Below are 144,179 nucleotides of genomic sequence, written 5' to 3'. Positions count from 1 at the left end.
TGACGTTGAGGACATCTTTGTGCATTAACTCTCGTAGATGTTCTTCGATACAATAACGACAAAGATGTGTTCATTATTTTGACACATTCTGACAAATAGAACAGTAAAAATTTTCATCAACAGCATTCTTAAATTTCGCTTCTTCATATCCACTCTCATAATCATCTGGACGATAAGCCATTTCATAAGTTTCTCAAATAATTTAATGTTAAAATTTATCCATGCAAAATAATGCAATGACGTGGATCTACAAAAGGCATAAACAGTTAAAAACAATATTTTATATAACAGGTGCAATCGCAGTCATGCTCTAACAGTGACGGTTATCGATTGAATAATTAGTTACTTTGCTATCTGTGCTTTATACAACTCAGTTTTATCCTGTGGATAGCTATCCACTGTATAGAACACTTTTCCATTGATATTACTTATCCAATGGCTGTTTTATCCATTTGATAAATAATGATACATCTGGCCTTTCGACTGAATTCACTGTCTGTCTACGTCACTGATGGTGTATATAAAAAGAAGAACTTCAGAACTAAGTCTTTAAAATATTTCAAAACCTGCAGTTGTGGCTCCACTGTAGTTTTCATTTTTAAAGTTTTGGTTGAGAATGCCCCTAGACCCTCTAAACGTTTTTAGTTATCTGACTATATGTGAACTCAAAGACAAAGCTAAACCATACATAATGAAATATTTTAAATTGAATCACTTTATCAATTTTTAAAAGGTTGGTCAGAATCCAAGTTTGGAATCATTTTTCGTAGAATGTTTGAAGAAGTCGAGGTTGGAAGCTAAAAACAAAACGTACGACAACTTGTTTATGGAACCCAGAGGTCTCTTAGTCAAATCTCGTTGAGATAGTCGTACTTGTAGTTAAATATGAAGATTACTTGTTTCTAGGAGGTTGATTAGGGTTTTCAATTGTTTGTTCTCAACCACTAAAATCACCTGTTCTCATTTCTGATTAAGGATATTTCATGGGATATTTAGACCATGATTTAGACTTTGTGTCATTTTAGTTGTTTGGAATGCGAGAAACGATAAGCTGCAATGACGAGTTTTGTGGTACAATAAATTGTTATAGTCCAAAAGCAGCACAAACATGTTTCTCAAAAATGAATGGTTTAAAACAATGAAAAATACGAGCAAAAAGAAAAACATATTTCAGTGAACTGATTGTGACCAGGGCGTAACTAGACTTGAAGTAATGGGGGTGTGGAGAAAATTGTCTTGAAAAAAGCGTTGTCCACAAAACCCTGCAAAATCATTATGGCTAGCAAATTATAATCATTTCTATTATTGCATACGTTGTTTATTAGTAAACATTATTGAAGATTAGGTTTCTAACACATACATTATTACAAAACCTATTTTGAAATATAAACCTTAACCGTTTCGGACATAACAGTAAACAATGTATATTTGTTCTCATATCAAGAGTCTTATGAGAATAATCTCAACGTAGTCTTGAGATGCTTTTACTTGAATTTTAATCTGAGTTTACGGTTTTCTGGCTGCCCAAGATTTGGCCACATCCAGATGAATTGTATCTGTTGGGGTTTCAGTTTGAGAAGACAATGAGTTCTTCCAGCCTTTCACCTTTTCATTGTTGAGCGCAAATAGTTCTTGACAATTTTCATTTGCTGAATGATCTTTCAATATCAGCCACACTTACTGGGCGTAAACAGAAGTTTGTAACATTTATAAACGTTTGGGAAAAATTTCTTTATTTTTGAAAGCAGTGTTCTGGCGTCGTGGACTGTCTTACATTCTTTCTCTGTCTCATTTACACAGTTAACAAAAAACTCAAGTTCTGCATACTGGTATACAATCTACGCTAATTGATGGAGGAAAAAGTTCGGTTACCTTTTCAACTTGTTCAAAATTTGTTTAGTCAGTCGAGGCGAAGATAACAGCTAAGGGTTTTATTTTTTGCAAACAACTTTTTATGTTATCTCTATATTCTCTGATGAGGGAATCGAGGACTTCAATCATGCATTTTCGATAGTTAGTTTTTAGTGACATAATTGCCAAAGTCTCAGGGTTGTCATCCAAACGTCTACTTAATCCTTTATTACTTTTCTAGCAAACTCTTCCTCGGGATTTCTAGAGTCTTCGCAAACTCAACACTCGCATCTATTTGGTCATTCAATTCCGATTCATTGTGCCAGCTAGCTGTTGTCGTGCCAATGTTCTTGCGATGTCTGTATCTTTAGCCTTCAGTCGCAAATTGTTTTCTTCTTGTATTCTTACTTCTCTTAACTTTTTTCCAACATTACATCGACGTTTTTCATATTGCATGCAAGAAATAAATCATTAAAAGCAATTTTGTGGGATCGGAAGAGAAATGCTGCTGTATTTCTTTTTATCTTTACCCACGCTTCTCATCTTATCCCATGATCGAATTATTTCCACTGAAGTAATCATTAGTTGTTTTCGATGGCATAACAATTTTTCTACTTCCTGAACACTGCCCTGCTACCTAACGTAATATGCCCTGCAAAACACTTTTAGTAGTTAGGTGTCGGTACACTTCACACACCCCCAACAGTTACGCCCTGATACTGACACATTTTCATATTCCACAACATGACTCAAAATATCCTCACCATCACAATACAGCTTTTACCAACACACCATCGTCATTATTTGTGGAAATTTTACAAAGTAACTCATTTTCCGAAAACATTTCAAGAAGTTTACCAGCAGTATTTTCACACCATACCCCGTCAACTGTCGATAGATCCAAAGAGCAACAAAACAAAACTCGGGCAAATTACAAAATCTTTCATTTATCGGAGCAAGTTCATCAAACAAAAGCCATTCCTTATTACCATGGTCAACATAAAATAACTGACATTCTCCCCATCAACTTCTAATATCTAAACACAGAAAGACGATATCATGAGTTAACAAACGATAAATCAAAGCTTTTGACTGTTTCCTAATGTCTACTGATAAAACCGACGTATTTTATGATCGAGTTTACATGACTAACGTTTACAGATCATACATTCACTTCACCTTTGCTCGGTACCAGGCCTCGTCTTCAGTAAAGCGAGCAAGGCAATAGCTCCAACTTCGATTTCGTTCTTGTCAATCGGATCTGAGGAGGATCTGTTTGCTATATCGTCCATCAAAGTCTCCAAATCACTTAAACTACTACTTATTTGAAGTATCGCATCTTTAGCTGCGGTTGCGCTGACAATGTATACAGGTAACTCGTCTGCAGGTTTTAAAATCGGTTTCGGAATACATTGTTTTCCATTGCTTGGGGTCTCATGAGATTCTTTACGAGGGTTCAACAATTCGTTAATTGGTTGCCCGTCATCTACTAAGGTTACAAGCCAAAAGTTGTCGCAGAATTCAATAAAAGTAGCCATTAGTGGTTTACCCACAACGGCCGTGACGAAAATCAAGTTCTGTTCCTGGGACAAAGGTCCGCCCTGTCGGCAAGGCAGCAAGACGATGACAGTTTAGCGGTTAGACGTCGTAGATCAGAAGAAGTATCAACCACATCCGAGTTTCCGTGGTCAACGAATCGAACCGTTACCTTTTATCGTCGACATCGACAGTAAGGATTTGAGCTCGGTACCAGACTCAATCACCGGAAGCAAAAACATATTCTAAAGCATATAATTAGATGATCAACAACAATCCAATGTTGAGCCTTCAGTATATAGTGGTTTTAAATTAGCTAAATCTCTATGATTTGATTGAAAAGTCACGATAATCTTATAGAGACCATGAATTGCATGTATCACAAACTTAAAGCAAACGCTAAATAAACGAAGACGGGTCGACTAAAAAATGGTGAAAATTTTTTACCTCTTCACATTGTCCAGTTTGTATCAGGCCAATAATTATAGATTTCAAAATCTCGCAAGGCGTTCGAGCTCAGTCTCCGCTGTCGCAAGCTGAACAAAGAACTCGCGTGGACTGACCACGACTGGTGAAGACTTGACAGTCGTTTTCAACCACAGGAAATGAGGATAAAGTAATTTGGGTTTCCTAATAAAATATTACGTGACAAAACATTGTTAATTCTAGTAAAACAAAACTTGTGAAACGCGTGAAAACAACACTTAATCATTTCAACATAACATGTGAAAACAACACTTAATCATTTCAACATAAGAAAACATGTGAAAACATAACATTTCAACATAAAGAAAACATGTGAAAACGCCTTCCAATCATTTCAACATAAGAAAACATGTGAAACAACACTTAATCATTTTCGTCATAAGAAAACATGTAAACAACACATCATCATTTCAACATGTGAAAACATGGGAAAACATGTGAAAACAACACATAATCATTTCAACATGTGAAAACATGAAACAACACATCATCATTTCAACATGTGAAAACATGGAAAAACATGTGAAACACATAATTTTCATACATGTGAAAACAACACATAATCATTTCAACATGGAAAACATGTGAAAACAAATACATCAACATGAAAACATGTTCATGAAAAACACATAAAACAACATGAAATATGAAAACAATACATCATCACTTCAACATGTGAAAATATGGAAAACATGTGAAAACAACACATCATCACTTCAACATGTGAAAACATGGAAAATATGTGAAACAACACTTAATCATTTCAACAAGTTATGAAACCATTTCATTAATAATACAATACCTTGAGAGGATTTCAGATTTGAATCATTTTCACCATCAATGAACATATCGTTCAACACAATCCCTCGTCATTTTTAAAGTCACAACATGTTGACTGCCAACCACTTTACAACGGTCACGTTTGTCAGTAGTTTCACTCACAAATTTTCCTTCAATTCATCATCATTCCAAGTCAGAGGGTGTTTCTGTCTCCAGACTGCAGCGCTGCGCAGGTAGTTCAAGAAAACTGGGATCTAGCGCCTTAATCCTAAAAACACAGGCACATTATAAAATGAAGTACATAAACAGATTAAAGTTACGACAAAGAAGTCGAACTCTAAAGTCTACCTTTGGGTACGCCTTATTCCCGTAGTCAACATAAACAACTTCAAAGGATTGGTCCAGACTCCTTTACAACTCTCGCACGATACCATTTATCGTTAACCGTATACTGAGCTGCGCATAAGGTACCTGGATGGATTTCTTCCAACTCTTTTGGTCGCCATTAGTGCAGGATTTATGAAGGTCATCCACAACTATTTCAAATGTAATCATGATTAGTTACAAAGATAAGCGACAATTATGATGAATTAACTACACTGAAAATTTTCAAAAAAAAACCAGCTTTATGACTAGTGATTTTAATAAATCAAAAAATGTTTCATAAATTTGTTTCATTTCTCCATAACTCCCATTTAACATAATTCTGTATAAACTGAAAAGTTAATTGACTTTTAACAAATTTGATAAGTTCGTGCTGACACATCAACATATAATGTAGCAGTTCGAACGTTTGTTCAATATAAAAAGAGTTCAAATGATGGTATTAAAAGATCAAGATAATATTTTTGCATGCATTCATATACCAATATAAACCAAAATTTGTGTTCAAATTAAACACTAAACAGAAGTGTTAAGAGTTGTAAAAAAGATGCGTTAATCTTGTTAATCGAAAATACAACTTCCGCAAACAATATCTCTGTTGTTTTTGATTTCGGTGAGAGGAAGCAAGTCACGTAGCCAGACTGCAAATTTCTTACTGCTATGTAAATTTCAAATCAAGTAAATGGTTTGAACCCGGGAGTATGTTGCATGTTTGTAACAGATCGTCCATTTATTTTTACCTCTGAAGATGACTACCGCTAAGGTTGTCGAAACGTCAGTCAAAACAACAAAACACAAAACATCGTCCTTCAGGACTATACCAGCTGGACGATCTATTTACAAACATGTAAATTTCAAATCATTATCATTATTCATTTCTTTAGAAAATCGTTTTGGCAATGAACATCCAAAATAACACGAACAAAACCAGGCTGACTACGCTACTGGGGATGCACAAATTTTCCCCTGATCCCTAAAATCTGGTGAAAATTTCATGTCTGACATGAAACATTTTCCAACTAATTGCTCTGTAATTCTACAATAGTGCAAAGTTGCCACTAAAAATTACCAACCTTTATTGATGTCATCTGTTTTGAATGCTGAACGTTTAACGCAAACGGTGTTTTTTAACCACGTGATACACGTCACAAAGCGTCCCAGTTTCCAACTCGAGCTCATAAAAATCATCTTGCTCAACATCGACCTCACTTTGACTTCGATGATTCTTACGTGCAAGCCACGTGTATATACTCAGATTTGTCTTCAAGTATTACAGAAAGTGGTTCCTCGTCGCCCATCATTATTTTTGCTTTGAACTCCTTCTCCATCACGTATCTCACGAAAGAGTAATGCGCGCGTGGAGTCCACGAGTAATGGTGTCCGTTATCATCAATAGAAGCCATACAACATACCACCTCTCATTGGTGGAAAACGTGACAATTCGTCATTCATAACGAACTCTTTTTCCTATTTCAGATTCGGGATGATTTCAGAATTACCGTAGTCGATGAACATAACTTCAATATCACCATCGTTTATATGTTTCGAGACAGAAGCTCGGTACCAGGTTTCATCCTCGGAATATAGAGCCGCAATGACATCATCTACTTGCAAAGGAGGATACAAAGTCAGGAGCGGTTTCCTGGTGGTATATCGTACATCATGCCAGCTAATGTTTCTATATTGTTGTTAAACCGTGAGAGCTGACACAAAGTTACAAGAGATTCGCACTCTCAACAAAAACATCCTCGACATCCTTCAAGCCCAGTTTCGGTAGTGATGAAAGTTTAGAAGGTTTCGTTGACCGCTAGCTTTTGTTGTTGAAGATTTTTTTCACAAGTTCATCAAAGATCTCACATTTTCTGTCCCACTTGTGTCAAATAAATCGACAATTAATGTCGTTTCGTCGCCATCTGAAAAAATAAAAAAATCACTTAATTGTAAAAATGATAAATATATATAAAACTGTCGTCATTATTGCCATGCTCACCTAGTGACTTAACTTCTGCTATCAAATGTTTCTCTAGTACCAGGCCCTCGAACATTTCGCACTGGACTCACTCCACGTTTTTTTCGGCACCATACAAACGGCATCTCACAGCTTGAACGGGTGTGCTGCAGAAGGCTGGGGCGAGTTTTACGCTCGACAAATCAACAATTTTGCAATTTCCAAAATCGATGTAAAAACGTTGATTTGGCGAAGGGATGTCAAGAATTTGAGATCGATACCAACCATTGTCAACTACAAATAAATAAAAAAATTTAATGATATTTGATCGAAAACTCCAGGTTTCAATCATTCACTATAAATACAGTAAGTGTACGTAGCAATAAAACACAAAAACTCACCAGGATATTTTGCCACACACGTCATTCCAACCACAGGATTCGTGATCATGTTATCTTCTGCCGTAAGATGAGAGTAAACGTCATCCAGTTCAGCCATAATTTTCTCTAAAATATCTTTATTTTTCACCAGTTGAAGATAAAACAACATGGGACTTTCACAATGCGATCCACAAACATCCCACTGCGTACTTGGTTTCAAATGGTAAGCACTTGAAAAACCTACATAAATAGAGGGAAGAGTGTTCAGTGAAAACCTTAAAGCTTGGCTTCTAAATCAAGACAATGATGAAGTTCTTACTTTGATAGTTTTATCGCCTGGTTCATTTTCGACATTTTCTTTGCATTTAAACAATCTTTCACCATTCATGTCATGAACCTCAACTCCGTAAATATTGTTGTTCCGATTTAAAAGTTCAACCATCACCTCTAGATAATCATCAGCATCTTTGCTTTCGTTATTTGCGCGTGGAACCGCTGACCAAGCTGCTGCGCCTGCGCATTTAACTCGGCAAAACGAGGGAGCATGCGCTTTACCCTTGATTTGGGCAGTTTCTCAATATTACCGTAATCATATATAACGAACTTCGATAGATTGCTCGAGACATTCGTAATAACGGCCCGGTAAAATCCATCATCCACAGTGAACATAGCACAACAGAAGTTGCCGATCTTTGGGTTAAGCAGCTCTTCATCACCATCGCTCAGAGGGCGGTAGTATTCCTCAATATTTTCCATTAGGTCATCCAACTGTGTTGAACTCTTTGCCAACTGACAGAAAAAATTCTGTGGTGTTGTGAAGGATGTGATATAGACATGCTCTTTGTTGCCTTTTGTTAAAGAAGGTTCCTTTACTTGAACTGGGGCTAAGTTGAATGAAAAAAAAAATAAAGTGATATAATTTGTAATAGAAATATAAAAGCTCAGCCACGTAAGTCTAATGGAGCAGAAGATTAATAAACGACACGGAAGACATGCCGTCATTCTGTGATCTTTTCATGAAGAAAGCTACTGATGATAATATGAGAAGATTCACTGTTTACAGACGATGAGGTGAAATGAACTAGAAAAGACAAAAAAAATTACAAAGAAAACGAAAAATATCTGATAAGGTAGCTATTTACAGGTCAAAGATAGTGTTGATGTTGTATTTGTTTTAGATTCTGATATAAAGGGTTTATAGAGTGAGTGTGGTGTCTAGATGGAAACAAGATTGTGTTTAATTGTTTTTGGTGAAACATGAGTGTCCAGTTTGTGTTTTTAATCCGCGTGGAAAGATGGTGGTCTCCCCAATGTATCTGGACTGGATTGCAGAGTTCAGAATAAAGTAATAAGAATAGTGATTTTTGATTTTAAAGATGAAAAGGCTACCGACAGGTTAGCCGTATTTGTTATCTGGTTCTTGTATGTGTATTGGAAATGTGTATTGTCATTGTGTTGTGAAGTGTAATGTTTTAGTTGATCGTTTGTTTGTATTGTGAATAAGTCGTTTGTAAGGTGCCGGTAATTGCTGTGTTCTGTTCAGGGGTTTTGTTCCAAGTTGGTATACCAACTTTCTAATGTGCCGTTGTCTAAGTCAGTACAAGTAATGCATTTTGCCGAGTCCCAGTCAATGTTGTGCTTTGTGATTCGGTGATGTTCGGCAATGTGATTAGTTTTACTGTTTCTTACTGAACACAAACTAGTAAAAACAAAACAAACAAACATTGTAATTGGACTTACTGAATTGACAAACTAGTAAGAAACAAACAAACAAACACAGGAACAAGCGATCAACGATCTTCCACTTCAAATGTACAGTAATAGACCAAAGTTTTATTTTATTATGTTTTATTTATTTTCTATAAACCTGTGAAATATTGATATAATATTGATCAATTTAATATCAAACGCGTTTGATATTTGACTCATCTGTCACGTTCACAACAAGTTGTTCAACTCCGCGCACACTAGGAAATTCTGTCGATCGCACTTCACACATTCTACAATACACATTTCCTGTACACACAATACAATGACATAAGAACCAGATAACAAATACGGCTAACCTGTCGGTAGCCTTTTCATCTTTTAAAATCAAAAATCACTTTAGCTTCAAAGATCCTATTCCCATTCTTTTAAAATCCCACGTGGTTTATGAATTTTCTTGTGCTGGATGTAATTCCAGTTACATTGGGGAGACCACCCGCCATCTTTCCACGCGGATTAAAGAACGCACAACCACGGACAAAAACTCAAACATATTCAGACACTTACTCTCGTCACCACACTGCAAAGACATTTACACACAATCCTGTGTCCGTATCTTAGACACCGCTCACACTCCTTTCGCCCTTAAATCAAGAAGCGTGAACCTAACCTCCACAAACAAATACAACATCTTAACACTATCTTTGACCTGTAAATAGCTATTACTACCTTATCAGATATTTTTCATTTTCTTTGTAATTTTTTTTCCTTTTGTGATAAAACCTAACACAAACATTTTATATCACCTCGTTCAACTGTAAAAATTATTTCGTACTTCCTCGATATTTCTATAACATATTATCATGTAAACTTCCTATATTTGTTCACTTCGCACTGAAGATGGCATAAAGTATGGAAACATGTTTGCTTTGAAAATTAGTCGTTTATTTGAAATGTCTAATAACATAAAGCTAGTCAAAGATATTGTGCTTCAGATATTTGTACGATATGAAGCCTCAGAGTTCAATATAATTGGTCTCACATGTCATATTAGGCTTTTCAAGCATATTGAACTCGAATTGGTGAGTCAATGAAAAGAAAAGAAAATTAAAAATAACATAAGAAAAAGTAACAAGTGAAAAAATACTATAAGTTCAGTTTACCACATGGTTTCTGCGAAAAGCTTGGTTCCATCAGCCGAAAGCTCGTCGATGTTGTAAACATTCTCCTGATTTCTTTAAATTTTAGCATCAAATTCCTTCTCCAATACGGAATCTTTAAAGACGAAGCATCAATACCAGAAGGAACATCCATTCTTGCATGAAAACCTTGCGCTGGAAGAACTGTGAAATCGTCTAACAAACACTTCACTCTAGACAAAGGTAATGTCTCCGTGTTTCCGTAGTCAAGGTAGCATAGACGAACGTCATTTCCGGAATGATTTGTAACTGTTGCTCGATACCAACCATCGTCTTCAGTAAACATTGCACAACAAGATTCACCTATCTACATACAAAAAAAATAACTGAGTTAAACATTTCGTTGCAACATTTTGTGTAAAAAATTGTTGATTGTAGTAGTACTTGTGGCTCTGAATATTTTTCATCGCTTTCATTCAGTGGCCTGTAATGTTCTTCTATTTCATTCATCAAATCATCCAATTGAACGGAACTTCCTGTTGTTTGACAGAAGAAATCTTGTGAATTTATGGCAACGTTACATACACGGGAATTTTCTTTCCAACTTGAAGTTTTGTAATCTTTACTTTGCATGGTTTCTTTGAAGTTTTATCTAACGAAAGAAACAGTTGAATAACACGTTTTGAGCATATGTGTTACAGTATGACAATCTTCCAAGAACATGTAAAACATTACACATCAATGGTAAACATGCATTCAAATTTTGCCTACCTTCTTTTGATTGATTTCAAACAACAACTTTTCATTTGCATCGGCCAATTGAACGCACCTTCCAATATCGTCTTGTTTAACAATCGTTGCTCTGAGTTCTCTGTCGACAACACAGTTTTCAAAGTCTGGCGCGCTGCCACAATTTGAAACAACAAAGTTGTGTTGAAAGCCTGTTCTGAAGGTGAACGAAGGAGCTGTCGAGACATTTAAGACGTGAAATGGCAGTTCCTCGGTGTTTCCGTAATCAACATAACGTACAACAACAGCGTCGGATAAAACATAGTGATAACAGCACGATAAAATCCATCATCAACAGTGAACTGTGCGCAACAAGTGTTTCCAATTTTCGGATTAGTAAATCTTTCTTGGTCTTCGTTTAAATCGCGATAGTACGTTTCCATGTTGTTCATTATATCCGCAAGTTGAAATGTAAATTTACAGTAGAAATCTCGGATCGTTCACGTGACGCAGAAACATCGCTGCCAATGAAGGGTTTAGCGGGTGCAATTCAAGAACTTCCTTCGAAACAATTTCTGCTGGAATTCAAAGACGATTTCAAATATTTCGAAACAACAGCACACAAACTTATTCAAACACATGATGTCAAACTTCACCACTAACTAGAAAAATTGACTATGCCCAAAACCATGTCAGATAAAATGGCGTTTAAGGTAGTATGCAATTTAAGAAAAATTCCCTTTAGTTGTAGCCTGTGAGTTTAAAAGTTTTGATATAACTACAAAATGTGACACAACACAAGAAAGGCACTAAATTAATAATTCCAATGAAATACCGAACAATAAAAACACCGCAAAACATATTTACCTTTCCCGGTCTTTTTTCCATCATTTTCAATAAACAAGTTCATTATCTCGTTGATTACAACTGTTTCTCTCTCGGTGTTCAAAATCAAAACCAGATATTTGCTATTATCTGTAAGATTCTCAATACGACAGACGAGTTCTTTACCGTCGACAAGGTCGTGAAACTGCTCGACATATTTGCTCTTCCTCTTCGACGATGAAATATTCACAAGGCCACATTCAATTGCTTGGACAGGTAATTGTAAAACTCTTGACTCAGCACGGCTATACTGTATAAAACAAGAACATTTAGAAATAAGCAATGAACTTTACAAATAAATATTAGCATGTGAAATTTGGATACAATGGTTGTAACCTTTTTAAAGTCAACACTTCACAGTTCCCATAATCTACGTATTGAACTTTGAAGCGTTTATTGGTTAATTTCTGTAGAATCCTCCACGATACCACATTTGATCTTTACTGAAACGCGCACAACAAGGAGAACCTGAATAAATAATGTCAAACAAACAGTTAAAGAAGAAAGATGTTTTGATAAAACAAGACCAAAATTCATCGCTGCTTGCCTTCTTTCAATAAATCTAAGTCAGTACTTTTAGGTGGATTAACATCGCAATAATCTTGAAGATTAGTCATGAGATTTTCCATTTCCGTAGCAGAATCCGTAAGATGGCACCAAAATGTGTCGAGATTTTCAACATGAGTGACTTCAACATCTTCATAGCCAGGAATTTTAATGGTAGGAAATTGATAACCTGTGATGTTTGTTCCCACAGTTACAACAAATTGTCCAATATTTGAGACAGCATAACCTTAAAGAAAAACCAAAAACAAAGTATTAAAAATTATAGTTTTATAGAAAATTACAACATGAAATGATGGATCTCATTACAACATGAAATGAGATGGATGAGGGAATGATACTGGACAATAGATGGGAATTGATGGTTACATTTATGAAAGAGAAAGCTTTTGAATACTTGTAGGGTGGTGATATATAGCTACGTAAGTTGGTGAGGTAACAGGGAAACTCTTAATGGGAAATAGCAATTACTCATAAAAGTTTGTAAATGAAAGAAAATAGTTTTGAGTAGGAGATTTTGAAGGAGAGTTTATTGCTTTTACCTTGGAGTAAATTTTTGTATAATATAGGTGGTGATGTGTGATGGTGTATGGTGGGTAGGTGATGGTGGTGTATAGGGGTAGATGATGGTATATTAGTGTAGATGAGTGACAAATGGTGGAGGTGACAGAAGGATGGAGGGAAGAATGATATGGCATGGATGGTGGAATGGCATGGATGGAATGGACATGGACAGGGAGGGGATGATGGAATGGACATGGATAATGGAAGGAATGGAAGGATAGGAAGGTAATGGAATGGAATGGAAGGGTGGAATGGTAGGAATGGAACGGAGATCTGTTATGTAAAAAATAAAAACATTTTCCATTCAATAAAATCACCTACCTTTCTGAATAAATTTTATTTATGCTATAGCACTCTTTCACCAATGGTCTGCATCAAAGCTACACCATAATGTTGACTGTCATTGTGAGATATAACTTCAATCATCATCTCTTTATCAACAACCACTTTGTAACTTTGTAATTGCCTCATCAGACCATGACACGCCAGCCTCTAGGTTTTATACCGTACAATGAACAAGGAATTACTTGCTGTAGCGGAGAAACTGAGCTTATTTCCTTTGATTCTGGATTTAGATAGTCTTTCCATGTTAATCAAAGTTGTCTTCTAAAATACGATTTAAATTATATAGTTTTGTAATTATACAGCTAATTACAGATCTAAAAGCTGTATAATTCAAGTTGTTCTAAAATACGATTTTGTGAAGTTACCAACTTATTTTTGCCAGTTGCAAACACATATATCAATGTAATGACACTTCACTATGCTTCAAACAGTTCTAAGCGATTGCCAGCTGATGATGTCTTGTTTGGTTTATACAATTGAAAACCAACAAAGTTGAAAACCGATAAAGTTGAAAACCAATATAATATTGCACAGGATTTGCTTCGATCTCGAGTCTTTCTTTACCTGAGCGAGCGGGATGCTCGGGCCATTCAACAAGCAGTTGCTCTAATCTCGTCTTAAAGCGTAGAAGTATCAGTACAACTTTGCAGTTTCTTTAAATTGCTGTCGTGTAAATATCGTATTCTTCACCTCTGTAAAATGATAAATCTCAGCCTCAAAAAGACGAATATTAGGCATGCTATGTGATACGTGCAACGCTTTACCTTATCTCGAACAAAGAACTTATGAACTGATGCTAAAAAGTAATAAACGTGATTGACAACTCAAGCTAATAAAAACATAAAAGGGTCTTGCACTAATCACCTTAATTTTAGCCTTCTTCATGGCTGGACAAATATCTCATCAACATCGAGCTCATAATGAGATGACTGGGAGAACTATCGTCCCGTGAATCACCATCTGTATAATACAAAAACTTTGCTAAATTTAATGTATTCGTCCCTTTGAAGACAGTCTCTTCTCTAGGCTAAAGTATAAACCGCAAAACAAGGAAATATCCTTCTTGTACAAAACCGGATAATCAGCAAGTGGGACCACTTCAGAAGAAATGTTATAACGGTGAAACACGATTTCAAACGCATCTCTTTCTTCATCCACCTTCAGAGAAATTGTTATTAAAGTTGAAAACACATCGCATACATTGGGAGCACAACATAATATGAACTGATGCATATTACAGAACTGTGTTAGGTCTAAAACACCAATATCGCTCTTTCTCGATTGGCCCATCGCGCTGCCATGTGAAAGTTCTTGTCCGCTGAAGTTCTTTGAAATCATCATCAAATCTTTGTAAATATTTCTTCGATATCTTTCTGATTTATTTAACTTCGGACAACTCGTCCTCACAACGCGTTTGCATTTTAAACTTGCATAAGCTTTCATTTTCGACTTCTTCAAGTCTTCTTTCTTCCTCGCGTTTCAACCGAAAAGTTTGGTAATATTTCACAATGATGTTCAGAAATTGAATGTCATCCGTTGTCGTGTCTTGTAAATAGACTTTCGTCTCAACATACGCAGGACGAGCAACCAAATTCTACAAAACATAATGTAATCACACGACATCAATATTCGAAATAAAACATATAAAGATAAGTTTTTATAAGTAAACAAAGTTCAGATTCAAAGATTATTGCACTTAAACATTTAAATATTCTTCGTTATTCAAATGAGACGAATAATTTTTGAACAGAGCTAAACAAAGATTAACACATTTGAGTGCTGGCAATTAGTACAGATAATTAAAATAATGAAAATCTGAGCTTTTAAACCTTCTATGCTAAGGGATACTTTTTGCTCAACAAGGCAGAGACTGTCGATGAAGTTGAACGATGCGAAAACGAGAATGGAAGAACAAGGAAAGCATTTCGTTAGAAAGCAAATCTGTAAAATAATATTGTTTTGATATGAGTTGAGATTCAAATTATGAATGCTTCGGTTTGACAAAATGTGACGACATAATTATTACCTTGAAATTTTAAAGCCCTTTCCGTATTTGGCCCATTTTACAGCATTTTGTACAGTCGACAAGACAATGTCTGTTCCTTTAAGAATCTTGAGAAGGATATAAAGTAGTATGTAAAAACATATTGCTTGTGTATCAAGATGACAAAATAAATGAAACAATCTAGTCTTTGTAACATCTTGTAGTATAATACAAACATAGAGCAACTCAACTCTCCTGATTTTGCGCAAAAATAGGAGCAACTCAACTCTTGATTTTGCGAGATTTTTGTACCCTTCATCATGATCCAATACGCCAACGGGACGAAGCAACGTTGATTGAAGCATTCCCAGCTCAATCCAGCAAAGACGCACAGAAAATTGTCTCATGTAATGCACGGTTCGAATCTGAAAACGAAATAAGATAAAATATTAATGCCCCATAATTTGTTCATTTGAAAGAACGAGTGAATAGCGATAAGCTATAAAACTAATTAGCTAAATAAAAGGAAAATTCACACTAAATTCACTTACCTTTATTGAAATTTTAAAATCTGCCATTTGAAAGCCAATACCAAGAAGTGATAAACATTTTTCAAGATTACCTCGACCTACGAGTTTCATTTCCAGTTGAGAGAATTTTCTTTGATCTTCGATACGCATTCCACTATTATTTGTTTATCTTCGTTCGATAATGTTCCAGCGCATGAAATGTTACAATTGTGCATTCTTTGATCATTGAAACATTGAAGTAGCTGAACAAATGCAATAAAGATCGATTTCAATTCAGTTTGACTAAAAGAAGAAAAGCACATTAGCAACTAAAAACATACCTTAACATTGAAAACTTATAACTTTTCACTCACCAATGCACGAGCTTCATATGCGGTAATTTTGATTAATCCAAAGAAATGAAACAAAGTAGCGATATTCAAAACTTCTTCTTCACATTCATTAAACTCGAGAAACCGTTTTCATTACTAATCGAACAGTATTCACTTCTCGCGTTGCAACGTAAAATTGAAACGTTTTAGTAAAAGACGAGGAGTGAAAAGGAAGAGCATTCTGTGAAAGTACAAAACACAGTTGAACGTTTCACATATTACGATGAGAAACTAAACAAAGTCTTTATTACGTACCTTGTGTCCAACATATCCTTCTGCCTCATCACAAATGCTGAGCATATTTTGATCTACAGTAGATGATAGATGATACCACTTCAAGACTACAGTCAATTTGCCATTAAATTGTTAAAACCTTTATGTTATTTTTGTGAAAAGACTAATCAATTTGAGTTTTGTTTTTGAGATGAAAATTATAACGATGTTCATACGTAGCTTATAAGCTGCATTTCCTTTGTTATGAAAAATAAAGCAAAAATATCAATCTGAGAGCGTGAGTAAATTAGAAAACTTCGAAGAAACGTTTCCTTGTTTCCGAAAAATAGGAGAAAAGCTGCAATAACTGTTGCAATGTTTGGGTGGAATCAAAATGATGCAGTTTAATATCTGGATGACAATAAAGGCTACAAAATGTCAGGCTTTTACATACTGAATAGTACCGTTCCATATGAAGAAGACTCGAGACACGAATTCAAAGGACACAGGAATTTAGCTGTAAGAATTACCGCCTTGGTGTTATGTTACTGGCACAGACAAGCGATCTAGGAGAGCTGTTTCTGTTCAATTCCATTTCACTATAAATTACCGATTATTCAATAAAAATTCTCAATTTGCAAAGCCCTGACATTGTTTGTTTGAGGATTTGATTAAACAATAGTCGTGATTTCGTAGGGCCATAAATGCATTTCTGAATACTGGAAATGGTGGTACTGTGTTGTATAGTTGATGATGGTGTAGTGAAGGGATAAGACTTTCTTATCAGGTACACAACTCTTCAGTGATTACACCAACATCTCATCAACGAAATGTGAACACATGTAAATTCTATCTAGAAAGATCACATTTTGGTTTCAATGAATGATCTTATGAGCAGATATGAACCAAAGGTTGACCAGGAAGATATAATGTGAGTTTTGACTGACAACTACAGGGATGAATGCATTTTGCCTCTTTGTGTCCTTTTGTTGCTTGTAATGTAAGGTCAAATGATATTTACACAAAATTACAGGTGGAGTTTGTGCCATAGATAAAAAAAAAGCAGACATTCAACTGAAACAAGATTCCTCCAGCAACAAGTACATATAGAACTTTGATAATTGGAAGGGAAAGAACCGATAATTCAGATGTCAATCATATTCCAAATTTCAGAACAGACCATTCTAGATTGAGGCCTCATTTGCTACTTAACACCTGAATACTGCAGTGTGATAAGGATGCGGCACAATATTCTCTGGTAGGTTGTTAGAAACTTAAGTGAACCTTTTATGAACAGCATACAAACCAAGTTATCCAGAAATGTTTGAACTTGTGTATAATGCAAGCACATCATTAGAGATATGCCATAATGACAATCCATTATTAAAGTAAATGGTTTGAACTCCTCATTTGACTCTGAAGATGACTACCGCTAAGGTTGTCGAAATGTCAGTCAACAACAACAAAACAATTCCAGGACTATACTAACCTGGACGATCTACATCTACAAACAAATGCCATTATTATAATATGACTTTATGTATAGTGGAATAGAGGAATTGTGTCATTGCATAAATAACAAGAGAATGCCAGGCACATGTTTTTCTAAATACAACATTTTACAATTTTAGGGCATTGAGCAACCTCTATATGTCATTGAGGTTACAGTTCATCCCTACCCAAGTAAACTTGTGTTGAGATTGGGACAATGCACTACCATCTGACATACACCCAGTTCATGAAGATGAAGAAGGCAATTGCTATTTTCGTAGGGCAAGTCTCATACAGGTGCACATCCTCAAAATGCCAAGAAACTATGCAAAAAGTAGTTTTAGGAAATCATCATTCACTCCATCGTAACATGCAAAACGATCTCTGCTTAAACATAAAACTTGGTGAACTTTCATTAATTGACCATCTTGCTTTCAATAGTACAAGCATTATGATATATATGAACAAACTAAAGAAGAAGTGAGACAGTTTTATGAAGAGAATTAAAAGTATGTAATTATTTGAATGGTTTGCAGTGCAGGGTGTTTTGAAATTAAATGAAGATATGATCTTCGCTTTGCTGGACAATTTGCTAATCCGTCTCAGGACCGGAAAAATCAGGTGACTCAACGGGATTCGAACCATGACCCTGCAGCAGTGCTCTGACCACTGAGCTGAAGTCACACAGTGAGCAGGTCAATATTGTCTATGTTGTCTCGTGAAATGAATGTCATATGAATGTTTTATGCAGTGCGGTGTTTTGAAATTAAACGAAGATGATTCGCACTTTTGCCGGACAATTTGCAATCGTCTCAGACCTGAAAAATTTTTCATTTATCTTCATTTAATTTCAAAACACCGCACTGCATAAAACATTCATATGACATTCATTTCACGAGACAACATGAGCCCAACAATATTGACCTGCTCACACTGTGTGACTTCATAGCTCAGTGGTCAGAGCACTGCACCGGCACCGCAGAGGTCATGGGTTCGAATCCCGTTGAGTCACCTGATTTTTTCAGGTCCTGAGACGATTGCTTAAATTGTCCAGCAAAGTGCGAAGATCATATCTTCATTTAATATGTAATTATTGCCCATTGGCCTTTCAAGATAAATTTGGTTTTTGACCTGTGCATTTCTTTCCCTCATTTAAATCCAATTTAAACATATTTGTTAGGTTGAAAGATGAAGTTCGCTCGGCAAAAGCACTTCATGTGAATTTAACTTGAAGAAAAAATTGAGAAACATGAAATAATTTCTTCAGATTCTTCCACAAGAAATGTCTACAAACATTGCACGCAACAATCAAGGAATTCCATCCCACTTAAACACTTCTTATTTAACATTAAAGTTGTTATAAATTATTATGATGCTCGAGTTATTGTCAAAATTCTGTGAAACTTCACATCAACATTCATCTGGTTTTAAGAAAGTGAAGACATGTTACTTTGAAGGAAAGATTGCCAACTTTTATTTTTGCCAGGCAAAAGTTGTATATCCTGCTTTAGTGAAGAATGTTAAAGAAGTGTGATGCAGTGGATGTGATTTTAAATCTTGATAGTAAGATCGTGATGCAGTGGATTTGATTAAGATCTTTAAGGTATTGCCAGTACACAGAAGGCCTCAAGGATTTAATGTGTAATAGTGAGGGCATCTGCAGCTATTTCTCGGCTGTGTTGAGTCTGAAGATCACTTAGTTTCTTCTTTAAGATGGACAAACTAGACAAAACAATGTTTTCAGAATGGGAACCACAACTCTGAACATAATACAAACATCTTGGACAAAGTGACTTTGATGTCCCAATGATGAAGCTATCTATGGAGTAACATGACAAAGCCATTTGACCAAAATTTCACTATGTACTTGCTTTTATACATAAAATACCTGACAAAACAAACTGATTCATTTACAAGCCTCAAAACTCATGCTTCACTATAAACTGGATGATGGCTTAAAGAATCAATTGATTATTGAAAATTTACCTCAACGTTAAAGAAGAATTTGTCCGGCCCTCTGTTGGATCAAACGGCGCTTGGCCTGGAAATTAAATCATTTTATTAACTTCTGAAACATGCATTCGTAAATTTCAATGCTGGCATGGTTTTGAAATATTGTAATTGTTCCTTTTACATACATTCATCCTCTTCCAACAGCATATTCACTTTTCGGCCTGCAAATTTAATGGTTTCCATCATTTCAGAACTAAGATTGACATAATCAGTGATATGTTTGTAAATGGAGATCGTTCAGGTTGGTATAGTCCTGAGAAGGACTGTTTTGTTGTTGTTGACTGACGTTTCTGACAACCTTAGCGGTAGTCATCTTGAGAGTCAAATGACAAAAAGCAGTCATTCTCAGGACTATACCAACCTGGACGATCTACATTTACAAACATGTAACGATACTCCCAGGTTCAAACCATTTACTTTATAATCAGTGATAGTAACATAACACAAGATCCCATACCGCACAAACATTTATTTCTGACACAATGAATGAAGAAAGTGCAAATGAAAACAATATTGTAAACCTACAAAATACAATAATATTATGTACCATTCCTCGACTTTGGGATAAGTTGTGAGAGAGCATTGTCAGGATCATACTCAAATGCAACAATTGTAGGGACACATGCAAATCTTTGCAAAACCCTAAAGAATCAAGAAATATGGCTATCAAAAGACGATATGTTTGAAGAAGACAGAAGCAGATGAATATAATACAGCATACCTTTGAAGAACTGTAACTTTAGTTCCTGTTCAAGAAAAAATTATTTAAAGGACTGTAAAATGGATGAAAATCCTGAGTGACAGGAACATGAGTGTTCAGAAATGGAAGATGAAGGACAGGACAGGAAAAATAATAAATAATGTAAGTCATATACAATGGAATGGATATAAGGACAGGCCGAAGATGGAAGAAGGAAGTTTTGCAATATCTTCGGAAAATCACGAATAACGAACAAAGATAGAGCGATAAACCCTGTGTAAACCTATTATCAATGAGAATAGTTTAGTGAGAGTGATGAAGTTGTTGGTATTTGATTGAATCATCATCATCATCAAGGCAGTCGGAATGAACGAGGTTGGATGGAATTGGTCCAGGCCGGTCTGTTATCAGCCAGTTGCTTCCAGGTTGTCACGTTGATGTCTCTCCTCTTTATTTCGTTTCATGACATCTTTGAGTCGAGTCGAGGTCGGCCTTCGGCTCGTTTCTTCTACTAGTTGACTGTACAATAGCTGGCGTAAACGATCTCTCCATACGATGGACATGACCAATCCATCTTAAATTCTGAATCAGCATGTCAGCCATGTGTGGCAGGTCAGTCAGACGGAGAATCTTAGCATTTGCGATCTTGTCCCGCCATGATATCTTCAGAATGTCCCGCAGTTGTCTCATCATATACGCACTCAGTTTCTTCACTTGAAGCCTGTAGATTGTCCATGCCTCCGCTCCATAAAGGAGTGTTGTCAGCACCACCGCCTGATAGACCTTTGGCTTTAACTCTGGTCGACGCTTATTTTGCCATAGCCGATCGTTTAGTTGCCTGAACGCTGCACCGCCCTTCCCATTCTGTTCCTCAGCTCCTTTTCAATCTTAGCATTGCTGGAGATTGTACTACCCAGGTAGTTGAAGTCTGTGGTCTGGACAAGAGGCTGTCCGTCTATGGTGATTGCACAGGGTTTTGGGGAGGAGAAGCTTTACTGGCGTAGAGGCACTCAGTCTTTTGATGTTTATCTTGAGGCTAAACATAGCGGCAGCTTGTGCAATTTGTTCACCAATGCCTGCATCTCTGCTGCACTGTGTGCAACCAGAGCACAGTCGTCTGCAAAAGCATATCTCTGAAAGCTGACGTGTTGTGCGTCTTAGCTTTGAAGTGTGAGGCGTTGAATAGGTTCCCATCATGTCTAGTCTGGATGTAGATACCTTCCCTTGTGTCCTCGAAGGCAACCTCCAGCATGGCAGCCAGGTAGAATGAGAACAGTGTCGGAGCCAGCACACACCCTTGCTTTACCCCTGTTGAGACAGCGAATCCCTCAGAGCAGTCGCTCCCACGAGTGACTTTGAAGCATTCGTGAAACGCTTTCACGAGATTGATAATCTTATCCGTGCAGCCAAACTTTTTCAGTACGTCAATGCCGCCTCTGGACAGTGTCAAAGGCCTTAGTAAAGTCCATGAAAACTGCATAGAGGGGCAACTGTCCAGTGCATTTCTCCTGAACCCGCATGGCTGAATATCATCCAGTGGTACTCCGCCCATCCGAAACCACTCTGGGTCTCAGGAATTACTCTGGGACTTATCATTTCGTTCAGACGATTGAGGAGTATTCGAGCCATCACCTTCCCAGCGATTGAGAGTAGAGAAATGCCGCGATAGTTGCCGCACTCTTTACGACTGCCTTTCTTGAATATAGGGACTATATTCGCGCCCAATCTTGTGGAATCTTTCTCCTATCCAGATATCTCCGATCACATCTAGCAGCCTCTCTTTGAGTGTTGTACCACCATACCATATTTCTGCAGGTATCCCACAACATCCAGGAGCTTTGCTTTCCTTAGTTGCTGCATCGCCTTCAGAATGGGTCCATCTTGGGGCTCATCCAGTACGTGGACTGTTGGACGTTATGATGCTCAAGAGAAGCACTATCCACGTTTCCAGGCAGATTTAACAACTGGTCGAAGTGCTGAGCAAATCTTTTCCAGTATCTTCTTGTTGTCTGTCAACACAGTCTCTCCATCAAGAGCGAGCAGTTGGGCAGTCTCTTTTTTGGGCTACATACTTTCAAGACCTCCATAGAAGGATTTCATGTCATTTCTGCTGCGGCGTGCTGCAGTTCCTCTGCTTTGGTCTCCACCACTGGAGACTTCTTCAGGTACTTCTGTAGTTTGCTGCGTGCTGATGCAAGGTTTGCTCTAGACCTGGTGTTTACAGTCAGTCTTGCTTTGCTGGTTCCCTCCTCTAATAGTCTGTTTAGCTCCTCGTCTGTTTCTGTCAAACCAGTCCTGGTGCTTGCGTTTCTGGTCTGCCTAGGATTTTGCTGTATTAAATACTGTATCCCTTAACGTCTCCACTTCCCTACAACATCCGAGTCTCCTGTTGTGCCTCCTGTAGTGATGTTGTCATACTTCTCTGAAAGTCTCTTTGCACACAGTCACACTTCAGTCTGGCCACGTTGAGATTGTACCTGTGCTGTCCTCCAGTTTTCTTTGACTCTGTTTCCTTAGTAGAGAAGGCGATTTTGCAGCACCATGTTATGATCTGTGTTGCAATCAGCCCTCTAAATGCTCTGTGTTGACCAGGTCCCTCTGGTCTCTCTGCCTAGTGATCGAAGATGAGGTGCCAGTGCTTAGACTCCTGGTGCATCCATGTCGTCTTGTGGGTGTGGCTTATGCTTGAAACAGTGTTGGTTATCACCAGACCATATTCAGAGCACAAGGCTAGGAGGAGTTCTTCCATTGGTGTTGCACTTCGCCCACCATAATGTCCCAATACCAGGCCAGTTTTCCTTCTTCATCTCCAACTCTGGCATTTAAGTCTCCCGGCTAATGAGCTTATCGGTGCTGGGCTTCTGATAGCCTTCAACTTCTGAGAAATCTTCCTTTATCTCATCAGGGTTAGTCATGGTCGGGGGACAATTACCAGTAGCCCACCGTCCCTGCAGAGGAGGAAGGCGGAGTGATTATTCTGTCGCTTACAGCTACCGGTTCTTGTTCCAACTTCTGGGCAATTGGTTTTATAGCAAAACCAACCAGTCTCTTCTTTCTCCCTTCTTCCACCTTCCAGAAAAGGTGTATCCCGGTCAACAAGCTGCCACTTTGCCAGGTTTCACCAGCGCTAATGTCGATGCTGTACCTTGACAACTCCCTTTGCTGCTAGCGCTGTTTGCCTTTCCGGTCGTTTAGATCCAGGTCGATCAAGCAGCGTCCTCGTCGTTCCATCCTGCGAGTCTCAGATGTTTCTTGATGTCTTCCTTGCGGTCCACCTTGCGTCCCAGCTTACTTCTCACTGGTCGCGGAGCGGAGCGGACCAGCGCGAACCTTGGTAACCCGGGCGACGTTCGAGCCGGCAATGTCTAGCTTCCTTATTCATTTCCATAGAACTGCATGCAAAATGTTAAGTGGCACTGGCTTTTGCTACCAGGACACCTCTCGGTGGGGCACTGCTGTTCTCCAGCGGGCAAGAACAAGTCAGACGTGCTGGCAACACATACTCCACTGCAGGGACTGCCAATCCAGTTGTCGTTGACTGAACATGGTTGCCTTTACGGGGTCCCATCTCCGTAGTGAGTTGTTTGAGGTTCACCTTCCTTTAGCCTTTTAGTCTTGAGCAAAGACTTTCCCACGCAGGGGTTTGCTGGAAGCAGGTGTCAGATGGTCACAAGACTCCAGATAGTGCCTGGGCTTTTAGACAGTTGTTGTTTTTGTATTGTCAGGGTGTCCGATCGTCCTTCCATCGCCATAGGCAATGGTGAGCCAGATTAGTCGCCGACTTTTCTTGACCATGACAACAGGTACCTGCCACAGTCATCGGCCTTCAGCCGGAAGGTCTTCATGCACTTGGGTGAGATGAATGCACCCGCCACCCTGGAGAATCCAGAGTGCAGCCCTGCTCACGCCGTCCAGCCGAGGACCAATGGGGATGGCTGTTGCCGTGCACAAGCAACTACTTGGAGCCATATGAGCCACGGTGAGGCCACCTGAGCCATGCACAATGCATGCGGCTGCCCAGGTACAGAGGTACCACCCTAACACCGCCCCCACCCCCTGAATTGAACCAGTATGCTAGAAATTCATTCTCCTCATGGTAAGAATCGCAAAAATATATATGCATTGAATAATTCTAATACTCATATAATTGAAGCCACCATCAAGATATACAAAATACATCCAGGAATATTCACTCATTAATATATATGTACATATATATACGACTATGAGATACAAACATATGAGACTGCGAGATATACAAAGATATACGTCGAATTCAGGTAACCTTTAACAAACGAAATTCATGACGGGTTGAGCCGGTTGACACATCAACAGTTTATTAGGTAGCAATATAGTCTACTACAAATTTATTTACATTAAATCAGTTTATGATTGCATGATATGGCATTTGAGAACAGTACCCTATGGTATTAATTAAGACCAGACACTATTTTTTCTCTGATGGCTGATGCAACACTTTGTCTGTTTCCCACCCTGATTATCATCACTGCAACATGTGAAGAGAGAAACATAACCTGTGTATAGCAATATACTTATCCATAATTTTAACCATAATTGTGCAATGTCCCATAATCCAAATGTGCTTTTCTATGGCCTTTCATTATGTCTCATGCATGATTATTTTTTATATATATAGTGGTGGATCTAGGAAAATACATTGAAACAGTCCATCAATTGGTTTCATTTAACCTTGAAAAATTCCTAAACAAAGCCATTGTTATAAAGGTACTTCGAATTGAAAAATATTGCCCATAACTTATTTTTCCTTACCCTAGATCCACTACTGATTTTATAAAAATGTACATCATGAACAGTCCTTCAGCATTTTATCATTGTTGACCTTTCCAGAATATGACAAGACTCTTTGTTTACTTCATGTGGGAACATTGTGAGCTGTTTTTCCAGACACTGTTTTAGATGTTGACGATCTGGCTCTGTTGGAAAATGACTGCTCCAGGATGAATTCCATTAGCAAGAGAAACTGCATTAGCTATGGCAAAAGACCACATCTACAAATCCTGCTTGCTTTTGACAGCACCTGAGTTTTACTAGCAGTAGACCTCCTTTGCTATACTTGTATAAGTATACCAATTGCATGGTGAGTGGATGTCATCCCAGGATACAGAGAGTCGTAGATCACTGATTGTCCATTTGACTGCGATACAATGACCTGGAAGATTATGAAGCTGGGACATGTTAGTCATTGAACTGTTTTATTTTGGTAAACCTTCCCCACTGTTGGTTTGATACCTATCAGTGTATCCATTAGGCCACATGCTTCTGGGAATTGGTTTTAAGAAGAATTTGTGCTGCATTGATGTGTTTGTCGCTCATTAGATCTCCTGAACTAAGTATGTTTTATCAACCAGAGATAAATTTATATTTGAAACATGTAGCCAAGGCTGTGGTCTTGAAAGATTTTCGCAAAGCCGTTTATTAGGCGAGCTGAGGTCAATTACATTAGGTCCCAAGTGACCTTTCACAGCCTTACCAGAAGGTATTGGTATATGTACTTTATAATTTTTTTCATTATTTCTGCACGCCTCCTGTCCCCATCTAGTGTACGTTTGGACTTCATAGATCTAATATTAATTGACTTAACTCTGTTTGCTTCTTTTGACTATTTTTGATTTTGTCATTTTTTAGACTTGTTTTGGTAGTGAATCTTGAAGAATTATTCCTGCTTCCTGTGGTGCAGAGTCGTGCTTCTTCTAGCAATGTATTAAGACCATTGGTAAGAGACAATAGTTGTTGTTTGTCATCTATAAGAAATGTCAAGCTGGATAGTTCTTTCATTAGATTTCTACATTTGAGATAGAGCATTTTTACCATATGTCTTTTCGGTGGAAGAGGAGCAAAATCATCAGCATCATTTGGCACGCTTCATTCTTAATGTGTTGAGGTGAATTCTGCTGTTTTTTTACTAGGAATATTTTGAGCGAGTTATCTGCTGAACTATGGTGTTATCTAGATGAAAAGTGGATTTTCTCGATAAAGTGGGCTGAGTCTATCCCATTTCCACTCTGAAAGCTCTTATGCAAGCACAGAAGTGTTTGCACAAAGTTTGTTGTGTCTCCAGTCTACGCAGGTGCAGTTTGGAAGCGTTTGTTCATCACCAAAAGTACGATATGGTGCTCCTTCCCTGTTGACTTTTTACTCAAAGACCCCTGGGGACACCATGTGGACCATGTCTTTGCTAATGTCACTATCCCAACGCTTCATAATATGAGACACCATTCTGGCAGGTCTGTTGTGCAGAAATTTGGAAGTTCCTCATTATAAGCACGGTAACCTTCGTGACATTTAACATTTAGCTCAGCATATCTAAAATGTAGAAGGAAAACGTCACTCACGAATATTATTACATCTTATTAGAATCCAAAGATGACTAAAGTCACAGTAAGTGCTGCTGTAGTTAGCCTAATCACACCTTTCAATAATTTGTTAATTAAGCAGTTGTTTTTCAAAAGAAGGGCCTGTGTCACACAACAAAACCCTACGAAACGAATTTTTCCTTCAAAACTGGTATTTTTCGTTATAAAACATAGAATCATTATAGTATTGTGAAGTATAAAAATTTTATTTTGAAGGTATTTGGGAGAAACCGATCAACAAGTGCTGTCAGCATATCACTTAAGGAGCACCCTTTATTCTCATGGAGGTACTATATTTGAATGCCTTATTCTGTCTTTCAATGCCATTGTTCGTGTTCACTGCACAAATGAAATCTCCTGTCCGATACGCTTGACACCATCTCTGTAAGAAAACGATCAATACAGTATATTTTGCATGTTCTGCTAGTACATAGTATTTTATTTGAGATTATGAAATAATACAACGATATAAGCCCTGAGATTTGGTTTACAAAATTGCCTAGTAAAATTTTATAATTTTATAAAAGGGTCTCCTTCGAAAATAGCAAAATTAATTTAGACTACTTCATTAATAGTATCGCTTTTCTATCAACGTTGATTCCATCGCTATATTTAGTTTAATAATTATGGCAGCGCCACTTTCCACCAAACCAGTTTCTCATTTTGAGATTTTCTTTCCAAAATATGCTTTCTGTCAGGGCGTTCATTGACTTTTGACATTGTTCAGACGCAGCATGTGCAATATTGCGTAGTAGATTTAGAATTTCCTGTTTATTCTGAAAACACCATTATCTATTTTGACGTCCACTCCTGCCACGATTTCTCTCGATGAAAATCACAAAGAAGTACTTCCGCATCTATTTTACATAATGTGTTTTTATGTAATGAAATAACTACTTTTCTCTAACGACACCAACTATGTTTATTTTAGCATTTTTCAATGTTCGATTTTTAACTTTTGGTCTGCATGCGATTAGAATTATGGCAAAAATGCGACAACATATTCATACACGTATAAAGTTTATCGGGGAATTCAAATGTTTAAAGCGTTATCGTGGAGTTTTAAAACCACGATGCAAATCTGTTGTATGTTGCATACCTGGAGGTTGTTTCGAGTGCTTGAATTTCTTCTTCGGCGAAATCTACCATAAAACGAGAAGGCTTCCATATATCAGCATTCCACTCCTTAAACACCATCAACGCTTCCTGTATACATTTGATTTTCGAACTGTATGATAAATGATCCAACAACTTGGTAACATACATTTGTTCTCACACACAAGAAATAAAGTGAGATCATACTTCGTTGTTCTATAGGTGGCATCGAGTAAGCACATTTGATTGCCATACTTTCCTAGGAGGTGTTTCTGATATTTCGTTTGATGACAGAAAATTAAAAGCTTGTGTCCATCTCTAACGATTCCTCTGTATCTTCGTTTGAGATGGTGTTATCATTGTTCTCTGTTGACTCCTCTGCACATGGTTTGCCGGAGTGAGGACGAAACAGAAGAAATCTTGCGATTTTCAAACTTCCATTTTTTAATAAGCTCTTCCAAGTTCTTTTGATCATTGGAAGAAAAATGGTTCGGCTTTCCTTTGTAAAGATGGTTATAGATATCCTTGTTCGTAGGATAAAATCGCCTGCTAAGTTTATCTGGAAGTTTACACCCCTTGAATAGTTCACCATTTACAAATAACTCAAGATATCTACGTGCTTCGCATACTGAGTGAACACCGTCGCGGGCCAGCTCTGCTAGCTTCTCCACTATCACTGGATCCAATGGTCTTCTTATGCCTGCAAGGTGTAAAACTTTTACAAAAATTTTTAGCTATAGCTAATCTCTTTTTAAACAAATTTTACCATTCCAGTTATGTGATTTTTGTGTTCTGAAGGGCGAGGAAACTTCACGACATAGTGCATCTCGATGTCGCTGCTCTTAATTGTGCCAGTTTTCATTGTCTCATGTAATTGCTTTGCTGTTCTTCTTCTGAAGAAGATACTGTCCTTGTCCAACTAAAGATGTCCTTTTACGCACAAGTTTTATAATTATATATTATTTTGTCTTCATTTTATAGTGTTTAACAAACCTTCATTCTAGGAATTTTGCAATTTGCGTTATATAGATTAAAGCTGGGCATTGTTTTTCTTTGTCGTTTGAGCAAACAATCTTCGCGTAGAATTGTAGCAGTGGTCTGTAACCTAAAAATGTATAAATTTAACATTCTTTATAAATACAAGGAAGACGTAAAATATTGTATAGTTGGCTGCATTTTTATTAGCGCAGATTATACATTGTGCAGGAATACACAAGGTGAAAAGGCAACGAGATGTCTTAGCAACATTTTAGAGGACGCAAACTATCATTCTTATTACAGTAATCTAGTCATTGACTACCTGTCGCTGCTGATTTTTCTTCTTCTTTAGCTTAGATTTTTCATTTTGTCTTTTCCTTTGGTGGCACCATAAAATTTATCTCCGACATGCACAAAAGGTATTCCGTCAAATGGGATAATAGGCCCTTGTAACGCTTCATTCTTCCTTTCCCAGTAAACTTTACGTTGTCTTTCTAACATCTGAATATGTTAATGATTAAAATTTACAACCGGGGACGTCTTATATCAATGTAAATTTCTGGTTGTGCTGTTTTTAAAAAGCGTAATATTACGATTAAATTAAGCGCAAGAAGAAACGATTACCAGAGCGTTGTGTCTCTTTATTTATAGTAGTAAAGTGCTCTTAATTTATTAGTATGCTATTTACTACTTTTTTATGCAATTAATTTTGTACATTTCAGCTTTTTCAACTGCCACTAAATTAATTTTATTAAATTGACGATGTATTAAACTGTTGAGCTAATTACCTTTTGATCCAAAGCTCTTATCACCGTAGTAGACAATGAACTTGCTGTTTGTCTCAACTTCGTATTTCACGATAAGCGGCATTACATCAGACAGGCTTTGCACGGCAGCCCTGTGGCCGTCACAGCAGTCCCAAATTTTATTCATTGACATTAATTCGTTGAAAAATTTACATTACAAAGATAGTAAATTTTCATAAGTTTATAATGACGAACTATAGCCTATATGCGTGGTGTTCATTAATTGTTTTCCCGCAAAATTTTAAAATGGCGCATTGCATTATAACAAAAGGACATCCTTCAAAAGAACACGGTATACTCGTGATGCTCTCGTTTTTCCGAAGATATTGCAAACTCGCACCAGTCTCCCAGCGGAATCTTATTTTGAAGTACACATCTAGCAATCACCGTTCGCGTACCGTGTTGTTTCAAGTTACTCTTCTTATTAAACGTTTTACCAAAATGTTCACATTGATAAGGTTTTTCTTGTGTGTATCCTCATGTGTGTTTTAAAATTATTAGACTTATTAAATCTTTTACCACAATGTTCACATTGATAAGGTTTCTCTCCAGTATGTATCATTACGTGACTTTTTGGTTACAAAGCTGTGTAAATGTTTTACCACAGTGTTGACATTGATAAGGTTTCTCTCCTGTATGTATCCTAAGGTGTTTATTCAAATCACAATTCTGTGAAAATGTTTTACCACAATCTTCACATTCATAAGGTTTCTCTCCTGTATGTATCCTAACGTGTCTATTCAAGGCACTATTGTGGGTAAATGTTTTACCACAATGTTCACATTGAGCAGGTTTCTCTCCTGTATGTATCCTAAGGTGTTTATTGAAGGCACTATTGTGGGTAAATGTTTTACCACAATGTTTACATTTATAAGGTTTCTCTCCTGTATGTATCCTAACGTGTTTATTCAATTCAGAATTCTGTGAAAATGTTTTAAAACAATGTTCACAGTGAAAAGGTTTCTCTCCAGTATGTATCACGTCTTTTTAAGTTACCAGCTGTGTAAATCTTTTTCACAATGTTCACATTTATAAGGTTTCTCTCCTGTATGTATCATACCATGACGTTTTAAGGTACCAAGCTGTGTAAATCTTTTACCACAATTTTCACATTGGTAAGGTTTGTCTCCAGTATGTATCCTAACATGTTTATTCAATTTAGAAAGCTGTCTAAATGTTTTACCACAATGTTTGCAATGATAAGGTTCCTCTCCTGTTTGAACCCTCACATGTCGTTTTAATGGTGGATTTTTTCCGCATTCATTTTTCATGTGAACATTTAGATAGTCTTCACTACTGTACTTTCGACCACAACGTGGACATTCCCAGGGATTCGTACAAACAAGCATTGGACATCGTTTTAAATGTTTCTCTAAATAATCGGGATAAGTATACATCCTTCCACAGTGTCTACAGCTGTGACCTCCAACTAAAAAGAAAAGTTAGAATTACATCACAGGATAAAGAACTGAATGATCATACATAATTCCATTGATGTACTTCAAAGCAATGAAATTTGTTTGAAAAAGTTCTCCATCGTTAAAACAACTGCATTGGTCACAATTTTAAAGCAAATATCAAATCACAGTAATGAACTGATGTTTAAAATATTCATGACTCTACACTAAAAGTAAAGTACTTTAAAAATGTTAAGATCATCATCAGGCACATCTTCCACTGTATAAATCTTTTGGATGGCTTTCTTAATGATCGTCTTAAAGAAGTTTTTTCAGAGCTTTACATTATATTTGATGGATTTTCTTTTAATGATGGATTTAGTTTTTTTGTCATTTACATCGTTGACCTTGGGTTTTGACGTTGACGAATTACCGATTGTTTTAGAAGAAACCTGTAAAAACGTTTGATTGAAATTCATCCAAAAAATGTGAAAATGTTTACTTAGCGCTCATCCTTTCCTTTTATCCATTTTCTAAAACATACCTGTTTATTTGCAAATTTCTTCATGACTTCAGTTTTAATGTTGTTTTAAAACTATAAGAAAGCAATTTCATTTTTAAAAAACTATACTTCTTACAGTCAAAATTGAAAATTACTAAAGAAATTCCCAGGGAACGACGTGTCCTACGCTTGCACGAAATCTTTTTAAAGCAAATTGTTGGAGATGTAATGTTTATCTCAAAAATAGTTTTTGTTCAAAATCGTAATGAACTTGTAACTTTGTTGATTTATACAACAGCAGAGAAAAACATGTCGATCATTTCATACGCTTCAGACGAAACTGAAACACCATTACCGTTGAAGCTGTTCTATCGTGTAAACGAGGTTTGTCAGATACTATCAAAAATGAAATCAAGATTAGCAGCCTCCACCATACAATTGTCTCTATGTGTGAAAAGAGATTTATTTCTCGTAACACAGGTGGCGCAAGCTCGATAATTTTTTTGGGGGGGGCAAATATTCATATATGCATGTCCTACCTTAGTAGCTTCTATTGAAATCAATTGTGGGTATGAATTAAACAAAAGAAACATACCAATATATAAATACCTTCTCCTTCAATTATCAATCTTGCCCCCCCCCCCCGCATAAATTGTCACACAATATGAGCTTTTATATATTTTTTTAGTACAGTGTTTGTTTTGCCGCCGCTTATGGACGGCGAACATAAGGGAACTAATAAGAGCCGCGGCGTTAAAACGAGCATTCACAGTAAATAAGCTGTGCATAGATGATGTCATAAAACCTTTAAAACTTCTAATGTATCATGTTTCTACATATTTGATTCCTTATAAATGATGGAGAATATCTAAAGGTTTCAATTATATTTCATAATCTGATATGTAGTGAAATCACTCAAATACAGTTAAAGTACATCATGTAAAAATTAAATGAAGATAACAACATTGAACTAATATAATTAAAAAGTAAAGTTCCATCGTTCAAATTAAATACGTTTCATCATTGCAACCTACTAATCCAGAGACGAAGCAACTTGAAATTGTCGATAAACTTTGTTTGATGTAGAAAGTTCCCAAATGTTTCAAGCTTTTAAACTTGAATTCAGACGTTTATTGCTCTTTAAAATCATACACACCAAGTGCCAAGTAAATATTCAACGTTCACCGTAGGTTTTGAATGTTTTGTATCACATTTCAAGTTTTGGCGGAAATATTGCGCATGCGTGGTAGGCCTAGTCTAGCAGCCGGGAATCCCCGTATCATGATCGGAGAACTCTCTTACATTTAAATGTCGTATTTACACACTCTTGCACTGTGTTTTTCAACATTTATTGAGTTGAATGACAATCAAGACTGTGTCATGATTAGTTAGTATGCAAGAAGAACGACACAAATTATCTCATACTTTATCATATTCAGGAGGAGGGAGGAGGTGTACTTGTTCTTGGTTTAATTTAATGACAGAGAGGATAGAGTTGAGCATTGAGTTGAGGACAAGGTCCGACTATCGCAAAAATTGCTTCGCGCTTTTTTTCGAATAAGTTCCTACCGACCCCGTTCCGATCGATCCCTCTTCTGATTTCTTCTCTCGCTTTTTACAATGCACATGATTGCGCCAATATTTTATTAATTTTAAAACTATAAACTAAAATCCTCGCATTCGTTCTCTTCCAAATCGGAAAGCGTCACAATATCACAACAACGATGACGCTGACTTTGATTGCCTTTCTGCTGGATACTTTCGTGGTTTTGCACCATTTGGGCGTCTAATCTTTTGCTATAGCCAATATTGAGAGCTTCCTCCGCATCGAATTGCAGCAGGCATCCTTTCTTCACCAATTCTTAGCTGAGCGTCGAGTCGTTGTGTACTCAAACGATTTCGCAGAGTTGTCTTAATTCTGTTCATTCGGCTAAATAAACGCTCCACCTTGGCATTCGTGAATGGTGTTATGAGCAACAATTCAATTATATGGTACATGCAATTTTTTGCATTATAACATTTTCCCAGATGCTTTGCGCATTACATATTTTTCTTTTTTCTGCTCCAACTATGTAGCTTTTGACGTGGCACTAGCAGAAATATTCAGTTATCCAACTGTATAATACGAAAGGAAAACGATGCATTTACTATTCAAACCTTCAAACGATTCCATTCTGAGACGACTTTGTCAATGTTGCATCCATTCTGAACAAGTAAAGCCTTAAAACTCCTCAGTCTTAAAATTGCCTGTCGCCATACCGCTTAAGTGCTTGTCCTCCTGGCCACATTGCAAAGTCCAATATGACTGGTGATTTTTAAACACCACACTTTCTCGGAACTCTTCAAATCTTCCTTGCACACTCCTAGACACTGCATTAATCATTTTTTCATAAGTTTTCGTTATTTTCTCCGGGACGCATTAAACCCTTTCAGCTTTATTTGGTAAGAAAATCTTCAGAAAAGCGAAAAGGCAATGTTACGATAAAGTATTACATTTACAAAACACTAATTATAACATTTAAAAGTACCTGCTTCATCTTCATCGTCTTCAAGTTCTTCCACTTGATGCTTGGTAATTTTTTGACGTTTTGTCAAAGGTTGGTGAGGTTCTACTGTGTAAAACATTTCAAGCGTACGTAAAGTCAGGGACTCATTCATCAATTACCGTCGTCGGACGTTGTGCTTCGCACTCCTTCAAAAACCGTAATAAGTTCGAGTCGTCCTGAACGCATTTATTGATCAATTTTAGTTTGACCATAGTCCACTAAATTCATTAATGCGCTTCACCGCTTTAACAGCGTGTCTTCCTTGGAATCCCAGGCTAAGAACCTAAAAATAAAAGTCACAACTCTTAATTTTGCACCAGATTATATATGCGTTGTGACGAGACAGCAAATCTGAACATTGAAGCGTTATACTAATTACCTTCAAAGGCGTCAAAATGTCAATGTATACTGTCATCAGCATAGGATACTTTGCATACGTCCATTTTGACAAAACCCTTCAGTTCTTCTTTTGCTGGCACCGAATCTGTTTGGGACAATGACTCAATGTGTAGCATGTATGCGCCATAATTGGCAACAAAGGTCTCCATGGCTTTCAACTTGTGGGTGATCCATCTCGTTCCAAAGGCTTTGGCTGGCTTTGCGCTCTTTCGAAAATCTCGCTGAATCCTTCAATTCGCGATAGCGCTTTGCCGACTTTTTGGTACAAGTAATACAATTTAGTCAGGAGCTCATCCACTTCGTCAAATTCTGATTAAATGAGTAATGTATATATTACGAACACATTATTCTGAAATTCAACATCTTAAACAAAGAAGTGTCTAACTGTTGTGACACCATACCTGTTCCTTTAAATGCGTCTTTAACAGCCAGTTCAAGGCGATGATTGAAGCAATGAATAGTAAGCAGCCATGGTGAGTCTTTGCGAAGTTTGGCTGCAAGTCCGTTTATGCTACCCAAATTTACCGAAGCTCCATCCACGTTTAGCGCTGCCAGTTGTCTTGGGAAATTGTTCATGTGAAACCGAAAAGCAATCCTGTATCATCTTCTGCCATCTGCACTTGTTGATGTAGGTGATTCAATTGCTAAAACTCATTTGAGGGATACCTGTCCATTGAAAAAATAAAATAACGCATCTAAAGACAAGAATCGAAATAATTCAGTTCGGTGTATTGCATTTACCTTCACTGCTTATAAAAGGAGATACAAACTTCCTGTTCAGAAACGCCTTTGTCAGTGCTGCCGTCGGTCAACAAAGAAAAATAGCGTGTTTTCTTCAATTCAGACATCAGCTTCTGCTTGGAGTCAGCAATTGAATCAGTGATGTTTGCCATAGCACGCTCTTTTCGGAATTTGAACTGCGAATCATTCCGTTCATTTCGTTTAACGTAATGATGCCCTCACTATCGCTATAGGGTCTTTCAGTGGCTAAAATAGTAGGCAGTGTTGAAACGAGTAATCATTACTTTCCTGTCAATCTCTGCCATTTTGATCAAACCTTCCATTGGAGATCGTTCAACAACTTGTGCGCCAAAGTTTCGCCCAAGGACTTCTGATCAAAAAGACGTTTTGCATGTTGATGTGCTTTACCTTGGACATGTTTTTTCAAGCTATCTAATTTGACAGATGTTGTCCCATCTATCCATGCTTGCGAAAAACCAGCTATTGAAGAAATTTGAGGAGAATTCCACACAGGCAGAACATTTTAACGCTTCTACTTTTTTCTTATCTGTACTAAGACTTTTGATCAATTTAACGTTTAAATCTCCCTCCCAATTTTCTACAGTCTTTTGCTTCGCCATCGTTAACGTATGCAGTGTGTATTAGTTTGTGACTTTGTCACTTTGCGTTTTCAGATTAAATTGAAAATGTTGTTTCATATTACAATTGATAGCGACGTTTTTAAAAGTTGCGACCATTTTAGGATAAATTCCTGTTAGTCACATTCCTGAGGCATGATGTAATAGCAACGCTTTGAAATTATGCAAATAGTGCAAGAAATTTGATCATTTGATATTTCGCAAAGCATAATAAAACACATCCATCACAGCAATATAAAAAGAGTGCTTTCAGTAAGCAAATTTACATTAAATAACAAGAAATGCGAATGAGCTTCGCAATTTTACGAAATTTGCTTCGCAATATTTCGCCAAATCGAAATCACTTCGCAATTTGCGATTTGCGAAAGCTAATTCGGACCTTGGAGGAAACTGTCAAATTGACCGATTCGTCGAGATTTCTAAATGTACATGACTTTCCATTAAAGCTATGAATTACATATGAGCATTGATACATTAAACAATGTATTGAGTTAACAAATGCTTGTTTAATTTGACCATTTGTCATTAAATTCAAATGAGATTTCATTTGATTTGTACGACTGAAAGATGAAGGCTGCAAATGGAAATTACTTGATTTCAACATATTTCAAATTTTGACAGTGAACTTGTTGTTGGTTTCTTTTGAAATATCATAAAAATTCATCTGCTTGACAGTAAAAGTTTGCATCTAGTTTTCATTGTGAAACATGCAGCTGACAAATTGCAGAAGAAACAAACGTTACAAAAATGCATTGCTGAAATGGCTAAAAATTGAAAAGATTTCATGGAAAGAAAACTTTACTAAAAGCACCTTGTAGGAGGGTGGTTATTTTATGACAGAGTCAGGAGGGGTGAATGCTTTAACAAAAAGCAATTTAGAGCAAGGATGGTTACTTCATAAGTTGAAGAAGGTAATACTCACCATTCATAAATGTGTTTTGAAACATAAACATATATCATGATTATCAGCATTTATCTTATCAACAAAATGATGTGAATATTTTCATTTTAGTTATGAAATATGTCCTTTGTAATCATTGGTTCCCTGTTGTTTGTCTTGTTCTCCAGTTCTCATGAATGACATGATCATTAAATGATTGGTGTTAACAGTTGCATCATAATTGGTTATTTTAAAAGTTAGCAAGGTATGAGTTAAAATGATGAATAAATTTGCACGAGGTAATAGCATGGTTTTTGTGCAATTTGGAAAAAACTTGTGCAAGTGAGTTTTAACTATCAAACAAACACATTAGTCTGAAAGAAGAACTTAGAAGTCCATGTTTTCAAAACGATGCAATTACTTATTATTAATATGCTTAAAAATGTCCCTCAATTTTGTTGATTGTTAGCTTCAGCACAAATACATTTTGAACCAAAAGTTCATGAAATCAATTGACTTATATTTTCAATTTGTTAGATATTTTTTGTTGCATCATTGCCTGGTTGCACATTGATGCACATAGCCAAAACATGGTACTTTTGAAAGTGTTCATAATTTTGGCAATGTCATGCAAATGCTGAATTGTACCAACCAAACAAAGAAAAATCTACTTAAAATTTACATTGAGTTATGGCAGGCACTGTTATTGCATTCTGTTACATTATTGTATATTTACAACTTGCAAATGTTTCATTTCATTGGTTTTATGACTTTATCATTGTTTTAGAAACCCATGAGGGTTTTAAAATATGACTAAATGATATTGACTCCTGGATGTATAAGCCAGAGGTTGATCCAAGAGAAATTTGTATAGGGCATGCTTTGGTTTAGATTTGATTTTGAAAGCAACTTTGAATTGTTGATTAAGATGGGTATGACCTACTGCAACTTTGATAGTAAATCCATCTCTACTTGTGTTTAGATAATGAGAGACAAAGTTGGTTTGATTGCTTAAAAAATGTGTCCAGCAAACCTTGTTTGTATCATATACAACCATCTTATCCAACTGTGTTTTGTCAGTTGTAAAGAGATTTTGATGCTATGCTGTACTTATGTAAGATATCATTTCGTATGCTACCTGTGGACACATACCATGTTTGACTGAGGATGTGGTCTTTCCTTGTTATGTATTTGCTGTGGTCTTTGGTTTTATATTACTGGCTGTTTGTGTTCTTGAAGAATGGAATGCCTGTATTTTTGTTACATTCTGACTAGTTCTACTCGATTAAAACATGATCATGATTTTAACATTTGAAATTTATCGTTGATCATTTGCAATTTTTGAACATTGATTTGTAAAACAAAGAGGAATTTATGTTTCAGTACCTGAGCTTTGATTACAAGTACATAATGACTTGTTGGTATTGTCCATGGCTGGTATTCTTGGGTTCTGAGAAATGTTAAAGTGTTATCACTAGTGATGCACCAATATACATATTTAGCGTTATAACAATTAGCAGATATTTAAATGCCGATATTGTGCCAATACCGATATTTTATGCCATTTTACGAAACTTAAGCATCATAAAGTATGCCAATTTGTGCTCACCATTGACTGTTCATTTCATAAAAATATAAAATTCAAAGCGGTTATTTACACTGCAGCCATATTTCACAACACAACCCAATTGTCAATGCAAATTGATATCATGTGGAACTAAAAAGTTTAAAGTAGTATTAATTTAACAAAATGACCCTACAAGTAGAATAAACATATGAATATATGAATCCCCTCCCAATTATCAATGTTCCTGCCAATGGTAGAGTATTTTGTTTGCCAATATTCTGTCAATGGTTGAGAAGTTATGTTTAATATTGAACTTCGTTACTTTTCCTGAATCGAATCTTTTATTGATAATAACGCGAATTTTTAATATTGCCGCTATCTTGCGTGACGTCATAAAATTTGCTCGTTCCAGGTTCTTGTAACGACGGACATGGTCCATCAAGAAGTGCTTTTGTCAACTTCAAACCGCCATAAAAAGGAAAGATATAAACGAAAAAATTCGCATATACTGGCCATCATACATAGATTCGATATAACCACAAAAATTTGCCTGGAGGTGCACTTTAAGTTTCAACATCAGATCACTCCTGATGAAGATACTAAACCTGGCAGATCCTCGAAGACACTAGATGGAGATAGATTCAACATCATCTCATGGAAGACACTACTAGATTGGAGTATATAAGGACTCAAGTTTTAACATCAGATCACCCATGATGAAGACACTAGACTGAGTATAATATGACTCAATTTAAACTGGAGTCTATGAAGACTCAAGATTTAATATCACAACCACCAGATATTGCTATATCGTTAAAATTCACCAACACTTTGCCTAGTTAAATTTGAAGTGAATTGGCCAAACAGAGTTTTTGACAAAGCGCTACTAACTGGAAGAGAGGTTGTAACAGATGAAGATGCTGAAAAGAAGGAGAAACAGAAAACGACACGGAAGGGGAAGTAGAGGCAGGGATAGTAGAGGCAGGGATAGCGTTGAAAGATCTGTAGATTGATCATTCATTTACTACTTGCCATAACTTTTCATCCCGGTTTGAAACAAGTTTCTGGCTGATTTTCCAATTGCACCACTGCTGGGAATAAAACCGCCGCCAGGAGTTGCAGCATAATCCCAGACGGTTGGACCTCCAGTGGTTGATGGGTGATAATACATTACCACCACATGATAACCGTGGTTCTGATGAAGAGTCTGAGCCTACCAAAAAAGTCCAATTCCGAAACCAATCAAATTATACATTGATATTTTAACATCTGCTCCAAATACCCTAAGATACATTAAAGAACACATATCTAACCCTTTTCATCAGCAGCATTTTCTCTTGTGTCGGTCGAATATTGTGGTATTGACACGGAAGAAGGCCTCTTTGGAATGAGCTGTCCACAGTTGGAACATCGCTTACATGCATTGCCCACCGCAGCAAGCAATTTACATATTTTCTTTCGAGAAGTTGTCTAAAAAAATTTTAGTCCTCTATAACACAGAAGTGCACCACCAATTTGGTAAAATTATTTCTTCTAGAAAATTACTGTACAAACCTTTCAGGCAATTGGATGTATTTATAGGAAGCATTAATGCATTTATACACGAATAATACAAAAAGTAACACTACAGATGTGAAGATACAAGACAAGCAGTAACAAGTTGTGTGATTCCTTTACTACGAAACTAATCATCGTAATAAAGTAAATGGTTTCAACCCGAATATCTTTATATGTTTAGATAGATCCAGGTCAGTAGAGTCCTGAGGACTGTTTTGTTGTTGTTGACTTACGTTTCGACAACCTTAACGGTAGTCATCTTCGAGTCAACCTTAGAAGGACTGAAGATGACTACTTCTAAGGTTGTCGAAACGTCAGGGTCAACAACAAAACAGTCCTTCTCATAACTCTACTGACCTGGACGATCTTACATCTTCAAACATGAAACTAATCACATTATTTACGTAACCTTTATGCAAGAAAACTGTGTATTTTTAATCCCAGTTTCACAAATGGTACAATTGTTCACACAATTTAAAACAAACAAAGCAACAATTCAAAAACACAGTTTTAATACACAGTGTACACTTCATAGACGTTTATATATTGTTACTTGCTACATGATAATGATGAGGGGTAGAATAGCACAAGAACATTAATTATATAGTGTCGTTGAGCCTTACCTAATAAACAGTATTCTGCATTGTACTAACTAATGTATATGTTTTCTTGTTGAGTTGTTGAACAAAGTAATTGCTTTTAATTTCTTAACTACAACAACAGGTCATCATTTCAATTTCCTTAGTTTTAACATAATTCTTAAATATCAGTTCTTTACTTTAAAAAATTAGATGCATATTTGAAAGAAAGCAATGGGATAGGGTATAAAAAACTGCTTATTTATAATCAGCTGACACTTAGAATTTGTATGATTCAGCAGTAGCTGATTCTCAAAACCTGAAAGTATATACAATAATACATACATATATATTGATGTTACTGCAAATTGCAAATCCTCCTTTTATACATAATCTTTAGATGAAAAGTCAATAAAATGAAATGTTCAAACATCAAGGAAACTACCATACTGTTTTACTTTGTTCTTTTGTGAAATTAATATGCTGATTACTTTCAAATAGAATGACTCACAGATGCATATTTTCCAAAATTGCAATCATGATTGTCTCGACAATGCAAATTGTTGAATGTGTACTATTCCATAAGTTCAGTTGTGCCTGAACGTGTTTTTTACAGTAAAATGCTTAATTCTATAAATGAATTGTTTCAAAGAAACCACTTGGGCACAAGTGAATGTATGAATAAATCAGCACCCCCTCATTAATGCCCAGGATGGCACTGATAACCATCAAATCAAATGTTAGCAGAGGTAGCATAGCATAACAAGCTTGCAAGTTTTACTCTTGCAATGTAAATTTCAAACCTTTATCAATATCCATTTCTTTTGAAATCTATTCTTTACACAGTGGATATGCCTACAATGAAAGTAATACAAAATCACTGGTGTATTCACCCATGTCTTAAGTCCAGTTATGTTAACTCCTATGTTCTCATTTACAGTTAAAACAATAGATCTCAATAGAAATGAAATAATGATGCTCTAAAACTTATGGAGCAGGATCACAACCTTACAAGCTGGGTATTCCACTTTTAGTCTCACTGCAAAATTAGGCATGTTGAAAGCATCAATGAAAGTTGGTGCATGTTGTTTATATTGCTGAGCTGTTTTGTGTTTCTGTATGTGAGCTCTAAGAACCTTACCAACAATGAAGCAAAAAATTAATGCATGTTTTAATCCAGAAGAAACAATTATTTTAAGAACTTAGCATGGCATAACAAGCACTCAAATGAATACCAGCCCCCAAACTATTGAGATTATATATCACTGATACACAATCATTATGACTCTAGGATGCTATAACACTTCTCATATTTCTTTGCATAAATATTTGATGAACCAAATTTTTGGGATACATCCACTATTCTGTATCATCTAAAGCTAGTACATCAAAACCTATAAAAATAATGTTTAAAATTAAAATATTGTAATTACTAATTAACAAACTTCACAAATAAAATGAGCTTAGATATCGAGAAAACATACTGAGGAACAGCAAGGTAACAATGCCAGTAGTCAACTATATAATTTTACATTGAACATGAAAATACCCTTCTTTTGATGGTAAATAGTTTACAGTTTAATTGCCAGATGGAAAGTCTTGTACACATTTACATATGTAATTGTTTATAATTTTGAATTGTCAAAGAAAATGTACAACATCAGATTGACATGTATTTTGCAGGTGATCACAGCAATATGATATTAGCTATCGTTAACTGAAATAACTTTCTTTTTCAAAATATAAGTCTTCTGGACAAATATAAGCTTGTGACGTATGAATCTGGTGATAGTAGGACGGTGGTGGATTATATACTGGTGAAATTTGTGAAGAGAGAAAACGAAGGACGTGCGCGACGCAGAGAAGAATGTGTGACCAGCACAAGCTGCTGGTCATGGACTGGAGAATTAGGAAGGTGCGCAGGAGAAGAGTAAAAGCGTAAAGCTTGCTTGGCGGAAGTTACGATCGAATGAAGGGAAGCAGTGTTTCCGTGACGAAATTGCGACATTGAATGTTGAGGGTGAGACGGTGGAGGAGCTGATGGACGTTTGGAGAAGGGTGTTTTAAAGGCAGCGAGAAGGTATAAAGGTAGAAACAAAGGCGGTGTAGTAGAATGAACAGGCAGGTGGGGAACAACGAAACAGTAAAGATTAAAAGCGAAGAAGTTGGTATTTAAAGGTGGAGAAAGTCGCGGACTGAAGCAGATAGGATCGATTACATCCGATTCAAAGCAGGGCTGTGCTGGAGGTTATACCCAGAAAGAGCTCTCGTAAAAAAATGCAGGAGAATGGACGAAAAGCGTTGTTTAGAACTTCTAGAAGGAGCAAGAAGGAGAGGAACGATATTTGGGTGCTCCCGGCGTGTTCACGATGGGGAGTTGAAGGTGTTATTGGAAATAGGTTAAAGTGTGGAGGGCGTACTGTGACCGCTTGAATGGGTTCTGCAGTCTGCGAAGGGGACAGCCAGCGATTGGGCCAAATGGAATAGTGACTGCTGATGAGTGCGGCTCTGCGCAAGATGAAGAAAGGAAGGCGACGGGACCTGAGTGAAGTGGGTAGCGAAATGTTGACAATGAACTATGCGGAGAGAGTTGTGTAATGTAGCGAACGAGGTTTTTGAGGGGCCTCAAAGATGCCGAGTACATGGAGAAAGGGTTCAGTGGTCCTGCCACAAAGGAAAAGGAGCAGCGACGGTATGTGGGAATTACAGGACTATTGCTGATGGAGCATGTGCTGGAAGATAGTAGGAGAGTGTTTGGAAAGTGGTTGAGGGTTCGGATGGGGGAAGATGGATGCACGGGAGAACATGGATGTGGTGGGTGGAAAGAAACAGAACGTGGTGGTAGATTTGGAGAAGGCGTTTGATAGAGTTCCGAGAAAGGTGACTGAGTACGGCGCTGGGCGTAAGAAAGGTGTGACAGAGAATATGGTTCGGGCAGTTATGACTTATGAAGGTGAGAGGCGGTGGTTACGGAGGAAGGTGCTGAATCTGGTGTTTTTGAGGTGCTGGTGTTCATCAAGGTTCAGTCTTGTTGCCAACTGTTTGCCGTGATGGATGTACTGACAGAGGAAGTGAGAAGAAAGAAGGATGCTGGTGTTTGTTGTATGCAGATGACATTGTCTTGGTGGCGGAGTCGAAGCAGAAAGTCATGGAATGGTACCGAGAATGGAAACGGCATGAAGCCGGCGGAATGGGGTGAGGAAAGAGATGGAAGGTGGAGGTGGAAGGGACAGTGGAGGAATGGAAAAGGAGTGGAATGGATAATGGAATGGTGGAAATGAAATGGTATTGACAGTATGGATAGGAAGGGACGTCGAAGTGGTAAAAGAGCCTGACAAACGTTGAACTGGGTGGACGTGGAGTTTGGAAGGTGCATCGGTTTAAATATTTGGGCGGATGGGAAGAATGATGGTGGAATGCGACAAGCGGTGAGGAACAGAGTTCAAGCAAATGGTGGTTTTAAGTTGTCGGGAATAAGAATGGAAAGTCGACTTCTGTTGGAAGAGAAGGGAGAATTGTATAAGGTATGTGTTAGAAGTGTTTTGGATATGGAGCAGAGGCAAGGAAAGCAGAGGATCCTGAGAAGATTATGTCGACGGAAAGGAGAATGCTTTAGATGATGTGGTGTAATGTTGATGGATAGGACTTATGAAGAGATTAGAGAAGAGTTGGTGGAGGTACGAGAATTGGCAAGCGCCAGCCAGGAGGTGGAATTTTATGTGGAAGGAGGGAAGGAAAAGAATCGTAGAACGTGCCTGAAGATGAATGGATGGAGTCCGCAAACGAGGTAGACTGGAGGGATGGATGGGGAATGGAAGGTATGGTATAATGAGATATGGCGAGAGATAGAGACGTGTGGCGTGGAAAAATTCATGGACCGGTCAACCCCCCTGGCGGGGATTAATACTGGCCGGTATATAAATGTTGTTTGTTTGTGTTTGTTAAGTCTTCTGGACAAACTTAAGTTACTTAGTATTTAAAACATTGTAATTCAGAAGCTTATTTGTTATTATACAATCAATATTCGCTCAAGGTTACCTTAACTTGTGGACTGTTTCTGTCAGTGGGTGTAGCTAACTAAGCTAATCATATCACTCATATGTGCATGCTATTGTTAGTTTTGTATAGTAATTTCTATCGGTAAAATAGTGTACTAGAGTTGATGTTTGCTCATTAAGATGCATTTATGACCAAAGAGAAATTGACAAGAATTTTATTTATCTTTTCAAAAAGCAAGCAAAGTATACGTCTTCTAAAAAGCTAATATAGCCTTCAATATATAAATTTAGCCACTGGATTGGCCTTATGTATTTCAGTATTTGTAATTTTATAACTTAAGTGTAATGTGTAAAATTACTTACCACTACCATTGTTTTCTTCCATTTCAGCAATAATGCGAACCACGCAACTTAATATTAAAGTTTAAATTGAATTTAAAAAATTCAATCAGAAGAGCATACACTTTACAATAAACGATTGAGGATATCCAAAACTTCGCGGATAGTGATTGCGGTAAATGATGGATTGCGTGGTTGCGACCAGGCAGGCAAGTCACCAGGCCTGTTTTTTGAATGGATGTCAACGAATTTTATAGAGTCAATTTGAGGCTATTTTCACAATTAGCGCAGAGTTAATTTAAGGAAGAGACTGGGTTGATGTTACTCGTATGTAATTTTGTATGTTACTCGTATGTACCGTATGTTACTCGTATGTACTCGTATGTTACTTCGTATGTACTCGTATGTACTCGTGTGGTGTTTTTAGTCACGATCGTAGCAAAAGGTGATTTGTTTTGAGAGAGAAATTTGGAGTTAAGTAGGTCGGAAGTCTGCAAGAGAAGTAAGTGTGTTTTGTTTGTTGTATTTATGTAGCAAAGGCCATTATTTTTGTGAAGACAATTAGTTGATTTGTCTGTTGTGTTTTCTCAGGAATTTTACTTTTTCTTAAATGTTTTCAGTTACACTTCATTGTTTAGATATATTTTTATTTAAACAATCTAAAAAGGAATAAGTTTAACCTAATTTTTAACCCGATTTTCGATTCAAATCGGAAAATTTTGAAATTTCGTGTTGTTGACTTGCGATGTATAATTGATAGTAATGACTGAATGACGGAAATCAGTTGATGTGAGATAAAGTGATCTCTTGTGATATTGATTGTTGAAATTGATTGATTATGAATATTAGCCGAATCTCTGTAGAAATATAAAATGAACTCTAACGAAAAGTGTGTAGTAGATAGAACAACTTTCATGTTATCAAGCGCAGAGAACTATGTACTAATTTGTTATTGGGCATTACACATAATGGTAAATGTCTTAAAAAAAAATCTTTTAAAGTGAGTAATAATATACGTTTGCTGTTTCCGGTTGAACAATAGAAAATTATCACAAATAACTGAAAATTTACTATGGAATTTTTTGAGATTGGTTTACTTTTGTTTTATTATTTCGAGTCTTAATTTCTTGACCTACATGCAGTAATGTAATTTTTATTCACCGAGAATTATACCCACACAATTACATATTAAACGAAGGAATACAATTTCTGCATGTGTCGAATACAATTTGCCTGTTTCACTCACAACAAAGTCTGGAACGAGATAAAGCGAAGGTAATAATTGCATTGAACGCCAGCAAAATTTGACGTTTGAAATCCACGATCAAATTTTGCATTTTGGTCTAATAAAATTGCTTATTGTATTCGTTCAACACATGCAAAATTCGACGTTTGAAACAGCCTAAGTTACACCCACAAAAATGACAAGTTTGACAGCTGATGACAATCATTTATATTGGATATGCAATGCTTTTGGCTTCGTTAACGGTGCCTGTGCAAGTGGGCGGTCGTCGTAAGCGTAGTGTGATAATTAAATTAAAGAAGCAAGCAAACTCACCGCAATTTTCTTCAGGCGAGAAGGTTTGATGCTTTTTTTATATGAGTCATGTGAGACGCAAAACATGACAGAAATCCATTGTTTAATTTACTTTGATTGAAGAAAAATAGTCTCGATTAGCAGCATGTTGTCGTCCAAGTAAAACCACGAATCTTTAATTTTAATGGAAAGCGTTGAGAAACTTTTTATGTTTGTTTATTTATGTATGTATGACAGGAAAAATGAATAGCAGCTTTGCAGCAAAACGTGTAACTTGGTGAGATAATGGCTTCCACATGTCTCATTTTGCTTACTTTGAACATAACATTTTTTATATTTAGTTTGATGAACTTCTAACAAGCAATGGGGCAGAAACAGGTACCGTTTTCAAACTGTGAATTTGTTAATGGAAAGTACAGGTTTTCTTATGCGCCTTGAAGTGTCAAATTATTATTATGGTTTGCCTGATGAGATGAAGACAAGGAAGAGCTTTGCTGAAAACGTGAAAGTAAATTTGGAATGTGATATATATGACGTCGGATATTTCGTTTTGTTTTTTTGCAAACATAACTCTATATTTATAGGCAATGTTACAATTCGTTCGTTGAAGTTTAGTGAAGAAGCCATTATCGATGAAGTTAAAAGCGATATGGTAAGTTTATGTCATGTTTCTATATCTTTAGATAATTCTTGCCTGATGTTTTAATCAATCGTATTTTAGCAGACAGATATAATCAACAACAACTCGATTTTCACGTTTGCCAGAGTCAGGAATACTTTTAAAAAAGGTATTGTGATGAAAATCATCTCGTAAAAATCTATTGTATTTAATTATTGGTGGAAGATTTTCTTCGACATTTCTACCAGGTGCTGTTTCAGTTCATTGAAAGTTCCGTTTATCTGAAATATTTGAAAGAAACCATTTGAAATATGGACAAGGAGAAATACTCTGAGGCGCCTTGCGCGTTTCGCATCAATGTTCATTCAATTGCTTCAAGGTAGTAAGAATAATCGCGATTATTTAAGCGTCAATAAACTGATTTATAGAGTAATAATATGTAATTAAAAGAAGAAATTCTCGTTGTAGTTTTGTCACAGCCACAAACGAAGAATGTTTACGAAGCTCAAAGCCACATGTTGTAAGTACTTTGTTCATTACTCATTTATTAGCGGAAAGCTAAGCTGTTATGAATAACGCAACTTAAATGATGCTTTATAATAACGAGAAAAATATAAATTTTTAACTGAAACTGAATGTGATCTTTAGAAAAGTGTAAAGATGTTTATAGATTTCATCATTGAATGCGCTTTCATGGCTTAAAATATAATCTGAAACTGGTTTCAAACACATTCTTTTTCTTTAAAAGATTGTTGAGCAGTAAAAGAAAATATATGGTTTACACTGATTGAGAAAGAAGATCTGTAAGGCTGCCAATAACATGCGGTTTCTCTCTTGCATAAAAAGAAATGAACAACTACAATTTTACAAGTTTCGTTTTCACACACGGTTTTTATTGTGAAATATTCTGTCTAATTCGAAATGTTGTCCATCTACAAGAAAATTCTCGGTAAAAGAGACTAAACACACATCAATGCTTTACAAAAAGTCAACTTGCAAGATTAAAGGAAAGCCGTTGTTGGGGCGTGGTACGGATTGAAAATTTTCAATTTTATATGATGAATTTAAACTTGTGCAATGAATATGAATGAATTTGATTGATGTTTTGCAATAAATTTAAATTGACGTTGCACTTTTGCAGCAACCTTACGGTGGCTATTTCTTTCTTTATATGACGTGTTTTCTAATAAAGTGATAAGTGTCGTCGTCGTCTGTACAATTCGCATTGTATGTTTGTAAAATAAAGTAAGTTTGGACTGTGATTTCAAAGTATACTGTGAATTTGATGATTTATGCAAAGTATTGGTGGTTTTCTTGTGACAATTATGATTGTTTGATTGTTTGTCTCATTTCTCGTTTTGCTTCCTTTGCAAAATAACTTTTTATATTTAGGCAATGTTACACTTCGTTCGTTGAAGTTTGGTGAAGAAGCCATTATCTTTAAAGTTGAAAGCGATGTGGTGGTAAGTTTATGTTATATAATCTTTAGATAATTCTTGGCTTGATGTTTTTTCAATCGTATTTAGCGGATATAATCAACAACAACTTGATTTTCACGTTTGCCAGAGTCAGGAATACTTTAAAAAGGTATTGTGATGAAAATCATCTCGTAAAATCTATTATATTTAATTATTGGTGGAAGATTTTCTTCGACATTTCCGACATTTATTCAAAACCATTTGAAATATGCAACAATGGACAGATACTCAGCGGCCTCTTGCTCCATCCTCAAAAAATACATTTATAGAGCAATATACATTAAAAGAAGAAATTCTCGTTTTAGTTTTGACACCGCCATACATGAAGAATAATGTTTACGAAGCGCAAAGCCACATGATGTAAGTAGTTTGCTCATTATTACTTATTTATTAGCAGAAAGCCAAACATTTACACAATGCTTTATATTTACGAAAGAAATTTGTATTTTGAAACTGAAACTGAATGTGATCTTGTGAAAAGTGTAAAGATGTTTATAGATGGTCACAAAGATTTCATCATGAAACGCGGCTTTCATGACTTTAATTAAAACTAGTGTTTTCGGCACACATTCTTTTAACCACACATCATTCCTTTACAAAAAAGTCAACTTGACAATGGAGGAAAGCCGTTGTTGGGGCGTGGCAAGGATTGAAAATTTTGAATTTTATATGATGAATTAATGAATATGAATGATTTGCCGTTTTGCCATGTTTTTTTTGTAATAAAGCGAAAAGTGTCGTTCGTCGTGTGTACATGTCGCATTGTATGTATGAAATGTTAATTTTTTCTGTTTTTGAACTATAAACAGCAAAACGAAGGCTTTTAAGAATATGTTGTCTTGTAATAAAAATACACACACTTTGAAACAGTTACTGTTGTTGTTGGTCATTAATTGATTGTTAATAATGAAACATATCATTTAATACTATTTCGCTTTTTAATTCCTGTTATTTTGATTATTGTTTCAGGTGACAAGCTGATGAAAAAGCTTGAGTATCTGTTCAAGGATTATCGACGGTGGGAATAATTATTAAAATGTTTTTTTTTCTCATTCCTTTTTTTTTTGCTTTAGATGATCATCGTGTGGTACAAGGCCTGCTCCTTTTCCCTCCCTTTAGCTAGGTGCGCTGAGAGAAGGTCCCTGACAAAGGACGGGTTGCGTGTTCTTCGGAGCTCGCTTTAACGTAACGTGGTCATGTCGGACTAGAGCGCCCCATTAGGCTCCCGCAATGAAATTTTCTGATAAAGATACATTCTTAGATAATTAAGTCAAGCAGTTAAGTTAAGAAAAGTTCCTTTGTTTGTCTGAGGGAGCAAAATAAAAGGGTCTATGTTATTGTGTGTAGTTGGTGTCATTGTAAGGTTTAAGCTGGTGAGTTTACTAATGTTTGGATAAGGTTTGACGAGGAACCACCTTAGCCTTGAAGGTCAATACGGGGACATGTATCTTTGCCAAGACGTCAACAAATCCATTAAGCCCACTTCCATCTCAGCAACAATGGAAGAAACTTGCGTTGCTGAGGTAAGTTTGCTTGTTTGCAGTTCTGTATTAATTATCGTTAATTGTATGTTGTTTTTTCAGCTCTGCTGGCTGGGTGGCGTCACCGCACATTGACCCAGCTACCCAATGACTTCCTGAATTTTCATTATGTGAAAACTAAAAAAGAATGATTGTGCATGCATGAAGGAGTATTGGTACCAACCAAGTAAGGAGCATTACAACTTGTTACTACTTGTACCAAAATGACAAAAAGATTTATTAACAATTGTGATTTTTCTGAACAATGATGAAAGTGCATGTCAACTTCTTTAACAGAAGGGGAGTTAAAAGCGGTCAAATTGCAACTAAGCATTTGTGGGGAGTGCTTAGTTAACAATTTCAATTTCTGATTTTGCCATTGTATGTATTATTTTGTTTTGCTTGTGAGTAAGTAACAAATTGTAATACTCAAGGTTAGGTAGGAAATTCTTCATTGACAAAGAAAAATTCTCAACAATGTTAAAAAATTTAATGTTAAAATTTTTGATTACATATTTCGACAATGTTTCACTTCTGACCATATAATTCCAAAATGTTTCATTTTTTAACACATGTTTCGAAAGTATATCATAAAAAACATAAGGCGCATGCGGGGCCACGACGAGCGGGGGAGGTGGTACTGTCACACGCCGGACTATGGATATACCTCTCTCTCGATCCCGATCTTAGTTAGGTTACGGAATAGGCTCCTTATCGTGCAGGCCGAGAAGATAGAGAAGAATAAAAGGGAAGTTGTTATTTCTGTATTTCAATTATATGACTGTTTTGATTTCTTCCTAATTGTATTTTGTCTCTTTAAGCACTTTTTGTTTAAGCTCATGCAAAATGAAGAAGGTGATGGATTTCGTTTGTGTGTGGACTCCCATAAAAGAAAGAAGAACATGCTGCAATAAATGAAAGTAGTTGTAACGTCAAAACTGGTTTGTTGTTGTAATTGTTTATATGAGTTTATTTACATTCATGAATAATATACTTGAGATGATATTTCTTTTTCTGTGCTTAATCATTTCAGATATGAAAGCAACTAAAGCTGTGATGCAAATCAATAGTGGAGCTAAATGACAATGAGGGGTAAATTACTCTGACAAAAGCGTACAAAGATTTCTTAGTTTGTTGTAATATTATGGAAAATTTCCAGAGAATTTATTTCAGTGATATTTTTTTCGTGTAGAAATTATTAGCAGCTTATGTACTGTTTGAAGAAAGAATTATTTCATTTCAACATGTTTTTTAAAAACATTTCTAACTTTTGAAAAATTCCCAGGAATTTTTATAAATTGGTCCGAAAATATGTGTTTTATGACTGTAATGTTTGTTGAATTTTTGGTGATTTTCACCAAAAGTACGATAATCTGGAGTAATTTACCCCGCGTTGATGACAAGAAGCAAATGGACTAAAATACAGTGAATTCGTTTCATCTGTATTTTAGTCAATTTGAGTTTGAAAAATCTGTCAACATCTCAGCAGTTGGACTAAATTACTATTTCAATGAAATGTTGATGTTATTGGGGAAGAAACTGGGCTAAGTCTTAAGAGATTATGGACTATAGATGAAAAACAGAATTGGTATGTTTTGTTATTGTCTCTTCAGATGTTTTTTTTTAAGTACGACAGTCGCTGCCATGATTGACGTTTTTCGCTTCTTGGTTATGTTTTTGATGCCTGTTTTTTGAGAAAAGAAGAATTTCTTCCGAAGTGTTTTATGCGATTTTAAACCAAGAATTGAACTTCTGTTTAAGTTTCCCTCGCACAGGTTATTGAAGCGTTGTTGCGAATGGTTTTAATTCGCAGATATTGCTTTTGAGATGACTCATCGTCAAAGATTGTAAGCAGTGGAGTTCAATGTAATGAACATTGGTGCGCTACAAATGCAAAAGAAGTGTGTTAAAAAGAAGTAAAATCAATGGACTCTGGCTGCAAATGGAGTAATTGGGAAAAAATTGCACGTTATGTCAGCAGATAATGGACAACAAACATGGTATGTTTTGTTAATTGATATGCGTTTAACGGCACACTCGTTTGAGATGATTTTAAAATTCTGCGTCGATTTTTGCTGCTTCGTTATATTTTCCATCTAAAATTTCGTTGCAGTTTTTGCCTTACGATGCTTGTTTTTGATGACAATGCGGCTTCTGCGGAACTCTTCAAACCATGAGTTGACTTTGTTGTGTCAATTATTGAAGCGTTGTGTTGTAAATGGTTGTAATTTGCAGATATTGCTTTTGAGATGACTCATCTTCAAAGATTATACATTCTTTTAGTAACATTCTTTTTTGCCATAATTTGAAAACCGACGATGAGCAATTTGTTGTATATGTTACAACCCAATTTAAACATGAAAAATCTTCATTTTTTTTACTTCATCAAAATGAAATATGTTTTTGTGTTTAAAATCTATTGGAAACACATTCTATTTTCAGATGGCGATACAAGTGAAATTGAAGTGAAACGATGATAATAATGCTGTTAATGGTAATTGTTCAAGGAAAACCAGCCCAGAATTGATGTTCAGTGAATTTGCTTATGGTAATATAGTTAAGATTATAGTTTGGCTCCACTATAAGTATAATTGTCAATCTAAATAAAGTTGGAAGTTCCCCTTCCTTCCTACTTTATTTAGATGAAGTTTAAGTTAAATGCTTTGTCTGTCAAAATTGCCCCACACAATTTTGATAGATAAATGCGATAAAATAATATTGTAAATTGTCTTTTGTCAATAGTTTAAAGTAATTATAATATCTGTAATGATCATAATGAACCCGAATATGTTTGAAGTAATATGAATAATTTAAATATTTACTGAATAATTTGTATAATTTGATGAATATGGTGACCTATAATATCTGCAGTATAAAGTAAGTCAAGGGGGGCCGAAGACAGTACAGGGAAAGCAGTAAGTCAGGGGGGCGAAGGCAGTACAGGGAAAGCGGCAAGCAAGGAAGGGGTTTGAACATTGAGTTCATAAAAAGGTCAGGGTTTGAAGCATTAATAAACGTAAGTCGGGGATGAAATGGATGTCAAATAAATAGATGGCGGCCATCTTGTTGTGACTACATTTGATAATGGCTCGGTAGGTGTAATTTGAGGCTGAATTGCGTTGATATTATGAAAAATTCGCAATATTACTTCAGTCGTGAAGTGTGAGGACGGATTAAAAAGTGTGCATCTGAGAGTTATAAGCAGAAGCGAAACTATGATTTAAAATGACTACGACGAGAGGAGAAAAGGTAACGCCGCCATGTTTCACATTGTTTCTTTCAGTTGTTTGCTTTGTTTACACCTGACAGAAAAAGTCGTCGGTGTGTGTTTGTTAGTAAATAAAACAAGTGAAAGTTTCAATGAACATATTTCACAGGTTTATAGGGGAATGACTTCACATTTTATTCATTTCATTTGTTGAACTTCATGAAGACTAAATATATAAGTAATATATTATTAATATTGAAATGATACTCGTTGATTGAAATCAGGAGGAGAAAACATTTGAAAGCATGGTGAATGGTAAATGAAATGGCGCGCAAATCACTAACTACCGTGAAAAGGCACCACATTCCAATAAAATTTATTTAAAATGATAAATTGAAAAATCGTCTTTAAAACACGTTTTCCATCAAAAACAACAGTAAAAAAAAATTCTTAACTGTTTATTATTATTTTACTGTCGTTAACCATCACAAAAAAATGTATAAAAGTCAAGAAATTGAAGAAAACACTAAGATTTATATTACATTTCTCTTAATTAGCAGCCTATAATTTAAAACTGCACGGTAGAATTTTTTGAAACTTGGCCAGAATATATAGATAAATGTTGTAGAAAATCATCAACAAAGTCGGATGACGAATACGCTTTAATATGATCTTTAATAATTAACTATAGAGCTATTTGTCGAGAGTGGTGCCAACTTCACAGTTTATACCAGAGTACATTCTCAAGGAGTATTATTCCTTTTAAATTTTGTGCTTCCAGATTTTGGATATATTTTAGACAATATGAATATCTATAATATGGCCAAGTTTAAAAATTCTACTTTGTAGTTTTTTCTGTTCTGTTAGGAATGAAAGAGGATGGATGAAAGAGGAAGAAAATCAAGGCAGGATTTGTTAGTTTTCTTCCCAAGTATTTATTGGCTTTAAATTAGAACAGTTTTGTCTCAATAAGAGTCAGACTTCCCTATAAAGTATCCCAGTTTCGTCTCAACAAGACACAAACCTCTCAATTAAGCATCCCTGTTTAAGCACAGCAAGAATAGAATAAAATCTTACACTAAAAGGGTAACCTAAGGGTAACACTTAAATCTTTCAACTTCATCATTTTCTATTTAAATAAATGTTTTTTAGGAATGAAAGAGGATGGAAAAGAGAAGAAAACAAGGCAGGATTGTTATTTTTTCCTGAAATATTTATTGGCTTTAAATTAGAACTGTTTTGTCTCAATGAAAGTCAGACTTCCCAAAAGCATCCCTGTTTAATCTCTGCAAGATTGGATTATCCCAACTTTACATCCCTCCATCCCTTGAAGATTTATTTCCCACCTACAAACATCACGCTGCCCTTACTTGATTTTTATCCCTAATACCCATGTTCTGTGTCTTTAACTAACACTTAAATCTTTCGAACTTGATCATTTTCATTTAAATAAATGTTTCTTTTTAGGAATGAAAGAGGATGGATGAAAGAGGAAGAAAATCAAGGCAGGAATTGTTAGTTTTTTTCCCTAAATAGTTATTGGCTTAAAATTAGAACAGTTGTGTCTCAATAAGAGTCGGACTTCCCATAAGCATCCCTGTTTCATCTCCCATGGAGTATCCCAACTTTACATCCCTGTTTCATCTCCTTGAGATTTAATTATCCCTAGTAATCATCCCTCAAGCCTTACTATGGTTAATTTTCCTACCAATGTTCTGTAATCTCTTAACTACCACTTAAAACTTTCAAACTTGATCATTTTCATTTAAATAAATGCTTTTAAAGAGGATGGATGAGGAAGAAAAACAAGGCAGGATTTGTTAGTTTTTTCCTAATATTAATTTGCTTTTTTAAGTTAGAACAGTTTTTCTCTCTATAAGGTTTCAAACTTCATAATTAAGAATCCTGTTTTCATCTCTGCACATTGAATATCCCTACACCATGTCATTCTAAGATGGTGTAATATTTCGAGTTCTTAAAGACATCATCAGACTTATTGACTCATAAGTCTGATGATGTCTTTGGAATAAAGACAAGTATTACATCATATGTCATTCTAAGTTCTTATTTCTTTTTCTTACAGCAAAAGTTTGTTTCTTTTCAAAAGACGCTCAAAAGATATCATCACTATAATATAAGAATAAATATATTTTCTTGTCCTTCAATATGTACTTTCTACATTCGAGTTATGAACCAGTTTCTTGATTTACATACTTTTAATATTGACTTTTCACTGCTTTTGTAACACATGTCAACTGCTGCTTACAGACAGTTAAAATGTTTCGATATTTCATATGTACTTAAGTTTTCATTTTGAGCAAAGAATGCCTCATCATTTAATTCATTGGAAATCGTTTTGCAGGTATTTCATCGTTTGTTAAAGCTCATGCAGCAGAAGCTCGTAATGTTGTTCGTCAAGCTCTTGCTATCTTGACTCCAGCTGTACCTACAAGAATGGATGATGGAAATGTAAGAAAGATTTTGAATTGTTGATTTTGTTTTGTTATTTCTTTTTTGAGGAAACAAACCGTTACGTTTTGTTCTGTTCGCTGAACTGTTGCCGCCTTTTAAACAGATGTAAATCGATCATGAGCGCCATTCAAGCTCTTTGTTTTCTTACTGTTTGTATTTTATTCCATAGCAAATGTTAGCCCACTGGACGAAAAAGATTATTGTTGAAGATGGACATACGTTACCTCAACTTGTTCACATGCTGTTTCTTGACTGTTTTCATTGTTTTGTTAAAGAGACACGATTTTACTTTTGTAAACTGATATTGCGATACTGAAATGTGTAAAGTTTCAGTTTTTAATGAACACGGACGTTTCCCTTGCTGGTATTGCGTCTTTTGAAGTGCCATTAACAAAAAGTGAGATTGGTTGAGTTAAATCTTTCAGTCGTCTTCAGATAAACGAAATATTGTAATAACCATTAATGATTTCCAGAGTACTTTTTTTTAACGGCTTAGCTCACATTTATGGTTTATACAACTGAAATTTTTGGCCATCGGAAATTGTGCTTAAAAACTATCGTACTGTTGTTTTTTAGACAGCTCCTAGTGCGTCATTATAAAGTTTACTATCCTGTAAGAAATCATCTCATTCAACACATGATCTGCAATGCAGAAGCTTGGATTTACCAGCAGTGTGAGGATCTATTTATTATCACATAATCTAGTTTTTGTATGTTGAGACCTTTTACTTTCTTTAGGCTACAATAGAAAATCGCAAACTTGCTGTTGATCTGGCTAACGTTATTATTGAGTGGGAGATAAGGCGAACGAAGGAAGAGCAAAAACAAGATTCTACGGAGGTAAATATTTATTATAGCACGCTTTTTTACAAGTGAACTTGTTTTGAATTCTGTATAAAAGTGTTCTTGCAATCATACTTTTGTCTGTCCTGAAAGTGGAAGAAAAAGAAACTCCAACTGTATGTGTTGATAAACAAAGACTTATGCACAGTTTATTTATATGAATGATTTTCTTTTTTCTTTGTTGATGTACAATATTGAATGATCAATTTTTGTTTCTTGTGATGAGCATTTTTTAATTTCATTCATTTAAGGGAGCAGTGAAACGAAGTGCAGAGGAAACTGCTCAAAATCAAGAAGCAAAAAAAGCAAAGATAACAACACAGGTAGAGCTACACATTTAACTTTCATGCTGAAGACAAGTCTAAATATACTCGTATAGTAAAATGTGCACGCAGGGTTAATGTGCATGTTAGGATGTTCTATTGCGACTTAAAATATCCTAATACATATAATGTATTCTCCTCAGGTTTCTGTACCAAAAGACGGAAGTCTTTCAGCATCTCTACGTGCTCCTGTTGAAAAACATCATGCTGATGCTGTTGTCAATTTTTTACTTCGAGTTGCTTGTCACGTAGGTGATCTTTAAGATTTGCATATTGCATGTACGCGAGTTTCTAGAAAACAATTGGCAATTTGTGAAATAGTAGTTACATAACGTTTTAATGATAGGTGAACGAGTCGTCAACTACTGTGGGCTCTCCAGGAGAAGCGTTATCAAAGAGATGTTTTACTTTTGAAAACTGCTTTGAAGCCTGGGTTTTGGCAAGAAGTTTTTGGCATAGTTGATGTCTTTCTTCAAGCTACTAATATGTATAAAATATGTTTCACCCCCCCCCGGAGCGCACCTTTGAAATCACGTGCTTGTTAGATCTCGGGATTGTGTAAGGATAGCTTAGTGCAAGAGAAGATATTGCTCTGCCTTCGACATTATAGAATAAAATTGTAATTGTGTGTTTTGCTCTGAAGGAGTGATCTCAAGTTAGCGTGGCTTGATAAATTGTTCGTTACATTGGTAAGTATATGACGTCAGTGCATTGTTCAAGCTTTTAGAAGACTGAGATTGACTTTAAGAGATCTATTTTCATTTGATTGAATATAATCATTGTTAAACTGGTTTGTTTAAAAAACATGCTGTATACAACATATAAAATGAAGAGTTCATGTGTATGATCTTTCATGGTCGCCTGTATAAGAAGATATCACATATATAATGTGTTATGTTTGGTTTTAATATTTAGGATCAAACTCCTGGAACAAATTTCAATAATGTTTGCACTGGTTTGGAAGTTCTAACATATCTCCTTACAGTTGTGGTAAACCCATCAATTCCTTTTTAATATTTGTTACTCGTTATTTTATTAATATCCTGAGACATCTTATTCTTCTTTAAAATTTAAAACTTTTGACAAACCTTTGATGAAATAAACGGTCAATTATATTTTCGAGAATTCTATATTTCTTTATTTTAGCCTCGTGAGCATTGTCTACAATTACTTAAACCATTACAACGTGGTGTTGTGGCATGTATGACTTGTCAAAATATCAAAGTTATCAGAGCTGTTCATACATTTTTAGTAAAATTGACAAGTCTCTTTCCCCTTGAGTCAGGTAAACAAATTATTCTGTGGTTTTGGAGGTTTTTTGTCTTGTCATTTAAATTTTATGTTCACTTTGTGTCCGTTTTTAACAGCAACAAACACCGACAAATACGAGGAGCTTGAGTTGTTATATACAAACCTTGGGAAGGTTATTTATGAAGGACTGAGTAATTATGCCAAGTATGTTCGCTCGTTTGTTTTTGTGAAAATTACTAAAGAAATACAACTCTTTGTTCAATGTATTTGGAAATTACGTTTTGTAATGTAATGAAATGTTATAATAATTGTAGAGCATTAAACAGTTGTACGTGGGATTCACAACAAATACTGTACAAAGTTGAATACAACTATTCATCCTATTTTGCGTACTCACTATTCATCCTGGATGAAAAAGGTCTGCCACGCCAAGTTGCTAGCTACATCCACTCTTCAAGGTCCATTGCTGTCTCTTAAAGCCTGCCTTCGAGCTGCCCGTCTTACAGACAGGTATGCGTTCAATGAAAATTAATTTTCTGCTAAAGTTAAAATACCCAAGAGAACATATTTGTATATACTGTATGCTGTATGTATGCTTTTGAATTGTCCAATCTGTCCACAAGAAACACGCAACAAACGTTTTAAAATTATGTTAATTGGATATTTTGTTTCAATGTTCAGGCTTATCAATCCGTGTATAAGAGCTTTACAGAAAATGCATAAGGATCATATTGGTGGATCATCAGCCATGATATTGCAACATTCCCGACCAATTAGAACTGATAACGTCTTTATTAGAACAGATCGAGTCTTTATTACGAAAAAAATACCAATGTCTTTGTAATAAAGACGAAGTATCACTGGTTTTATTGCCAATCAATTTGAATAGATAACGTGAGAGCGTGTATATGTATGGTTAGCGATTTAGCATATTGTTTAATTTTAGCAAAACAATGATTCGCAATCGTTTCTTCCATGTTTTGCAATTACTTTGGTGTGTTTTATTAAGTTGTTTTTTCTTGTCGTTACAGGTGATATGCTTATAACATGTGTTGATCTTGTCAAGTCTCGTCTTTGTTCCATGGATGCAGAAGCAAGAAAATTGTTCATTTTCATTCTTGCTCAACTTATTGAGAAATCGCCTGTAAGTTTTTCTTAACGTGTTGTTACAATACTCATGTAATAATTACTCCAAGGTCCGTGATTATTTTATGATCTGGCACCCATAACTGTGCATGGAATTCACTTTTGATTATTTTAAACTAAAAAGATTTAAAATATTTATTTAATGTAAATTAATAACAAATACTTCAGGCTCGACCACAGAATGATCTTTTTTGACCATGCCAAGACCGTTTTTATTTGGAAAAGGATTTGAAATTTTCTCATTTTAAATGGTGTTTCATTAATCTTGTGTTTCATATTGAAACAACCCATTTCACTGATTATTATAGTCCACTTATGAGTTTCTTGAGAAAAAAAGTGTACAATAGCATTATTTCTTTTGTTCACTTGTATATACCAAAGGATGCCAAATTACTAAAAGGAATAACTAAAGTTACGGAAGAATGGATCAAAGCTAGAGCTGTAAGTGTTCGAAAATGCTCTGTATAATTACATATTTGCATGTATCATTTGTGAAGGGCATTCTTGTTACTTTTGGTCTATCAAACATGTTCATAACGATGGTTCATATCTATACTTTTTGACAAAAATACGCCAACTAATTTGTTTTGTTAAGCAAATACTTTGTTTTTACCATGTGTTTCTAGGTGATTTAACTACAGTTCGTTGTAATCAAAGCAATTTGCTCATTTGCATCTCTTCATAGACACCGCAAAGCCCTACATTAAGAGAGAAAGCCATACTTCTTTGTCGTATGATGCCTAATTATGAAAAACGTTTTCCTGAAGATTTTGAACTTCATGCACAATATCTTGAGCTCATAAATTACGTCTACAGGTAATTTTGCTTTTAGTAAATACACAATGATTGCTCTACCTTCATCAATATGTACCCAAGAAAACATGACTAATTCAACTTTCGTTTTATGTTCCTATGATTAGCTAAATGTAGCGTTTGAAATAGTTACATTTTTTAGGGACGAGAGTTTACTTGCTACAGAATTAGTCGCTAAACTTGAGCCTGCATTCATGTCTGGACTGAAGTGTACTCAACCTCAGATCAGGTCTCGCTTCATGGTATGTTACTGTTCGGGACTTTCTAACATCAGTATAATGTTGGTCAACTTTTTGAATATCGTTGAGATAGCAAATGTGTAAATATTTCTATTGTTGAAAATCAAGCATACTATACGTGCTGAAAAGCAAATTGCTTGCATCGCATTTGTACACATGAAGATTTCTAAGATAACTTTAATTTTTTCGAAAAACTCAATGCTTTAATCAAGCGATATCTGAAAATTGATTTTACATTTTCCCGACGTGCTCTCGAGACAATAGAATTCATTCCCGACATGCTCCACTACACAGTAGAATTACTTCAAAGAGATTGCTGAAATTACATTAAATTATGACTTCATGTTCTTTTGTTATGGTTCAGATATTTGATCTAACTGTCAGCAAGAAACTTTACGAACGTTTGTTGTACATTTTCTGCTCACAGGTAAGTGGAGAGAAAAATTTTGGCATCTCTCTATCAATTTTTTCTTTGTTTATCTTTTCATCCGATCATTTTAAGAATTGGGAATCAATGAAAAGTCATTTCTGGATCAAACAATGCATGAGGTAATTTGATTGGTGTATCGCATTGTACACTTTGAGTTATGCTTGTGATTGAAGTCTTAGACAAGTTTTTATGAAAGTCACAAAACTCCATTGTATTTTATAAATAATATATTTGCTTTTTGGAGAGAATTTATTATTTAATTTCAAGCTGCAACCATTAGTTTCCTGATTTATAAGTACTTTAGAACTTACAGATAAATTGACTGTTTATTTTAGTTACTTCTTGCTGCCGCCATGTGTGAACGACGCTTGCATTTGTCAAGTACTTTTAACAAATTGCCTTCATTGTTGAGCATTTGAAAGATCCAGCAAACAAGAAGCTAAAGATTAAAAGCATTGTCGAAAGAAAATACAGTGTGTAAGAAAATGACTCAGATCCTACGAAAGTAGAACCCATGGCAGTAGGATCTTCTGAGGAAACACATGTTATTTGTACAGGAATGCTCTGAGGTTAGTGTTGTATACTGCTCTGTTTCATCTTTCTGCTTGTATTTTATCTTCCTTTTATAACATATTTTATCACGTTATTATCATTGTCTTACTAAACATCATAAGTTCGAATTGTTGTATGTTATACTAGAAAATCTACTCTATGGACGATGAATCATACCTTGCTAATCTTGCTTTCCCAAACCATCGTGATCTTGCTTTGAAGACATTACTCAAAAGACATCATGAATTTTTAACGGAACAAAAAAATACAAAGGTATACCAATTTTTTCATGATGTTTTTATGTTAAGAAGATTGGTAAAAATAACAAGTCAAAGTGTGTTTATTCTTTGCATTGTCACTGAATCTTTAGTTTTAGTGTATGTGTGTGAACCTAAGAATGAACTAACGAATATGATTAATTAGAGCCACAAATATAAGCATCTAGTCAGAAGAGTCCTTCTCCATCATCATTTTTATTTCAGTCAACGCCATTTCTTGGAGCTTTGGCTCAGCTTTGTCACCGTGATACATCCCTTTCTCATGAAGTATGGACTTACCTTTTCCCTGAACTTTGGAAACTTCTCAACGAAAAACAACAGCAGGTATCTTACTTTAATTTTAGTCTTTCGTTTGCGTTTTTCATATAAAATACGCTCCTGTTGTTGTATGTTACATACTTTGTGATGTGTATTATTTTACTTTCTAGATTCTAGCGGGAGAGTTAAGTCCTTTTATGTGCAGCGGTACAAACTGTGTTCAACTTGACAGTCATCCTAGTGTTGTTCATACAATGCTTCAAGCAATACTTCGTTGTGAACCTATGATTTCCCGCACCATTCTTAAGGTGAAGCTTTAGAAGTTAGAAGTTTTATTTAAAATACAAGATGTGACAAACGCCTTTTGACTAAAGTCAAGCATCAACAAAAACCTTTCATTGGATTATATCAACTGCATTTATTTTATTTTCGTTTTATTTAGTATCTTGGCAAATCTCACAATCAATGGCACCTATCAACATTAATGCTTGAAGATTACGTTACTTTATGTGAGGAATACGTTAGTCCACCATTACTTGACCCATCGCCGTCTCTGGTGGAAAGTGTTTATCAAGAAGATGTTTCCGATATTAATTCTCAGGTATGTGGACATTATTGGGCGTGTGTGTCTTTTTAATCCTACGCAAGACATGTAATATATTATCTGTTTCAGCAGCCGCAATTTACGCAGCTACATTTTAATTTTTATTTCTGTCGATAATTTATTTTTGTCACTCAACATTGAGTTTTGTTTACCCTTAGTTTAGTTGCTCGTTTGTCTTTAGGAAACGTTAGATTCTCTTGCTGAAATGTATTCACTAATCAATGAAGAAGATATGTGGCTGGAGGTTAAGAAGGGCTAGGTACATATTTTCAATTTACTTTGTTGGACTACGTCATTCTAAGCAACTTGTATAGTTTACATTGTATAAGACATATAACTGTTAAAGGTTATATTTCATTGTATAATATTTTAAGTTGCCCTTCCTGCTGATCATGTTATTTCTTCTTTTTTTTTTTCTTTTCCATATATTCTTACTCCTTCGACTTCATCAATGTGCCAATTATACTTAAAGCAACTTTATTGTTTATTATTAAACACCGATGTTAAAATATAACAATAACCATTTTCAACATTCATCTTTACATGTTATTGTCAATCGCTTGGTCGTAGTGATTATCCGTTTTCTGTAAAAGATCTTAAATAATTAGGTATCCGGAAACTGCGACAGCAATTGCATATGAAAATCAGGATTTTGAGCAAGCACAAACAACTTACGAACTAGTGAGTAAAAAAGAGACATGAAAACGTTCTTAATTTAAATAAATTCTTTAATAATCTGTATTATCAAAAAGATGTGTGTCTTTACTGATTTACTGAACATGAATCAATATCCTTCAGGCTATGACAAAGCCCGCGAACGCGCAGTAGAAATCCTGCATCAGCTAATGTTCTTCCAGAATACAAACTTTGGGAAGATCATTGGATAAAGTAAGATTGTACTCACACACTTTTACTGCTGCATGTAAATGAAACCGGCTTGTTGCGTCTAGTCCCACCATTGCATCATACATTATATTTCGTGTTTGATGAAACGACCAGGAACGACTGTTCTCTGTTATAGATTTCGAGATTTCCTCCATATAATTTTGATAATAAAGTTCTTTCATTAATTAGTCGAAATATAAGGAAATGTGAATTATGTTTTGATCAATTCTTTCAAAATTGTAAATATCTATCCCAAATTCTGTTCACCAGTTACATTATTACGGCCCACGAGTTACATTATTACGTTCCATTATTGTATTACAAGGTGTTCTCAAGAACTTGGTCAATGGGATCTTTTATGGAATTTGGTAAATCAAAAGGAAACAACAATCCATTCTTGGGTAAGGAGTATTAAGTTTTACTATGCTGATGAGGGACTAATCTTTAAACATGGAAATATTAGGGTTAGTGGAAGGCAATTTATTTATACCAAATGAACAAATAGGTTGAAAATAAAATGAACTGAACAATATTTACTGATTGAAGAGATATTTCTGAGAACTGTAAAAAAACACAAACCAATCAGCAATATATCAACGTTCCTCACGTAGTTAGAAATGAAAGTTTGTAAAACACCACGTTGAATCGAAGGATAGAAGAATGAAACATTGGACAAGGTAGATCGACATCTCGCAATCTTAGAAACAGATAAATTGTCGGTAGACGAGAAAAGACTGATATTTAGAAAGAAAATTTTTGGCATCTTAAATAATAAGGAAGAAGTTAAGGCAAAAGTGACACGTATAGATTTGTTAGAGTTTGATAAAAGGATTTCGAGAAAAGTTTTGGAAACTCCTTGAAACCATAACATGCCCGTTGTCTACTAGCTGCAAGCATATCTGCCGATATCGGTTTTCCAAGTTGAGAAACATATGATAATATTTGCTTTTTAATTAATAAATATTTAGATGCTGAAATGCACTGGATTTTACGAACAATGTATGAAACTTGGTATAATATCTTGAAAATTCATTTTATTGGAAAGAGAACTGATTATCAACTATAGGAACACAGAAGAATAACTAGCCATTATACTGAATGATACATAGATGAACGTTACTTCTAGTCAACTGTATCTTTAGGTTGAAAAGGTTTTCCTGACTCTATTTTATACAAACACGATCTTTATCGAGCATATATTGAAATATGCAATTCCGAAGATCAGCAGCACCAAAAGTGGTAGAACAAAGTTTTGAGGATTTTATTCGTTTTAAACTTTAAGACATTAAACATGTTGTCGTTTCACTTTTCCAAATTATTTACAAAAACGTGATGTGGAAAAATTTGTTGAGAATTCATGTGCCCAGGCCATACGGCTGTGGAAACGCTTACCAAGTATTATATCACAGCAACACGTTCCTTTGTTGCAGGTAGGGAAACTTTTTATTGATCCATTGATGATTTTGATAGCAATTCATTGCCTCAGATATGAATGATTGTTGGAATTACTAAAATCTCAAAATATCTGCTTCGTTTTAAAAACGAAAGACTTCGCTTAAATAATGATTTTAGTCGTTTAGTATCATTTATCTTTATATTTTGATATATTGGATAGTACAACAAATTGCCAATTTTCAAACGAAAGAGTTTTTCGTTTAACAAAACTAAGAGTTTTAAAAGATATAAACTCAAAGGAAAATTCAATAGAAGATATACTAGTGTATTTTTATTCATGCTTATTTTGCTTTTTCCTTGCAAATTTCATTTAAAGGCTTCACAACAAATTGTTGAACTGCTTGAAGCTTCTCAAATCAGAACGGGAATACAACTCAAAGCATTGGTCGGAATAACAGTCTGCATGACATGAAAGCAATTATTAAGACCTGGAAGTTAGTAATTTCACCCTTATGTCATGAAATTTTCTTGTTTTTGAAGCTTCCTCCAACACAGAGCTACCTAAATATCTCGTAGTTGGTCATCTCACCATTACATAATGATATATTTTAAGCTATGTTAATATAGCCTTCACCAATGTGAGCAACCCACATGTGACGTTTTGAAGTCATGCTTATGATTTCCATTTATTTAGGAACCACCGATGATATCTGATGGTTTAAGTCACTGGAGACATATTTCCGCGACATCATCATTACAATGCTGTTGTTAGTGCTTATGAAGCTCAAAATGATCAGGTTTGAAAAATTTTCTTTATCGATAAATTGATGCAACCCTCAATGTATAGAGGCTATCTCATCTTGCCTGTCTACATTATCATAAAACAGAAAATTTGATAAAAAATGTAAATCTAAACGTTTTTTGCATCATTTAAGACTGTGCACATTATCTACTTTTTATATTTTAAATATACATTATTAATAAGTGTTTCCAACCCACCTCTCTTGTGTTGTATGAACATAATCATATCAATATTATATGCTTAAGATCTTGTATTACGTTGTTTTTTGTTGTTTCAGACCAACCATTCAATGCAGGGTGTTCACGCATCTGCGTGGTCAATTATTCGCTATGGTCAAATTGCAAGGAAACAATCATTAACTGGTGTTTGTTTGGATTCACCAGCAGGTGGGAAAATTTACAATCTGGGAATATTTTTGATAAAACTTCCTGGTAAAATGTTGTTTTGTTTTAATATTGATATATCTTTATGTATTAACTACCATACACAAAGTTACTCGTCGCATATAGAAATGACATTTTATTGACTCTTAGTAGAAAATATTTGTTCAACAATATATTTTGCTCAGTACATTTTTATATATTTTTGGTTTTTTCTCGTAGAATTCACACGATCCCAAGTGTTCCAATAATTGATTGTTTTCAAAAAATCCGTCAACAAGTCAAATGCTATCTTCAGATGGCTGGTACAATGAGAAAACAAGAATTGCAGGAGGTAAATAGTCGAGTCAGATTTATGTTTCCATGTGTTGTGGTAATATATTTATATTGTATTTATCATGCTCCATTATTGTTAATATTTGAATGGTTGTCTAACTTTTTCTTTTTTCAGGGCCTTGACGTTATCGAAAGCACAAATTTAAAGTACTTTTCAAAGGAAATGACCGCTGAATTTTATGCATTAAAAGGAACTTTCTTAGCGCAGATTGGACGGTAAATTGAAATTATTGTGCACTTTTTCCTCTTTTTGAAAGACCAATGTTCATGTACTTTTTACTCCGTAGCAAGCATTTAAGATGCCGTTTGCTGGCATGTCAACTAACTTTTATCAAATTCACGGATGCACATGCCGCATACAGTTGATGAAAATAATTCTTTATGTTTGAATGAGGATTTCAAACCATTACTATTGTTTTTTCATACATACGAACAATTTATTTTTTTATACTAGTAGTATTCTTTTGCTTTGACTAAACGATTATCTATGAAAACTGTTAATCTTTTAAAGTTTTTGCCAACCGTTGTTGAACTATACAAAGGAGATTTTGAAATAGATTTTGATCTTTTGAAAATCTTTAGATCAGAGGATGCCAATAAAGCCTTCTCACAGGCCGTACAGATGCATGACAACTTGATCAAAGGATGGGCACTCTGGGGCGACTATCTTGCTGCTATATTTCTGAAAGAAAGGTATGCTGGTATTGTTGTTAAACTATCTAGAAAAATCGAAAATAGAAATGACAAAAGCCTATTTGCCAATTTCTGCTTTTCTGTCTTTACACCATAAGGTAAAATACTGAACGTTTTGGGAATTTTATATTTCTCTGATTGATGTAAAAGTCAACCTTCAAATATGTTTTTTCATAGTAAATCTTTATTTACATACATCATACAACCAGAAATATGACATAATTTGAGCAGCTTTTGTCGAATGCCTTAAGTACACAATATTTCGAGCGAGGGTCGTCAGGAGAGGATAAGAGAAAAGTTATGAAAATAAGCAAAATGTACAATTTTCGTTGTACAAATTTCAATTTTATTGTTTATGTTCTCATTTCTTTTCCGTCACGCTTTTATTAGATTTAATAGAAAATTGTACAAATTAATTATTTTGTTGTTCAACTATTATGATAAATATATGTTGACACTAAAGATAAATTATTTGTATAGAACAATGACACTGGGAGTTTATGTTATCATTTGCTATATGCAAGCATGTCGAAACCCTAACGAAGCAAAATGTCGCAAGTATCTCGCTCGTACTTTGGCTTCTTACCTATGATGATGAAAAGGTACTTTAGTTTTTGTCGAAGAAAACATTGAGCTGTTTGAGCACTTTCTACCTAATACTCTTTGCACTAGTTGCATGCTTTATATGAATAGTCCATATCTTTTATTTTCTCGTTTGTTGTATTTCGTTTTTTTCATGCTCAATGACAATGACCAAGTGTCAGATTTTCATTGATACTAAAACTGACAGTGGTAGAAGGACCATACATTATGTGTTTGTATAATTGAATATATCTTTATACTGATATGCACGTAGGGTGTCCTTGGAGAAGCTTTGGAGAAGTACTGTGTTGGAGTGCCTCCTGTTCATTGGTTACCATGGTAAGATATATTTATGAACTATCCTTTAGAGGATTGCTATCGCGGGGACGCAAACATGATGGATATTTTAAAATTTGCAAAAGTGTTGCTTTTCTTACAATATGTCGTCATTTCACGATCATGAATTTGTTGCTGTTCTTTGAATCAAACTCGTTTTCACGAAATTGAAACTTCTTCTTTCACATTATGTAAACATGGATAAAAAAGAAATTGTAATTTAAGACTTTGATTATGTAAAAAAATTTGTTATTTCTTGATAAAACAAATCCACTCTCAAACAGTGGTGTTTTTTATAATAAATTGTACAAAATAATAAATTGCTTTGTACTAGTTTATCACACCGTGTCCTTTTTGATGTATTTACAGTGAAAGAATTCCATTGTTTTTTTATGAAAATGAAATAAGTTGTGGAGAAGAAAGCCTGAGATTTTTTTGTTTTGAAAAATTATTCATTTCTTTCAAAAATATGTTTCATTCGTTGTTTTTCCTGTAAATAAACAAAAAATGTTTTCGCAGCATGAACATGTCAAGTTTTTCTTCTATATTGTGGGTTTTCCATCTTCAGGATTCCTCAGCTTCTCACTTGCTTAACGCGGAAAGATGGATTAAAAGTTTCAAACTTACTTCTTCAAATTGGTCGAGTCCACGCACAGGTTTGTTTACTATGTTATTGTGTAGGGATTATAATCTAGCATATGATGATTTCCTGGCTAACAAAGTTAAAGGTTGTAGGGATTTTTCCCCCACAGATTATTGGTGCTCAATATCATTCTCAAAGTGTTAATTTTCTTTGTTGTGAGCTTTCAGGAAATTTCCTGGGAACGAAGTTAATTGATGTGACGGAAGCTTTTTTAATGATTGTTTATTTTTCAAATAATTTAAGATGTTTTTTATCTTCGTTAGGCTGTTTATTTCCCTATCAGAACTTTGTACCTTGCATTAAAACTGGAGCTCCTAGAAAAGTGTAAGTGATACTTATGCATCTTTGGCTATTGTGGTGAAATATTTTTGCAAAATATACATATATTTACAAACTTTTTTCTGATCATCGATTTTCCATTTCTATACAATCACTGTATATGTAGAGTAACAATCAAAGTGTTCCTATTTTTGAAAATGTTGTTATTCTTAATCAAAATTGTTTCAACTGCATGCTGTCATTTTAGAATCATTTTCTGTTCATTTCAGACAAACATGAAAATAACACAGGAGCAAATAAAACCAGTAAACAAAGCTCAACGACATCCACTACAAGTACAACTACAACTACAATGACAACTGCTTCTATATTACCTACTTCCACAATGATTAACCCTACAGATGAACAAAATACCAAAGTTGAAGCCACCTTATCTATCTCAACAGTAACACAGAATGCAACTAGCGTTAACAAGACCTCAGTGGTAAGAGAAAATTATGTTTGGTCTGCAAATGTAACTTTTTTGGCTGAAATGGTTTAGTAATTATACCAAATAAGTGATTACCCGATTTATTTTAAACTTTGTGCAAGGGAAACTTCTACATAAATGCTGCATGAGATTTTTGTGTATATTTTAGTCCCAGAGCTCATCAGTTGACTCAACAAGCAGCTCAGATAGCGCTTTAAAACCCAATGAATGTAACACTTCAACAACCTCTTCCAATTCTGCTGCTTTACAAGTGACGAGTTTCGTGTTAAAATATTCAAATTTCGCATATTTTCTGTTCTCAGTACATATTTGATCCCTCATATCTACATATAATACATAGCTATGATTAACTGTTTAGCTACTCTAGTTTGATGAATGTGAGCTCAAGACACATCTGTTGAATATTTAGTGTATTATTTTTTACTTCCTGTAGGTCAGGGGGGAGCAGAGCAAATGCGTGTAACTCCTTCAATGCGGTTATGCAGTCGCATAATGCATGCGTTACGTGATCTACATCCTACTTTACTGGCTGCTCTTGAAGGCATTGTTGATCAGGTATAGATCAATTTAGAAATAAAAGATGTTTACTGTGTTAACACTAGCTTTGAGGAGACTTTTTGGACAGCTAGAGAGCTGATCACTGCATAGAGATTTGCATCTCGTCGAGAGTTCTCACTAATGTCCCCGAGACTTGCAAATGCACAACAGATATAATTATAAAATAAAAACAATTCAACGTGTCCGGTCATTGGGTCTGTGAAAACCGATCTGCGCTCAATCAATTAAATCAATCAAAGAGAATTTGCAAATCAATCATTAATACTTGTTAGAGGAAAAATTAAAAAGTTTGTTTTAAAGTTGACGATTATTAATGCCAAGCGTGTATGGTGAAAATATTTATGAGATCAGTGTCATACTTTAGTTCTCTTTCATTAAGTAATTTTTGTAAAGAATGATTGGCTTTTCGTTCATTTTCTCTTTCTTTCTTTTGGTTAAATTTAGATGACATGGTTTCGTGAGTGCTGGCATGAAGAAGTTTTAAGACAGTTACGTCAAGTACTTACAAAATGTTATCAAGTCGCTTTTCAAACAAGGACAGATGGTTAGTGTAATATTCATGCAGTGCTGAACCAGCCAGCCAGTTGCTGAGCCAGCCAGCCAGTTGCTGAACCAGCCAGCGGCAAAGCTAGAACGCTATAATTGAAGGACGTTAGCTGTGCCATAATAATTTCTTTTGAAAGTTCAAACTCAGGCAGAGCTGAAAATATAACTACTTATACATGCACCCACCTGGTCAATAAACATTTTAGTTTTGCCCATGAAACATGCGTTCAATTTATTCCTTAAAATTTCAAACAATATTTTTTTGATTATTTATCTGCAGTTTCCAATGCGAAAGTGACACCTCACACGATGAGTTATGTGAAGAAGCTTGTCAGTACATTTGGAATGGGATTTGAGTTAGGTGGTGCTACATCGCAGCAAAGTGGCTCCACAGGTTCAGAGTCTCTTGCAAGACGAGCGCATGCCACTGTGCAGGATCCCATGTTTCAAAAATTAAAAGAACAGTTTACTGCTGATTTTGATTTTAAGTTAGTTTATAACTACTTGTTTTATCAGAAATAATAATCTTTTGTTGTATTTAGACTTGCGATTTGCAAAACTTTGCTCCTTTAACAGTCTGTTCTGTGCTTTAGGTCCCCTTGCTCACTTGGTCTTCATTATTTAATTGCCAAATTGAAAAAATGGATAAAGATTTTGGAGGCAAAGACAAAGTTATTATCTAGGTAATTTTGCAAAGCATGTAAATGAAATATCAACAATAGTTTTAGGGTAACCATATTACAAGAAATGTTTAATTCTGTTATTGCTTTGTTATTTGTTGGTGTGTGGAGGTTTGGGTTAAAAGTGTTTGTTTCCTCGGCAGATAACATTCGTGTATATCATTTCTAATTTTTGTAGTTCTTTTCTGCTTGAAGAGCGCTGTCGTTATCTTAGTGTCTTTTCCATCGCCACAGCCGATGTTGAACTTCCAGGAGAATTTTTAATGCCCAAATCGAACATCGTATGTTTATGCTTTTTGAGATTCATTTTCGCTTCTTTTTTCTACACTTGTTACACTGAAATGCTTTTGTTATTTGTTTAAAACTAAGTTTAGCTCAACTCAGATTTTTAAGTAAAATTTACAATATTAATCTAATATTCAATATGAACATAATAGCCCAACATAAGACTTTTAAAAAAGCCATCACAATAATAAAATAAAGAAAGATAAAAGGTTTTTTAATAATAACGTTTCGTCTTTAACTTTAGTCATCTTCAGATTATTATTATATTAGAATGTTATAATTCTTCAGAATATTATATTAATATAATATTTTAGTAATGTGACATTACTTTTAATCGTTAATTCTTATGACTTATTTTAGCATAGTTATTATTCCATACGTATTGCTCAATTCATGCCTCGTGTTGAACTGGTACAAAAACATAACATGTCTGCTAGAAGATTGTATATCCGAGCTAATAATGGCAAAGTAAGTAAAGCTTTAGAAATTATTAATAAACGCAAACCAATCATCATTTCTCTCTTAGTAGCATATAATTTGGTCATGAAAGAATCGTATTTTTTATTAAATATTGATTTGTATGAATTACACTGATTAATTTCGATGATTTTTCCCCTTTCATTTTCTCCAACACAATATAATATGTAACTGTAGATTTATCCATATTTGGTCGTTAATGATGCATGTGTCTCTGACTCACGAAGAGAAGAAAGGGTTTTACAGTTGTTAAGAATTCTTAATCTTTACTTGGAAAAACGCAAGGTATCGTATAGTTTATTTATACTCTAGTACGAAATTTATTTTTGGCTGGTATTTAGGAATAAATGTACTTTTTTTATACATTTTATAGGAGTCTAGTAGAAGACATCTCTTATTCACTGTGCCTCGAGTTGTTGCTGTTTCTCCTCAAATGCGATTGATTCAGGTATTTTGTTTTTCTTCTATCATTTGCCAAGATACATGTGATTTATACATTGACTTTATTACTATAAGATGAACATTACTTGGTAAATGACTTAATGACCTGGGGCCTGGATAGCGTTATCCATTGGATAGCGAAAATTTTTCAAACTTGTAAAAAAGGTGTTTATATTTTTCTTACGACAAAGAAATTTCGTAATCTTCGAAACAATGTTTTATGTCAGTGATTGTTCAGTTCGAAGCTCATACCTTTTGCTTTTTAAAAGGTTTTATAAAAGTTTAAAAAACTTCCTATCCATTGGATAAAGCTATTCGGGCTTCGTGCAACCGGCCCCAGTAACAACTACCACTGTTGATACATAATTATAATGAGTACAATGATATTTTATAAGTAAACAACTTTTTAATAATAATATATAACAGTATCGTCTGTTGACGTTATTTGTAGTTATTATGACGATAATTTTTAATGTATTTTTAAATTGGTGATTTAGGATTCTCCATCGTCTATTTCATTTAAAGATATTATGAAGAAGGTTCGTGTCTGTATTATGATAGTATCATTACGGTCATGATAAAAATTGTTTGAAGATCAATGAACAATCTTGTAAAGAGGTCGAATATATTGAGCGTCTTTCGTGTACATAAATTTCATATGCATATGTTACTGATGTTTTGAGTAATGTCGGCTTATCTATGTTATTTTTCTTTAGCATTATTCAACACAAGATATTGATGAAGATACTGCAGTTGCTCTTTATTATGAAAAATTAGCCGCTGTTCAAGCAAAAGGAGAACAAAGTACACATCAGGTTTTAAGAGACATTTTTAAAGAGGTAAGTTTCTGGAACCTGCATGTTCACACGTATCCAGATATGTTCATGAGTGGAGATAAATAATCAACTCTTTTTTTTAAAAGTATGTTATTTTGAACTCATTGCGTGCAAAAATGAATCTATTCCTTTGAATCTGAAATTATCTTTACTGTTTTTCTTCATCCTGTTTTTTATGCTGTTTGAAAATGTTAAAATTTCGCGTTTGGGGGTGGGGTGTCAGTAGTACTGCAGCTTAAACAATAAAGATTGAAAATGTTCTAACCAAACACCACCTCTCCTGGTTATATTTTAAGATTATTATATACTCCTTCATTTTCTATTTAGATTCAAAGTACAATAGCTCCCGAAGTTATTTTAAAAGAATGGGCAGAACGCACTTATAGACAAGCAATGGACTACTGGACTTTTAGAAAACAAGTAAGAACAATTCGTCTGCTGAGAGTTTACTCAAGCTTTGAAGATGCTTGTATTGCACCCTGCGTGTGTTAACTATAGTGAAATTAATTTATATAATGTTATTTACACATGTTTCCTTAGTGAGAAGGCGATTTTGGACAGCACCATGTTATGATCTGTGTTGCAATCAGCCCCTCTAAATGCTCTGGTGTTGACTATGTCCCTCTGGTCTCTCTGCCTAGTGATCACGTAGTCGATGAGGTGCCAGTGCTTAGAGGTGCATCCATGTCGTTCAGGTGTGCTTATGCTTGAAAACAGTGTTGGTTATCACCAGACCATATTCAGAGCACAAGGCTAGGAGGAGTTCTCCATTGGTGTTGCACTTGCCCACGCCCACGCCAGGAAGAGACAAGGAAACAAGTCAAGAAAACTAAGGAAACAAGTCAAGAAAACTGGAGGACAGCACAGGTACAATCTCAACGTGGCCAGACTGAAGTGTGACAATGTGCGCAAAGACTTTCAGAGAAGTATGACAACATCACTACAAGAGAGCACAACAGGAGACTCGGATGTTGTAGGGAAGTGGGAGACGTTAAGGGATACAGTATTTAATACAGCAAAAGAAATCCTAGGCAAACCGAAACGCAAGCACCAGGACTGGTTTGACGAAACAGACGAGGAGCTAAACAGACTATTAGAGGAGAGGAACCAGGCAAAAGCAAGACAGCTGACTGTAAACACCAGGTCTACCAGGGCAAACCTTGCATCAGCACGCAGCAAACTACAGAAGTACACCCGACAGAAGAAGTCTCAGTGGTGGGAGACCAAAGCAGAGGAACTGCAGCACGCAGCAGAAAACGACATGAAGTCCTTCTATGGAGGTCTTAGAGAAGTATATGGCCCACAAAAGAGAGGTACTGCCCAACTGCTCGCTCTTGATGGAGAGACTGTGTTGACAGACAACAAGAAGATACTGGAAAGATTTGCTCAGCACTTCGACCAGTTGTTAAATCTGCCTGGAAACGTGGATAGTGCTGCTCTTGCGAGCATCACCCAACGTCCAACAGTCCACGTACTGGATGAGCCCCCAAAGATGGACGAACTTCTGAAGGCGATCGCAGCAACTAAGGAAAGCAAAGCTCCTGGATGTTGTGGGATACCTGCAGAAGTATGGAAGTATGGTGGTACAACACTCAAAGAGAGGCTGCTAGATGTGATCGGAGATATCTGGATAGGAGAGAAGATTCCACAAGATTGAAGGACGCGAATATAGTCCCTATATTCAAGAAAGGCAGTCGTAAAGAGTGCGGCAACTATCGCGGCATTTCTCTACTCAATCGCTGGGAAGGTGATGGCTCGAATACTCCTCAATCGTCTGAACGAAATGATAAGTCCCAGAGTAATTCCTGAGACCCAGAGTGGATTTCGGAGTGGGCGGAGTACCATGGATATGATATTCAGCCTACGACAGGTTCAGGAGAAATGCACTGAACAGAACATGCCCCTCTATGCAGTTTTCATAGACTTTACTAAGGCCTTTGACACTGTCCCTAGAGGCGGCTTGTGGGCAGTACTGAAAAGTTTGGCTGTACGGATAAGATTATCAATCTCGTGAAAGCGTTTCACGAAGGAATGCAAGCTAAAGTCACTCGTGGGAGCGACTGCTCTGAGGGATTCGCTGTCTCAACAGGTGTAAAGCAAGGGTGTGTGCTGGCTCCGACACTGTTCTCATTCTACCTGGCTGCCATGCTGGAGGTTGCCTTCGAGGACACAAGGGAAGGTATCTACATCCAGACTAGACATGATGGGAACCTATTCAACGCCTCACACTTCAAAGCTAAGACACGCACAACACGTCAGCTTGTCAGAGATATGCTTTTTGCAGACGACTGTGCTCTGGCACACAGTGCAGCAGAGATGCAGGCATTGGTGGACAATTTGCACAAGCTGCCGCTATGTTTAGCCTCAAGATAAACATCAAAAAGACTGAGTGCCTCTACCAGCCAGTAAAGCTTCTACTCCCTCCCCCAAAACCCTGTGCAATCACCATAGACGGACAGCCTCTTGTCCAGACCACAGACTTCAACTACCTGGGTAGTACAATCTCCAGCAATGCTAAGATTGAAAAGGAGCTGAGGAACAGAATGGGAAGGGCGAGTGCAGCGTTCAGGCAACTAAACGATCGGCTATGGCAAAATAAGCATGTCTCGACCAGAGTTAAAGCCAAGGTCTATCAGGCGGTGGTGCTGACAACACTCCTTTATGGAGCGGAGGCATGGACAATCTACAGGCTTCAAGTGAAGAAACTGAGTGCGTATATGATGAGACAACTGCGGGACATTCTGAAGATATCATGGCGGGACAAGATCGCAAATGCTAAGATTCTCCGTCTGACTGACCTGCCACACATGGCTGACATGCTGATTCAAAAGAATTTAAGATGGATTGGTCATGTCCATCGTATGGAGAGATCTCGTTTACCACGCCAGCTATTGTACAGTCAACTAGTAGAAGGGAAACGAAACCAAGGCCGACCTCGACTCAGACTCAAAGATGTCATGAAACGAAATCTAAAGAGGAGAGACATCAACGTGACAACCTGGAAGCAACTGGCTGATAACAGACCGGCCTGGAGAGCTTCAATCCAACCATAGAACAGTCCTCGTCGCTTACGACTGACTGCATGATGATGATGATGATGATGATTTACACATGTGGTGGAATTTAAAAAAAGTTATTTTTCCAATGAAGAATGAATCGTGACATTAACTTAACAACTGTATTCTTTCGTTTTAGTTTACAGCTCAACTTGCTTTGCTACAGTTTGCCGAGTTCACTCTTCATTTGTCAAAACTGTCTCCCGAAATGTTACAAATCATTCGTGATAATGGAAGGTTAAACGTCACTTACTATAAGTTTGAAATCGATGAAAGCAAAGGTGAATTATTAAGTTTATGACAATTAGGTTACATAATGAAGGTAATCGTTTGTAATCTCTTGTTATACTTAAAGGTGAACTTGATGCCAATCGTCCTGTCCCATTTCGACTTACTCCGAACATAAGTGGATTCATCTCGCCAGTTGGTATTGGTGGTGTTCTTACTTCATCTATGGTTGCTGCAGCAAGATGTCTAGTTGATCCAAAGTTTAGTATTGATAGCATCCTTTGAGCTATTTTGCGGGACGAAATACTTTCATGGCACAAAAAGGTTATTGTTTTGTCTTATTTGGTAGATTATTTTTTTTAATTAATATAAAACGATGTTTTTGTACAAAAACTGTTAGTAAAGGCAGTATTTTTGGGAGATACTTCGATATCGACTAAGAATTCAAATTGTCTATTGCACTATGCTAAAGGCATTAAAATAAAGAATTTTTTCCAGTCTGTTTCAGTTGGCTTCCTGCATTAACTTGCAGCTTACTCGCAGTCATTTTTCCTAATTTTCTGCCAAAATCAAACGATAAAAACAGTACTGCCATTTTGTAAGAACACTTGGATATATTTTAATTTTTCTTTCTTAATAGCTAGGACTCATAATTTCATTTACAAGGACACATTTCTGATTCACAAGACACAAAGTATTTAAAACACACTTATTTTATTGCCTGCTCTACTAGCATGAAAAACTCACTTCACCATTCAATGTGTCTGCATTAGTTGATGAAGAAATTACTCAGTGTATTATGGAATTCGAGCTTCGATTTTGTGAAACTTCTTGTGAACTGCTTTTGAATAGCAATCTTTGATGTATGCGTTTGTTTGTTTTTAGAAATACGACAGTCTCATGCATTCTAATGTACAGTCAACATCAGAACAACTTGACAACGAAGATTTGATAAATTTAGTGAATAGTGCTGTCGGTTCTGTTATGACACGTCTCCAAAGTAAGCTAATATTTTATCACTTTCATTTTGTTAAATTTACATGAAAAGGGAAGATTGTATAAAAGCACAATATTTCCTATTTCTGTCAACAGCTGATTTTCATTTAGAGTGTGATAATTTCTTGTTTATAATTTCACTTTTATTGCAGATTTGGCAGAATTTGATGGCGCAGAAACCAAAGTTAGTACTTTAGTTGGGACCGCAATGAGTGCGGATAATCTTTGTCGTATGGATCCAGCGTGGCATCCTTGGCTTTGAATATTCTTTAACAATGGAGATGTCTTAGAAAGTCTTTTATTTTATGGAGGGCAAAAAAGATTCTTAGTACACACGTAAGAAAATCGTGCGAATGTGAAAAAAAGATTTTTAACGAACTGCGACATTTTATTTTACGAGTTTGTTTTTTACGTGCAATTTTTTTCACACAAGTCCCATAATTGGAAGTGAGGTCTTTGCTCCTTATGACTTTGGTGTTCTAATTAAACTTTGATGCAGATATGAGATCTTGGCAATTTTTGTGGAAATTGATTTCAACCGAAGAAATCGCACATCTTTGATTTATCTTTGCTAGCTGAATAATTTGCACAAATGTTTTATGTAGATAAATTGGAAAAGAACTTACGCTAATCCAAAGGAGAGAATGAAAATTACAACAGCCATGAACAATATCACACCACCCAAAACAAAATTTAGAACCATGTGAACCGAATCTACATTGAAAGGAAAAAATACTTTTTTCAAGACGTAGAAGTGGATCTTGGTCAACATAATTGGCCTCCTTTCAGCCTGTAAATATACAAGCCACTTAATAATTCAATGGAAATGAGTCACACAAATTCCTTTTGCTACTACGAAACTGGCATTTTATCAAGAACTACTTAAAAGAAATAAGAAATATCAAGTGTATCGGCTTTCGAGTTCATGCTAAATTGTGAAATAATGAACCGCTTACCTCCATCTTCATCACTATATTTGCAGTCCTTGTTATTATTGACAAGTGTCTCAGCTAAAGGATTTTCTTTTGTTGGTGTGTGAGAATGTTCGGTTGAACTCATTGATCCCTCAAAATGTTCAACATTCGATTTTTTGGTAATGGAGATAGGTGCAGTTTTAATTGTTAGTACTGTGGCTATCCCTTCAGTTGGTGGGGGCAATTTGCGACTGTACCTGATCATCGCACGCTGGACTTCATACGTTGGTTCACAGTAAGGTTGTTCCCATATACATGTTTCTGCAGATTAAATGCAATTTTGCATGAGCATATTTATTTGTAATAACGCATGATTGTGTATACTCTTTATAAATGTTACGAACAACTTTTATCGAGCTTTTTACGTGTTTCATGAAATGCTTACTTAGTTTTGGAAAGAAACAAAAAACCAAGTCTAATACCAAATTACTGACTTATCAATTGACCCCGTTGACTGTTGTGGTTATCGTCAATTTGTCTTTGATTGTAATAATGATGATGTAACATCACGATTAGCTCAGTTTATGTTAGAACAAAAAAATTCTGTTTGGATTGCACATAATAGTGGTAGATTTGATACAATATTTTTATTAAAATACTTATTGACAGAAAAAAACTTAATTCCGGAGACTGTTATGAACGGTAATAAAATTTTATCTTTAAAAATAAAAGAAATTAATCTGCAAATTATTGATAGTTATTCATTTTTATCCATAAAATTAGCAGACTTTCCAAAATCACTTGAAATTGATAACATTGTAAAAGGATACCACCCATACAAATTTTTTGATCTGACGTATAAGGAAAATATGATTGATAAAAAATACTTTGATATTTCAGAAGATGATAAAAACGATTTTAACACATGGTATGATAAACAATGTGAAAAAGAATACGTATTTCGAGATGCAATTTATTATTATTGTAGTAATGATGTTAATATTCAAAGGCTTGGATGTATACAATTTTCAAATTTAATCTACAACATTACAAATATTTTGCCTTTTTACGACACGACATGCCTAACAATCGCTGGTTTAACATTAAAAATATTTAGAAGTAATTATTTACAAGATGATAAAATTGCACAAATTCCATCATTCAGGTACAGGGGTAATACCATGCAAAGTTTAATAGCATTATGTTGGTTGAGTGAAGTTAAATCAGAATTAGATGAAATGGGTTACACTTTAGAATACAAACTATCCATTAATGGAGAAAGAAAAATTCTGGGTAGATTTGTTGATGGGTATTGTGAAGAAAACAATACTGTATATAAATTCCACAGATGTTTTTTCCACGGGTGTAGTAAATGAATTTATATTATGTTATTATGAACACGAAGGAATTCAATTAGATAGAAGTAATATTAAGAAAAATATATGTATCCACATTCGGCAATAGACTCTACGTACCAATCATAGATCATCAAAAAAGAAGCAAATAGATTTCCTAAATTTTCATAAATCAAGATCCAATAATATCGTACACATCTCTTGCAAGACTCTTCGCCTTATATTTGTTAGAGGGACATTATCGTAGGAGGTAACGTGAGATCGTCATTTGTTTCACCAGTATAATCAAACTTGGCTAGAGCACGAGCAGGACCCGAAGGCTTTACGGTAGAAGATGTTTCTGCGATTCTGTCTGTCTTATCCGCAACATTTGCTGGCGCTTTTCTAAAGAAAATAGGAAATTTTTCGAAAATGACATCCAATCAAAAAACGCAGCGAGTAGACTACTTCAAAAAGCACGCCGCGTTTAGTGACAAATGCAACTTCTAACTTTGTGTTTGCTTTCAGTTTTCTACATTGGTTTTATGTTCAATAAAAGTGACAGCACAGCTACAGTAGCAAGACACTATGGAAAAAGCTTTGAATAAAAATGTCGTCACTATAGACGTCGAAATAAAATTAAAGAAATACTTGATTCCGTAATAGTCTTCAAGAACATAAATATAAAAATATTTGTAGACATTACCTTGTCGCATTACTTTGGTAGACGGGGTTCGACAAGCTGGAGCTTTGGTAGGGAGCTCTTTTCCAGGCGGGGCTTTTGCAGGTGGAGGTCTTGAAGGTTTTGCCTTTGCCAACGGTGGCCTAGAAGATTTAGATTTCTTTTGCTTCTTCTCGCCGGTTTCACCTGTTTCCCTGGGATGTTTTGGCATCTCGTTTGTTATTTCCGTGCTCGGTGGAAAGCTAGGTCTGGAAGGTGGAGGATCCCCTTCCGAAGCTTTCGCATTTGTAACATTTCCCGAAGAAGATTGTTTTAGCTCGACTGGCTTCTTTGCAGTAATAATTGTCGGTTTTAGTTTCGGGTTTTGGTTTAGTTGTCTTGTTAGGAGGTAATTTCTCCTTAGCCGCGATAGTTTCATTTGACTTTTCCTCGTTTTTGACTATTGGCTTCCTGCTAGGAGCACTTGGTTTAGACTGCATATTCGGTAGTGAAACAGGTTGTTTTTTCGAAACTTGACCAGACGAAACACTTACATTCGACTTAGAGGCCTTTTCAGTGTTTTGAGTTTATTGAATATTCGGTTGTGAAAAAGGTTGTTTTTTCGAAACTTGACCAGAGGAGCTATACGACTTCTCGGGTTTTGAAGTTGATTCACGACTATCTGATAACACATCCGTATAAAAGAGCTCGAATCTTGTTTGGAGCTTTTAGAGCTTTTTGGTCGACTGTTAGTAATTTGCGCCCTTCTCAACGTTTCCGACGGTACTGGGGCTGGTCTCTTTGGTTCACGAGAGTATCAGGAGCAGGAGGTTTACTGCAAAGTTGAGCATTTTTGTTCACAGACTTAGTTGAGGCCGGAGTATTCTTGTCAATAGGCATTCGATTAGGAAAAGCAGCACTCTGATCCATTGGTTGAGCGGAGACAGTAGTGATGACCGGACAGTTCCTAAAAATGAGCATTATTGTTCACAGACTTAGTTGAGGCCGGAGTATTCTTGTCAATAGACATTCGATTAGGAAAAGCAGCACTCTGATCCATTGGTTGAGCGGAGACAATAGTGACGACAGGACAGTTCCTACTGTCTACACCCCCCCGGATTTCATCTTTCACGTGGGATTCTCTCTTCCTACTGTCTACGCCCCCGGATTTCATCTTTCACGTGGGATTCTCTCTGCCTACTGTCTACGCCCCCGGATTTCATCTTTCACGTGGGATTCTCTCTGCCTACTGTCTACGCCACTTGTCTCATATAATGGAGAGACTAGAATGGCTTTGTTCACATGGATGTAACACTGGGACGACCTTGTATTTCATTTTCACATTCATGCTTCGGCATTTTAAAAATCTGGGAGCGTAGAAATGGCCGATTTTTGCATCAGTGTGAATGAGGCTTTGAAGCCGCCTCTCCCCTGGATGAAGTTTCCCATAAGTGAAAACACGTGAAAATGGAGTGTTATCTAATGGCGCGACCAGCTCGATAAGAGGGGGGTATTCAAGTATACATATTTTTACCCATAGAAGAAGAATTGATTTTAAATGAACTTAAAACGCCAAAACAGAATATATGAAAATTTGTCCCACAAATGAGCGAGTGTTAGAACTTAAAATTGATGAAATAAATTCAATCTAATTGAAGGGATTTCACAACCATGGTTCGTCTGACATTTCTTCTCTTTTTTCTAGAACGAAACTACAGTAACAGTAGATGCAAAATCTAGTGGACCGTAGACATAGACCCAAATCTTTGCGAATCGGGTGAAAAGAAAGGGCGAGGTTAAAAATTAAAATATGCATCGTTTTTGGATATGTTAAATGTTGAAATACATAATTTTTGAACACGAAGGAAAGATTTGTTCTAAGAACAGGGAAGTTTTCACAATCAAACCGCGTTTTAATCATGGAATCAGCGGCAGAAAGTGGCGATACTCAATCGTCTACTGCTGTCGTTGATGCTCGTGATTTTGTTCAATTTTTAGTGAAAGTTGTGCCGGCAATTTTGGAAGGTGATACCGATCAAAGCCATGAGCTTATAAACGCTTGCAATAATGACGAATACTTTGAGTGTATAAAGAAATTTCTTTCTGATCCTCAAACGCGAGCGTTGATCGTAAGCAAGAGTGTTTTAAAAGACGAAGAAGAAGACAAAGCTCAGATAGCGCTGCAGAATCGGAAAGAGATGGACGCATTTCTTATTCAATACATCTAAATGTTCAATATACAGCACCCAAGCTGAACAGCGTTGGTTTTATCAAACGATTTGCTGTTGTTGAAGCTGATAAAAAGATTGCCTCTCAGCTGAGGCTTTTGAATTTAAGCGATGATTCCCCATTTGAGACACTTCATGCCCTTGTCAGCAATGCAGTTGCTCCTTATTTCAAAATCATTTGTTAAAACATCTGGAAAAGCAGACAGGTAATTCTAAGAAACGGCAATTTTTGGTGATAGCTCTTACTTTGAATGTGAATTTTTTTTGATTGGGGGGTTGGAGGCAGTACAAACAGAAAAGTTTGAAAGGTGCATCTTAGTAAGGTTTCATTGACCATTTCGTCATGTATCGTGGACTTTAGCTGCGATGAGAAGAAGGGGGTAGCTCAGATTCCCCAATTATTATAAGAAAAATGGGACAAAAACCAATTTAATAAATATCATTATTGAAATAAAGGCGGGAACATTTCACAATATTTTTTACTCACAACAAGCATGTTATGGCAAAAGAAACAAGTAACTCCTGTCGATGTGAGCACTACACTATAATTCACAATTACAAACTGCTTCTTTGTCATCAGTAAATACATTTTTTCATTGATCTGCAATGTAGTAGGGGAGGGACAAAACAAAATATTCTTCAATAAATTACTGTTTAAACGGGCATATTTGGTATATGTTGTAATATTTTCAGGATTTATTTTGCAATAATGTGTTAGCTGTTTAGTGAACTGGTATGTAAAACGTTTAGCATTTTGCTATTATGTGTGTTATCTTGGCATTGCTTTTTAAACTCTTATGACAAATTTCATTTTTATGAAATCATGCCTTATTTCAGTGGAAGTAATTTGAGAATGTTATGTTTACATTACAAATTTTTATTTTAGCCTTTTTAACTTCTGTCTAAATAACAATTAATTTAACTTAAGGGATGGTGATAAAATGGTACCGTCTGTTGTGAAGATTTCAGAATTGGAAATGGCACTTCTACATTTGCAGCAAAATATTGACATACCTGAGATAACATTAATCATTAATCCAACTGTCTTGAACATGATCAAGAAATGTGAGGAAGAAGCAAGAAAAGCAAAAGTTCAAGACTTTGGAGAACTTTGTGAAGATTCCACCTTTCTAAATCAATTACAGAATGGTGTCAACAGATGGATCAGAGAAATTCTAAAAGTATATTTTCAAAAAAGTTGATTTGTCTTATTAATGTATTTCACTGTGTTTGAAAATGTTTTTTTGTGTGTGTAATATTGGAATTTTATGCTTTGACGTATCCACTGTTTCAATAAGAAAATTGACATTTCATTATAGGTAACCAAGCTAAATCGTGATCCGGCATCCGGAAATGCCTTGCAGGAGATTAGCTTTTGGTTGAACTTGGAAAGAGCGCTCCTATGTATTCAAGAAAAACGTGAGAGCTTTGAAGTTGCTTTGACTTTGGATATCTTAAAGTGTGGAAAAAGATTTCATGCAACTGTTAGTTATGATTCTGACACTGGTAAGTAAGCATGTATATAATTTCATTAAGTCTACACATCTCTACAAACCTGGATGTTCTTGTTTGATGATGCATTGTTTCATATCTACTTTTATTAGGCTTAAAGCAAGCAATAACAACTGTGAATGACTACAGCCCTATGATGAAAGATTTTCCTCTTGATGATCTTTTGTCGGCTACTGAATTTGATAAAATCAGATCTTCTCTGACACAGATCTTTGCTCATCTCAGGAAAATTAGAAACACAAAGTATCCCATTCAAAGGTGCTTGTGATTGGTTGAAGCAATCTCACGTGACTTAAGTGCTCAACTTCTGAAGGTAAATACCGTCATATTTTCATCTATATTACAATTTGTTAAAAGATCACCTTGTATTAATCAATCTTGTTGATAATTTCAAGTCTTAAATAAATAGTAATCATTTACACTTATTTTGAAGGTGTTAGGTCCATCGAGACTTATGCATATCCCTTATGAAGATTTTGATAAGGTGGGAAAAATTTTAAATAATATTTCTACAAATGAATGAATGGCAGTAACCACTGTACATTATATGATTTTTTTATGTACGATAGGTTAGTTAGATACTTATAATTTTGCAGGTGATGGTTGCATGTTTCAAAGTGTTTACAACCTGGGATGAAGAATATGAAAAACTATAGACAATGCTTCGTGATATTTCAAAGAAGAAACGTGATGAACACGGAAAAGCTGGTCGTGTTAATCCATCTCAGAAAAATCACAAGGACGACTTGAAAACGTCAGAAAGTAAGCTTTGACTTGTCGATTTTTATATTTATGTGAAGGTGTTGTTGCACTAAAGCATAATTTTTACGTAATTGTTCCGTAGTTTCAGTTATGTTTAACTATTTTCTGTTGTTGAGTAAATTGAGCGTTCTGTCGCAACTTCAGGTTTGAAGAACGAGGTTTTTACGTAAATCGTTCCTGTGCAAAAAAATTGTGAAAGGTTTCCTTACGTTTTATTATAAAGTTAAGTGATATTAATAATTTATTAATTAAGTGATATTTAAATGTGTATATTGGTCCGTTTCATGATATCTCTCATGAAACGTCAAGGGTGGCTGCCAGATTGTACCGTTATGACACAACACGTTAAATAAGCTAGCTATTTGGTTTTTGGGAGCGGACATGATACTTTAACGTACGATAATCTTGTATTGAAATTTTGTTATTGTTATGACCCACGTCCTTGTTGACGGGTGTAGATATAAAGCGGACCCGGACGCGGACGGCGGACCCAAACGCGCAAATAAAATGCTTTAGGTCCGTTCGTAAAATACTCTTATTCTACGTCAAAAAATAAACATTGAAAAAGCTAAAATAAAAACGAAACTAAATGGTGCTTTTAAGAGACATAGGTATAGGCAAACAGTGTAATCAGTTTCGTGCAGCTCTGTTTTTAATGATTGTACGAACGTCTGTTTGTACGAGCTTTATCTTTCAGGATGTATTTTTTGACCACATTATTTAAAGCAATTAAACATGCATATTTCAATTTTCAGTCAGTCATATAGAGTGTAACGCAATGAAACCTCATTGTATTTTTTCGTGTTCTGCGCGTTTTGCGTCCGCCGTCCGCGTCCGCTTTTATCTACACCCCTTGTTGACTTAGGGGTGTTTACATGAATCGGAATGAGTTTCGATCCGGAATGAACTCATTCCACTTTAGAAGAAATCCTATTGTATGTTGAATCAATGAGTCACAACTCGATCCGGATTGAGTTCATTCCTAGTTTCATTCCGGATCGAAATTTCATTCCGGATCGAAATTTACTTTTTATCTCATGTAAACGCGAATTGAGTTTCATTCTGGAATGATATTGTGATTAATGACGAAGCACGCATGTGCCATGGGTATTGCCTTCTGGCAAATTGAAGCTCGTAAGTAAATAAAGAGGCTAAATGGGTTAAAATGAGTGCGAAGAAAAACAACAATTAGTTTCATGTAAACACGGATTGACATCACGTTTCGATGGGGATTGAAAGTCATTCCGGATTCATGTAAACATCCCCTTATACTGAGAATAAAGTCACAAAAAAATTGAAAAATTCCTCGTTAATTGAACTTTAGCTACGCTGATTAACGATCATTCCTCTTATTTGGACACTGAAACTTTTTTAAAGTTGATTAAAATTTAATTGTTTCTGATAGCTTATATGGAACACGTTGTATCAGTGTTGTTGCATGAGAGTGTATCGCAATTTGTGATCGTGCAACCCAGTCTCTTCCTTAAATTAACTCTATACGCTAATTGTGAAAATACCCTCAAATTGACTCTATAAATCAATTTGAAACGTCCATTCAAAAAACAGGCCTGGTGACATGAGTTCCTCCTTTGCCAGTTGCCGAAATGAAAAAACCAAAAAAACTTAGCGCGCCCCCTTTTTTTTTTGTTATTGGAGCGAAGATATTTTACATTACCCTGTATCAGTATTTTTATGAAATATTTAACACATCGGGGTTTCACCTCTTATTTATGCAATCACACATGTCTCATAAACGCAGTGCAATAAGCACTTTAAATTGTGCTGAATTTGGAGACAAAAATCTGTCTCTTGATTGGTTTATTGCCGTTCTGCTGACTAACGAGCCGGCGTTTTTGCTGAAATGTTCAAGCGGTGTTGTGCGAAATTCAGCACAGATTGTTGATAGCCGAGGTTTTATCTTGAGCTTCAAAACCAACAATATTAATGAGAAGCATGGCATCTTTTACTGATCGAGTTGAAGATGCTTTTACGAGGAAAGATGATGCTTTTACGAGGAAAGATTTCAACTCTACGGAGAGATGTTGGATTGCCTGAAAGTCAACAGTATAAAAGTAAACATAGCCTTAGCAACTGTATGGATGAATTCATGAATATCACAATTCTTGAATGTGTGTATAAAACATTAACACAATAAACGTCAGTCAATTCATTTTTGACTATTGTTTGAAAGATTAACCATAAAGAAGTGTCCAGGTGATTCTAGAACACAATCTTATCTTTTGTTTAAAATTTTTTCATCACTCCTTTATGCGTTACTCCACTGAAGAAGAGCCATACACAACGCGGATATATATTTTATATCAGCTGTTGTTCCTGTATTTCAAAGTGAATGTTAAACACAAAAACAATGCCGGCAAAACACAGATAATAATATTATTGTTATCATAATACAATAATACATAGTACATATTGATATTAATATTATGATATTATGATAACAGTATTATTAATATTATGATAACATTATTATGATTATTATCATAATCATAATACAATAATTACAGTAGATACAATGGGATACATATAATAATAACAGTAGCTTATTTCTTTTTTTTTCACAAACATTCAATCATTCGACTTTCCTATAAAAAATGTAAGTAGGAAAAATATTCTATAGGACCAAACACATTGTTTAGAGAAATATGAAATCATGCTTTTGGTGCACATAACAAAGCTAACAAACGTTGACAAAATGACTTTCATATTTCCTTGTAACATTGCTTTGTAATGGATTTATATTTCTGGAGCCCGTTTCACGATGACTGGATAGCGTTATCCATTGGATAGTAAAATTTTCAAACTTGTAAAAAAGTGTTTATATTTTCTTTACGACATACAAATTTTTGTAATCTTGGAAGCAATAATTTCTTTTAGTGAATGCTCATTTCAAATCCTATATTTTTGTCGGTTTTTTTAACGTTCAAAAAAATTTGCTATCCAGTGGATAGCCCTATTCTGCCTTCGTGCAACCGTCCCCAGGTCGAAATGAGAATCTTAATCAATTAGCAAAGAAAATACTTCTAATTCAACAATACAAGAACTGTTTTCAAAGTAAGAACAATCACGGATCACTGAAACGTAAGAAGTATTTGCAGAACTCTCTACATGTAAATTTTTCTTAATTCTCATATCGTTATAGTCATGTAACACCTTGAAAAGTATTCCTATCTCTTTCATCACACTAGTACCTGAGACATTGTATAAAACTCCACCATGGCATCAGTCAACTGTTGAGCAGAGCTTCTTAGTGAGGGGATCAACCTCAACATGGCTCGATTACAGGTTCCGTATATCTGCGTTAAAGAAACTGCACCATGACAGTCGACATACACAACAGGCCCGTGACGTAAAAATCTACAAGAAATAACAATAAAACTTGTTGAGCACGTGACATACAGGGAATGGTTATTATAAACGTTGATAATCTCGTTAAAATAACATCTTATCGGTCACCTGTGAGTGAGTGCCTTTCTTCCTGGATCCGTAGGAGGATTACATGCTCCAACAAACTGAATTCTTTCTAACCTCACCCAAGATTGATCAGATGAGTGATAGAAACCATTGTGCTCTACCATTTGACGCAAGAAGGAAAAAACTCTCTGGGTACCTGGTAAAACATTCCATGTGAATGCTTATAGATCAGTTTTACAGTATGGTACATGATGATAATAACTATAGGAAATATTCTGATAAAAATACGTTCTTGCTGCAATATAGTCGGCGATAACATGCTATTTAATATCAACAAATGACGTTTGCATATTCTAAGAGAAAGTCAAAATGTCGAGGGTTTTCTTAAATCGCCAAACAAATTTGAAGAAGTATCAACGTAAGATTATAGCCATTTAACACTTTCCTAAAGTAGCGTATGAGTACTAGATTGCCACTACATTTGCAAGAACTTAAGAGACGATTTTATCTACTAGAACAAATCACACGATTCATATTCAATACCAAACATATTAATACCATGATTATCCTTATCATACCATAATAAACGTTTAAATATAATATAATACGCGGCGTTTAAATATAATACGCAGCGTACATGTACGTGTACATGTACGTGTACAAATACGCGTACATATACGTGTATTTGACTGCCGTTGTACAAAACATGGAGGACTGAATAAAAAACCGCAAAACCAAGGTAATTGTAGTCGTAATATAAAATACTTAAAATAAACATTTTAAATTGATGGCAATATTTTTTAGTTTATATTTTTAATCACAAACATTTAAAATGCAGGTTAATAATATGAAATATGATACAAGTGAGCTGACACTTAATGAATGTAGCTCATGTTATATTGGTTAAAACAGCAAACATTTAGCCACAAGGATCAAAGTCTCAAAATCTCCGAGACAAACTAACACATTCACAAAAAATCAAGGTACTCATTAAGTATCATCTCACTTGTATCATATTTATCGCTTCCGCTTAATCATAACAAATCGAAAGTCAAGGAGGTTCTTGGGCTGATGAGCTCTGTTTTCTGTGCGCATAACATTGAAGAGTACTCTCTTTTTGGGTAAAAATTGGCAATGTGTGAAAGCACATGCCGATTTATTAAAATAGAAATAACAAGTATAACATAATATAAATTAATTATTTTACACAATTTAAACCAAAATCTTTACGAATAAAGTTTTTCTATAGCACAGAAAAGGTGGGGTGATAAAACGCCACCTCTGAAACAAGTCTAAATAGTACATGCAAAATCACAGAAAGGGAGGGAGGGAAGGGTGGATTTTTCGATAAATTTCACCTGGAGATGGGCACCTACTGAATGATATGTGATTTGTTTGTGCATAACCTATAAGGCTAATACCTGTGCACGTGAATCACACTACGTGCATGTGAACAAAATGCAAATAACTGTAGCCAACATCCTGTTTGCTCTTGTAGCGTCCACAATGAACCTTGGACTCCATGACCTTAGCACGCGGAATTCTTTGAGTAAAAGTAACAAACTTTCCCAGTACTTTTTCTATGTTAGAGTGTGTCCCACTCTCTCTTTGTTTCCCTTTGATTAACATAACTCTTATTTACAATTTAAACTACAAAATAACCCGCGGAAGCAATAAAATTATTATTCGCTTATGCAAATAACTCCTTTATCGCTTCCGCTTAATCATAACAAATCGAAAGTCAAGGAGGTTCTTGGGCTGATGAGCTCTGTTTTCTGTGCGCATAACATTGAAGAGTACTCTCTTTTTGGGTAAAAATTGGCAATGTGTGAAAGCACATGCCGATTTATTAAAATAGAAATAACAAGTATAACATAATATAAATTAATTATTTTACACAATTTAAACCAAAATCTTTACGAATAAAGTTTTTCTGTATAGCACAGAAAAGGTGGGGTGATAAAAACGCCATAAGCCTCCTGAGCTAAGGAGGCCGCCCCAACCCATCAGCCGCAGAAACGCCTGTACAATAAAATATATAAAAACACTAATAATTTTTTAAATGAGCAAGACAAATGTTTAAGAAGATGAGACCTATTAACTACGAACGTACCCGAACTGTTCATCTATGAGTGAGATAAAAAGATATCAATCCCACATGCTAAGCTGTTAATTGTGAACGTAGCCCCTGCATCCGAACACCGAATGAACACAATGCAAAAAGAAATCATGCAGCCGCTAGCCTAGCCCTGCATCAGCTAAACGACAGCAAGTAAGATCATTTTGCCTAACCTCAACTACAACAGAATATGTACTATGAGCATCTGTCTTGCCAAACAAGAATGCAGCCACCGTAAGTCCCCAGCCATTACAACGAAGAAACATTTAAACTTGGAGCTCTAATGTATTTGTGAAATGCGTCCGATCGCCAACGACCCATCGCACGAATCTGGGCATCAGAAAAACCCCGCTCTGCTGCAAACGTAGCTGCTCCGATCCGAAAACTATGCCCTTTGTATTTGGATGAATCCAGACCACACGCTCTAAACACTGAAGCTAAGAAATTGGTAAATAAAGTTCGTGGGACAGTGTTACCTGAACTGAGTTGAAACAACGGTCCATTGGAAGAATCTCGAACAGAAAAGTAATTGAGCAAGCTTTGAACCGGACAGATATCTGAACGACCCGATAACGTCAGAACGGCAGGTCGTTCGTTATACGAATGTTTGAAGTCATTTAATGTTATCTTAATTTCGATTGTTTTATTAGTTGCATCGACCACCTTAGCTACCTGGTTAATATTGATAACTGAAGGTGACCTATGACAAGTTGTAATCTCACCTATACGTAAAAAGGCAAAAAATGCATTGGTGCACATGGCTTGAAAAAGCCTCTTGTCATAAACAGTGGAAGTTAATGTTGCTATATTCTGCAGAATACTGCGAAGTAAGGGCATAGTAATTGGCAACCGAGAATCAATTCGAGTTCCTATCTTTTTATAGCCTTTTAAAATCTGAACAATCCAAAAAGCTTTACTAAGGTCAGGGTAATCCGCCAGTCGATGACAGTACCCAAGCGCAGACACATATGTAAGCACCGTAGAAGGCTCATACTTACGTTGGAACAAGAAAGCAATAAATAAACTGAGATCTGTCGTTGAAATAGGAAGTGAAACTAAAGCTCTTTGAAGAGCCTCGTGCAAAAATTGTTGGAATAATTTCCAAGCACGACGATAAGTGGGGACTGACGATGGCTGCAAACTAGATTGTAGTAAAATAGAAGTTACAGCTTCCAATTGTGCGGTAGTAGATGTTCGGGAACAACCGACGGCAAAGTGTGAACGTTCGCGGGGGCTAGCTCTTTGAATTTTGAAACCTGAAAACGCGACAAGGCATCAGCTAGATGGTTGTACACACCTGGTATATGTTTGGCACGAAGCAAAATGTTAAATTTTAAGCAAGCTAGCACCAGGCGACGAACAAATATCATCACTGTCGGGTCCCGAGAGGTAGATCTATTTATAATTTCGACCAATGCTGCGTTGTCTGTGTGAAATAATACGCGTTGATCACGCAAAAGGTGACCCCATAACAATACGCTTAGAACGATTGGGTAAAATTCCAAAATAACGATGTTTAATTTTTTCCAGTGCTCAGGCCAGGCCCCGTAACACCAAAATTTACCGAAAATGGCTCCAAAGCCAAAGCTTGAAGAAGCATCTGTGTACAAATTCAAAACATTAGATGGAAGCCAATAGTCGGAAAGAAAAAATGACCGACCGTTAAAATCATCGATAAAAGATTTCCAAAGATTCAAATCTGCTTTTACAGACCTTGTCAAACGAATGTAGTAATGATTTACCCTAACTCCTTTGGTGATGTCAATCAGCCGACGAAGAAATGCTCTGCCTGGTACGACGACCATGCATGCAAAGTTCAACAAGCCAATCAACGACTGGATTTCTTTTAACGTGGCCTTTTTCCTTTTGAGGAATTCTCCAAGAAGCGTGCCTGTTTTGAGGATTTTGTCCTCTGGTAGACGGGCTTCCATAGCATGCGTATCGAGCTCAATGCCAGCAAAAGTGAGGATATTTAAAGGACCAAACGTTTTTTCTGGAGCTATTGGTACACCGATATGAGCACAAAGGGATGTAAACTTTTGTAATGCAACGCAACACTGGTCGAATGAAGGGGCAGCAAGGAGATAATCATCAAGAATATGAATAATATGTTCAATGCTCAAATGGGTTTTAGCGATCCATTCTAGTGCAGTGCTAAACATTTCAAAAGTGCGGCAGGACGATGCGCATCCCATGGGCATTGCCCGATCAAAATAGTAGTTACCCTGCCAAAACATTCCCAAAAGTGGGTAATCCTGTGGAAGAATGGGAATGATACGAAATGCATTCTTAATATCAGTTTTTGCCAAAAACAGCCTTTCCCCAAGCGTTTAATAATTGCAATGGCATTGTCCACTCGCGAATAAGAAACTGTTGTATATGCAGAAGGAATACCATCGTTAATAGACGCCCCATGCGGAAAGGACAAATGGTGAATCAACTGAAATTCGCCCGGAACCTTTTTTTGGCACTACACCTAAAGGTGATACATGCCAGTTTGGAAATGGAATTTGAGGAAAGAGCCCCTCAATTCCACCTGCCGCAATCTCTTTTTCAAGCTTAGCACTGACCACATCCGGATTTTGATTCGCCGAAACTAAATTGTGCACCTGAATTGAGTTATAAACACCCTCAAAATGAAGAGGAAAACCATGCGTAAAGCCTTCAAATAACTCTAAAACGATTTGGGCATTGTATCCTTGTAACAAACGTAGTAAACAGTTGATTCTTACGGGGGTTGGAAGCTTGTGTAGTTGTTGTTGATTTTCCAGCTGTGTGAAACTTGCCTGAGTGACGAAATTTACACCCTTTGGCTGGATGCTGCGAACCACATTTAAAACAAGTATGTTTGTAAGAGCAACCTGAACATTTAAATCCTCTGTGAAAGATTCGATAAAAACCCAATGGAATGAAGATGCTCGATGGAGAAGACTGAGACTGTCCGAGACGTGACCGATTGACGCTATTACGACTAAAACTTTGCGCTCAGATCCACAACTCAAAATGAGTTGTCCCCCAAGGCATATCGTGCAAATGAGATTGGCACATATAACGAAACTGTGTGTCATAAAATTGCCAGTTTGCACCACGCGCGGCTAAATCGCGAACAACCTCAGAATACTTCATCAATGCAGGAGCAACCTGGGGAAACTTACTGGTGTATATCCCAACGAAAATCTGAAAGGCAGAAGTTTGTTATGGGCTTAATCTTTGTAGTAGGTTCCAAAGAAAGGGTAGGAATGAAGCCATCATTTTGAGTTACTGAGAGATGATATCGACTATCACATCCCCTTGAACTAAGAATAGAACTGAAGTCAACAAACTCGTTTGCCCAGATCTTAGCTTTAATTTTTGAGCTTACTTGAGCATCAATGGGGATGGAAATTGAATTAAAATCTTTGCATGAAGAATGTGGACTTTCAAGCGCCAGACTAAGTCGCTGCTCACCTGCCAAATGTTCTAAAGCAGATGCCACTGGCCCCTGCACTTGGGCATCAAGCTCAGAACTATTAATAGGTACTTCTCTTGTGTCGCTTACTGTCGCAGAGGTCTGCAAACTTTCTTTCACAGCTTGAGCCACTGCTGTGGCGATTTTCGATATGGTTGCATCGTTGATATTGGTCGCAGTTGATGACGACATCGATGATTCGGGCACAGCTGACGACTCATTTTCAGCTGACGTGGGTGTAGAACCAGGACGAGTTCGTTGACCCCGAGACCTTTGTGTCGATACATATGCTCGGCGTTGAATCCTGGTGCGTGGTCTAGTAGCAGGCATCATACACTGATATACTGAAAGCAAACTGAAGGAGAAGCTACAAGCTTCAATGAAACGATAAAATGCAATTTGCAAACAATGAGAAGGAGTAATTACACAACTTAAGACAGCACAATTTTTAGTGAATGGCATACAACAAAGGTAGCCGATATAAATGGGCAAAAGTACAAAAACGGTGACTGGCCCCCTGTTTATTGAAACTAGACGAAGCAGATTAAACATTCTATGAAAACCATACACTGTTACTGACAAAACAAGACAGAGACAATTGAAAGACAACATAACGAAAATAAAGAACAATATAAGAAACAAGCTATATGTCTTGAAGGGTCGCGTGGAATTGAAGGAGAATTGCTGGTTTCATAACAGGGGATACGCTTGCCATAACCGTGTGTACAGCCCAAAGATAAATAATCCCGTGGAGTCTCGGGATATAAAAAATTTCCAACTCGGAAAATAATCAAGTTGGTAAAAACAAATTCTGTACTCCAAACAGCAATAAATCCCGTGAGATTTAAGAATTTCCAACTCCGAAAATAAACAAGTCGGTAAAAACAAACTATGTACTCCAAACAACAAATAAATGTCGGACACAAATAAATTCCGATCAATGTGCATTATGTGATGTTAGTATATAACAATCAAGCGTTTAAATAAGAGAGTGCTTTCAAGATTGCTCCTCGATAACTTTTATACAAAACAAACTGTCCTTGCGGGTTACAATGAACACCATCACAGGACAATAAAGTGTGGCCAACTTTATTGAATGCACGATGCTCCCAAAGAAAAATACCAGGTATTTTATCCAGAACAACAGACAAATACTGACGTAAAACTGCCGCTTTCTTGTTAAATGCAAAATCAGGAGTTTGCGATTGACTGATGTTCCTGTTAATCACCTGACACAAAACTACTGTCCTCACATGAAGGTCATTCTTTAAAAACAAAACTAACTCCTCCAAACGAGAGCCTGCCGTCTCGGGAGACAACTCTGACAAGTCATTTGTCCCTAATTCCAAAATAACTATGTCTGGAAATTGGTTTTTAATGAATGGTAAGTCATATTGAAAAACTTTATCAACTGTACGACCTCCAATACCATGTAGAGAGACGCAGCCCGAGGAAGCTAAGTTAAAATTTTGCTTTGCCCGCGGGTCAAAAAGCTTATCTAAATCCTCCTGTAGACGGCGAACAAATGAATGACCAAATATTAAAACTTGTGTTACATTGCTCCACATATTTAACAAGATAAGCGAAGAGTAATTAATTTGAACGCAACACATATAATATAGTACCTGGTTTTTTCGATAAATTTCACCTGGAGATGGCCACCTACTGAATGATATGTGATTTGTTTGTGCATAACCTATAAGGCTAATACCTGTGCACGTGAATCACACTACGTGCATGTGAACAAAATGCAAATAACTGTAGCCAACATCCTGTTTGCTCTTGTAGCGTCCACAATGAACCTTGGACTCCATGACCTTAGCACGCGGAATTCTTTGAGTAAAAGTAACAAACTTTCCCAGTACTTTTTCTATGTTAGAGTGTGTCCCACTCTCTCTTTGTTTCCCTTTGATTAACATAACTCTTATTTACAATTTAAACTACAAAATAACCCGCGGAAGCAATAAAATTATTATTCGCTTATGCAAATAACTCCTTTCTATATTATAAATAACGTATTATACCAACGGTATAATACGTATATTAGATTAATACCGTATATAAATACGGTATTAATATACCGTATATACCGTATATACGGTATATACGGTATATATATATATGTATAATATACGTATAATTATATAATTATATTATTATATATATACGTATATTATATAATAAAATATATAATACATGTATTTATGTATTATATATTTTATTATATATATTTGTATATGTTTCACCATGTATTTATGTATTATATATACTTTATGTATTATATATACTTTATGTATATATATATAAATACATATGGTGAAACAAAAGTCGGAGCGCGAGGTGAAAACTCCGCGTTTTCACCTCGCGCTCCGGCCAAGCAAAATCCGGCTCCGACTGCTGTTAAAACAGGCTCCGTTAGAAAGTTTATTTGCCGGAATTTTCGAAGGATACCGTTTCTCTGTAACTCGCTTTGACGTCTTTCATGATGAAGAAGATATTGCGGCCTGGCTCACCATCGATTTATAGTAAAAAAATAGTCATTCTTGGACTATCTTGTTACCAATGCAACAATGGCGTCATGTTATTTTTAATACATAAAATACTCGATTTTTTTGAAGTTTTTGCTTTTTCATCAACAATAACTTCGTATGTTTGCTGTATTTTTTGTTTCGGTTTGGAAAAACATCAAAACACCGGCTCAAGCACACATTGCTAGTTAGTGGGAGTTACCAAAGGCGTTGTTGTATTTCGTATGTTAGGTCAATACTAAAGCTATAGCCGTTTTACTGTTCATTTACAATTCTCAGCTACAACAAAGAAAATAAATTGCCATATTCATGGTTTTTACCAGGCAGATGATCCGAACTTAAATGGTGGTTTTTCGGGAAGAGTTCTTTGTCAGTGAATCGCTTAATAATTTTCGCTTTTCGACTGCAGTTTTTGAAGTTGAAAATTGATGTTTGAATGTCTGCGTTGCTCTTCAATAATGGCGAAAACTTTAGCGGGAAAATATAAATGCCGGCAGGAGTGTTAAGCAAATTTATTGTTTTGAAAACTGGTTTAATCTAAACTAAAAATAGGTACGAACTGTGTACATGGACTTGCACACGAACACGGTTTATAATGATGTTAATTATTATGTGGCAGCGTCACTTCCGATGGAATGTGGCGCTTTGATCAGTTTTTGAAACATTTTTGGCGTTCCATTTGTCTACATTTTTTGATCGCGTATTCCAAAGTAATCCACTTTCGGAAAATGTTTTTCGTATAATTTTCAATTCGGTACAGGATTTTCAAACTGTTTACCTTTGAAAATTAACGTCTGCCTGAAATACTTGCTGTATTGCAAAATCTGGCTACTTCTCGTTTATCGTGCATCGAAACTTTCTAAACTTTATCTCTACGTGAATGTTGATCATTGATTCTTCTCAGCAATACGACGAAGAATTAAAAATTTTGTCCGACGGAATTGAAGATCAGCATAATCTGATAGATCGATTGAGATTGGATAATCAAACAGAAATGTCGGGAAAACGAAAGAAACTCGAGGATGCCAAAGAAAGGTACTTTGAGGAGAAAGTAATTATGAACATGTTTCATTTTGACTGTTACGGGATTTCATCATGAATTTCACTTCAAATAATCGTGATATTTTCATTTTTTGTGTTACCTCAATTATGTAAAGATTAAAATCAACAGAAGTAGAGTTGAAGCGTGAAGAAGAATCTTTAAAATCATTTTTACGTAATGGGTGTGAGCGTGTTCTGAAACACAAGACTATAATAGAGGTAATGTTTTTTTTCACCTCTATTTATAATAAAAGATATTTGCCGTGTTTTAACCTGCTCGGGAGTTTTTACAAACGTCTCTGTGGTTTGCATAAACCTGTGTAAACATGGAAAAATTCTTTTCTTTTATAAAATAACAATAATGCCAAACAAAATTTCAAGGAAATGTCTTAACCCCCTCATTAATGTATTCATGATCGATTTGCAACATTCTCTTTAATTGATTTAATTCATTGATCACAGATTGGTTTGCACAGACTAATGAAAACTTAATCTGCTCAACTTAAACTTAAAATCTTCAACTTAATGGCGAGCTTTAGCAAGAGTACGACTACGTGTACGAAGTTTGACCGTGTAAGGGAATGGCACGAGGAAGTTCGTGGTCGTTGTCGCGTCGTCAAATGGTTGTTTTAGCCGTAAACAACAGAACGAGCTTTTCCTGTGAAAACACCGCATTTTGAGAAGCAGCTACGGCTCTATTTGTTAATAATAATATCGATGAATTCGTAATACTGATTTAGCGTGGGTATAGGACTGTTTAGAGAAAAATCTTCATTATTCTACCTTTTATGGATTGTATATTTGCATTACTTTATTGTCTTTTTATAATTCACTTTGCGTCCCAGATACATGGAAGTTTTGCAGGTCGTATTTTCGTTTTTATTGTAAACCTGCGTTCATAAAAAGATACTGAAATAAAGCTTGGAAGGTCAAAAAAAGTATTGTAAACTAAGTTCTTGCACAATAAATAAATATACCTACTTTCGTTTCTTTAAAAGACATCATAGATATCGTACTCAGATTGATGACGGCTACGAGTTGTTGACGTCACAATGTTTTCGCGCCAAAATGACGTAATTCGTACTCTTTGCTAAAGCTCCCTAATGAAACTTAAGCAAACCAATCGACGCATGCGTTGTATTTTTGTTGTGTTGTAATGAATTAAAAAAAAAACTCGTGGTTTTTATTGAAATGCCAAATCGTAAAAGAGCTTGCTTTCCTCGCATAGAATCGTGTTAAAGAAGTTCAAAAGAACACGAAGGAATGGTCTGTGAAAATGAGGAGTGCTATTCCCGAGGTTTCCTGCGTTCTTTCCAAAGATGAAATCGACAGGATTCTAGAAGATACCCATGAAGAAGTTCAAGAAAGTGCTAACCTGGAGGAACAAGCCGCTTTCTCGTAATACTAAGTAATAAAGTGATGTCTATGTTACGTATGTCGCTTCTTGTAAATACTAAATACTGTTGAAATACAAACTTGTTTTGTTTTTTGTAAATTGCATAAAACTGGGAAGAGGATGCTTAAGTCTTCTCTTCTTTGACGATTGACATTGGGATCTTTGCGAGACAATTGCAGGGGGCGTCATTTTGGCTCACAATATCGGGGGACTGAAGACTTAAGCTGCTCGACTTAAGGCACGGTAGCCATTAAATTTGCTCGACTGAATAGCGTGGTATAATTTTCCTTAAAACTATTAAAAAAATCGTGTTTTGTATTAGTTTCTGTCGAAAATTTTGTAAAGTAATATAAACCCAAAATTGAACACTGATTACTTGCTAATAATGCATAACTTGCTAATTGAAGGAGGGCTTTGTGTGCGAAAACTCGAACATTTTAGAAAAAGTATATTTACTGTGTTTGTTTATATGTTTATTTTCGGACACGTATTTCACGAAAAGTGTAGTTTTGTATAAGAAAAACCTCTATTGTGTAGAAAGTCGATCCCCATTCGAAAACGTGGACGTGAGGAGGCGGGAACGCTTTCATTTTCCTTTCGGCTAACACAGGATGATGCGACCCTGACCGTCTTATAAACGATAAATGGTCAGGTGATCATTTAATTACGATCTCGGTAATTTCATGGCTTTTACTCGACTTTGCTTTTCATGTTTATACTTTATATTTCCTTAAATACAAATCATTGGTCTGAAAATTTCCTCATTGTAAATTACTGATGATATTTTTAACTGTGATAAAAATGTAAAAAATGTTTATCATCATTCATACCAACATTGCCGCTAAAAGTTGAAACTAAAAAAATAAAAAAATTCATGTATTAAATGCTTATTTTTCTATTTTCTTGTATAAGGATCAAAACGTACGTATTTACCTATGAAAATCCAATTCTTGTTTAAGTATTCCAGGAAGAACAAATTCGACATTATGCATTCCTAAAAATTAAAATATCAATTAAGAAAAATATTTCACTTTTTCAAAAAATAAACAACAGAAATAACTACAAAAATAACTTCAAACCAATTCCCGCCATTTTCATTTCACGACATAAATGAGTGTCCTCGTCACAAGTGACACAGACAAATGCTGGATAGCCCTAAATATCCATAGTTATCCACAATTTAAACACCATCATCACAAGGTGATGTATATCAACACAACAATGAGCTTACATCTTGTTTTTTTTCTCAGATAAACTTTTCCATTCCGTTTTTTTAGGAAGTTCTGTCATTATCTATAAAACAACAAAAAACGCACTGAACATTGATTTAAAAAACATCTATAATCATGACCTCATAATTTTAAAAGTAGAACGCCCTGAAATAAAAAAGTATATAAAGAAACGCTTAACTTTCCTACCCGTCCGCCAGCACAATATAAACTTTCCATCATATTACGATAGTCAGGTCGAACATTTGCGGTCACGTATACTGTTATATCCTATAAAGATATAGTCGTATAATGAACAAGTAAAATCTGCGTTTTGTATTTGGACGTCTAATGATTAGAAGTCTTATAATTAATTTCTATGTAAGACTTAGAGTGAAGATTTGGGGGAGAAAATTTGTTCACTCTGAATTAGTTCTACTTATTAATATGTCGTTTTCAAGTATAGCACCAAATATAGCATCCATACCATATAGCTGCCTTCTTCCTTAATATATCTCATTGTAACAACTCTTTAAAAGTACATTTACATATACGATGATATAGTTAATCCCTTGAAGGAAAATGTTTCTTCCTCTAACTAAAACACCAACCTGAAAAGAGGTTTTGCTTGGGCTCGATCAATAGACTGGGACAGAGACATTCCATAAAGTCTCTCTCCATTATCATCTTTCAAAATAAAGTCCTTTTCATCTAAAATACGAAAGCGATTGCAGAACAGCACATTCTTCATGTTAAAATATTTGTAATATAAAAGTAAGTATAGAAATTGTACTTATTCAGGTACACTACAAAACATTTTCACACTTTGTACGGTCTTTCTGATTATATTCTGACATATTGTTTTCGTAAGAATAATAAAGACAAGTCAAATGTTATTTATGTATAGTAATACGCAACAAACTCTCCTTGATAATGACTTGCTTCAATCCATTGAGGATTGACAATATAATGACATACCGAGATTCCTGTTAGAAACTTAATGGTCCTCATTATCTATAATTATCCAACAATGTACATATGAATAAAAATACATCTACTGCAAGAACATAAAGATGACTTACTTTAGTAGCAACAATGTGTGTACATGTTCTAGTCGATGTTGATGTATCTCCACCTAACTCAACCAATTTCTAAATCAATATTTACATAAACGAAACGTTACTTTCACATGTTAACATTAAACTCTATAAACCAATGACATATTAACTATTGAAATTAAATAAGAATAAATTTAATGTATGTTGAGATGTTTTAAAAAGTCGAAACTTGACTTACGTCAGTCATACGTCTTACTGATCTGGGATTAAGGCCAGTGAAAACAACACGAGGCGCTTCTTTTACACGAGCATTTGTTAATGATGCCGGTAACTTCGTGGATGGAATGCTATAAACATATTGAATGGACATCGCATAAGGGCATATCTACGTAAGAAAATTCACAGAATATAATCTACGGAGATGGAAAACAAGCGAGTGGAAAAACACGTTCCATGTCTGGTGGTTTGTAAGTTGAGTAGATAAGTGTTAAAATTGTCTTGCATGAGTAACTGCATGAGACAGTAAAGAAAGAATCCCGATGGTCTATTTTTATATTTTGAATCTTAATAATGAATAACACCCAAACTAAAAAAATGTCAATATAAAATGTCTCTTGCATTGAGAAAATAGCTGGCTTTCATTCGCTACTTTTCAACGTTTATAAAGAAAATTTCGATGCTGCAAGTAGGGTTCATTAGATTTCTAAGATAAAAATGTTACTATAAGATTTAAAACAATACACGTAAAAACTGCGCGGTGAAAAAAAAGAAAAAAGAAGAGACCGACTAAGTCGCCTGGATTAGACGACCAGGACAGCGCTTGGATATCAGGTATTAAAGTTTTGTTCTTCTCAATATATTTCATGTCTGTTTTTCTTCATTCAACATGCTGACATTTATAATGTGTTTTTATAGAGTAGCTACTATGTCTGTATGCCTTGTAACTGGACAATGAATGTACAGACCCAGTCGGACAGAATCACCAAGAATCAAGCGTCCTTATTAAGAGATTCATATTTGCGACTTCAGCAATGCATAATGTTCACTACTAGTACAGCGCATTTTTTAAATTTAACCTTAAAACTTTCCGTAAGACATAATTTTCTGTCCAAAAACGTGAAAGCTAGCTATTAATGAAGGTCTCTTTTACGTAAGTCATGACGTTACTTAGGTCATTTCATATTTCATTGTTATTGCCAGGTGAATGGTCTGATTGTAGATACTGAATGTTTTTTTCATACGAATTACATATGGCTGCTTTTAGTTTTCATTTTTCGTCTATTTATAAAAATTTCAGTTAACACTGCGCTCTTTATTTTTTGTTTAAAGTTTAAAGTTTTTTCTTTATTTTTTGTTTAAAGTTTGCGTTTCTTTTGTTGCAACACAAAATCTTTGCTGTGTGGATAGCGTAGTCAGCCTGCATTTGTCGCTCTGTAAATTTGAGTTTTTTATACGACTGTAACGCACGATCTGACTACACTGCATGTTAAAGTAGATCATCGGGATTCAGGATCATTGAAAACAACAAAAATAGGAAACATCTTAAAACTACAAAAATTTTAGGAAATTTTTCTAAATTTTCGCTCTTTTCTTTCATTTGAGGGTTTTTTACCGGATCCACCGGTTTTCCCTCCCATTTCGTTTTGTTTTGACAAAAAAAAACAGTGTCCATATTTGGGGCCAAGTGATGTCATTTGTTATAACATTATTTGCTGTAGCTATCATGAATATTCACTTTTCTTTTTCTTTTCTCGGCCTTCGGGTATATCTCCTGAAACACTGTGCTTATTAAATAGCATACATTCTAAAAAATAGGCACATGTGAAATGCGTACATGTTGGTAGCCTTCACGTATATAAAAATGCGTACATGTTGATAGCCTTCAAGTTTACAGAAATGCGTGCATGTCGGTAGCCTTCAAGTTCATAGAAATGCGTGCATGTTGGTAGCCTTCAAGTTTACAGAAATGCGTGCATGTTGGTAGCCTTCAAGTTTATAGAAATGCGTGCATGTTGGTAGCCTTCAAGTTTATAGAAATGCGTACATGTTGGTAGCCTTCAAGTTTACAGAAATGCCTGCATGTCGGTAGCCTTCAAGTTTATAGAAATGCGTGCATGTTGGTAGCCTTCAAGTTTATAGAAATGCGTGCATGTTGGTAGCCTTCAACTTTATAGAAATACGTGCATGATGGTAGCCTTCAAGTTTATAGAAATGCGTACATGTTGGTAGCCTTCAAGTTTATAGAAATGCGTGCATGTTGGTAGCCTTCAAGTTTACAGAAATGCGTGCATGTTAGTAGCCTTCAAGTTTATAGTAATGCGTGCATGTTGGTAGCCTTCAAGTTTATAGAAATGCGTGCATGTTGGTAGCCTTCAAGTTTATAGAAATGCGTGCATGTTGGTAGCCTTCAAGTTTATAGAAATGCGTGCATGTTGGTAGCCTTCAAGTTTATAGAAATGCGTGCATGTTGGCAGGGGCGAAACTAGCATCTTTTGAATGGGAAGGGGGGGGGGCTGGGGATGAAATTGCCCTGCAAGGACACAGGATGCCCTGCAGATCATATGGAACAGTACTTACACCATATATTTTTGTAATACATGTTGTATTTTTGTGACAGAACGCACTTTAGCGTACTATTAAATCTTTAATGGCAGTTTTCGCATCTTTGCAGTTGCCCAATTTTTTAAAATAATATTTATGTCAACATTGTCCGTAAGATCTTTTTCACATGCAAGAACGATTAAGTCATTTAATCGCGTATCTTTCATTGTGGATCTCAGGCAGTTTTTGACAATCTTAAGCTTGCTGAAACACCTTTCATCTTTTGCCACGGACACTGGAGCGGTCAGCAATAGTTGATACGCCTTGCACACCTTTGGAAAGACGCTTTTGTGTTTGAAAGCAAATAACGCAACGTCTTGAAGGGATTTAGGTTCTGATTTAAGTTGTGACGACACAATATTATTGAAAATTTCCAACTCAGACAACAGTATTTCTGCATCAACATCTTTTACCGCCGGTGGAAAAAGACTACACATTTCATTAACTGTTTCAGCCATCGGCCTTTCTAGCGGCAGCTGTAAGCTCTCTTCAAGAGGTTTTATTTTGTCGATGCAATCTTTAATGTTATCGGTATACTTGGTAATAAGTGAGTCTAGAACCAAGTACATTTCCTTTCGGTAGAAATCTTTATATGATATTTCTGTTGCTATTTCGGAATGCTCGGCAATACGTTTGGGTGGCTTTCTTGATCGATGACCAGTGTATTCTATCATTACGTCTATTCCTACTTTGGTTCCAAACGCAACCATTGCCTCAATCTTCGAGTCTAATCCGTTCTCGTCACTTCGAATTTGTCTAAGGTTTTTTACTGTAGCATCAATCAGGTTAAGTGCATCTACTATATTTAGCTCCTCCTCCTGCAGTTGTTTGGTTAGGATTTTGGTTTTTGTCCGTAAAATAAACTATACAAACATTAATTACTAAAAAGCTTCAATCAATTTAGATCAACAAAACTTTATCTTAGTGTTTGTGTTACTGATGTAAAAATATAGTATGGTGTTTCCACTTAAGATATAAAAACTTCAATAATTTTACTTACGAACACTTCGATGATGATGCATATCTGCTTTTAAAATGTCCGCCAAAACAAGAGGAAATTTATAAACGGAAAGTTTCCTTGATGCGTACCGTTTACCGTTTACCGTTTTCCGTTCTTACACATGAAGTGCAAATCCAGCTTAAATTAAAACTGAACTACATTTTCACATTATGTGGATAACTGTTCGCACGTATCCTAGTGTTTAGTTTTGTAATTAGCCCTGCAAATTCAATTGTTGCCCTGCAACGTTAACATTTTTGGGGGGTTAGTCCCCCCCCCATACCCCCCCTTAAATTTCGCCCCTGAATGTTGGTAGCCTTCAAGTTTATAGAAATGCGTGCATGGTGGTAGCCTTCAAGTTTATAGAAATGCGTGCATGTTGGTAGCCTTCAAGTTTATAGAAATACGTGCATGTTGGTAGCCTTCAAGTTTATAGAAATGCGTGCATGTTGGTAGCCTTCAAGTTTATATAAATGGGTGCATGTTGGTAGCCTTCAAGTTTATAGAAATGCATGCATGTTGGTAGCCTTCAAGTTTATAGAAATGCGTGCATGTTGGTAGCCTTCAAATTTATAGAAATGCGTGCATGTTGGTAGCCTTCAAGTTTATAGAAATGCGTGCATGTTGGTAGCCTTCAAGTTTATAGAAATGCGTGCATGTTAGTAGCCTTCAAGTTTATAGAAATGCGCGAATGTTGGTAGCCTTCAAGTTTATAGAAATGCGTGCATGTTGGTAGCCTTCAAGTTTATAGAAATGCGTGCATGTTGGTAGCCTTCAAGTTTATAGAAATGCGTGCATGTTGGTAGCCTTCAAGTTTATAGAAATGCGTGCATGTTGGTAGCCTTCAAGTTTATATAAATGGGTGCATGTTGGTAGCCTTCAAGTTTATAGAAATGCGTGCATGTTGGTAGCCTTCAAGTTTATAGAAATGCGTGCATGTTGGTAGCCTTCAAGTTTACAGAAATGCGTGCATGTTAGTAGCCTTCAAGTTTATAGAAATGCGTGCATGTTGGTAGCCTTCAAGTTTACAGAAATGCGTGCATGTTGGTAGCCTTCAAGTTTATAGAAATGCGTGCATGTTGGTAGCCTTCAAGTTTATAGAAATGCGTGCATGTTGGTAGCCTTCAAGTTTATAGAAATGCGTGCATGTTGGTAGCCTTCAAGTTTATGGAAATGCGTACATGTTGGTAGCATTCAAGTTTACAGAAATGCCTGCATGTCGGTAGCCTTCAAATTTATAGAAATGCGTGCATGTTGGTAGCCTTCAAGTTTATAGAAATGCGTGCATGTTGGTAGCCTTCAACTTTATAGAAATGCGTGCATGTTGGTAGCCTTCAAGTTTATAGAAATGCGTTCATGTTGGTAGCCTTCAATTTTATAGAAATGCGTGCATGTTGGTAGCCTTCAAGTTTATAGAAATGCGTGCATGTTGGTAGCCTTCAAGTTTATAGAAATGCGTGCATGTTGGTAGCCTTCAAGTTTATAGAAATGCGTGCATGTTGGTAGCCTTCAAGTTTATAGAAATGCGTGCATGTTGGTAGCCTTCAATTTATAGAAATGCGTGCATGTTGGTAGCCTTCAAGTTTATAGAAATGCGTGCATGTTGGTAGCCTTCAAGTTTATAGAAATGCGTACATGTTGGTAGCCTTCAAGTTTATAGAAATGCGTGCATGTTGGTAGGCTTCAAGTTTATAGAAATGCGTGCATGTTGGTAGCCTTCAAGTTTATAGAAATGCGTGCATGTTGGTAGCCTTCGAGTTTATAGAAATGCGTGCATGTTGGTAGCCTTCAACTTTATAGAAATGCGTGCATGTTGGTAGCCTTCGAGTTTATAGAAATGCGTGCATGTTGGTAGCCTTCAAGTTTATAGAAATGCGTGCATGTTGGTAGCCTTCAAGTTTATAGAAATGCGTGCATGTTGGTAGCCTTCAAGTTTATAAAAATGCGTGCATGTTGGTAGCCTTCAAGTTTATAGAAATGCGTGCATGTTGGTAGCCTTCAAGTTTATATAAATAGGTGTATATTGGTAGCCTTCAAGTTTATAGAAATGCGTGCATGTTGGTAGCCTTCAATATTACAGAAATGCGTGCATGTTGGTAGCCTTCAAGTTTACAGAAATGCGTGCATGTTAGTAGCCTTCAAGTTTATAGAAATGCGTGCATGTTGGTAGCCTTCAAGTTTATAGAAATGCGTTCATGTTGGTAGCCTTCAATTTTATAGAAATGCGTGCATGTTGGTAGCCTTCAAGTTTATAGAAATGCGTGCATGTTGGTAGCCTTCAAGTTTATAGAAATGCGTGCATGTTGGTAGCCTTCAAGTTTATAGAAATGCGTGCATGTTGGTAGCCTTCAATATTATAGAAATGCGTGCATGTTGGTAGCCTTCAAGTTTATAGAAATGCGTGCATGTTGGTAGCCTTCAAGTTTATAGAAATGCGTACATGTTGGTAGCCTTCAAGTTTATAGAAATGCGTGCATGTTGGTAGGCTTCAAGTTTATAGAAATGCGTGCATGTTGGTAGCCTTCAAGTTTATAGAAATGCGTGCATGTTGGTAGCCTTCGAGTTTATAGAAATGCGTGCATGTTGGTAGCCTTCAACTTTATAGAAATGCGTGCATGTTGGTAGCCTTCGAGTTTATAGAAATGCGTGCATGTTGGTAGCCTTCAAGTTTATAGAAATGCGTGCATGTTGGTAGCCTTCAAGTTTATAGAAATGCGTGCATGTTGGTAGCCTTCAAGTTTATAAAATGCGTGCATGTTGGTAGCCTTCAAGTTTATAGAAATGCGTGCATGTTGGTAGCCTTCAAGTTTATATAAATAGGTGTATATTGGTAGCCTTCAAGTTTATAGAAATGCGTGCATGTTGGTAGCCTTCAATATTACAGAAATGCGTGCATGTTGGTAGCCTTCAAGTTTACAGAAATGCGTGCATGTTGGTAGCCTTCAAGTTTATAGAAATGCGTGCATGTTGGTAGCCTTCAAGTTTATAGAAATGCGTGCATGTTGGTAGCCTTCAATATTATAGAAATGCGTGCATGTTGGTAGCCTTCAAGTTTATAGAAATGCGTGCATGTTGGTAGCCTTCAAGTTTATAGAAATGCGTACATGTTGGTAGCCTTCAAGTTTATAGAAATGCGTGCATGTTGGTAGCCTTCAAGTTTATAGAAATGCGTGCATGTTGGTAGCCTTCAATATTATAGAAATGCGTGCATGTTGGTAGCCTTCAAGTTTATAGAAATGCGTGCATGTTGGTAGCCTTCAAGTTTATAGAAATGCGTACATGTTGGTAGCCTTCAAGTTTATAGAAATGCGTGCATGTTGGTAGGCCTAAGTTTATAGAAATGCGTGCATGTTGGTAGCCTTCAAGTTTATAGAAATGCGTGCATGTTGGTAGCCTTCGAGTTTATAGAAATGCGTGCATGTTGGTAGCCTTCAACTTTATAGAAATGCGTGCATGTTGGTAGCCTTCGAGTTTATAGAAATGCGTGCATGTTGGTAGCCTTCAAGTTTATAGAAATGCGTGCATGTTGGTAGCCTTCAAGTTTATAGAAATGCGTGCATGTTGGTAGCCTTCAAGTTTATAAAATGCGTGCATGTTGGTAGCCTTCAAGTTTATAGAAATGCGTGCATGTTGGTAGCCTTCAATATTATAGAAATGCGTGCATGTTGGTAGCCTTCAAGTTTATAGAAATGCGTGCATGTTGGTAGCCTTCAAGTTTATACAAATGCGTACATGTTGGTAGCCTTCAAGTTTATAGAAATGCGTGCATGTTGGTAGCCTTCAAGTTTATAGAAATGCGTGCATGTTGGTAGCCTTCAATATTATAGAAATGCGTGCATGTTGGTAGCCTTCAAGTTTATAGAAATGCGTGCATGTTGGTAGCCTTCAAGTTTATAGAAATGCGTACATGTTGGTAGCCTTCAAGTTTATAGAAATGCGTGCATGTTGGTAGCCTTCAAGTTTATAGAAATGCGTGCATGTTGGTAGCCTTCAAGTTTATAGAAATGCGTGCATGTTGGTAGCCTTCGAGTTTATAGAAATGCGTGCATGTTGGTAGCCTTCAACTTTACAGAAATGCGTGCATGTTGGTAGCCTTCGAGTTTATAGAAATGCGTGCATGTTGGTAGCCTTCAAGTTTATAGAAATGCGTGCATGTTGGTAGCCTTCAAGTTTATAGAAATGCGTGCATGTTGGTAGCCTTCAAGTTTATAAAATGCGTGCATGTTGGTAGCCTTCAAGTTTATAGAAATGCGTGCATGTTGGTAGCCTTCAAGTTTATAAATAGGTGTATATTGGTAGCCTTCAAGTTTATAGAAATGCGTGCATGTTGGTAGCCTTCATTTATAGAAATGCGTGCATGTTGGTAGCCTTCAAGTTTACAGAAATGCGTGCATGTTAGTAGCCTTCAAGTTTATAGAAATGCGTGCATGTTGGTAGCCTTCAAGTTTACAGAAATGCGTGCATGTTGGTAGCCTTCAAGTTTATAGAAATGCGTGCATGTTGGTAGCCTTCAAATTTATAGAAATGCGTGCATGTTGGTAGCCTTCAAGTTTATAGAAATGCGTGCATGTTGGTAGCCTTCAAGTTTATAGAAATGCGTACATGTTGGTAGCCTTCAAGTTTACAGAAATGCGTGCATGTTGGTAGCCTTCAAGTTTATAGAAATGCGTGCATGTTGGTAGCTTTAAAGTTTATAGAAATGCGTGCATGTTGGTAGCCTTCAACTTTATAGAAATGCGTGCATGTTGGTAGCCTTCAAGTTTATAGAAATGCGTACATGTTGGTAGCCTTCAAGTTTATAGAAATGCGTGCATGTTGGTAGCCTTCAACTTTATAGAAATGCGTGCATGTTGGTAGCCTTCAACTTTATAGAAATGCGTGCATGTTGGTAGCCTTCAAGTTTATAGAAATGCGTGCATGTTGGTAGCCTTCAAAATTATAGAAATGCGTGCATGTTGGTAGCCTTCAAGTTTATAGAAATGCGTGCATGTTGGTAGCCTTCAAGTTTATAGAAATGCGTGTATGTTGGTAGCCTTCAAGCTTATAGAAATGCGTGCATGTTGGTAGCCTTCAAGTTTATAGAAATGCGTGCATGTTGGTAGCCTTCAAGTTTATAGAAATGCGTGCATGTTGGTAGCCTTCAAGTTTATAGAAATGCGTGCATGTTGGTAGCCTTCAACTTTATAGAAATGCGTGCATGTTAGTAGCCTTCAAGTTTATAGAAATGCGTGCATGTTGATAGCCTTTAATATTACAGAAATGCGTGCATGTTGGTAGCCTTCATGTTTACAGAAATGCGTGCATGTTGGTAGCCTTCAAGTTTATAGAAATGCGTACATGTTGGTAGCCTTCAAGTTTACAGAAATGCGTGCATGTTGGTAGCCTTCAAGTTTACAGAAATGCGTACATGTTGGTAGCCTGTTTACAGAAATGCGTGCATGTTGTTATTCTTCAACTTTATAGAAATGCGTGCATGTTGGTAGCCTTCAAGTTTATAGAAATGCGTGCATGTTAGTAGCCTTCAAGTTTATAGAAATGCGCATGTTGGTAGCCTCAAGTTTATAGAAATGCGTGCATGTTGGTAGCCTTCAAGTTTATAGAAATGCGTGCATGTTGGTAGCCTTCAAGTTTATAGAAATGCGTGCATGTTGGTAGCCTTCAAAATTATAGAAATGCGTGCATGTTGGTAGCCTTCAAGTTTATAGAAATGCGTGCATGTTGGTAGCCTTCAAGTTTATAGAAATGCGTGTATGTTGGTAGCCTTCAAGTTTATAGAAATGCGTGCATGTTGGTAGCCTTCAAGTTTATAGAAATGCGTGCATGTTGGTAGCCTTCAAGTTTATAGAAATGCGTGCATGTTGGTAGCCTTCAGTTTATAGAAATGCGTGCATGTTGGTAGCCTTCAAGTTTATAGAAATGCGTGCATGTTAGTAGCCTTCAAGTTTATAGAAATGCGTGCATGTTGATAGCCTTTAATATTACAGAAATGCGTGCATGTTGGTAGCCTTCATGTTTACAGAAATGCGTGCATGTTGGTAGCCTTCAAGTTTATAGAAATGCGTACATGTTGGTAGCCTTCAAGTTTACAGAAATGAGTGCATGTTGGTAGCCTTCAAGTTTACAGAAATGCGTACATGTTGGTAGCCTTCAAGTTTACAGAAATGCGTGCATGTTGGTAGCCTTCAACTTTATAGAAATGCGTGCATGTTGGTAGCCTTCAAGTTTATAGAAATGCGTGCATGTTGGTAGCCTTCAAGTTTATAGAAATGCGCGCATGTTGGTAGCCTTCAAGTTTATAGAAATGCGTGCATGTTGGTAGCCTTCAAGTTTATAGAAATGCGTGCATGTTGGTAGCCTTCAAGTTTATAGAAATGCGTGCATGTTGGTAGCCTTCAAGTTTATAGAAATGCGTGCATGTTGGTAGCCTTCAAGTTTATAGAAATGCGTGCATGTTGGTAGCCTTCAGTTTATAGAAATGCGTGCATGTTGGTAGCCTTCAAGTTTATAGAAATGCGTACATGTTGGTAGCCTCTAGTTTATAGAAATGCGTGCATGTTGGTAGCCTTCAAGTTTATAGAAATGCGTGCAAGTTGGTAGCCTTCAAGTTTATAGAAATGCGTGCATGTTGGTAGCCTTCGAGTTTATAGAAATGCGCTCATGTTGGTAGCCTTCAACTTTATAGAAATGCGTGCATGTTGGTAGCCTTCGAGTTTATAGAAATGCAAGCATGTTGGTAGCCTTCAAGTTTTTAGAAATGCGTGCATGTTAATAGCCTTCAAGTTTATAGAAATGCGTGCATGTTGGTAGCCTTCAACTTTATAGAAATGCGTGCATGTTAGTAGCCTTCAAGTTTATAGAAATGCGTGCATGTTGGTAGCCTTTAATTTACAGAAATGCGTGCATGTTGGTAGCCTTCATGTTTACAGAAATGCGTGCATGTTGGTAGCCTTCAAGTTTATAGAAATGCGTACATGTTGGTAGCCTTCAAGTTTACAGAAATGAGTGCATGTTGGTAGCCTTCAAGTTTATAGAAATGCGTACATGTTGGTAGCCTTCAAGTTTACAGAAATGCGTGCATGTTGTTATTCTTCAACTTTATAGAAATGCGTGCATGTTGGTAGCCTACAAGTTTATAGAAATGCGTGCATGTTAGTAGCCTTCAAGTTTATAGAAATGCGTGCATGTTGGTAGCCTTCAAGTTTATAGAAATGCGTGCATGTTGGTAGCCTTCAAGTTTATAGAAATGCGTGCATGTTGGTAGCCTTCAAGTTTATAGAAATGCGTGCATGTTGGTAGCCTTCAAAATTATAGAAATGCGTGCATGTTGGTAGCCTTCAAGTTTATAGAAATGCGTGCATGTTTAGCCTTCAAGTTTATAGAAATGCGTGTATGTTGGTAGCCTTCAAGTTTATAGAAATGCGTGCATGTTGGTAGCCTTCAAGTTTATAGAAATGCGTGCATGTTGGTAGCCTTCAAGTTTATAGAAATGCGTGCATGTTGGTAGCCTTCAAGTTTATAGAAATGCGTGCATGTTGGTAGCCTTCAAGTTTATAGAAATGCGTGCATGTTAGTAGCCTTCAAGTTTATAGAAATGCGTGCATGTTGGTAGCCTTCAATTTACAGAAATGCGTGCATGTTGGTAGCCTTCATGTTTACAGAAATGCGTGCATGTTGGTAGCCTTCAAGTTTATAGAAATGCGTGCATGTTGGTAGCCTTCAAGTTTATAGAAATGCGTGCATGTTGGTAGCCTTCAAGTTTACAGAAATGCGTGCATGTTGGTAGCCTTCAAGTTTATAGAAATGCGTGCATGTTGGTATTCTTCAAGTTTATAGAAATGCGTGCATGTTGGTAGCCTTCAAGTTTATAGAAATGCGTGCATGTTGGTAGCCTTCGTTTATAGAAATGCGTGCATGTTGGTAGCCTTCAAGTTTATAGAAATGCGTGCATGTTGGTAGCCTTCAAGTTTATAGAAATGCGTGCATGTTGGTAGCCTTCAAGTTTATAGAAATGCGTGCATGTTGGTAGCCTTCAAGTTTATAGAAATGCGTGCATGTTGGTAGCCTTCAAGTTTATAGAAATGCGTGCATGTTGGTAGCCTTCAAGTTTATAGAAATGCGTGCATGTTGGTAGCCTTCAAGTTTATAGAAATGCGTACATGTTGGTAGCCTTCTAGTTTATAGAAATGCGTGCATGTTGGTAGCCTTCAAGTTTATAGAAATGCGTGCATGTTGGTAGCCTTCAAGTTTATAGAAATGCGTGCATGTTGGTAGCCTTCGAGTTTATAGAAATGCGTGCATGTTGGTAGCCTTCAAGTTTATAGAAATGCGTGCATGTTGGTAGCCTTCAAGTTTATAGAAATGCGTGCATGTTGGTAGCCTTCAAGTTTAGAAATGCGTGCATGTTAGCCTTCAAGTTTATAGAAATGCGTGCATGTTGGTAGCCTTCAAGTTTATAAAATGCGTGCATGTTGGTAGCCGTTTATAGAAATGCGTGCATGTTGGTAGCCTTCAAGTTTATAGAAATGGTGCATGTTGGTAGCCTTCAAGTTTATAGAAATGCGTGCATGTTGGTAGCCTTCAAGTTTATAGAAATGCGTGCATGTTGGTAGCCTTCAAGTTTATAGAAATGCGTGCATGTTGGTAGCCTTCAAGTTTATAGAAATGCGTGCATGTTGGTAGCCTAAGTTTACAGAAATGCGTGCATGTTGGTAGCCTTCAAGTTTATAGAAATGCGTACATGTTGGTAGCCTTCAAGTTTACAGAAATGCGTGCATGTTGGTAGCCTTCAAGTTTATAGAAATGCGTGCATGTTGGTAGCCTTCAAGTTTATAGAAATGCGTGCATGTTGGTAGCCTTCAAGTTTATAGAAATGCGTGCATGTTGGTAGCCTTCAAGTTTATAGAAATGCGTGCATGTTGGTAGCCTTCAAGTTTATAGAAATGCGTGCATGTTGGTAGCCTTCAATTTATAGAAATGCGTGCATGTTGGTAGCCTTCAAGTTTATAGAAATGCGTGCATGTTGGTAGCCTTCAAGTTTATAGAAATGCGTGCATGTTGGTAGCCTTCAAGTTTACAGAAATGCGTGCATGTTGGTAGCCTTCAAGTTTATAGAAATGCGTGCATGTTGGTAGCCTTCAAGTTTATAGAAATGCGTGCATGTTGGTAGCCTTCAAGTTTATAGAAATGCGTGCATGTTGGTAGCCTTCAAGTTTATAGAAATGCGTGCATGTTGGTAGCCTTCAAGTTTATAGAAATGCGTGCATGTTGGTAGCCTTCAAGTTTATAGAAATGCGTGCATGTTGGTAGCCTTCAAGTTTATAGAAATGCGTGCATGTTGGTAGCCTTCAAGTTTATAGAAATGCGTGCATGTTGGTAGCCTTCAAGTTTATAGAAATGCGTGCATGTTGGTAGCCTTCAAGTTTATAGAAATGCGTGCATGTTGGTAGCCTTCAAGTTTATAGAAATGCGTGCATGTTGGTAGCCTTCAAGTTTATAGAAATGCGTGCATGTTGGTAGCCTTCAAGTTTATAGAAATGCGTGCATGTTGGTAGCCTTCAAGTTTATAGAAATGCGTGCATGTTGGTAGCCTTCAAGTTTATAGAAATGCGTGCATGTTGGTAGCCTTCAAGTTTATAGAAATGCGTGCATGTTGGTAGCCTTCAAGTTTATAGAAATGCGTGCATGTTGGTAGCCTTCAAGTTTATAGAAATGCGTGCATGTTGGTAGCCTTCAAGTTTATAGAAATGCGTGCATGTTGGTAGCCTTCAAGTTTATAGAAATGCGTGCATGTTGGTAGCCTTCAAGTTTATAGAAATGCGTGCATGTTGGTAGCCTTCAAGTTTATAGAAATGCGTGCATGTTGGTAGCCTTCAAGTTTATAGAAATGCGTGCATGTTGGTAGCCTTCAAGTTTATAGAAATGCGTGCATGTTGGTAGCCTTCAAGTTTATAGAAATGCGTGCATGTTGGTAGCCTTCAAGTTTATAGAAATGCGTGCATGTTGGTAGCCTTCAAGTTTATAGAAATGCGTGCATGTTGGTAGCCTTCAAGTTTATAGAAATGCGTGCATGTTGGTAGCCTTCAAGTTTATAGAAATGCGTGCATGTTGGTAGCCTTCAAGTTTATAGAAATGCGTGCATGTTGGTAGCCTTCAAGTTTATAGAAATGCGTGCATGTTGGTAGCCTTCAAGTTTATAGAAATGCGTGCATGTTGGTAGCCTTCAAGTTTATAGAAATGCGTGCATGTTGGTAGCCTTCAAGTTTATAGAAATGCGTGCATGTTGGTAGCCTTCAAGTTTATAGAAATGCGTGCATGTTGGTAGCCTTCAAGTTTATAGAAATGCGTGCATGTTGGTAGCCTTCAAGTTTATAGAAATGCGTGCATGTTGGTAGCCTTCAAGTTTATAGAAATGCGTGCATGTTGGTAGCCTTCAAGTTTATAGAAATGCGTGCATGTTGGTAGCCTTCAAGTTTATAGAAATGCGTGCATGTTGGTAGCCTTCAAGTTTATAGAAATGCGTGCATGTTGGTAGCCTTCAAGTTTATAGAAATGCGTGCATGTTGGTAGCCTTCAAGTTTATAGAAATGCGTGCATGTTGGTAGCCTTCAAGTTTACAGAAATGCGTGCATGTTGGTAGCCTTCAAGTTTATAGAAATGCGTGCATGTTGGTAGCCTTCAAGTTTATAGAAATGCGTGCATGTTGGTAGCCTTCAAGTTTATAGAAATGCGTGCATGTTGGTAGCCTTCAAGTTTATAGAAATGCGTGCATGTTGGTAGCCTTCAAGTTTACAGAAATGCGTGCATGTTGGTAGCCTTCAAGTTTATAGAAATGCGTGCATGTTGGTAGCCTTCAAGTTTATAGAAATGCGTGCATGTTGGTAGCCTTCAAGTTTATAGAAATGCGTGCATGTTGGTAGCCTTCAAGTTTATAGAAATGCGTGCATGTTGGTAGCCTTCAAGTTTATAGAAATGCGTGCATGTTGGTAGCCTTCAAGTTTATAGAAATGCGTGCATGTTGGTAGCCTTCAAGTTTACAGAAATGCGTGCATGTTGGTAGCCTTCAAGTTTATAGAAATGCGTGCATGTTGGTAGCCTTCAAGTTTATAGAAATGCGTGCATGTTGGTAGCCTTCAAGTTTATAGAAATGCGTGCATGTTGGTAGCCTTCAAGTTTATAGAAATGCGTGCATGTTGGTAGCCTTCAAGTTTATAGAAATGCGTGCATGTTGGTAGCCTTCAAGTTTACAGAAATGCGTGCATGTTGGTAGCCTTCAAGTTTACAGAAATGCGTGCATGTTGGTAGCCTTCAAGTTTATAGAAATGCGTGCATGTTGGTAGCCTTCAAGTTTACAGAAATGCGTGCATGTTGGTAGCCTTCAAGTTTATAGAAATGCGTGCATGTTGGTAGCCTTCAAGTTTATAGAAATGCGTGCATGTTGGTAGCCTTCAAGTTTATAGAAATGCGTGCATGTTGGTAGCCTTCAAGTTTATAGAAATGCGTGCATGTTGGTAGCCTTCAAGTTTATAGAAATGCGTGCATGTTGGTAGCCTTCAAGTTTATGAAATGCGTGCATGTTGGTAGCCTTCAAGTTTATAGAAATGCGTGCATGTTGGTAGCCTTCAAGTTTATAGAAATGCGTGCATGTTGGTAGCCTTCAAGTTTATAGAAATGCGTGCATGTTGGTAGCCTTCAAGTTTATAGAAATGCGTGCATGTTGGTAGCCTTCAAGTTTATAGAAATGCGTACATGTTGGTAGCCTTCAAGTTTATAGAAATGCGTGCATGTTGGTAGCCTTCAAGTTTACAGAAATGCGTGCATGTTGGTAGCCTTCAAGTTTATAGAAATGCGTGCATGTTGGTAGCCTTCAAGTTTATAGAAATGCGTGCATGTTGGTAGCCTTCAAGTTTATAGAAATGCGTGCATGTTGGTAGCCTTCAAGTTTATAGAAATGCGTTCATGTTGGTAGCCTTCAAGTTTATAGAAATGCGTGCATGTTGGTAGCCTTCAAGTTTATAGAAATGCGTGCATGTTGGTAGCCTTCAAGTTTATAGAAATGCGTGCATGTTGGTAGCCTTCAAGTTTATAGAAATGCGTGCATGTTGGTAGCCTTCAAGTTTATAGAAATGCGTGCATGTTGGTAGCCTTCAAGTTTATGAAATGCGTGCATGTTGGTAGCCTTCAAGTTTATAGAAATGCGTGCATGTTGGTAGCCTTCAAGTTTATAGAAATGCGTGCATGTTGGTAGCCTTCAAGTTTATAGAAATGCGTGCATGTTGGTAGCCTTCAAGTTTATAGAAATGCGTACATGTTGGTAGCCTTCAAGTTTACAGAAATGCGTGCATGTTGGTAGCCTTCAAGTTTATAGAAATGCGTGCATGTTGGTAGCCTTCAAGTTTACAGAAATGCGTGCATGTTGGTAGCCTTCAACATTATAGAAATGCGTGCATGTTGGTAGCCTTCAAGTTTATAGAAATGCGTGCATGTTGGTAGCCTTCAAGTTTATAGAAATGCGTGCATGTTGGTAGCCTTCAAGTTTATAGAAATGCGTGCATGTTGGTAGCCTTCAAGTTTATAGAAATGCGTGCATGTTGGTAGCCTTCAAGTTTATAGAAATGCGTGCATGTTGGTAGCCTTCAAGTTTACAGAAATGCGTGCATGTTGGTAGCCTTCAAGTTTATAGAAATGCGTGCATGTTGGTAGCCTTCAAGTTTATAGAAATGCGTGCATGTTGGTAGCCTTCAAGTTTATAGAAATGCGTGCATGTTGGTAGCCTTCAAGTTTACAGGCGTGCATGTTGGTAGCCTTCAAGTTTATAGAAATGCGTGCATGTTGGTAGCCTTCAAGTTTACAGAAATGCGTGCATGTTGGTAGCCTTCAAGTTTACAGAAATGCGTGCATGTTGGTAGCCTTCAAGTTTATAGAAATGCGTGCATGTTGGTAGCCTTCAAGTTTATAGAAATGCGTGCATGTTGGTAGCCTTCAAGTTTATAGAAATGCGTGCATGTTGGTAGCCTTCAAGTTTATAGAAATGCGTGCATGTTGGTAGCCTTCAAGTTTATAGAAATGCGTGCATGTTGGTAGCCTTCAAGTTTATAGAAATGCGTGCATGTTGGTAGCCTTCAAGTTTATAGAAATGCGTGCATGTTGGTAGCCTTCAAGTTTATAGAAATGCGTGCATGTTGGTAGCCTTCAAGTTTATAGAAATGCGTGCATGTTGGTAGCCTTCAAGTTTATAGAAATGCGTGCATGTTGGTAGCCTTCAAGTTTATAGAAATGCGTGCATGTTGGTAGCCTTCAAGTTTATAGAAATGCGTGCATGTTGGTAGCCTTCAAGTTTATAGAAATGCGTGCATGTTGGTAGCCTTCAAGTTTATAGAAATGCGTGCATGTTGGTAGCCTTCAAGTTTATAGAAATGCGTGCATGTTGGTAGCCTTCAACTTTATAGAAATGCGTGCATGTTGGTAGCCTTCAAGTTTACAGAAATGCGTGCATGTTGGTAGCCTTCAAGTTTATAGAAATGCGTGCATGTTGGTAGCCTTCAAGTTTATAGAAATGCGTGCATGTTGGTAGCCTTCAAGTTTATAGAAATGCGTGCATGTTGGTAGCCTTCAAGTTTATAGAAATGCGTGCATGTTGGTAGCCTTCAAGTTTATAGAAATGCGTGCATGTTGGTAGCCTTCAACTTTATAGAAATGCGTACATGTTGGTAGCCTTCAAGTTTATAGAAATGCGTGCATGTTGGTAGCCTTCAAGTTTATAGAAATGCGTGCATGTTGGTAGCCTTCAAGTTTATAGAAATGCGTGCATGTTGGTAGCCTTCAAGTTTATAGAAATGCGTGCATGTTGGTAGCCTTCAACTTTATAGAAATGCGTGCATGTTGGTAGCCTTCAATTTACAGAAATGCGTGCATGTTGGTAGCCTTCAATTTTATAGAAATGCGTGCATGTTGGTAGCCTTCAAGTTTATAGAAATGCGTGCATGTTGGTAGCCTTCAAGTTTATAGAAATGCGTGCATGTTGGTAGCCTTCAAGTTTACAGAAATGCGTGCATGTTGGTAGCCTTCAAGTTTACAGAAATGCGTGCATGTTGGTAGCCTTCAACATTATAGAAATGCGTGCATGTTGGTAGCCTTCAAGTTTATAGAAATGCGTGCATGTTGGTAGCCTTCAAGTTTATAGAAATGCGTGCATGTTGGTAGCCTTCAAGTTTATAGAAATGCGTGCATGTTGGTAGCCTTCAAGTTTATAGAAATGCGTGCATGTTGGTAGCCTTCAACTTTATAGAAATGCGTACATGTTGGTAGCCTTCAAGTTTACAGAAATGCGTGCATGTTGGTAGCCTTCAAGTTTAAAGAAATGCGTGCATGTTGGTAGCCTTCAAGTTTATAGAAATGCGTGCATGTTGGTAGCCTTCAAGTTTATAGAAATGCGTGCATGTTGGTAGCCTTCAAGTTTATATAAATGCGTGCATGTTGGTAGCCTTCAAGTTTATAGAAATGCGTGCATGTTGGTAGCCTTCAAGTTTATAGAAATGCGTGCATGTTGGTAGCCTTCAAGTTTATAGAAATGCGTGCATGTTGGTAGCCTTCAAGTTTACAGAAATGCGTGCATGTTGGTAGCCTTCAAGTTTACAGAAATGCGTGCATGTTGGTAGCCTTCAAGTTTATAGAAATGCGTGCATGTTGGTAGCCTTCAAGTTTATAGAAATGCGTGCATGTTGGTAGCCTTCAAGTTTATAGAAATGCGTGCATGTTGGTAGCCTTCAAGTTTATAGAAATGCGTGCATGTTGGTAGCCTTCAAGTTTATAGAAATGCGTGCATGTTGGTAGCCTTCAAGTTTATGAAATGCGTGCATGTTGGTAGCCTTCAAGTTTATAGAAATGCGTGCATGTTGGTAGCCTTCAAGTTTATAGAAATGCGTGCATGTTGGTAGCCTTCAAGTTTATAGAAATGCGTGCATGTTGGTAGCCTTCAAGTTTATAGAAATGCGTGCATGTTGGTAGCCTTCAAGTTTATAGAAATGCGTGCATGTTGGTAGCCTTCAAGTTTATAGAAATGCGTGCATGTTGGTAGCCTTCAAGTTTACAGAAATGCGTGCATGTTGGTAGCCTTCAAGTTTATAGAAATGCGTGCATGTTGGTAGCCTTCAAGTTTATAGAAATGCGTGCATGTTGGTAGCCTTCAAGTTTATAGAAATGCGTGCATGTTGGTAGCCTTCAAGTTTATAGAAATGCGTGCATGTTGGTAGCCTTCAAGTTTATAGAAATGCGTGCATGTTGGTAGCCTTCAAGTTTATAGAAATGCGTGCATGTTGGTAGCCTTCAAGTTTATAGAAATGCGTGCATGTTGGTAGCCTTCAAGTTTATAGAAATGCGTGCATGTTGGTAGCCTTCAAGTTTATAGAAATGCGTGCATGTTGGTAGCCTTCAAGTTTATAGAAATGCGTGCATGTTGGTAGCCTTCAAGTTTATAGAAATGCGTGCATGTTGGTAGCCTTCAAGTTTACAGAAATGCGTGCATGTTGGTAGCCTTCAAGTTTATAGAAATGCGTGCATGTTGGTAGCCTTCAAGTTTATAGAAATGCGTGCATGTTGGTAGCCTTCAAGTTTATAGAAATGCGTGCATGTTGGTAGCCTTCAAGTTTATAGAAATGCGTGCATGTTGGTAGCCTTCAAGTTTATAGAAATGCGTGCATGTTGGTAGCCTTCAAGTTTATAGAAATGCGTGCATGTTGGTAGCCTTCAAGTTTATAGAAATGCGTGCATGTTGGTAGCCTTCAAGTTTATAGAAATGCGTGCATGTTGGTAGCCTTCAAGTTTATAGAAATGCGTGCATGTTGGTAGCCTTCAAGTTTATAGAAATGCGTGCATGTTGGTAGCCTTCAAGTTTATAGAAATGCGTGCATGTTGGTAGCCTTCAAGTTTACAGAAATGCGTGCATGTTGGTAGCCTTCAAGTTTATAGAAATGCGTGCATGTTGGTAGCCTTCAAGTTTATAGAAATGCGTGCATGTTGGTAGCCTTCAAGTTTATAGAAATGCGTGCATGTTGGTAGCCTTCAAGTTTATAGAAATGCGTGCATGTTGGTAGCCTTCAAGTTTATAGAAATGCGTGCATGTTGGTAGCCTTCAAGTTTATAGAAATGCGTGCATGTTGGTAGCCTTCAAGTTTATAGAAATGCGTGCATGTTGGTAGCCTTCAAGTTTATAGAAATGCGTGCATGTTGGTAGCCTTCAAGTTTATAGAAATGCGTGCATGTTGGTAGCCTTCAAGTTTATAGAAATGCGTGCATGTTGGTAGCCTTCAAGTTTATAGAAATGCGTGCATGTTGGTAGCCTTCAAGTTTATAGAAATGCGTGCATGTTGGTAGCCTTCAAGTTTATAGAAATGCGTGCATGTTGGTAGCCTTCAAGTTTATAGAAATGCGTGCATGTTGGTAGCCTTCAAGTTTATAGAAATGCGTGCATGTTGGTAGCCTTCAAGTTTATAGAAATGCGTGCATGTTGGTAGCCTTCAAGTTTATAGAAATGCGTGCATGTTGGTAGCCTTCAAGTTTATAGAAATGCGTGCATGTTGGTAGCCTTCAAGTTTATAGAAATGCGTGCATGTTGGTAGCCTTCAAGTTTATAGAAATGCGTGCATGTTGGTAGCCTTCAAGTTTATAGAAATGCGTGCATGTTGGTAGCCTTCAAGTTTATAGAAATGCGTGCATGTTGGTAGCCTTCAAGTTTATAGAAATGCGTGCATGTTGGTAGCCTTCAAGTTTATAGAAATGCGTGCATGTTGGTAGCCTTCAAGTTTATAGAAATGCGTGCATGTTGGTAGCCTTCAAGTTTATAGAAATGCGTGCATGTTGGTAGCCTTCAAGTTTATAGAAATGCGTGCATGTTGGTAGCCTTCAAGTTTATAGAAATGCGTGCATGTTGGTAGCCTTCAAGTTTATAGAAATGCGTGCATGTTGGTAGCCTTCAAGTTTATAGAAATGCGTGCATGTTGGTAGCCTTCAAGTTTATAGAAATGCGTGCATGTTGGTAGCCTTCAAGTTTATAGAAATGCGTGCATGTTGGTAGCCTTCAAGTTTATAGAAATGCGTGCATGTTGGTAGCCTTCAAGTTTATAGAAATGCGTGCATGTTGGTAGCCTTCAAGTTTATAGAAATGCGTGCATGTTGGTAGCCTTCAAGTTTATAGAAATGCGTGCATGTTGGTAGCCTTCAAGTTTATAGAAATGCGTGCATGTTGGTAGCCTTCAAGTTTATAGAAATGCGTGCATGTTGGTAGCCTTCAAGTTTATAGAAATGCGTGCATGTTGGTAGCCTTCAAGTTTATAGAAATGCGTGCATGTTGGTAGCCTTCAAGTTTATAGAAATGCGTGCATGTTGGTAGCCTTCAAGTTTATAGAAATGCGTGCATGTTGGTAGCCTTCAAGTTTATAGAAATGCGTGCATGTTGGTAGCCTTCAAGTTTATAGAAATGCGTGCATGTTGGTAGCCTTCAAGTTTATAGAAATGCGTGCATGTTGGTAGCCTTCAAGTTTATAGAAATGCGTGCATGTTGGTAGCCTTCAAGTTTATAGAAATGCGTGCATGTTGGTAGCCTTCAAGTTTATAGAAATGCGTGCATGTTGGTAGCCTTCAAGTTTATAGAAATGCGTGCATGTTGGTAGCCTTCAAGTTTATAGAAATGCGTGCATGTTGGTAGCCTTCAAGTTTATAGAAATGCGTGCATGTTGGTAGCCTTCAAGTTTATAGAAATGCGTGCATGTTGGTAGCCTTCAAGTTTATAGAAATGCGTGCATGTTGGTAGCCTTCAAGTTTATAGAAATGCGTGCATGTTGGTAGCCTTCAAGTTTATAGAAATGCGTGCATGTTGGTAGCCTTCAAGTTTATAGAAATGCGTGCATGTTGGTAGCCTTCAAGTTTATAGAAATGCGTGCATGTTGGTAGCCTTCAAGTTTATAGAAATGCGTGCATGTTGGTAGCCTTCAAGTTTATAGAAATGCGTGCATGTTGGTAGCCTTCAAGTTTATAGAAATGCGTGCATGTTGGTAGCCTTCAAGTTTATAGAAATGCGTGCATGTTGGTAGCCTTCAAGTTTATAGAAATGCGTGCATGTTGGTAGCCTTCAAGTTTATAGAAATGCGTGCATGTTGGTAGCCTTCAAGTTTATAGAAATGCGTGCATGTTGGTAGCCTTCAAGTTTATAGAAATGCGTGCATGTTGGTAGCCTTCAAGTTTATAGAAATGCGTGCATGTTGGTAGCCTTCAAGTTTATAGAAATGCGTGCATGTTGGTAGCCTTCAAGTTTATAGAAATGCGTGCATGTTGGTAGCCTTCAAGTTTATAGAAATGCGTGCATGTTGGTAGCCTTCAAGTTTATAGAAATGCGTGCATGTTGGTAGCCTTCAAGTTTATAGAAATGCGTGCATGTTGGTAGCCTTCAAGTTTATAGAAATGCGTGCATGTTGGTAGCCTTCAAGTTTATAGAAATGCGTGCATGTTGGTAGCCTTCAAGTTTATAGAAATGCGTGCATGTTGGTAGCCTTCAAGTTTATAGAAATGCGTGCATGTTGGTAGCCTTCAAGTTTATAGAAATGCGTGCATGTTGGTAGCCTTCAAGTTTATAGAAATGCGTGCATGTTGGTAGCCTTCAAGTTTATAGAAATGCGTGCATGTTGGTAGCCTTCAAGTTTATAGAAATGCGTGCATGTTGGTAGCCTTCAAGTTTATAGAAATGCGTGCATGTTGGTAGCCTTCAAGTTTATAGAAATGCGTGCATGTTGGTAGCCTTCAAGTTTATAGAAATGCGTGCATGTTGGTAGCCTTCAAGTTTATAGAAATGCGTGCATGTTGGTAGCCTTCAAGTTTATAGAAATGCGTGCATGTTGGTAGCCTTCAAGTTTATAGAAATGCGTGCATGTTGGTAGCCTTCAAGTTTATAGAAATGCGTGCATGTTGGTAGCCTTCAAGTTTATAGAAATGCGTGCATGTTGGTAGCCTTCAAGTTTATAGAAATGCGTGCATGTTGGTAGCCTTCAAGTTTATAGAAATGCGTGCATGTTGGTAGCCTTCAAGTTTATAGAAATGCGTGCATGTTGGTAGCCTTCAAGTTTATAGAAATGCGTGCATGTTGGTAGCCTTCAAGTTTATAGAAATGCGTGCATGTTGGTAGCCTTCAAGTTTATAGAAATGCGTGCATGTTGGTAGCCTTCAAGTTTATAGAAATGCGTGCATGTTGGTAGCCTTCAAGTTTATAGAAATGCGTGCATGTTGGTAGCCTTCAAGTTTATAGAAATGCGTGCATGTTGGTAGCCTTCAAGTTTATAGAAATGCGTGCATGTTGGTAGCCTTCAAGTTTATAGAAATGCGTGCATGTTGGTAGCCTTCAAGTTTATAGAAATGCGTGCATGTTGGTAGCCTTCAAGTTTATAGAAATGCGTGCATGTTGGTAGCCTTCAAGTTTATAGAAATGCGTGCATGTTGGTAGCCTTCAAGTTTATAGAAATGCGTGCATGTTGGTAGCCTTCAAGTTTATAGAAATGCGTGCATGTTGGTAGCCTTCAAGTTTATAGAAATGCGTGCATGTTGGTAGCCTTCAAGTTTATAGAAATGCGTGCATGTTGGTAGCCTTCAAGTTTATAGAAATGCGTGCATGTTGGTAGCCTTCAAGTTTATAGAAATGCGTGCATGTTGGTAGCCTTCAAGTTTATAGAAATGCGTGCATGTTGGTAGCCTTCAAGTTTATAGAAATGCGTGCATGTTGGTAGCCTTCAAGTTTATAGAAATGCGTGCATGTTGGTAGCCTTCAAGTTTATAGAAATGCGTGCATGTTGGTAGCCTTCAAGTTTATAGAAATGCGTGCATGTTGGTAGCCTTCAAGTTTATAGAAATGCGTGCATGTTGGTAGCCTTCAAGTTTATAGAAATGCGTGCATGTTGGTAGCCTTCAAGTTTATAGAAATGCGTGCATGTTGGTAGCCTTCAAGTTTATAGAAATGCGTGCATGTTGGTAGCCTTCAAGTTTATAGAAATGCGTGCATGTTGGTAGCCTTCAAGTTTATAGAAATGCGTGCATGTTGGTAGCCTTCAAGTTTATAGAAATGCGTGCATGTTGGTAGCCTTCAAGTTTATAGAAATGCGTGCATGTTGGTAGCCTTCAAGTTTATAGAAATGCGTGCATGTTGGTAGCCTTCAAGTTTATAGAAATGCGTGCATGTTGGTAGCCTTCAAGTTTATAGAAATGCGTGCATGTTGGTAGCCTTCAAGTTTATAGAAATGCGTGCATGTTGGTAGCCTTCAAGTTTATAGAAATGCGTGCATGTTGGTAGCCTTCAAGTTTATAGAAATGCGTGCATGTTGGTAGCCTTCAAGTTTATAGAAATGCGTGCATGTTGGTAGCCTTCAAGTTTATAGAAATGCGTGCATGTTGGTAGCCTTCAAGTTTATAGAAATGCGTGCATGTTGGTAGCCTTCAAGTTTATAGAAATGCGTGCATGTTGGTAGCCTTCAAGTTTATAGAAATGCGTGCATGTTGGTAGCCTTCAAGTTTATAGAAATGCGTGCATGTTGGTAGCCTTCAAGTTTATAGAAATGCGTGCATGTTGGTAGCCTTCAAGTTTATAGAAATGCGTGCATGTTGGTAGCCTTCAAGTTTATAGAAATGCGTGCATGTTGGTAGCCTTCAAGTTTATAGAAATGCGTGCATGTTGGTAGCCTTCAAGTTTATAGAAATGCGTGCATGTTGGTAGCCTTCAAGTTTATAGAAATGCGTGCATGTTGGTAGCCTTCAAGTTTATAGAAATGCGTGCATGTTGGTAGCCTTCAAGTTTATAGAAATGCGTGCATGTTGGTAGCCTTCAAGTTTATAGAAATGCGTGCATGTTGGTAGCCTTCAAGTTTATAGAAATGCGTGCATGTTGGTAGCCTTCAAGTTTATAGAAATGCGTGCATGTTGGTAGCCTTCAAGTTTATAGAAATGCGTGCATGTTGGTAGCCTTCAAGTTTATAGAAATGCGTGCATGTTGGTAGCCTTCAAGTTTATAGAAATGCGTGCATGTTGGTAGCCTTCAAGTTTATAGAAATGCGTGCATGTTGGTAGCCTTCAAGTTTATAGAAATGCGTGCATGTTGGTAGCCTTCAAGTTTATAGAAATGCGTGCATGTTGGTAGCCTTCAAGTTTATAGAAATGCGTGCATGTTGGTAGCCTTCAAGTTTATAGAAATGCGTGCATGTTGGTAGCCTTCAAGTTTATAGAAATGCGTGCATGTTGGTAGCCTTCAAGTTTATAGAAATGCGTGCATGTTGGTAGCCTTCAAGTTTATAGAAATGCGTGCATGTTGGTAGCCTTCAAGTTTATAGAAATGCGTGCATGTTGGTAGCCTTCAAGTTTATAGAAATGCGTGCATGTTGGTAGCCTTCAAGTTTATAGAAATGCGTGCATGTTGGTAGCCTTCAAGTTTATAGAAATGCGTGCATGTTGGTAGCCTTCAAGTTTATAGAAATGCGTGCATGTTGGTAGCCTTCAAGTTTATAGAAATGCGTGCATGTTGGTAGCCTTCAAGTTTATAGAAATGCGTGCATGTTGGTAGCCTTCAAGTTTATAGAAATGCGTGCATGTTGGTAGCCTTCAAGTTTATAGAAATGCGTGCATGTTGGTAGCCTTCAAGTTTAAAGAAATGCGTGCATGTTGGTAGCCTTCAAGTTTATAGAAATGCGTGCATGTTGGTAGCCTTCAAGTTTATAGAAATGCGTGCATGTTGGTAGCCTTCAAGTTTATAGAAATGCGTGCATGTTGGTAGCCTTCAAGTTTATAGAAATGCGTGCATGTTGGTAGCCTTCAAGTTTATAGAAATGCGTGCATGTTGGTAGCCTTCAAGTTTACAGAAATGCGTGCATGTTGGTAGCCTTCAAGTTTATAGAAATGCGTGCATGTTGGTAGCCTTCAAGTTTATAGAAATGCGTGCATGTTGGTAGCCTTCAAGTTTATAGAAATGCGTGCATGTTGGTAGCCTTCAAGTTTATAGAAATGCGTGCATGTTGGTAGCCTTCAATTTATAGAAATGCGTGCATGTTGGTAGCCTTCAAGTTTACAGAAATGCGTGCATGTTGGTAGCCTTCAAGTTTATAGAAATGCGTGCATGTTGGTAGCCTTCAAGTTTATAGAAATGCGTGCATGTTGGTAGCCTTCAAGTTTATAGAAATGCGTGCATGTTGGTAGCCTTCAAGTTTATAGAAATGCGTGCATGTTGGTAGCCTTCAAGTTTATAGAAATGCGTGCATGTTGGTAGCCTTCAAGTTTATAGAAATGCGTGCATGTTGGTAGCCTTCAAGTTTATAGAAATGCGTGCATGTTGGTAGCCTTCAAGTTTATAGAAATGCGTGCATGTTGGTAGCCTTCAAGTTTATAGAAATGCGTGCATGTTGGTAGCCTTCAAGTTTATAGAAATGCGTGCATGTTGGTAGCCTTCAAGTTTATAGAAATGCGTGCATGTTGGTAGCCTTCAAGTTTATAGAAATGCGTGCATGTTGGTAGCCTTCAAGTTTATAGAAATGCGTGCATGTTGGTAGCCTTCAAGTTTATAGAAATGCGTGCATGTTGGTAGCCTTCAAGTTTATAGAAATGCGTGCATGTTGGTAGCCTTCAAGTTTATAGAAATGCGTGCATGTTGGTAGCCTTCAAGTTTATAGAAATGCGTGCATGTTGGTAGCCTTCAAGTTTATAGAAATGCGTGCATGTTGGTAGCCTTCAAGTTTATAGAAATGCGTGCATGTTGGTAGCCTTCAAGTTTATAGAAATGCGTGCATGTTGGTAGCCTTCAAGTTTATAGAAATGCGTGCATGTTGGTAGCCTTCAAGTTTATAGAAATGCGTGCATGTTGGTAGCCTTCAAGTTTATAGAAATGCGTGCATGTTGGTAGCCTTCAAGTTTATAGAAATGCGTGCATGTTGGTAGCCTTCAAGTTTATAGAAATGCGTGCATGTTGGTAGCCTTCAAGTTTATAGAAATGCGTGCATGTTGGTAGCCTTCAAGTTTATAGAAATGCGTGCATGTTGGTAGCCTTCAAGTTTATAGAAATGCGTGCATGTTGGTAGCCTTCAAGTTTATAGAAATGCGTGCATGTTGGTAGCCTTCAAGTTTATAGAAATGCGTGCATGTTGGTAGCCTTCAAGTTTATAGAAATGCGTGCATGTTGGTAGCCTTCAAGTTTATAGAAATGCGTGCATGTTGGTAGCCTTCAAGTTTATAGAAATGCGTGCATGTTGGTAGCCTTCAAGTTTATAGAAATGCGTGCATGTTGGTAGCCTTCAAGTTTATAGAAATGCGTGCATGTTGGTAGCCTTCAAGTTTATAGAAATGCGTGCATGTTGGTAGCCTTCAAGTTTATAGAAATGCGTGCATGTTGGTAGCCTTCAAGTTTATAGAAATGCGTGCATGTTGGTAGCCTTCAAGTTTATAGAAATGCGTGCATGTTGGTAGCCTTCAAGTTTACAGAAATGCGTGCATGTTGGTAGCCTTCAAGTTTATAGAAATGCGTGCATGTTGGTAGCCTTCAAGTTTATAGAAATGCGTGCATGTTGGTAGCCTTCAAGTTTATAGAAATGCGTGCATGTTGGTAGCCTTCAAGTTTATAGAAATGCGTGCATGTTGGTAGCCTTCAAGTTTATAGAAATGCGTGCATGTTGGTAGCCTTCAAGTTTATAGAAATGCGTGCATGTTGGTAGCCTTCAAGTTTATAGAAATGCGTGCATGTTGGTAGCCTTCAAGTTTATAGAAATGCGTGCATGTTGGTAGCCTTCAAGTTTATAGAAATGCGTGCATGTTGGTAGCCTTCAAGTTTATAGAAATGCGTGCATGTTGGTAGCCTTCAAGTTTATAGAAATGCGTGCATGTTGGTAGCCTTCAAGTTTATAGAAATGCGTGCATGTTGGTAGCCTTCAAGTTTATAGAAATGCGTGCATGTTGGTAGCCTTCAAGTTTATAGAAATGCGTGCATGTTGGTAGCCTTCAAGTTTATAGAAATGCGTGCATGTTGGTAGCCTTCAAGTTTATAGAAATGCGTGCATGTTGGTAGCCTTCAAGTTTATAGAAATGCGTGCATGTTGGTAGCCTTCAAGTTTATAGAAATGCGTGCATGTTGGTAGCCTTCAAGTTTATAGAAATGCGTGCATGTTGGTAGCCTTCAAGTTTATAGAAATGCGTGCATGTTGGTAGCCTTCAAGTTTATAGAAATGCGTGCATGTTGGTAGCCTTCAAGTTTATAGAAATGCGTGCATGTTGGTAGCCTTCATTTAGAAATGCGTGCATGTTGGTAGCCTTCAAGTTTATAGAAATGCGTGCATGTTGGTAGCCTTCAAGTTTATAGAAATGCGTGCATGTTGGTAGCCTTCAAGTTTATAGAAATGCGTGCATGTTGGTAGCCTTCGAGTTTATAGAAATGCGTGCATGTTGGTAGCCTTCAAGTTTACAGAAATGCGTGCATGTTGGTAGCCTTCAAGTTTATAGAAATGCGTGCATGTTGGTAGCCTTCAAGTTTATAGAAATGCGTGCATGTTGGTAGCCTTCAAGTTTATAGAAATGCGTGCATGTTGGTAGCCTTCAAGTTTATAGAAATGCGTGCATGTTGGTAGCCTTCAAGTTTATAGAAATGCGTGCATGTTGGTAGCCTTCAAGTTTATAGAAATGCGTGCATGTTGGTAGCCTTCAAGTTTATAGAAATGCGTGCATGTTGGTAGCCTTCAAGTTTATAGAAATGCGTGCATGTTGGTAGCCTTCAAGTTTATAGAAATGCGTGCATGTTGGTAGCCTTCAAGTTTATAGAAATGCGTGCATGTTGGTAGCCTTCAAGTTTATAGAAATGCGTGCATGTTGGTAGCCTTCAAGTTTATAGAAATGCGTGCATGTTGGTAGCCTTCAAGTTTATAGAAATGCGTGCATGTTGGTAGCCTTCAAGTTTATAGAAATGCGTGCATGTTGGTAGCCTTCAAGTTTATAGAAATGCGTGCATGTTGGTAGCCTTCAAGTTTATAGAAATGCGTGCATGTTGGTAGCCTTCAAGTTTATAGAAATGCGTGCATGTTGGTAGCCTTCAAGTTTATAGAAATGCGTGCATGTTGGTAGCCTTCAAGTTTATAGAAATGCGTGCATGTTGGTAGCCTTCAAGTTTATAGAAATGCGTGCATGTTGGTAGCCTTCAAGTTTATAGAAATGCGTGCATGTTGGTAGCCTTCAAGTTTATAGAAATGCGTGCATGTTGGTAGCCTTCAAGTTTATAGAAATGCGTGCATGTTGGTAGCCTTCAAGTTTATAGAAATGCGTGCATGTTGGTAGCCTTCAAGTTTATAGAAATGCGTGCATGTTGGTAGCCTTCAAGTTTATAGAAATGCGTGCATGTTGGTAGCCTTCAAGTTTATAGAAATGCGTGCATGTTGGTAGCCTTCAAGTTTATAGAAATGCGTGCATGTTGGTAGCCTTCAAGTTTATAGAAATGCGTGCATGTTGGTAGCCTTCAAGTTTATAGAAATGCGTGCATGTTGGTAGCCTTCAAGTTTATAGAAATGCGTGCATGTTGGTAGCCTTCAAGTTTATAGAAATGCGTGCATGTTGGTAGCCTTCAAGTTTACAGAAATGCGTGCATGTTGGTAGCCTTCAAGTTTATAGAAATGCGTGCATGTTGGTAGCCTTCAAGTTTATAGAAATGCGTGCATGTTGGTAGCCTTCAAGTTTATAGAAATGCGTGCATGTTGGTAGCCTTCAAGTTTATAGAAATGCGTGCATGTTGGTAGCCTTCAAGTTTATAGAAATGCGTGCATGTTGGTAGCCTTCAAGTTTATAGAAATGCGTGCATGTTGGTAGCCTTCAAGTTTATAGAAATGCGTGCATGTTGGTAGCCTTCAAGTTTATAGAAATGCGTGCATGTTGGTAGCCTTCAAGTTTATAGAAATGCGTGCATGTTGGTAGCCTTCAAGTTTATAGAAATGCGTGCATGTTGGTAGCCTTCAAGTTTATAGAAATGCGTGCATGTTGGTAGCCTTCAAGTTTATAGAAATGCGTGCATGTTGGTAGCCTTCAAGTTTATAGAAATGCGTGCATGTTGGTAGCCTTCAAGTTTATAGAAATGCGTGCATGTTGGTAGCCTTCAAGTTTATAGAAATGCGTGCATGTTGGTAGCCTTCAAGTTTATAGAAATGCGTGCATGTTGGTAGCCTTCAAGTTTATAGAAATGCGTGCATGTTGGTAGCCTTCAAGTTTATAGAAATGCGTGCATGTTGGTAGCCTTCAAGTTTATAGAAATGCGTGCATGTTGGTAGCCTTCAAGTTTATAGAAATGCGTGCATGTTGGTAGCCTTCAAGTTTATAGAAATGCGTGCATGTTGGTAGCCTTCAAGTTTATAGAAATGCGTGCATGTTGGTAGCCTTCAAGTTTATAGAAATGCGTGCATGTTGGTAGCCTTCAAGTTTATAGAAATGCGTGCATGTTGGTAGCCTTCAAGTTTATAGAAATGCGTGCATGTTGGTAGCCTTCAAGTTTATAGAAATGCGTGCATGTTGGTAGCCTTCAAGTTTATAGAAATGCGTGCATGTTGGTAGCCTTCAAGTTTATAGAAATGCGTGCATGTTGGTAGCCTTCAAGTTTATAGAAATGCGTGCATGTTGGTAGCCTTCAACTTTATAGAAATGCGTGCATGTTGGTAGCCTTCAAGTTTACAGAAATGCGTGCATGTTGGTAGCCTTCAAGTTTATAGAAATGCGTGCATGTTGGTAGCCTTCAAGTTTATAGAAATGCGTGCATGTTGGTAGCCTTCAACTTTATAGAAATGCGTGCATGTTGGTAGCCTTCAAGTTTATAGAAATGCGTGCATGTTGGTAGCCTTCAAGTTTATAGAAATGCGTGCATGTTGGTAGCCTTCAAGTTTATAGAAATGCGTGCATGTTGGTAGCCTTCAAGTTTACAGAAATGCGTGCATGTTGGTAGCCTTCAAGTTTATAGAAATGCGTGCATGTTGGTAGCCTTCAAGTTTATAGAAATGCGTGCATGTTGGTAGCCTTCAAGTTTATAGAAATGCGTGCATGTTGGTAGCCTTCAAGTTTATAGAAATGCGTGCATGTTGGTAGCCTTCAAGTTTACAGAAATGCGTGCATGTTGGTAGCCTTCAAGTTTATAGAAATGCGTGCATGTTGGTAGCCTTCAAGTTTATAGAAATGCGTGCATGTTGGTAGCCTTCAAGTTTACAGAAATGCGTGCATGTTGGTAGCCTTCAAGTTTATAGAAATGCGTGCATGTTGGTAGCCTTCAAGTTTACAGAAATGCGTGCATGTTGGTAGCCTTCAACATTATAGAAATGCGTGCATGTTGGTAGCCTTCAAGTTTATAGAAATGCGTGCATGTTGGTAGCCTTCAAGTTTATAGAAATGCGTGCATGTCGGTAATCTTCAAGCTTATAGAAATGCGTGCATGTTGGTAGCATTCAAGTTTATAGAAATGCGTGCATGTTGGTAGCCTTCAACTTTATAGAAATGCGTACATGTTGGTAGCCTTCAAGTTTACAGAAATGCGTGCATGTTGGTAGCCTTCAAGTTTAAAGAAATGCGTGCATGTTGGTAGCCTTCAAGTTTATAGAAATGCGTGCATGTTGGTAGCCTTCGAGTTTATAGAAATGCGTGCATGTTGGTAGCCTTCAAGTTTACAGAAATGCGTGCATGTTGGTAGCCTTCAAGTTTATAGAAATGCGTACATGTTGGTAGCCTTCAAGTTTACAGAAATGAGTGCATGTTGGTAGCCTTCAAGTTTATAGAAATGCGTGCATGTTGGTAGCCTTCAAGTTTACAGAAATGCGTGCATGTTGGTAGCCTTCAAGTTTATAGAAATGCGTGCATGTTGGTAGTCTTCAACTTTATAGAAATGCGTGCATGTTGGTAGCCTTCAAGTTTATAGAAATGCGTGCATGTTGGTAGCCTTCAAGTTTATAGAAATGCATGCATGTCGGTAATCTTCAAGTTTATAGAAATGCGTGCATGTTGGTAGCCTTCAAGTTTATATAAATGCGTGCATGTTGGTAGCCTTCAAGTTTACTGAAATGCGTGCATGTTGGTAGCCTTCAACTTTAAAGAAATGCATGCATGTTGGTAGTCTTCAAGTTTACAGAAATGCGTGCTGTTAGTAGCCTTCAAGTTTATAGAAATGCGTGCATGTTGGTAGCCTTCAAGTTTATAGAAATGCGTGCATGTTGGTAGCCTTCAAGTTTATAGAAATGCGTACATGTTGGTAGCCTTCAAGTTTATAGAAATGCGTGCATGTTGGTAGCCTTCAAGTTTACAGAAATGCGTGCATGTTGGTAGCCTTCAAGTTTATAGAAATACGTGCATGTTGGTAGCCTTCAAGTTTATAGAAATGCGTGCATGTTGGTAGCCTTCAAGTTTATAGAAATGCGTGCATGTTGGTAGCCTTCAAGTTTATAGAAATGCGCGCATGTTGGTAGCCTTCAAGTTTATAGAAATGCGTGCATGTTGGTAGCCTTCAAGTTTATAGAAATGCGTGCATGTCGGCAATCTTCAAGTTTATAGAAATGCGTGCATGTTGGTAGCCTTCAAGTTTATAGAAATGCGTGCATGTCGGTAGCCTTCAAGTTTAAAGAAATGCGTGCATGTTGGTAGCCTTCAAGTTTACTGAAATTCGTGCATGTTGGTAGCCTTCAACTTTAAAGAAATGCATGCATGTTGGTAGTCTTCAAGTTTACAGAAATGCGTGCAGTTGGTAGCCTTCAAGTTTATAGAAATGCGTGCATGTTGGTAGCCTTCAAGTTTATAGAAATGCGTACATGTTGGTAGCCTTAAAGTTTACAGAAATGAGTGCATGTTGGTAGCCTTCAAGTTTACAGAAATGCGTACATGTTGGTAGCCTTCAAGTTTACAGAAATGCGTGCATGTTGGTAGTCTTCAACATTATAGAAATGCGTGCATGTTGGTAGCCTTCAAGTTTATAGAAATGCGTGCATGTTGGTAGCCTTCAAGTTTATAGAAATGCGTGCATGTCGGTAATCTTCTGTTTATAGAAATGCGTGCATGTTGGTAGCTTCAAGTTTATAGAAATGCGTGCATGTTGGTAGCCTTCAACTTTATAGAAATGCGTACATGTTGGTAGCCTTCAAGTTTACAGAAATGCGTGCATGTTGGTAGCCTTCAAGTTTAAAGAAATGCGTGCATGTTGGTAGCCTTCAAGTTTATACAAATGCGTGCATGTTGGTAGCCTTCGAGTTTATAGAAATGCGTGCATGTTGGTAGCCTTCAAGTTTACAGAAATGCGTGCATGTTGGTAGCCCTCAAGTTTATAGAAATGCGTACATGTTGGTAGCCTTCAAGTTTACAGAAATGAGTGCATGTTGGTAGCCTTCAAGTTTACAGAAATGCGTGCATGTTGGTAGTCTTCAACTTTATAGAAATGCGTGCATGTTGGTAGCCTTCAAGTTTATAGAAATGCGTGCATGTTGGTAGCCTTCAAGTTTATAGAAATGGTGCATGTTGGTAGCCTTCAAGTTTATAGAAATGCGTGCATGTTGGTAGCCTTCAAGTTTATAGAAATGCGTGCATGTTGGTAGCCTTCAAGTTTATAGAAATGCGTGCATGTTGGTAGCCTTCAAGTTTATAGAAATGCGTGCATGTTGGTAGCCTTCAAGTTTACAGAAATGCGTGCATGTTGGTAGCCTTCAAGTTTATAGAAATGCGTACATGTTGGTAGCCTTCAAGTTTACAGAAATGCGTGCATGTTGGTAGCCTTCAAGTTTACAGAAATGCGTGCATGTTGGTAGTCTTCAACTTTATAGAAATGCGTGCATGTTGGTAGCCTTCAAGTTTATAGAAATGCGTGCATGTTGGTAGCCTTCAAGTTTATAGAAATGCGTGCATGTCGGTAATCTTCAAGTTTATAGAAATGCGTGCATGTTGGTAGCCTTCAAGTTTATAGAAATGCGTGCATGTTGGTAGCCTTCAACTTTATAGAAATGCATACATGTTGGTAGCCTTCAAGTTTATAAAAATGCGTGCATGTTGGTAGCCTTCAAGTTTAAAGAAATGCGTGCATGTTGGTAGCCTTCAAGTTTACTGAAATGCGTGCATGTTGGTAGCCTTCAACTTTAAAGAAATGCATGCATGTTGGTAGTCTTCAAGTTTACAGAAATGCGTGCAGTTAGTAGCCTTCAAGTTTATAGAAATGCGTGCATGTTGGTAGCCTTCAAGTTTATAGAAATGCGTACATGTTGGTAGCCTTAAAGTTTACAGAAATGCGTGCATGTTGGTAGCCTTCAAGTTTACAGAAATGCGTACATGTTGGTAGCCTTCAAGTTTACAGAAATGCGTGCATGTTGGTAGTCTTCAACATTATAGAAATGCGTGCATGTTGGTAGCCTTCAAGTTTATAGAAATGCGTGCATGTTGGTAGCCTTCAAGTTTATAGAAATGCGTGCATGTTGGTAGCCTGCTTATAGAAATGCGTGCATGTTGGTAGCTTCAAGTTTATAGAAATGCGTGCATGTTGGTAGCCTTCAACTTTATAGAAATGCGTACATGTTGGTAGCCTTCAAGTTTACAGAAATGTGTGCATGTTGGTAGCCTTCAAGTTTAAAGAAATGCGTGCATGTTGGTAGCCTTCAAGTTTATAGAAATGCGTGAATGTTGGTAGCCTTCAAGTTTATAGAAATGCGTGCATGTTGGTAGCCTTCAAGTTTACAGAAATGCGTGCATGTTGGTAGCCTTCAAGTTTATAGAAATGCGTACATGTTGGTAGCCTTCAAGTTTACAGAAATGCGTGCATGTTGGTAGCCTAAGTTTACAGAAATGCGTGCATGTTGGTAGTCTTCAACTTTATAGAAATGCGTGCATGTTGGTAGCCTTCAAGTTTATAGAAATGCGTGCATGTTGGTAGCCTTCAAGTTTATAGAAATGCGTGCATGTTGGTAGCCTTCAAGTTTATAGAAATGCGTGCATGTTGGTAGCCTTCAAGTTTATAGAAATGCGTGTATGTTGGTAGCCTTGTGTTTATAGAAATGCGTGCATGTCGGCAATCTTCAAGTTTATAGAAATGCGTGCATGTTGGTAGCCTTCAACTTTATAGAAATGCGTACATGTTGGTAGCCTTCAAGTTTACAGAAATGTGTGCATGTCGGTAGCCTTCAAGTTTAAAGAAATGCGTGCATGTTGGTAGCCTTCAAGTTTATATAAATGCGTGCATGTTGGTAGCCTTCAAGTTTATAGAAATGCGTGCATGTTGGTAGCCTTTAATTTTACAGAAATGCGTGCATGTTGGTAGCCTTCAAGTTTATAGAAATGCGTGCATGTTGGTAGCCTTCAAGTTTATAGAAATGCGTGCATGTTGGTAGCCTTCAAGTTTATAGAAATGGTGCATGTTGGTAGCCTTCAAGTTTATAGAAATGCGTGCATGTTGGTAGCCTTCAAGTTTATAGAAATGCGTGCATGTTGGTAGCCTTCAAGTTTATAGAAATGCGTGCATGTTGGTAGCCTTCAAATTTATAGAAATGCGTGCATGTTGGTAGCCTTCAAGTTTATAGAAATGCGTGCATGTTGGTAGCCTTCAAGTTTATGGAAATGCGTACATGTTGGTAGCCTTCAAGTTTACAGAAATGCGTGCATGTTGGTAGCCTTCAAGTTTATAGAAATGCGTGCATGTTGTAGCCTTCAAGTTTATAGAAATGCGTGCATGTTGGTAGCCTTCAAGTTTATAGAAATGCGTGCATGTTGGTAGCCTTCAAGTTTATAGAAATGCGTACATGTTGGTAGCCTTCAAGTTTATAGAAATGCGTGCATGTTGGTAGCCTTCAACTTTATAGAAATGCGTGCATGTTGGTAGCCTTCAAGTTTATAGAAATGCGTGCATGTTGGTAGCCTTCAAGTTTATAGAAATGCGTGCATGTTGGTAGCCTTCAACTTTATAGAAATGCGTACATGTTGGTAGCCTTCAAGTTTATAGAAATGCGTGCATGTTGGTAGCCTTCAAGTTTATAGAAATGCGTGCATGTTGGTAGCCTTCAACTTTATAGAAATGCGTACATGTTGGTAGCCTTCGTTTACAGAAATGTGTGCATGTCGGTAGCCTTCAAGTTTAAAGAAATGCGTGCATGTTGGTAGCCTTCAAGTTTAAAGAAATGCGTGCATGTTGGTAGCCTTCAAGTTTACAGAAATGCGTGCATGTTAGTTCAAGTTTATAGTGCATGTTGGTAGCCTTCAAGTTTATAGAAATGCGTGCATGTTGGTAGCCTTCAAGTTTATAGAAATGCGTGCAAGTTGGTAGCCTAAGTTTATAGAAATGCGTGCATGTTGGTAGCCTTCAGGTTTATAGAAATGCGTGCATGTTGGTAGCCTCAAGTTTATAGAAATGCGTGCATGTTGGTAGCCTTCAAGTTTATAGAAATGCGTGCATGTTGGTAGCCTTCAAGTTTATAGAAATGCGTGCATGTTAGTAGCCTTCAAGTTTATAGAAATGCGTGCATGTTGGTAGCATTCAAGTTTATAGAAATGAGTGCATGTTGGTAGCCTTCAAATTTATAGAAATGCGTGCATGTTGGTAGCCTTCAAGTTTATAGAAATGCGTGCATGTTGGTAGCCTTCAAGTTTATAGAAATGCGTGCATGTTGGTAGCCTTCAAGTTTATAGAAATGCGTGCATGTTGGTAGCCTTCAAGTTTATAGAAATGCGTGCATGTTGGTAGCCTTCGAATTTACAGAAATGCGTGCATGTTGGTAGCCTTCAACTTTATAGAAATGCATGCATGTTGGTAGCCTTCAAGATTACAGAAATGCGTGCATGTTGGTAGCCTTCAAGTTTATAGAAATGCGTGCATGTTGGTAGCCTTCAACTTTATAGAAATGCGTACATGTTGGTAGTCTCAAGTTTACAGAAATGCGTGCATGTTGCCTTCAAAATTAAAGAAATGCGTGCATGTTGGTAGCTTCGTTTATAGAAATGCGTGCATGTTGGTAGCCTTCAAGTTTATAGAAATGCGTGCATGTTGGTAGCCTTCAAAATTATAGAAATGCGTGCATGTTGGTAGCCTTCAAGTTTATAGAAATGCGTGCATGTTGGTAGCCTTCAAGTTTATAGAAATGCGTGTATGTTGGTAGCCTTCAAGTTTATAGAAATGCGTGCATGTTGGTAGCCTTCAAGTTTATAGAAATGCGTGCATGTTGGTAGCCTTCAAGTTTATAGAAATGCGTGCATGTTGGTAGCCTTCAAGTTTATAGAAATGCGTGCATGTTGGTAGCCTTCAAGTTTATAGAAATGCGTGCATGTTGGTAGCCTTCAAGTTTATAGAAATGCGTGCATGTTGGTAGCCTTTAATATTACAGAAATGCATGCATGTTGGTAGCCTTCAAGTTTACAGAAATGCGTGCATGTTGGTAGCCTTCAAGTTTAAAGAAATGCGTACATGTTGGTAGCCTTCAAGTTTACAGAAATGCGTGCATGTTGGTAGTCTTCAACTTTATAGAAATGCGTGCATGTTGGTAGCCTTCAAGTTTATAGAAATGCGTGCATGTTGGTAGCCTTCAAGTTTATAGAAATGCGTGCATGTCGGTAATCTTCAAGTTTATATAAATGCGTGCATGTTTGTAGCCTTCAAGTTTATAGAAATGCGTGCATGTTGGTAGCCTTCAACTTTATAGAAATGCATACATGTTGGTAGCCTTCAAGTTTACATAAATGCGTGCATGTCGGTAGCCTTCAAGTTTAAAGAAATGCGTGCATGTTGGTAGCCTTCAAGTTTACTGAAATGCGTGCATGTTGGTAGCCTTCAACTTTAAAGAAATGCATGCATGTTGGTAGTCTTCAAGTTTACAGAAATGCGTGCTGTTAGTAGCCTTCAAGTTTATAGAAATGCGTGCATGTTGGTAGCCTTCAAGTTTATAGAAATGCGTGCATGTTGGTAGCCTTCAAGTTTATAGAAATGCGTACATGTTGGTAGCCTTCAAGTTTATAGAAATGCGTGCATGTTGGTAGCCTTCAAGTTTACAGAAATGCGTGCATGTTAGTAGCCTTCAAGTTTATAGAAATGCGTGCATGTTGGTAGCCTTCAAGTTTATAGAAATGCGTGCATGTTGGTAGCCTTCAACTTTATAGAAATGCGTACATGTTGGTAGCCTTCAAGTTTATAGAAATGCGTGCATGTTGGTAGCCTTTAATATTACAGAAATGCGTGCATGTTGGTAGCCTTCAAGTTTACAGAAATGCGTGCATGTTAGTAGCCTTCAAGTTTATAGAAATGCGTGCATGTTGGTAGCCTTCGTTTATAGAAATGCGTGCATGTTGGTAGCCTTCAAGTTTATAGAAATGATTGCATGTTGGTAGCCTTCAAGTTTATAGAAATGCGTGCATGTTGGTAGCCTTCAACTTTATAGAAATGCGTGCATGTTGGTAGCCTTCAAGTTAATAGAAATGCGTGCATGTTGGTAGCCTTTAATATTACAGAAATGCGTGCATGTTGGTAGCCTTCAAGTTTACAGAAATGAGTGCATGTTGGTAGCCTTCAAGTTTACAGAAATGCGTACATGTAGGTAGCCTTCAAGTTTACAGAAATGCGTGCATGTTGGTAGTCTTCAACATTATAGAAATGCGTGCATGTTGGTAGCCTTCAAGTTTATAGAAATGCGTGCATGTTGGTAGCCTTCAAGTTTATAGAAATGCGTGCATGTCGGTAATCTTCAAGCTTATAGAAATGCGTGCATGTTGGTAGCTTTCAAGTTTATAGAAATGCGTGCATGTTGGTAGCCTTCAACTTTATAGAAATGCGTACATGTTGGTAGCCTTCAAGTTTACAGAAATGTGTGCATGTCGGTAGCCTTCAAGTTTAAAGAAATGCGTGCATGTTGGTAGCCTTCAAGTTTATAGAAATGCGTGCATGTTGGTAGCCTTCAAGTTTATAGAAATGCGTGCATGTTGGTAGCCTTCAAGTTTACAGAAATGCGTGCATGTTGGTAGCCTTCAAGTTTATAGAAATGCGTACATGTTGGTAGCCTTCAAGTTTACAGAAATGAGTGCATGTTGGTAGCCTTCAAGTTTACAGAAATGCGTGCATGTTGGTACTCTTCAACTTTATAGAAATGCGTGCATGTTGGTAGCCTTCAAGTTTATAGAAATGCGTGCATGTTGGTAGCCTTCAAGTTTATATAAATAGGTGCATATTGGTAGCCTTCAAGTTTATAGAAATGCGTGCATGTTGGTAGCCTTTAATATTACAGAAATGCGTGCATGTTGGTAGCCTTCAATTTTACAGAAATGCGTGCATGTTAGTAGCCTTCAAGTTTATAGAAATGCGTGCATGTTGGTAGCCTTCAAGTTTACAGAAATGCGTGCATGTTGGTAGCCTTCAAGTTTATAGAAATGCGTTGGTAGCCTTCAAATTTATAGAAATGCGTGCATGTTGGTAGCCTTCAAGTTTATAGAAATGCGTGCATGTTGGTAGCCTTCAAGTTTATGGAAATGCGTACATGTTGGTAGCCTTCAAGTTTACAGAAATGCGTGCATGTTGGTAGCCTTCAAGTTTATAGAAATGCGTGCATGTTTGTAGCTTCAAGTTTATAGAAATGCGTGCATGTTGGTAGCCTTCAACTTTATAGAAATGCGTGCATGTTGGTAGCCTTCAAGTTTATAGAAATGCGTACATGTTGGTAGCCTTCAAGTTTATAGAAATGCGTGCATGTTGGTAGCCTTCAACTTTATAGAAATGCGTGCATGTTGGTAGCCTTCAAGTTTATAGAAATGCGTGCATGTTGGTAGCCTTCAAGTTTATAGAAATGCGTGCATGTTGGTAGCCTCAAAATTATAGAAATGCGTGCATGTTGGTAGCCTTCAAGTTTATAGAAATGCGTGCATGTTGGTAGCCTTCAAGTTTATAGAAATGCGTATGTTGGTAGCCTTCAAGTTTATAGAAATGCGTGCATGTTGGTAGCCTTCAAGTTTATAGAAATGCGTGCATGTTGGTATCCTTCAAGTTTATAGAAATGCGTGCATGTTGGTAGCCTTCAAGTTTATAGAAATGCGTGCATGTTGGTAGCCTTCAAGTTTATAGAAATGCGTGCATGTTGGTAGCCAAGTTTATAGAAATGCGTGCATGTTGGTAGCCTTCAAGTTTATAGAAATGCGTGCATGTTGGTAGCCTTTAATATTACAGAAATGCGTGCATGTTGGTAGCCTTCAAGTTTACAGAAATGAGTGCATGTTGGTAGCCTTCAAGTTTACAGAAATGCGTACATGTTGGTAGCCTTCAAGTTTACAGAAATGCGTGCATGTTGGTAGTCTTCAACTTTATAGAAATGCGTGCATGTTGGTAGCCTTCAAGTTTATAGAAATGCGTGCATGTTGGTAGCCTTCAAGTTTATAGAAATGCGTGCATGTCGGTAATCTTCAAGTTTATAGAAATGCGTGCATGTTGGTAGCCTTCAAGTTTATAGAAATGCGTGCATGTAGCCTTCAACTTTATAGAAATGCGTGCATGTTGGTAGCCTTCAAGTTTACATAAATGCGTGCATGTCGGTAGCCTTCAAGTTTAAAGAAATGCGTGCATGTTGGTAGCCTTCAAGTTTATAGAAATGCGTGCATGTTGGTAGCCTTCAACTTTAAAGAAATGCATGCATGTTGGTAGTCTTCAAGTTTACAGAAATGCGTGCTGTTAGTAGCCTTCAAGTTTATAGAAATGCGTGCATGTTGGTAGCCTTCAAGTTTATAGAAATGCGTGCATGTTGGTAGCCTTCAAGTTTATAGAAATGCGTACATGTTGGTAGCCTTCAAGTTTATAGAAATGCGTGCATGTTGGTAGCCTTCAAGTTTACAGAAATGCGTGCATGTTAGTAGCCTTGTTTATAGAAATGCGTGCATGTTGGTAGCCTCAAGTTTATAGAAATGCGTGCATGTTGGTAGCCTTCAACTTTATAGAAATGCGTACATGTTGGTAGCCTTCAAGTTTATAGAAATGCGTGCATGTTGGTAGCCTTCAATTTACAGAAATGCGTGCATGTTGGTAGCCTTCAAGTTTACAGAAATGCGTGCATGTTGGTAGCCTTCAAGTTTATAGAAATGCGTGCATGTTGGTAGCCTTCAAGTTTATAGAAATGCGTGCATGTTGGTAGCCTTCAAGTTTATAGAAATGATTGCATGTTGGTAGCCTTCAAGTTTATAGAAATGCGTGCATGTTGGTAGCCTTCAACTTTATAGAAATGCGTGCATGTTGGTAGCCTAAGTTATAGAAATGCGTGCATGTTGGTAGCCTTTAATATTACAGAAATGCGTGCATGTTGGTAGCCTTCAAGTTTACAGAAATGAGTGCATGTTGGTAGCCTTCAAGTTTACAGAAATGCGTACATGTAGGTAGCCTTCAAGTTTACAGAAATGCGTGCATGTTGGTAGTCTTCAACATTATAGAAATGCGTGCATGTTGGTAGCCTTCAAGTTTATAGAAATGCGTGCATGTTGGTAGCCTTCAAGTTTATAGAAATGCGTGCATGTCGGTAATCTTCAAGTTTATAGAAATGCGTGCATGTTGGTAGCCTTCAAGTTTATAGAAATGCGTGCATGTTGGTAGCCTTCAACTTTATAGAAATGCGTACATGTTGGTAGCCTTCAAGTTTACAGAAATGTGTGCATGTTGGTAGCCTTCAAGTTTAAAGAAATGCGTGCATGTTGGTAGCCTTCAAGTTTATAGAAATGCGTGCATGTTGGTAGCCTTCGAGTTTATAGAAATGCGTGCATGTTGGTAGCCTTCAAGTTTACAGAAATGCGTGCATGTTGGTAGCCTTCAAGTTTATAGAAATGCGTACATGTTGGTAGCCTTCAAGTTTACAGAAATGCGTGCATGTTGGTAGCCTTCAAGTTTACAGAAATGCGTGCATGTTGGTACTCTTCAACTTTATAGAAATGCGTGCATGTTGGTAGCCTTCAAGTTTATAGAAATGCGTGCATGTTGGTAGCCTTCAAGTTTATATAAATGGGTGCATGTTGGTGAACTTCTAGTTTATAGAAATGCGTTTATGTTGGTAGCCTTTAATATTACAGAAATGCGTGCATGTTGGTAGCCTTCAAGTTTACAGAAATGCGTGCATGTTAGTAGCCTTCAAGTTTATAGAAATGCGTGCATGTTGGTAGCCTTCAAGTTTATAGAAATAGGTGCATATTGGTAGCCTTCAAGTTTATAGAAATGCGTGCATGTTGGTAGCCTTTAATATTACAGAAATGCGTGCATGTTGGTAGCCTTCAATTTTACAGAAATGCGTGCATGTTAGTAGCCTTCAAGTTTATAGAAATGCGTGCATGTTGGTAGCCTTCAAGTTTATAGAAATGCGTGCATGTTGGTAGCCTTCAAGTTTATAGAAATGGGTGCATGTTGGTAGCCTTCAAGTTTATAGAAATGCGTGCATGTTGGTAGCCTTAAATATTACAGAAATGCGTGCATGTTGGTAGCCTTCAAGTTTACAGAAATGCGTGCATGTTAGTAGCCTTCAAGTTTATAGAAATGCGTGCATGTTGGTAGCCTTCAGTTTACAGAAATGCGTGCATGTTGGTAGCCTTCAAGTTTATAGAAATGCGTGCATGTTGGTAGCCTTCAAATTTATAGAAATGCGTGCATGTTGGTAGCCTTCAAGTTTATAGAAATGCGTGCATGTTGGTAGCCTTCAAGTTTATGGAAATGCGTACATGTTGGTAGCCTTCAAGTTTACAGAAATGCCTGCATGTTGGTAGCCTTCAAGTTTATAGAAATGCGTGCATGTTTGTAGCTTCAAGTTTATAGAAATGCGTGCATGTTGGTAGCCTTCAAGTTTATAGAAATGCGTGCATGTTGGTAGCCTTCAAGTTTATAGAAATGCGTACATGTTGGTAGCCTTCAAGTTTATAGAAATGCGTGCATGTTGGTAGCCTTCAACTTTATAGAAATGCGTGCATGTTGGTAGCCTTCAAGTTTATAGAAATGCGTGCATGTTGGTAGCCTTCGTTTATAGAAATGCGTGCATGTTGGTAGCCTCAAGTTTATAGAAATGCGTGCATGTTGGTAGCCTTCAAGTTTATAGAAATGCGTATGTTGGTAGCCTTCAAGTTTATAGAAATGCGTGCATGTTGGTAGCCTTCAAGTTTATAGAAATGCGTGCATGTTGGTAGCCTTCAAGTTTATAGAAATGCGTGCATGTTGGTAGCCTTCAAGTTTATAGAAATGCGTGCATGTTGGTAGCCTTCAAGTTTATAGAAATGCGTGCATGTTGGTAGCCTTCAAGTTTATAGAAATGCGTGCATGTTGGTAGCCTTCAAGTTTAAAGAAATGCGTGCATGTTGGTAGCCTTCAAGTTTACAGAAATGCATGCATGTTGGTAGCCTTCAAGTTTACAGAAATGAGTGCATGTTGGTAGCCTTCAAGTTTACAGAAATGCGTACATGTTGGTAGCCTTC

At 36.8% G+C, this 144,179-nt stretch overlaps 4 protein-coding genes, 6 long non-coding RNA genes and 1 pseudogene across 12 annotated transcripts; 6 read left to right on the top strand and 5 right to left on the bottom strand.

Annotated features, from left to right (window-relative positions):
* Positions 1-31,661: 31,661 nt before the first annotated feature.
* On the bottom strand, positions 31,662-31,847 carry LOC124459362. The gene is made up of 2 exons (XR_006953584.1): positions 31,816-31,847; positions 31,662-31,723 (listed from the first exon to the last, which is right to left on the bottom strand). It is a non-coding gene; the product is annotated as an uncharacterized LOC124459362 (long non-coding RNA).
* Positions 31,848-47,051: 15,204 nt separating this feature from the next.
* LOC124459334 lies at positions 47,052-50,288 on the top strand. Of its 2 annotated transcripts, XR_006953569.1 has the most exons (7): positions 47,052-47,061; positions 47,138-47,205; positions 47,275-47,341; positions 48,956-49,010; positions 49,620-49,668; positions 49,724-50,173; positions 50,234-50,288. It is a non-coding gene; the product is annotated as an uncharacterized LOC124459334 (long non-coding RNA). The 2 variants fall into 2 exon arrangements; XR_006953570.1 differs by lacking the exon at positions 49,620-49,668.
* A 1,358-nt stretch (positions 50,289-51,646) lies between these two features.
* On the top strand, positions 51,647-53,028 carry LOC124459338. The gene is made up of 3 exons (XR_006953572.1): positions 51,647-51,758; positions 51,984-52,170; positions 52,613-53,028. It is a non-coding gene; the product is annotated as an uncharacterized LOC124459338 (long non-coding RNA).
* Positions 53,029-54,235: 1,207 nt separating this feature from the next.
* LOC124459353 lies at positions 54,236-54,893 on the top strand. Its single transcript, XR_006953579.1, has 2 exons — positions 54,236-54,292; positions 54,846-54,893. It is a non-coding gene; the product is annotated as an uncharacterized LOC124459353 (long non-coding RNA).
* A 273-nt stretch (positions 54,894-55,166) lies between these two features.
* Positions 55,167-77,922, top strand: LOC124459321 (annotated as a pseudogene).
* Positions 77,923-80,041: 2,119 nt separating this feature from the next.
* On the bottom strand, positions 80,042-80,985 carry LOC124459361 (adhesive plaque matrix protein-like). Its single transcript, XM_047008839.1, has 2 exons — positions 80,466-80,985; positions 80,042-80,164 (listed from the first exon to the last, which is right to left on the bottom strand). Exons 1-2 carry the CDS (start codon positions 80,857-80,859, stop codon positions 80,103-80,105), a joined length of 456 nt encoding a protein of 151 aa, XP_046864795.1. The 5' UTR covers positions 80,860-80,985; the 3' UTR covers positions 80,042-80,102.
* Positions 80,986-82,239: 1,254 nt separating this feature from the next.
* On the top strand, positions 82,240-89,142 carry LOC124459345 (dynein heavy chain, cytoplasmic-like). 2 transcript variants are annotated; one of them, XM_047008828.1, is made up of 7 exons: positions 82,240-82,854; positions 83,577-83,829; positions 83,968-84,154; positions 84,253-84,473; positions 84,594-84,644; positions 84,757-84,922; positions 88,129-89,142. In XM_047008828.1, exons 1-4 carry the CDS (start codon positions 82,760-82,762, stop codon positions 84,426-84,428), a joined length of 711 nt encoding a protein of 236 aa, XP_046864784.1. In that variant the 5' UTR covers positions 82,240-82,759; the 3' UTR covers positions 84,429-84,473; positions 84,594-84,644; positions 84,757-84,922; positions 88,129-89,142. The 2 variants fall into 2 exon arrangements, with proteins under 2 accessions (XP_046864784.1, XP_046864785.1); XM_047008829.1 differs by lacking the exon at positions 88,129-89,142 and adding an exon at positions 85,067-85,128.
* A 7,899-nt stretch (positions 89,143-97,041) lies between these two features.
* On the top strand, positions 97,042-99,258 carry LOC124459346. The gene is made up of 3 exons (XM_047008830.1): positions 97,042-97,484; positions 97,607-97,709; positions 98,719-99,258. Exons 1-3 carry the CDS (start codon positions 97,330-97,332, stop codon positions 98,890-98,892), a joined length of 432 nt encoding a protein of 143 aa, XP_046864786.1. The 5' UTR covers positions 97,042-97,329; the 3' UTR covers positions 98,893-99,258.
* Positions 99,259-99,585: 327 nt separating this feature from the next.
* Positions 99,586-99,880, bottom strand: LOC124459351. Its single transcript, XR_006953578.1, has 2 exons — positions 99,820-99,880; positions 99,586-99,740 (listed from the first exon to the last, which is right to left on the bottom strand). It is a non-coding gene; the product is annotated as an uncharacterized LOC124459351 (long non-coding RNA).
* A 1,193-nt stretch (positions 99,881-101,073) lies between these two features.
* On the bottom strand, positions 101,074-101,467 carry LOC124459347. Its single transcript, XR_006953576.1, has 3 exons — positions 101,391-101,467; positions 101,177-101,245; positions 101,074-101,108 (listed from the first exon to the last, which is right to left on the bottom strand). It is a non-coding gene; the product is annotated as an uncharacterized LOC124459347 (long non-coding RNA).
* A 2,321-nt stretch (positions 101,468-103,788) lies between these two features.
* LOC124459320 lies at positions 103,789-104,463 on the bottom strand. Its single transcript, XM_047008808.1, has one exon. It carries the CDS (start codon positions 104,461-104,463, stop codon positions 103,789-103,791), a length of 675 nt encoding a protein of 224 aa, XP_046864764.1.
* Positions 104,464-144,179: the final 39,716 nt, after the last annotated feature.

This window comes from Xenia sp. Carnegie-2017, unplaced genomic scaffold, assembly GCF_021976095.1.
Source record: "Xenia sp. Carnegie-2017 unplaced genomic scaffold, XeniaSp_v1 HiC_scaffold_8, whole genome shotgun sequence".
Classification (NCBI taxonomy): domain Eukaryota; kingdom Metazoa; phylum Cnidaria; class Anthozoa; order Malacalcyonacea; family Xeniidae; genus Xenia; species Xenia sp. Carnegie-2017.
This window is presented reverse-complemented; position numbering and strand designations above follow the sequence as displayed.

Excerpts from the sequence above, each read along its gene's own strand:
- LOC124459346 (XM_047008830.1), top strand. The coding sequence starts at position 97,330 with ATGTTGATCATTGATTCTTCTCAGCAATACGACGAAGAATTAAAAATT. Across the intron at positions 97,485-97,606 it reads CTCGAGGATGCCAAAGAAAG|ATTAAAATCAACAGAAGTAG; the intron begins GTACTTTGAGGA and ends AATTATGTAAAG. Across the intron at positions 97,710-98,718 it reads AACACAAGACTATAATAGAG|AATCGTGTTAAAGAAGTTCA; the intron begins GTAATGTTTTTT and ends TTCCTCGCATAG.
- LOC124459320 (XM_047008808.1), bottom strand. The coding sequence starts at position 104,463 with ATGGTTGCGTTTGGAACCAAAGTAGGAATAGACGTAATGATAGAATAC.
- LOC124459361 (XM_047008839.1), bottom strand. The coding sequence starts at position 80,859 with ATGAAACTATCGCGGCTAAGGAGAAATTACCTCCTAACAAGACAACTA. Across the intron at positions 80,165-80,465 it reads TACCAAAGTAATGCGACAAG|AAAAGCGCCAGCAAATGTTG; the intron begins GTAATGTCTACA and ends TATTTTCTTTAG.
- LOC124459345 (XM_047008828.1), top strand. The coding sequence starts at position 82,760 with ATGATTCCCCATTTGAGACACTTCATGCCCTTGTCAGCAATGCAGTTG. Across the intron at positions 83,830-83,967 it reads GGATCAGAGAAATTCTAAAA|GTAACCAAGCTAAATCGTGA; the intron begins GTATATTTTCAA and ends ATTTCATTATAG. Across the intron at positions 84,155-84,252 it reads TAGTTATGATTCTGACACTG|GCTTAAAGCAAGCAATAACA; the intron begins GTAAGTAAGCAT and ends TACTTTTATTAG.